The 144,179-nt window shown below is 39.7% G+C and overlaps 1 protein-coding gene, 1 long non-coding RNA gene and 1 pseudogene across 2 annotated transcripts; 2 read left to right on the top strand and 1 right to left on the bottom strand.

The window, feature by feature from the left end:
• Nucleotides 1–3,498: 3,498 nt before the first annotated feature.
• Nucleotides 3,499–3,678, top strand: LOC129249594 (U2 spliceosomal RNA; annotated as a pseudogene).
• Nucleotides 3,679–29,049: 25,371 nt separating this feature from the next.
• LOC129248542 (uncharacterized) lies at nt 29,050–30,465 on the top strand. Its single transcript, XR_008582626.1, has 4 exons — nt 29,050–29,247; nt 29,614–29,801; nt 29,864–29,951; nt 30,023–30,465. It is a non-coding gene; the product is annotated as an uncharacterized LOC129248542 (long non-coding RNA).
• Nucleotides 30,466–32,085: 1,620 nt separating this feature from the next.
• LOC129247471 (uncharacterized) lies at nt 32,086–137,171 on the bottom strand. The gene is made up of 3 exons (XM_054886605.1): nt 136,749–137,171; nt 32,202–35,201; nt 32,086–32,097 (listed from the first exon to the last, which is right to left on the bottom strand). The coding sequence occupies exons 1-3, from the start codon at nt 137,169–137,171 to the stop codon at nt 32,086–32,088; spliced, it is 3,435 nt and encodes a 1,144-aa protein (XP_054742580.1).
• Nucleotides 137,172–144,179: the final 7,008 nt, after the last annotated feature.

Here is a 144,179-nt window from a genome sequence, read left to right as displayed (position 1 = left end):
AGATGATAGTCACTTGGTGCCAGGTCCGGACTATATGGTGGGTGGGATAGGACATCCCATCCGAGCTCTCGTAGCTTCTGGCGGGTCATCAAAGATGTGTGAGGACGAGCGTTGTTCTGGTGGAACACAACACTATTTCTATTGACCAATTTTGGCCGCTTCTGGTCAATTACCTGCTTCAAACGGTCAAGTTGCTCACAGTAGAGGACCGAATTAAGGTCTGGCCATAGTTGAGCAGCTCATAGTGGATAATTGCCTTCCAATCCCACCAAACACACAGCAAAACCTTCCTGGCGGTCAATCCGGGCTTGGCGATGGTTTGGGCCGGCTCGCCGCTTCTCGACCACTATCTTTTTCGCTTCGCGTTGTCGTACGTGATCCACTTTTCATCGCCAGTCACCATTCCCTTCAAAAATTGGTCAAGTTCGTTCCGTTTTAGCAGAGAATCGCAAACGTTGATTCGGTCCAAGAGATTTGTTTGCGTCAACACGTGTGGCATCCAAGCATCCAGCTTTTTTTGGAATCCAAACTTCTGCAAATGGTTCCAAACGGTTTTGGGGTCTACACCTAGTTCCTGACTAATCGAGCGAATGTTCACATGCCGGTCTCTTTGGATAATTTCAACGATTTTATCAGTCTCTACGACGATTGGCCTACCAGTACGGGGTGCATCTTCGACATCTACTACACCAGAACGAAATCGATCGAACCAACGCTGTGCTGTGCAAATCGTTACAGTATCAGGCCCATAAACTTCACAAATTTTGTCCGCCGCCTTCGTTGCATTTTTACCTCTAAGGTAGTAAAAACGTAAAGTATGACGAATTTCTTGTTTAGTGGACTCCATCTTTGACGCGCTATAACTTAAGACTGATACAACACTGTCGAAGAGACAGTTGTAGTACAGATTGTCGTCTTCAAATCGCCGTTTAGTGTGACCCGATGCAATAAGTACAACGCAAGATATGTTTAAATGTCGCGCTCAATTGACAAATTACGACATTACTTTTTCCCCAACCCAATATATAATATTACCGCAGCATCCGCCGCATTCCGAAAAATGATCTACAAGATTCAAAAGGCGCATGACCTCACACCAAAACAGCAGCAAGTCAGACTTGAGATAGCAAAGGAGTTGCTTCGTTTTACCGAAAGCGGTAAATTTCCGAACATTGTGTTTTCTGACGAGAAAATTTTTCAAATTGAGCAATTCGTACACTCCCAAAAAGGCATGGGTTTATTTGATTGACCACAGACGAGAATTTGAGTCATCGATTGGCCGCCAGGAGGCAGCACCCGCCACAGGTAATGGTTTGGGCCGCTGCACAGTGCGGCCGATTCCCGAAAAGCTGGCCAAAACTCAAAAAATTAAGTAATTGATTCAAAATTTCTTACTCGGGGGTTGTCGGGGTCGCTGATTACGAATTTAATCTTAAAATTTTGAAAATCCACCCCCTTTCACCCCTATTGGCCACCCCCTTACATGAAATAGCGTATATTCAAGAACATAATCAAGATGCACTTGTGCACAAAAAATAGCATAAAAGCCAAACTAGCAAGTGGTAGCAGCTGAGTCTTGTTTTATTCAGTAACCATTACTTTTTCGAGTAACCTTTAATAGGTTTCAAAGCAGCATATGACGGCGTTGTATTACTATACAGTTTGAAAACTCAAATTTTATAAAAAAAATTGCAAAAAATGTATCTACGTATTGCTGCAGCTAAAAATTTTGTGTCGAGGTATTGATATGTACTAAAGATTTCTCGTATTTTACTAACCTTCCGAAGATGATTCCATTTGGTTTTGTTCAATTTATTCCATTACAAAATCTTTCAAATGTGTACAACTTTCACTATTCATCGACAGTAATACGATGCTCAAACGAGGCTACGTTGCAACTGAAAATACAGAGGATACTTAGGGTACAGGACGTTGCTATGAACGGTTTTCACTACTCAAGGCATTACTGTAGCCAACCCAAAGACAAAAAAACTCTATCTAGAAACTTTTTTTTTCGACTTTTGGCCAGCTTTTTGGGAATCGGCCGCACTGTGCGCTGTAGCCGAAGATGGGCGCTCTCCAATCATTTTCATCGAGCCTGGCGACAAGGTTAATGTGAAATATTATCGGGAAAGTATTGTGGAGGTTGATTTGCAGACAAACATTTCGGTGGCAGACCATGGACGTTTCAACAGGACTCGGCACCGTCTCACAAAGCTCGAGTGAATCAGGAATGGCTAAAAAACAATGTTCCGAACTTCATAGCGTCCACGCACTGGCTGTCAAATTCACCAGACGCGAATCCGACGGATTATTCTGTTTGGGCCATTTTGGAGAGGAAGGTCAGAACTAAAAGACTCACCAGTGTCGAGGCGCTGAAAAAAGCCATTGGCCGAGAGTGGGCCAAAAATACCTGCCAGTCACATTCGGGCAGATTGCGATTCGTTTCTGGACCGTCTCAGGGCCATAGTCAAGGCAGAAGTTGGTTATATCGAGCAAAAGTAAATAGATTCTTAACTTTGTATTATTTTCAGACATTTTTTACATTGAATTGATTTGTGTTATGTTGACGTTGTATTCCTGAAAGAGAAAGATATATTATAGAGAGATGAGTGATGAGAAAGAGTGAACATTTCTAATAGTGGTCGAATTCAAGGATGATAGATTTACCAGGTTTGGCCATTTGTAATGGTGAAAGCAAATTTGTGCGAGCAACTTCGGCTGCAACATTACAGGTTATTCGGCAGCCGATTTATGCCCAAGGATGATAGATAACGAGGTTTGCTATTTAGCTATAGTGAAAAAAAAACAATTGAGAGGGAAACTTTGGGTGCCACGTCACTTAGGAGATTCTGTCCGCTCATTTCACACACATTCCCATACTCGTCCAATCAAGTTTTGTTTAAACGGCAAAGAAGTGTTTTCATTGGCTGATTTTTTTCGTATATCATTAATACAATCTCAGTGTTTTCGTAAACAAACCGCTTGGTGACCCTAGTGACGTCAGCCCATCAGCTGTTTCTGTCGAATTCGCTCAAAGCCAAAATAACTGTCTGCTATGTAGCACACCTCTAAAAATCTTTTCACCATGGAATTCTGTTAGCTCGTTTGCCCACACTTCTCCAAACAGTTGTTGTTCAGACCACAGTGAAGCAAATTTAGAGAAGATTGGTTTAATTTTTTTGAAGTGAAAACTTCTTTAGAATCGTTGGGAGTGATTTGAGGAAAAGTGAAACGAAAAAAGCGACCAACTTGGCTACGAAGCGTTATATTATATGTTGATATAAAAGTAGCGACGAACTAAATAAAAATAACTTTTATTTTTTCTTCTGATTCGAACCAAGGATTTTGGATCGGAAGCTCACATTGCTAGTCGCTCGGCTACCGCGCCATGCTGTCGTCGTTGGCCTAAAAGTTATTTAGTTACGAAGCGTTATATTATATGTTGATATAAATAATTTTTGTGAGCGTGTAATTCTCAAAAGGTTTATTAGGTTTATTATTTAAAATGTATTGACTAGGTAGTGTGGTTATCAGCTTAACATCTGATAGATCCTCCATCGGAGGATAACAAATGTTAAACTAATTTTTGGAAATGCGCGGGGTGTTTTAGGGGCTTGCTCTCTGCCACGGGTTGGCCCGGTATTGCATTACCGCCGGGATTTCAGCCTTGAATAAATACAAGAAGAAATATACTAATACATTTAGCTTTGGTGGGAAGAGACATAAATTTTTATATGAATACAAGTAGACGAAAATGGAAGAAATTTGTAAGTCTGTTTCTTCGGTCCGTTTGGGTATTTTTTTTGACAACATCGAAATCAAAGCATTTGTATCATATTTTATCTATCATAAGCCACTCGTATCATTTGTTGAAATTGAAAACATTGAGGATGAATGATGATAAAATGAAGAAAATAAAATATGAACTTTATAGCAATGTTATAATGAACCTATAATTATCCCGCTCCTAATGCTGCTTTCGTCTTATTCTCTCTCAGTTTGTTTTACGGAAGGTTTCACTTCTATCAAGTCTAACCGTTAGACTGGTATTTTTTTTTGTATATCACCACCACAGTCTCAGTTTGTTCATAAATAAAACCCTGTTATAAGCCCTGTCAAATTCGCTGAGAGCCGATTAACGATCTGATCTTGTCCACCCTTTTGAATTCTTTTCACCATGATCCGAATTGCCAAAGCTTTTCGCCTTCCAAATTGCGCATGAGCTGCTTCTTGCCTCCTACAAGGGTATGTTGAAGCAATAAAGCAAACAAATAAACGAGAACTATAAGATCCGAAACGCCACAAGAAGGCCATTTCAATTAAGCTGATGTGATGCACACGCACGTACAGACAAATATATTTTTAAAACGCTACTGTACAAATTCCCAAAATGCAATACTTTTGTTTTTATTTTACGCTCATTCACTGCATGCAATGCCGTAGTAGTTGTTATTATTTACTGCCCATTATTGCTGCCTCTTTGTTGCTTTTGTCTTGAAAAATTGAAACGAGCGCCGAAAAACGCCTTCGCGTTAATGACTGCGGACCACACACTCGCTGCTCAATGCGACCGACGCGTGGCGGATAGCCGCATGCAGAGGCGTACGACGAACACAAACTGTCCACCTGCAGGAACGCCTTTCAACGCTGCAGGCTGCCGGCTCAGTGGCTGGAAAAATGCGTGCGATGCAAATTGTTTAATTTTAATCCACCTTCGGCGTTCGAGCAACGTTTTATTGTATCTTTTTAATTTCAATCACAATTTTTAATTTTATTAATATGAAAATAGCAACTCATTTACATGCAAAAAATTACTTGTCAATTTGTTACCAATCAATTGCCGCTCAATTCACCCACATCATCGACGGATCTTATGTTGGCCGGCGGTAGCTGCTGCCATCCACTGACTGGTAGTTATTGACCGACTATTATTTGAGGTTGAATTGCTGTCATTTCCATTTTTGTAACGTTGCTCTGGTTGTGGGTATCAAAAGACGGCTTTTATTGTTGCTGTGAGCGTTGCACCAGCAACCATGACACGATTGAGCGCATTTTTCTTTGGTATGTTTCTTAAAGATTTAATTTGAAACGGATATTAAATTATTTTCCATGTGGAGTAATTTTAGAATATGCAGATTGCGTAAAATCGAATTGAAATGCTATTGTTTTTGTTGTTTTTAGACAAATATTTAACTACTGCCAAGGCTTTTATCCAACACCTACGAGAATAAGAGGAGCTACTGCGCCAGGTTTGCTTCACCAGTTCACACATCGCAGCTTATAACGGATGGCAGAGAAGGTAAAGAAAAATTCGCTGGTACTACAGCATCTGCCCAACTAAATAAGAACGTTTTGAAAATATTACAAATTCAGACTTCGATTAGCAATGAAATCCAACGAGTTGGGTGTAATTTGAAAAATACGAGTTTTATTTTTCTTCTGATTCTTCTTTCTTTCCTTTCTGATTCATGATCCATGAAGATGTTTGAAGTGAAGCATCTTAGGCGTCAATGGACGAGCGAGAATGGAGAGTAAAATTTCAAGGCCATGCAACGTTTTGGGCATTTTCGTTCCGCGAGAGAGAAAAAAGATATAGCGTAGAGGAAAAGGAGAGAGAGAGCTATCAAATATGTATTTTATAGTAATTTACCATCATAAATCCATCAATTTTCGGTTGATTATTTGCTGTTGACCGTCTGATATTTGATAGTTTATATTTGGTATTATTTTATTACGGGCATCAGCTCCAACGTTCTGTTTAAATATCGCCTTATTTAAGGTTTTTCGCAATGTTAATCCTTAACATGGTTTTTCGAATTGTTGCCGCAATGAATGAAAAGCGTTTACCAAAAAAATTCAGATTACTCAGACTTTAACACACAGAAATATATTTCGACATACTTACATACAATTTCTTAACTGCTGATGGTCGAGCAATCTTTTCGGTTTTAATTATTTCGTCCAAGCTCAGATCCATAGTCGTTGCCTCCCATATTTCTTTTTTTCCTCGATAATTGGTAAATTAAGAATTTTTTAACTAATTTACCTTTAAATATTACGAAACAGAAACAAATTTGTCCCCGCGTACGTCTGTAAAAAAAAAGCCGATTGATGTTTAGTGTAAAGTTGGATACGCTTGCTCTATTGTGAATAGTATGTGGGCAGTGCTATTAGGTAAAAGAAAGACACTTATGCCGAAGCAAATTTAATTTCAACGTCGCTGCTAGGTATTCACAAGGCAGATTCAATTTGAAGAATGTTTAGGAATTAACGCAGTTAGGGCCTCCGCACACGGGTCGTATCGTCAGTGGCTTGCCCGCACACAATGCCATTATCTATCGTAAAGTACGAGTTGCCAAAACGTCGAGCGATGAAGGGGAATTTATTTGTAAATTTTGTCTATTTGTATTCTCTGCAAATGTTGTGAATTTGTGGGCAAAAAGTAAGGTGACTTATTTGTGAAACTTCGTGGGATTAAAATTTCGCTCTAGTTATTTTTTCATGAGTTGGCAGCACTGTTAATAACATCTGGGCCAACTTTCATGTGAATGTCAGTATCAGTAATATATTTACGCTTGTGTTTACCAAACGACCAAGAGTGCATTTTTCGAAAAAAGTCGTCGCGTTGATGTGTGTGAAACAATGTTTTCAGACTATCAGGACAAGCTCAAATGCATAATTACGGGAGATGGGACTAGGATTTATGCTTACGACCCTGAAACAACCGACCAATCAAGCGAATATCGTGCTAAAGGCGAGGCCAGACCGAAAAGAGCACGTCAAAGTCGTTCAAAAATAAAGGTCATGATGACAGTTTTTTTCGATTTTCGTGGTGTGGTGCACTATGAATTCCTTCCACCTGGCCAAACTGTTAATAAGGAATATTTTTTGAGCGTTATGCGTCGTTTACGTGAAGCAATTCGTCTAAAAAAAACAGAATTATGGGCCAACAACTCTTGGTTTTTGCATCAGGATAATGCACCGTCTCATACTGCACTCGTTCTTCGTGACCATTTCGCCAAAAATTCCACGCATATCGTTCCGCAACCACCGTACGAGTATTCGCCTGATTTGGCTCCGTGTGACTTCTGGCTATTCCCAAAACTCAAGAGACCACTCCGGGGAACGCGTTTCGAGTCGATTGTGGAGATAAAAGCTGAATCGAAGAAGGTGCTGACGGCTATACCGGAACTGGACTATTTGGAAAAATCGTTGGCATAAGTGTATTTCATCGAGAGGGGATTATTTTGAAGGGGATGAAATTGATTTATAAGAATAAATAAAGATTTTTCATTTTACAACCAAATTCCCCTTACTTTTTGCCCAAAGTAGTATATATTATTTCTCTCTCTCATTCTCTCTCGGGTCTCTCCCTCTTTCTTTGTCTGCCTTGAAATTTTCACTTCTGTTATGTGTACTACACTACACGCACTGGTTTTTTTTTATATATTTCTTTCATATATATAAATATATTCCGCGTGTACACCCTTTTTTGGGTTTGGCCAAGCTCTTTCTCCTAGTTGTGAGGCGCCTTGATGATGTTCGACAAATGGAGGGGCCTACATTTTCAAGCTGACTCCGAACGGCAGATATGTTTTTATGAGAAGCTTTTTCATAACAGAAATACACCGAGATTCAAACCTAGTTTCTCTCTGAATTTCGAATGGTAGTCACGCACCAACCCATTCGATTACGGCGGCCGAACTAAATATTCTTTTCTTTTCAATTAGCGCGATAACCATTTACGCGATTTTGGCCGAGTGTAACAAAACGCGCCGGTCGATTCTTTCTCGTGCTAACCGGCGCCAGTTGGGACGCTAAGTGAAGCCAAGCTCTTCTTCACCTCACCTTCCCCTGCTACCACCAGCTGGTACCGCATCGAATACAGAGCCGAAGTGTTTGTGTCCATTATGAGGACCTCATGGCAGAAGTACACTTGGAGGTTTGCCATTGCCTGCCGAGGGGCTACAGCTATCAGAAAAAACTTTTTCTTCATTTTGGTTTTTCACTGAGATTTGAACCTACGTTCTCTCTGAATTCCGAATGGCAGTCACCCACCAACCCATTTGGTTACGGCAGTCGCTAATTTTCTTTTCTCTTATAGGCTTAGCCTTTCGTTACAGCTTTTATAATTATTTTTTTATTTTTTAATGAATTCGGGGTTTGTTTCTAGATTCATCCGACAATCTATTTGTTAAATTTCAGCCTACTATTTTCATTGCCACACTTTCCTTTTGAGGTAGACCCTACAATCTTTGATCGGTTTTAGTCTAGCAGAGGCTTAAGCTTCCTCTTACTGTAGTATGTCGCGATGAACTGCCATGAATGTAATTTTATTCTCCTGAGTTATGCTTCATACAATTTAAATGAGTTACCAGAACAGAACTCAGTATCCAAAATATCTGATCTCCGCACATTCTCCCTCCACAAAATATACATACTCAGGAACTTAAATAGAAACACAGCTTCAAATAAACACTGAAAGCAAATGCTTCACTTTACAAAGAACACAACTATTCCTGTAGGGCTCCGCTTTCACCACCATTTATAGTACGCAAACTGCGCGTTAAAGTGACCGCCTACACAAATATTTTGCAACAATCTTATCATCCTTCAAAAGGTTGGGTTGCAGTCTCTATGCAGTTGAGCATTCGTCGCATCAAATTTGTTAGTTTGGGATTTTCGAGCTCACCTCGGAAGATCTACTAATAATCGTAAATTTTGCGATACAAATAGAATATATACTGAAGAATAATAATTACCTTGAATATTCTTCCTCATTGCCCTTTTCACAAAACTCACCAGTTAAAGGTGGGACTGTTTTCGAATCACAGTAGATAAATACTTAGGTCAGGTGAAGTTGTAAGATAGTTGCAGCTCATCATTCTCCAAAGGACTGTCACAGTAGGGATTTGAAGGCAACTCAGTCTCACTGCAGGCACTCCCATCAAACAGTGTCCGGTTAAGATGCTCGTTACGAAGGAGCTTTTGTCTGAGGAGCTCCCTAGACTGTCTCTGTGGCCAGAATGGCTTTAAAACTTGGCATGCCAATTTTTTCGATCAGGATACGTTGAGTTCGAGTTATGGTCTGTTCGTTTGGGAGGAAACCACTGGGAGCCAAGGCAGTTCTTACACTCCCATTGCATGGAGAGGCTATCTCTAAGGAACTCTGCCTGATCATCTCAACAGATTGCAATATATTTGTGACTTAGTTGCAATATAAACTTGATAGCGAGCTCCAAAAAGTAATCGAGCATTTTTGGATCAACTTGAAGGGCACCATAAGTTAAGCGCTTTGATTGCCATTTGGCTATTGAGATGTTAAACATATTGATGTCTTTAAAGTGTTCCTATATCGTAGGTCAGCAACCAATTGACTGTTTTCTTGATAGCAACTACCTCTACTTGGCGCAGAAGCTTGGGCGATGACAACATCCAATGAGGCATCTCTTGGACTGTTCGAGAGAAAGATTCTGCGGAATATTTTCAGGCCTTTCCACGTGGGTGACGGCGAGTGTCATAGGCGATGAATCAATGAGCTGTATGAACTTTACGACGACATAGACATAGCGCAGCGAATAAAGATCCAGCGCCTACGTTGGCTGGGTCATGTCATCCGAATGGATACAAATACTTCGGCTCTGAAAGTATTCGATGCGGTAGCAGCTGGTGGTAGCAGAGGAAGAGCAGGGCCTGGTGTACGTTGGAAAGATCAGGTGGAGAAGGACTTGGCCTCACTTGGCGTGTCCAACTGGCGCTGGTTAGCACGAGAATGAAATGACTGACGCGCCTTGTTGAACTCGACCAAAATCGCTTGAACGGTTGTCGCACCATTCAAGAGAAGAAGAAGAAGAATACTACAGTGTGGGCCATGAAAAATTTGCTTTATGAATCAGTTATACAAAAAAAAAACTAATCAATATTTTTTCAAACGTTTTTTTTGATTTTGAAGATTGAACATTGTCATTTATAAATGAAAAATAATATCGTTCAAATGACTGCCACGACTGGCTTTACAGTAGGCCATTCGATCAACCCAATTTTTAAGCACATTTTCGATTATTTGGGCGCCAATTTCATGAATGGCAACTTCGATTTCGTGTTTTAAGCATCAATCGTTTCTGGATGGTTCGCATAGCATTTGTCCTTAACGGCTCCCCACAAAAAATAGTCCAACGGGCTTAAATCACAGCTCCGAGGCGGCCAATTGATATCGGAATTTCGCCTGATTATTCGGTTTTCAAAAACGGTAGCCAAAAGCTCGAGTGTAACTTTGGCAGTGTGACAAGTTGCACCGTCCTGTTGAAACCAAATGTCGTCCATGTCATCCTCTTCAATTTTTGGAAACAACTCGTTGAGCATGTCACGATAAAGCTTGCCATTTACTGTAACCGCGGCTCCTCGCTCATTCTCGAAAAAAAATGGCCCGATGATGCCGCCAGACCAAAAACCGCATCAAACAGTGACTCGTTGTGGATGCATTTGCTTCTCTATAGTAACGTGTGGATTTTCTGAGCCCCAAATCCGACAATTTTGCTTATTGACGTAGCCACCGATGTGAAAATGAGCTTCATCATAAAAGAAGAAGAAGACTCACCACTTTGGAAATAGGTTTTCAATATTTCCCAATTTTGTTCAAGCGTATAGCGTCCCATTTCGTAAATGTCAAACCTTTAAGTAAATTATGAACACATTTGACATGTCATTTGTGTTACCATTCTCAAAAAAAATGGGTGGTTCAAAAAGCAAACGCTATATGGCCCACCCTGTATAAACCTCTAGCTCTGTAACCTCATGACCCCCTACACTAGTCTCGTTTTTTAATAGTCACACCTTGCAGATCTCACATCCATACTTTCCTACCCATTTCACTTTTCAACTCTCACTATTTATGGTACCATTTCGCAGCAAGCAGCCACTTTTCACATGTCTCTTAACACACCGACACACACACACACACATGTGCATACTTTTCCCATGCTACAATTATTTTCCAATTCCAGTTTTTCTATTATTTTATGCTTGCATGCTGGAATTAGGTGAAAAAGATTTCGTGCAAATACAAAAAAAATTTTAGTAAAATAATTTAAATTGTATGTGGAAAGCAAAGCGTTGCGGGTAACCGCAAAAACAACTGAAAATAAATAAATAACACAGAGAGAAGGAAATTGAAGTAATATGAAAGCGCGCTGCGGAAGTTTCGGTTTCATGTGGATATGTAAATTTTAGTTAGTTAGTTTTGGCAGCAAACAGCTACGAACTAAAACAGAAATATGCAGCTAAATATTGCTGTGTGAACCGGGCGCATATTAAATATTTGGCTTCACAAATATCGACTGTCAGCAGTCAAAGGTTTGCTTAGTCGCTGCTCCCTGGGAGTTGGTATGTGGAGCTAATAAAAAATGTAGCCATTTGCCACTTCCGTAGGGTCAATGCGGCATGCAGATATGAGAAGCATACGTTCTATGTATGTATGTATGTATTTGTGTAGTTGATTGCATTTATTAACAAACGCGCGCATATGTAAATCTGGTTGTGAATGAATGCCACTGCATTTTGTACAGCTTTCAATGCCACACGCCACACGCCGCATAGAGTCAGCCGTGGCATATTAACTTTAATTTGTACTACATTTGAAAATGACCCGCTTCCGGATTTACTCACATTTACCAACAACACAATCATACACGCATACATGCATACAAACAGACACACACACATATGAAAGCTAGGTTGAAAAACTAAAAATTACAATAACAAAAAATCATCACTTGCATGCACTCACCGGCACTGAGTGCTTCTACGGTAGCCAGCCAGCCCTTTGTGCTGGCGCATCTCATCAAAATTGCTCTGCGACCCTTTGAAGCGGGTGTGCACTCGTTCGTGCGCATGCGCATCTACCGCCCGATTGATGCGCTCGCATCCGCATTTGATTTTCTTTTCTCTTTTATGTAGCTGCTTTTTTCTCATGTGTTTATGCTTGCTAATGATGTTGTTGAAGTGCCACTGCTGCTGCTGCTGCTGCTGCTGTTGCGGGCAGATGTATTTGCCCCCAACTCCAGTTGATAATAAACTTCCGGCCGCACGCCATTCTGCCTTTGTTTTTAACTGCTGTACCCGCTCGAATTTTTTTTATTTGTGTGCTGCATGCACGCGCAGCATTTTCCCCTCATTTTTCCTGTGGCGGTGATTCTAATATGCATTGCTATTGTTGTTGTTGTTGTTGCTGCTGCTGCTGCTGCTGCATGGTTGAGTGGTAAAAGTTGTCATGCGTTGTGCTTGCAGCAAATTTTTGTTGGCACACAGGAAGTTTGTGGCAGGTTGTTGTAAAATTTTTGGTTGAATAAAACTTTTTCGTCAATTAAATATTTATTTTTAAATGAATGTTTTATGGAAATTTATTGAGATTATTTTCACCGGATTCCGTTGACGGGTGAAACTAAAATTATAGCGGAAGGAAAAATTAGAATACTCTTAAATTATCTGAGATTTTCGTTAGCCAGTAGAATAAATTTAATTGCGTGATATATACAGGGTGGCTGATCGAGCGTTTGGAATTTATTTGCATGCGGTTTCAGTAATCCACAAGTTTAAGATGAGCTCGTGAATGCGGTGCAGGCGGCTGACAAGGCGTAGGAATTTTTTGCTTACTGAAGGAAATTTTATACCGCCTTGACTCTACCTTAACAGAGCTTCGTTAGCAAAACCAGGGGGTACCAAGTCCAATACAAAAAGTTTAGGACAGTGGGTGAAGATTGTTGTTTGGAAAGGGACGGCTCTGTTCGCATCACTTTTCCATTAACCCCCTACGTTCCACCTAGGAGCCACCTGATAAATATATTGTATATAAATAAATGACGAATCATTCAGATGACTTACACGGCTGGCGGTACTGCAGCTTATTCCGCTAATCCAATTTTTCAGAGCATTTTTACATACTGAAGAAGATATGAAAAAGAGGTATGCACTTAAACTTCTAATTTCAATTCTTTATCTCAACTCTTAAATCGTCTCTGGATAGCTGGCGCATAACTGCCTGGACTGATTATATTAAAGGCGGATGGTATTGCGCTGCCAGTTCGGAGTTCTCGTTAAGAATCCGCCTCATCAGAGCCTTTTATGAGAACTCCGAACTCGTAGTGCTTCACAACGGCAACATCAGCGATCCATTCATCACCAACGCAATCATAACGCAAGGTTGTTCCCTGCTGCCTTTTCTTTTCGACATCGTTATGAGCCAATTGACCCTGCACAAAAGAGGCATCGTATGGAAATTCATAAGACATCTTGAGGACCTAGACTTCGTTGATGATATCTGCCTCCTCTCCCACAAGTTCACTTACATGCAAGCGAACGCGAACAGACTAGTCGCATTGGTACGCACTGTCGGACTGGAGGTCAACATCGCCAAGACCAAGGCTATGAGAGTCAACCATAATCAAGCAAGACCTATACGGGTTGACGAGTGCCCGGTGAAACTATTCCAAAGCCTCTGCTACCTCAGCTGCATCATCACGACAGATGGCGGAGCAGAAGAAGATGTCAACTGCAGGCTAAACAAAGCAAAACCAGGGTGTGGATGAATACATACAATAAGGGATATTTCACAACTAATCTCCAGGCGCACTAAACTGCGAATATTCAGCTCATCTGTGAAGTCAGTATTGTTGTATGGAAGCGAAACATGGCTGGTCTCCAGCACTATCACACAGAGGCTATAGTCTTTCGTCAACAAATCCCTCCGCATTATCTGTAGAATATTCTGGCCGAACACTATCAGCACTGACGGGCTGTGGAGATCAACGAATGAGCAGCCCGTCTTATGGCAAATCGAACTCAGAATGTGGCAGAAGTGGCTTTGGATAGGTCACACGCTTTAGAAAACCACCTCATAGCATCACGAGAATGACCCTGGACTGGAGCCCATAAGGGAGCAGAGGTCACGGTCGATCAAAGATTACTAGGGCAAGGTCGCTACTGCGCGAGCTAGCATATGTCGACATTACATAGGACGGCGCAAAAAAACCGCCCAGAACCATGTACGATGGCAGAATTTTGTTGAGACCCCGAAATTTGCGACGGCATTCCATTTTTCTTCGTCTATCATCATTTTCTCGATTATTTCTTCAGCTGTAAATACACCAATAGCTCGTTTCAGACCTGTTCTCTCCATGTTCCAGTTAAAGAAGGGGTGCTCCACATCATTGTGTTTAGTATTTCGATATATGCAGTTTGGTAGGTTAGCCTTTCCCATTCGCCACAAATACTTGAGAAAGGACCCATGCCCGGACAAAAACTGTGTGAGGTTATAGTTCACCTCACCGTGCTTTCTTTCTACCCACATTTTTAGATAGCGTATTAGTCTCGCTGTCCATCTACCGCACCGTTCAGAGTTCCATCTTGCCTCCCAAAGTGTGAGTGTTTGAACTGTAATATCGGAGAAGCGAAGTACTGGGATTCCTGTGATTTTTGCCTTCCATCTCCGTTTGCGCTCTTGTGCTAGAATATCTATAGGGATGGTTCCGCTGATAACTAACACCGCTGCTTCAGATACTATTATGTATGACGAAGCCACTCTGAGAGCACAGGTGCGTTGCACAGATTGTAGAATTTTCCGCCGGCATTGCATCTTTAGCGAATCTGCTCATATTTCGCTTACGTATAAGAAAATCAAATTCGTCGTGTCCATTAAAAGTTTTCGCTTGTTCTGCGTTGGAACTCCAAGGTTTGCTATGAGCTTACTTAACATGCCGCTTACTTTGACAGCTCTTGTGACACAATGATTTATGTGCGTCCAGTAAGTTAGCCTTGTGTCTAATTGCACTCCTAGGTATTTGACCACTCTTTTTGTCGATAAAGTGGCATAGCGTACTTGTATATCTACTTCTAATTGGATACGGCTGTTCGTTAGAAGGATTAGTTCTATTTTCTTTGTGGCCAGCTTTAATCCGTGGTTCTCTAGCCATGTCTGAACTCGGATCATCAACTGATTTACCTTCCTTTTGGCTTCGTCAGTGTTTCGAGCGACTATTACAGCTGCAATGCCATCTGCGTATCCCACTAAATGCACATCTTCAGGCATCAGGATTTCATCGTAGCTTATATTCCAAAGTTCCGGTCCGAGTATTGATCCGTGAGCCGCACCTACTCTTATTTGGTTAGTCTTACATCCTTCTCGCGTTTCGTATAACGCGATTGCTTAGATAGCTACGCATAATCTTCAGCAGATTAATCGGGATCTTGAATTTTACCTTTAAGGCTTCAATTACGTCTTCTCAACTTAGACTGTTCAAAGCAGTTTTAGTATCCAGAGTGGCTATGGCATGTTCTACGCTAGCTGTAATATCTTGGTTTCTTGTTGAAACCCTAAGGTCCCGAGCGGAATGAGCAAGGATATAAAAAAATGGTATTGTATTCTATATACAGGGTGGGCCATATAGCGTTTGCTTTTTGAACCACCTATTTTTTTGAGAATGGTAACACAAATGACATGTCAAATGTGTTCATAATTTACTTAAAGGTTTGACATTTACGAAATGGGACGCTATACGCTTGAACAAAATTGGGAAATGTTGAAAATCTATTTCCAAAGTGGTGAGTCTTCTTCTTCTTTTATGATGAAGCTCATTTTCACATCGGTGGCTACGTCAATAAGCAAAATTGTCGGATTTGTGGCTCAGAAAATCCACACGTTACTGTAGAGAAGCAAATGCATCCACAACGAGTCACTGTTTGATGCGGTTTTTGGTCTGGCGGCATCATCGGGCCATTTTTTTCGACAATGAGCGAGGAGCCGCGGTTACAATAAATGGCGAACGTTACCGTGACATGCTCAACGAGTTGTTTCTAAGAATTGAAGAGGATGACATGGACGATGTTTGGTTTCAACAGGACGGTGCAACTTGTCACACTGTCAAAGTTACACTCGAACTTTTGGCTACCGTTTTAGAATTCCGATATCAATTGACCGCCTCGGAGCTGTAATTTAAGCCCGTTGGACTATTTTTTGTAGGGACCCGTTAAGGGCAAATGTTTTGCGAACCATCCAGAGACGATTGATGCTTTAAAATACGAAATCGAAGTTGTCATTCATGAAATTGGAGCCCAAACAGTCGAAAATGTGCTTAAAAATTGGGTTGATCGAATGGCCTACTGTAAAGCCAGTTGTGGCAGTCATTTGAACGATATTATTTTTTATTCATAAATGACAATGTTCAGTCTTCAAAATAAAAGAAAAAGTTTGAAAAAATATTGATTAGTGTTTTTTTATAGCCGATTCAAAAAGCAAATTTTACATGGCCCACCCTATATTCTTCTTCTGACAGAAAAAAAAAATTATAGTTTCATACCTTCATGCAATTTGCGAATTGAGAAATAATAACTGGATTATTCATACTATTTTCTATGTTTACAACGGCTAATGGGATCGATAAAGTCGTGAAAAAATTTCGTCTCGCAACAATTTCTTGAGCCCATCAACTAAAAAAAAATGTTTAAAGAAAAACGTAAAAAAATGTATTTGAAGAATTAGCCTGAGCGAGTTAAAATAAGCCACAGGAGTAGAATTTAAATTTCTACGCACTAACAGCTATTTTCATGACAACACTTTTCTTTAAAAACCCCATAAAAAAATTTAAAAAAAATTGAAAAAAAAAAATTTCCTATGAATTGAATAAATACCCGAAATTCAACTAAAAAAGTTAGATGTTGTCTTGGATGTTGTATAGTTAGGCGGCTGTAGTACCAAGCAAAAATAAGAATTTCGCTAAATTAGTTTCATTTAAAAAAAATTCAAGCGGCGATTTACTCTTTCAGCGCTTCAAAATCTGGCACAACAAAAGCAGCATGCATTTAATTTAAAAAAAATTGGGATATAGCTATAAATTCTGCCGCCATTTAGATACAAATAAATGCATTAATATATGTAGTTTTATATGTGCCCATTTGTGTGTGTGTGTGTCTGTGTGCATTCCAACAAAAATCAGTATTTCAACAAAGCCCACTAACCCCAAACTTGACATGTTAATTAAGCGCTACACCCGCAAGCTCACTCCACATACACTCACACACACACACACATACATACATACTCGCATACGAATTAAAATAAAATCAAATAAATAACACAAATCAGCAGCGCTCCCAATACTTAAGCACCTACATAGCACTTCGTTGAGGGGTCAGCGCGGTGTGAACTCGTAACTCACTGCAGCGTTGCTAAAGATACCGGCAAGCGCGCACATACACACACACACGCGCACACTTCGAACGTCCATTAATCTTGCTTAAACGCATTAAGAACGCTAAGAACTGGCTGGTACACGCTGGCGGATTATGTTTTTGTTAAGTCTATGAGCTGATGATTATATGACCGTAAGTATGTGTGTGTGTGTGTGCGCGATGTGTGACGTATGTGGGCTACCTTCTAGTTTACGCCATCGCTGGACCAACTACTACTACTGACCGCCCTTGCGAGTGAGCAGCGCGTACGAATAAATTTTTATTGCATTCGCTTAAATAACCAATTTCCGTTCTTGCGATGTTGGAGTGTTGCTGAGCTGTTGTTGTTTTTGCTGCTGCTGCTGCTGCTGCTGATGACTGCTGCTACCGAACTATTCATTACTCCATCAACTGAGTATCTACTTATTTGCGTCATTACGAGCTATTGCCGGGCATTGTATGAAGATTACACGATGCCTCCATCAACAAATTTACACGTTTCCTCATGGATTTGCTTTTCTTTTTCCCTTTTTTGTTGTTGTGCTACTACTTGTGCAGCGCCCTTCTTCTTAGTCTGCTGAAGTTTTTTCTTTTTCTCATTTTTTTTTGTTACTCTTCATTTAGAAATCTGAGCTACCAAACATGCATTGCTCTTTGGATTAGTTTCGAGCATCGTTTTCAAGCACAATCTAAGTGCACCGTTGAATTTATCTTCCTTTTTCGAGACTCAGGCAACAAAAGGTTCTGTTCGCATATTCTTCACTTTTTCAAAGTCTGGCGAGTTGTTGCTTCCACAGGCAGGCATGCCGCATGAGTTTCCACTAATTTAGTCTGATTTACGCGCGCAGAGATTTTCAAAGCCGGTTCTGCTTCTACGGTACTTTTTTAGTACCTTTTTCCAATAGCAAGAGTTTAGCTCGGAAAGAGTGGGGGCTTCGTTGTTGGGGGCAAGTTGAAATAAGGAGTTAATTTGAGAGGAGCGTAGTGAGCTATTAGCTATTAGTGCTGGTGTTTATTCATTGGGTGTTGAGGCTCCAAAATGTACTTACCAGAGCTTGAATGTTCGGGCGATCGTTTGCTGATTAAAGTCAGTGATAATTAGATCATCAATTCCGTATAATTTTTAATTATGCAGATAAGCAGGTAGACTTCAGTGGTGAGCCCTTCTGATTTGCAAGCACACACCGGTACCACTAATTGATCGTGTCCCCCATAGTCGGTTCTACGTTACTGGTACGAGCGGGACTTAAATCCGGACAAGGACTGTTACTTCAGCAGTTCGATAGTTTCAACACCGTCAGCAAAAACAAAATTTTTGAAAGTCAAGGCGCTTTTCGAGCCACCTAAAATGTTTTCCAAGTGCTCTCAATAAGCAGTGTCCAATGCCGAACCACCGCAGTAATGGAATATAGCTGATAGATGTTGTAGGTAATTTTTTCATTTAAAAATGTGCCGACTTGAAACTCATTTCCAACTTATAGTTTCCGCTACAGTTTCTCCTAGAGTAACTCAGGATTCAGCCAAAAATATTTCCTTATTTGTCAATTTTTTTTCTTGTTGACTTGAGCGATAGCCACTTAAACAAGTTTGAATGAGTTTCACGACGCTCACCAATCGTTTCGTTCTCGTGTTAATCGGCACCAGTTGGGCACACCGTGTGAACACAAGCCCTTCTCTACCTGATCTTTCCATCACGAGGAACACCTTCTTATTTCTTTGCTATCATCAGCCTTTTCATTCATCTGATCATTCCATGGTGAAGGACGCCTTCTTCTTGCTACCACCAACCTTCTTCTTCCTCTGCTACCACCAACGGAGCCGCTAGATCTTCATTCATGGTGCAGCCTCCTCCTCAGACTACAACTCAAGGTTAAATTCGACGACACACCAATACCGACTACCTCAAAATTCTGGGAGTAACCTTTGACAGTTTGCTCTGCTTCTCTGCGCACACATCCGCAATTGCTACGAAAGTCCAAAACCGCAACAAGGTTCTCAAATGGCTAGCCGGCAGTACTTGAGGCAAAGAAAAACAAAAGGTTTCGACAGACATTTAAAGCAATTGACCGGCCGGTTCTATATTACGCTGCGCCTGCCTGGTCGCCTGGAACTAATTAAACGCAGTGGACAAAGCTTCAGACATGCCAAAACACTGTTATATTGACAGCGACGGGATGTCCTGATGCCCTCTCTACAACACCTTCATAATGAGGCACAGATGCCGCCTCCCAGGCACGTCAGGATACACATTTTTAATTACACAGACGAGATCCAGGATAAAACAGCTACTGACAGCTACTGGACCGGACAGTGTTTAGACAGACGTTTAACAACATTCATCTGGAGACACTTACAGCCTTCCCAAATTCGCGACCCCCGAATGCCGTAATCGGAGTCTACACAGCATATGAAGAGCTCCAGCTATCCCGAGATACCCGCTTAATTTTGGCACAATTACGTTCTGGATACTGTAGCAGACTCAACTCCTACCTATCCAGAATCGACCCCAACATACCAAGCATATGTTCAGTATGTGAAGACACTCCGCACGATACTAATCAACTTTCCATATGCCCCGCCAAACCGACTCACCTAACAGCTCTGGACCCAATCTGTCGAAAAAGCACATTTCCTGGGTCTACCGTTAGATGAGTTAGACGAAGATGACTGGTAATCTATACTACATTCACAGGGTTAAGTATACTTCTTCAGCAACAACAGAGATTTTTCGTGAACATTATTATCCGTGTTTATGCTGGTTCTTAGATAGACGTAGTCTCGAAATCATAACTGTCAACAGTGACGTGGGTGCCGATATACGAGTGCGCCGACTGTTTGATGATAGCGGTTATTTCGTCTTCTTCTTGTTCACCATCAGCCTCATTTGCTCTACTTCTTTATCTTGCCTATAAATGGCAGAACAAACCGCGCGGTTGTTAGGACCGATGATGTCAATAAATCGGTATATACCAGCAATTGAAAGATCTTATAATAAAGTGTGCCTGAGCAATTAAGTTCTGTTTCTCGTACAAAATTTTCTGGCATCAGGTTAAGGTTAAGTCATACGACAGCGAGTCACACTGACTGAAAACTCGTTTTGTGTCAAATGGCTCAGAATGGTATTTCTAAACTCGGGAGGCGCTGCGGGTATTGAGCAACCTTATTTTGCATAGCCGTATTAGTTTTGCGGGGATACCAAATTCCGATTTTGTAGAATGTGGGTAACTCCTTTTGCTCCGTTTGCTGTCGAATGTGGCTCTAAAATCGAGGAAAAGATGATGTGCTTTGGTTCTCCTTTCATGGGTACTTTTCAAAACTTGGCTTATTGTGAATATCTGGCCGACTGTCAATTTTCCTATTGGCGTCTGCGTTGAGTGCTGCTTATCACCTCGTCTATTGTGGCAAGGCTTGATGTTCCGCGTCGGGAACCTTATTACCTTGCTAACAATCCTCCTGTACTTTCAACAGACTCTGCAAGCCGCGCAGGTATGAGTTTCTCAAGCAATTTTTCTGGTGCTGTTCAGCATGCAACAGGGCTGGCGCTTGTGCTGGGTTTGACGATTGCCTTTACCTCTACTAATCAGCGTCAGTTTCTGTATTTTCCACACCTTGGGAAAATGTTTCGAGCAATGCATGCATTGTGAACCTCAAGCATCACGTTTGGTCGGCTTTTGGCCACAAGTTGAGCATAAAGTCTCACGCGCAGCATAGGATGTGTGGAAAACAGTCTGTCTATTATTTTGCTAATAGCGTCAATGACTGATAGAAATTATATTTTTTCTAATAACACTTGTCCCTTAGCAAACATTGGTAAATCTCCGAATTTATGTCTGTCATGAAAGAGGTCTTCATAAAAAACCCTCTGCCGTTCGAAAGCGGTACTGTAGGTCCCTGCGTAAGGCGCATGACACAAATAGGAGGAGGAGCTCGGCCAAATAACCAAAAAGGGTGTAAGTGCCAATTATATTTGGAGCCAATAAAGCCATACTGACGCTCGATAGAACGTTGTACGCGATATTGCCCGTACTAAACTTTTTAAGAAAGTATTTTCTACTTCCACTAAAGCTCTAGTTTCTAGCTGGTCCGCCTTCTAGTTACCAGAGCTGATCTTCATTTTTCGTTTTCTTTTATTCATTGCTTTCCTTTACTCATTTTCAGCTCCACGTTAATACAAGTATTTGTATATGTATGTATGTATATATATGTATGTATATTAGGCCGGGTCGATTTGTGGGGAGGCAAAAAAATCGCCCATTGCTCTATGGGATCAAAGAAGAAACTTTGCCAAAGGAACCATACCTCTAAAACGAATTCTGATGTCCCCCAATTTGGGTCGAACTTTTTAGTTTCTTTTCTCATGTACAGGCCAAAAATGGTGATATTTTGAAATGATTGTATGGGGAACCCCCCAGGAGAGTTCCTGGGGGTGTGCCACTGGCAGGGGTGGATCGGCCGGCCAAAGTTAGTGGGGGTCGGTCATACATTTGGACTCGATTGGAGCACTCTAAATGGGTCAAAGTGGGATTTTTTGTTCGACCCAAATTGGGGGACATCAGAATTCGTTTTAGAGGTATGGTTCCTTCGGCAAAGTTTCTTATTTTGATCGCTAGAATAGGATTTTCACAGAGCAATGAGCGATTTTTAAATCGACCCGCCCTAATGTATATGTAACATTGTGCTGCCGCGCTTATGGTCTGCCTGAGAGGTCGTTGTCTAGCCTTCGGCTATGCGTTGACCTCTTGTTTACTGAGCAGATTTATTACAACACATTTAATTGTTTTTTCACAGTCTTTGGATTTGATTCTGTTTTTATGCTCTAATCATTTACACATCACTTTAATGATCGGCGATCTTTAAGCCATAAACTTTGATTAAATTGCTTTAAGTCTATGCTGCAGCGTTCGTCTTGCGGGAGTTTTGCCTGAAAGCCAATACAAGCACGATACTTGCATACCTGTATGTGTGTGTGCACTATTTTTATGATTCAATCAAAAGTTGCTAATATGTAAATCTCGCATATAAGTTCGAAGTGAAAATAAGTCTTCTAGGTTACGCATTTGAGTGTTAATTAAGCGCCCCTCATAACACCAGCACCTCGTTTCGTGTTAATAAAATTCTCAAATAAACAGAATACCATATTTAATTTCCTGGTTGCTAATGCGATATTAATGAATTACGAGTACAATGAGATTTCGAGCGAAACTTCGCATTTAATCGGTGTCGGTAGATGGCATGCGTTCCTCCTTGCCACTCTTCTACACTACAGCAGGGTAGCCGCAGTAGCTTTAGTCCCACTGACAGATAATCGTACATATGTATGCGTGTGTGTGTGGAATTTGAACTGTTCTTTAAGCGAGTATACTAGCATCGATCTTTCATCCAACCGATCGTCATTAGCACCAATTCAATTGCGGACTGCGCCATTCGCGTGTCGCAAAATGCCAAAGGCGTACAAATACACGCGTAAGTCAGTGCGTGGCAGAACAACATTATTTCGAATTGAGTAGGAATTCGTGCGTCTCGCTGTGTAAAGAAATAAGCCTTTCACCGCCGAGCAAACGCATACAACTTAAGATGTCTAGTGCGATTAACAGAGGAACGTAATTTATTGGCAAAACTACAGTGAAGCTTGTGCACAGAACGAGACACCTGCAGAAAGTCATTTACAATTTCGATAAATTCTGAATGGAAGATTTACTAAGGTTTCGCAAAACTTTCACACAGGAATACTGACCCAGTACTGCACCGCAGGTTTTATGAACGCTAGGCAGGAAAGCTAAAAAATATTCGCAGTAAAAGCTATGGCAATGAGGGTTGTCTCAGCCTACCGCATATTCTCTGGCATTGCAGTCTTTGTGGTCTGTGGGGAGATACCCGTCGACCTCATGGCGCGGGAACGAATGGATGCGTGGGACTCCAAGAAACAACACGTCATCCCCAGCGTCGCGGAACGGAGATGCCAAACCATGCAACGGTGGCAAAACCGATGGGGCAGTGAACCGAATGGCTGATGGAAGGCGAAACTTTTTCCATCAATAGGCAAATGGGTCCAAAGGAACTTCGGAGAAGTTAAATACTTCTGAGTTATCCTCTCAGGTCACGGATACTTCTGGAGGTAGTTATACCGCATGGGAAAGGCAAGCGATTCCAAGAGCATATACCGCGAAGCGCCGAACGATGACGTTAAAAACTCCTTTTCTAATTGTGATAGATGGAAAGAATGTTCTGAGAAAGCAGATTGGCGACATCGCGCCGAGCAACATAATCAGTAAAACACTTGAACGCGAGGGCAGCTGCTACGCGGTAAAGAGATACACCGAGGACGTAGTACGGGAGAAAAGGTAGATCTCGATACAGTGCAACAAAGCGAATCCACACAGATAGACATATAAGAAGACAAGCCTATAGCATGAAAGCTGGCTACAAATAGGTTGAACTCAGACGTGGGTGAAGAGAATTGCCTCTCTATGGATGCCGCTCTGGGCCCTCTTGAAGTCATGCAGAAAGTAGTACCGGGAAGGGTGTCTCCCTAGAAGGCGAGGAGGGGCCACACCACTCGATGTAGATGGTGACGGTCGCTGTAAATGCGAAGGTATTTTGAACCCTACGTCCCCCACCAAAATAAAAAAGCAAGGCAATGTGGTGTGGATGAAATCCACTCAACAAGCGAAAAATGTTTTGCCATTTGCTCGGAGATCACAGACCTGAGCAGGCTATTTGGAAGAATTAATTGCATAAGGCAATAAAGTATAGAATTTCAATTGCCTTCCTCCGAGAACAACATGAATACGCTCCGCGGTCTCCCTCAGCAGAACTGTTTGTCTAACTTAACTGAATCTCTAAAAGAGCTTGGATTTGAATGCGTGTACAGTCACACATTTTGTAGGAGAAAGAAGGTTGAGCCACTCCTAAAATTTTCTTTGCTTCTTGTTCTTCTTTGACGCAGTAGGATAAGAATTTGAACGCGATTTTTTGCCAAGTTCAACGAAGGGTATCAGTTGTTTCATTCTTTCAGTTGTTTCATTCTTTCCAGCACCAATTAGCCGACCAAGTTCTTTTCCAGTAAAACTTTCCACCTCCACTAAGTCTGTCTCTCTTTGCCACCACTGTTAGAGTGGATTACCGCGTTGCTAATTTCTGCACTAGAAGATTCGCTCCCTTTTCTCCTCTTTTCATACAAAATTAAATAGCTGGCGGAGTCACTCGATTTTCCATTCCACTATGTGGACCTCACCAAAGCGCAGAGGCCCATAAATCTTCTAGCGAGTCTTTGTCTCGATTACTCTAAGCGCGAACTCAAAGGATGATGTTATCGTTCAAGCTTTTGCGCCCTTATGTAAGAAGCTTACAATCAGTAGACTACGAAGTAGTAAGTTTAGTTCGTTCAGCGAGGGTTTCTCTGCTTAGCTGCTTACTCGGTCCTTAACGGCACTTGTTGTCGAGAGAGATTTTTCTTAAGATTCTAAGACTTTTACTGAAAACTGTGCCAATGCTGGTTCCCTTTTCAAACATGCCCTCTGGTATCTTAAAATAATAGGTTTTAATTATGGCATGAATGCCCAAATGCGAGCGTAGGAGACTGATAGGAGATACTTCTTCCTGTTCCTGTTCACATACAGACCAATTCGCAGCTTAGTTGCTCCTAAGGCGCACTATCGCCATAGATGTGCGCTCGTTATGTAATGGATTTGAAGTTAACTTGGCAGTAATTGGATGATCTTCATTTTCGGCGGCACTTCTGCTTTTCTTATTTCTAAGGAGAGTGGAAAGCAGTTGCATTTTAATTTAAGCTCGCCTTGAGCTTTAGTCTCCAAGCCTTTATATTATTTATTATTATTTATTATTAAAGAAAAACACACTAATCTTAAAACTTTTTAGGAGACGTCGAAATGTTTTGATAAAATTTTCGATTTGGCCTGAATGCAGAAGCTCAAGTAAGTAGGGTATATTTTTAACTGTTATTCTGATCAGAACCAATTCTTTTGCAAACGGTTCACGCAGCTCACTACCTTCGTCTTTGTCCAGATATCTTCTGGATAGTAAGCAAATACCTATTGGACTCGAGCTGAAGCGGGAACCTTCCCGCCGGGAAGGCGACTATTACCACTAATTCTCTTTGAAATTAAGGATAACTTAAAATGCTTGTTTCTTTAGTTCTGCTGAACTAATGTCGTGTGATGACGCCAACTTCTGATGCTAAAGTTACTAACTCAAATCGGACTGGAAAATGCCTACTTTCTTATAACTACATTTCGTTGAATTCGCGGGCTCGGAATCGCGGGCTCGGAACTATAGCAAAAGCGATGTTAGGGATCCGCATCCATTGCATCGAATTTCTCACTAGCTTTTTCTAGAACTGTCGAAGAGGCATACAGAGCGGAACAAATGACGTGAGAGCGTCGCTGTTTGGAAGCTACTAGTTCCTTATATGAGAAAAGTTATGTGAATATGAAAGAGAAGGAATGTGAACTGGTCAGGGTTCTGGAAGCACTAGGGGTGAAACAAGTCAGCACTAGTAGTTTTCCCTGTAGGGTTATCTCCAGAGGAATATATTTGTGACTACTACCTTATTGAATTTTGAAATTGAAATTTTATAGAGTAGTGAATATAAGTCAGTCAGTCTGATCTAAAATTAAGTACAGCATCGAACAATATCGATTACCGACAACGTACCTAACAAAGTGATCTACTTGATTACCGCTCAAAAAACTGGGAGCCGAAAGCTTCTGTCTCTGTGTCTTTATGATTTTTCCCTCACCTATAATGAAAGTTTTTTCCACAACACCTTCAAATTATCGCCGTTTTACTGTACCGGCAATATCTTCCGCTGCACAATGCTTTTATTGAACTCATTTGTCGGTAATTTCTTGTCATTCCTGTCATTTCAATCTGCTTGTGGCTTTGTGTGCAAAGAATTTCCAATATCGGCATCTTTTCTGCAGAGGATGCAACACACGCGCATCTTTCCCTTTGCCCAACAGATGTTGAACAGAATTGCCATACACACGTGTTGCACTCTTGCCGACAAAGCGGCACAGCTTGTTGCAAGCCCGCAGGAAGTGCAACGAAAGTATGTTGACTTCTTTCTTCGACCCGGTGACAAACCGCTGAATCGTATGACAAACTGTCGCTTAAGATCAATCGATTGACTGCAAATTAATTCGAACATGGCAAATAGGTTGATTTGTTCTTTTAAGGCTACTTTTTCTGTGGACAGTGAATGCGGTAAAATTTTCACTGTTAGTTGGAATAATTACAAAATGCTTTTATCTGGAGATTTTCGGAAATTGGTATTGGGCTGATTAATTTTTGAGAATATAACTGAATATCTGCACTCCGAGCTGAATGTTTGTATGTATTCCACAAATTTTTAAAGGAAGAGGAGAAGGTGTTCCACTTTAAAAAACTGTAGGCCAAAATTTTCAAAATTATTTAACTTTTTTCAAAATCGTTTAATATTTTTTTAATTCTTTTATAGTATTTCTTTTTTTTCTCAATCCTACAAACGAGTCCATTTTCAGAAAAATTTAAGAAATTACCAAAATACTTCGCTCACTTTACATGAAATCACTCATCTGCGACATTATACAGGGTGCACACATTAGTTGCGGCTATAACTGCATATTTGCGGCTATAACTTCTCAAAGTCATTATTTTTATTTTTTGCTATTTTTCAGGTAAGGATGGAGGACTACAACTTAACTCAAGAAATCAAGAGACATGCAGTTATTGCCCTCGCTTTCTCTCTATTTTTCTTGAGTGCGCCCGTTCATTCGTTCATAAAGTTCGCCGTGAATTGAAAGCATCAGATGGCGATGCAGAATCTGTTGCAAAACGCAAAAAACACGAGGAACTTTCTAATGCTGTCCGATCTGCAGATGTTTTTCAGTAAGTGCAAGTGATCATTAATGAAGACCTTTCAAAGTCAATGATGACCCTTGCGAAGGAGCTTAACGTTTCTGTGAGTTTTATCCGTCGAGTTGTCCATGAGGATCTTCGGTGTAAATCCTATACGCAGAATACAGTCTATGTGGGAGCGAGAACAGCGAGTTATTAGATCAAAACGCCTTCTAAAGAAAATTAGAATCTTGAAGCACTTGAGATGCTATGGCTTTTTTCTGACGAAACAAATTATGACTATGTTCCAATCATTCAGAGTGTATATTCGCTCGGATGCGACGCAGTGGGCGGTTTTATATGTGGCCTCCACGGTCGCTCCGATGAAATATTTTATAAAAATGAAAATGGAAAGCACAGCGTGTCAGTGTATATTCTTTTACGTTTATTTCAATATATATATATATAGATATACATATGGATGTGCAATACGTTGCTTGGCTGACACGTCTGGTGGCTCCTGATGGTATAATCCAAGTGAAATTTATTATTAAAGTTAGAGTGAAAGTAACCTCGCCGAACAACGTTTAACACGGTAAACGTTTTAACTGTTCGGCGGGGAAATGCCCGGGTTAACGGCCTTCACGTTGCAGCGACTGGAAACGGTGGTTAGCAACAGTCGGAACGGAAGGCGCAGTTACCATTAGGGTGGCTAAAAATTTATATTTAATATTAGGGTGCGGCCTAAACATGCCGGCCCCCTTGCGATAAGCAATGAATGTTTTTAGGACGGAGGTGTCAGCCAACGTTCGGTATTGGTGAGACATCGGAGGCTGCTGGTGCCGTCTGAAATGATGCAAAGATATGTAATTTTATGTACGTGGATTATTGCACACAAAAAGTAAAATTTATTATATTAAAATTTATTGATTCGTTATGTTCAAATCATTTAGGGCCGTGATACCTGGCGAGGCCTAGTCGCCAGTGTATTGTCGCCCGTCCTTTTATTTTGGCGCATTATCGTTGGTTGCGTATGTGGTCGAAAAGGCCTGGTTTCCGATCCACGCGCACGCCACTGTTCATGCTACAGCTGGGGTTGAAGAGGCCTCGTCTCCAATCCCCTATCTTCATTGAGGCGAAAAGACCTTGTTTCCGCTCTGCTTGTTCAGGCGGAAAGGCCTAGTTTCCGCTCTGCTTGTCTAGGCGAAAAGGCCTAGTTTCCGCTCTAGACTCAGTCCTTTGTTTTGTTTTCTACAAACAAAAGGATTTAATTCTAAAATTAATTTTTTAACCGAAAATGGGTAGTGTGCACACGGCTTTATAATTGGTTGCTTAATTAGCTTTAGTGTATCATATTTGAGTGGTGCATTTGGCTGGTCAGTGCAGTGCTGATCACAGCGAAGGAGAAGGCAAAGGAAAGTAATATATATATTTTTGTTAATTAAATATGCACTAGGCATTTTAGTTTTTTTTTGTTATTTGGCTATGAGGAATTTTCATAGCCCTATGAGACACCCTGCCACCCAAAACAAAAAAAAAAATGTACCTAATTGGGTACAATCACATATTAATGTCATTTTAATATGTATGTTCACCGCCAGGGGGTGGGTACATACTAATGGACATTGCAATATTCGCCGCATAGGAGGATCGTGTCTTGGCTATGTGTGGATCGTAACCAAGTACAAAGTGTCCTGCCGTGGTATATTTTTTTTCCTTTTTGTTCTTATTATATTTTGGCTACAATAAGAACAAAATGATAAGCAAAAGAAGAAAAAAAATTATAATATATGTATATTTAGATATAATTTTTCGTAGCATTTGCATACATAAGTGCATGATGTTAGAAAAAACTAATAGTTTGCGTTACTTTACGCAAACTATCCCTGGAATGTCGAACCCATTTATATCATTCCTGTAGGGTATTTTTGTTTTTGTTTCTTAATCACTAATTTCCTTAATGGCCGTCACCATTTCCTTTTCAAGTGTAGACGGCGTGTGACGCTAACGTGCGGGCAAATTGTGGCTTTAAATAATTAAAAGTGAAGTGTCTGACAAATCCAAGCGGAATGGGAAGCAAAGGCAGCTAAAGCCAAGGAAGATTAGATGAAGCGGTCAGGGAATTTGAGGCCAATGGAAGATTGAAAAAACACGTTTGCACAAAGTTTCAAGTCACTCACATTAAAGGTAAAATAAAAATAATATGCGTAATTTTCGGTCGTTTACACATGCATTTATCGTATGAAAAGAATTTAGTGGTAGTGAAAGTAACAAAATAGAAACTTTGCATTTAATTTAATATAATAAAGTTAAATAAATATTGATCAAAATGAACAGTTGTTGACAAATGTGCCAGTGAGTAGTGTTAGAACTTGACGTTCTTCTGCCCAGTGAGAAATCGTCGCGCAAAAAAAAAAAAAAATTTCAGGTCGGGCTTTAGATTAATTACACAAGTGTTAAGTGATAATTTGTTGGCATTTCGGTTTTTTCGTGTGAATAAAGGCTGTATAAAAAGTGCGTAATGAATTTTATAATTAATTCTGTGTGTTATAGGTTCCGTTGTTGGGCAATCAACATCAAAAGCGGCTGTGCGTTGTAAGCAGGATTTGCCGAAGCGATCATCAACATATGTGCTGAAGCACAGAAAAGCTGATGTGACTACGACCATCCCATGTTGAAGCTATTAGGGATATAGCCAACTAGAAGGATATCTCTAATCACCTCGTTGCCGCTGCTAAGAGGTAAATATGTTAATACGTGAAAGTGAAAATGTAAATGTGAAAGTGAAAATGTGCCTTTTTAGATGTTTGTGTCATCTAAGCTTTGAGTGACCTAGAGAAGCCTGTTCGAGTTTGTGGGACGAATGTTGGGCAAAGCAAAGCTGATGAGTGGTAAGTAAACTCTTTCTATAAAATCTACGCCGAGAATACGCTTTCAATTTCATGATATTGAACTTTTTCAGATATTTTTAAATAAATAATTTAACTACAACACATTCCGCGTTTGTGATAATCAACGAAAAGATGCGAAATTTGAGCATTCAGTTACTATTGAAGAAATATTATAGAAAATTAACCCATGTTGATTCTTGCTTACTTTGTGATATGTAATGCACACGATTCGAGAATTCTTCGTACAACTATTATTAGAATAAAATTACTTTAAACGAATTTGTATTGTACGTAGTAATTAGAGCTAACTTACGCGCTTTATTGAAGAATTATAGAAGTTATTCCATGTTAGTTTTTGCTTACAAAGTAAGCAAGGGGAAGAAAGTTCTGTATACTAAAACTGCATCACTTATGTGTTGAAGATTTGTTATTGTAAGTTATGTCATGTATATCGGCGTGGATGAGTAGTGAAAAAGTAAATTTTATAAATAAAAATATATTATTTGAAACTAAAGGAACTGTAAATGAAACTAAGAATACCTATTTTTTGTCCATTTCATAGCAACTTTAATTTTCTACAACCAACTTCAGGTAAGGAATTGCAATTGCAATGGTTGTCGATCACCTTCTAATAAGGGGTGAATCGCAAAGTGAAATTTGTTTCTACTAGAGAGTCGTTGGAAGATATTACGTTGAGGGTGTAGGTGTGGATTTTTCCGTTTCTTCTGAGTAAGGTGGAAGGAGGACCAGTTTGACAAGTGGTCTAGTCACCTGTCCCCTTTGGGTTGTGATGTCCACGACGCGTACCTGGTTGTCAGGTCCAGGATGTAATTTTACCACTCGTCCCATTCTCCATTCGTTTGGTGGTAGGTTGTCCTCTTTAATGACGACAAAGTCCCCCACCTTGATGCTGGGTTTTTGTTGTTTCCATTTCGTCCTTCTTTGTAATTCGATGAGGTATTCCCTTTTCCATCGTTTGCAAAAGGTTTGATGGAGGGCTTTCAATTTCTGCCACCGATTCACAATTGAGGCAGGATTCTCGCTGGTTTCTATTTCTGGCGGAGCTAGGAGATGTCCGCCAACCAGAAAGTGACCAGGTGTGAGAGGCTCTAGATCGGATGGCTCATTTGAAGAGGGACTTAAGGGTCGCGAATTGAGACAGGACTCAATTCGGCATAAGAGGGTATTAAACTCCTCGAAAGTGTATTTAAGGCCAGAGGCTGTCTTTTTAAAGTGGGCTTTGAAGCTTTTCACACCTGCTTCCCACAGTCCGCCCATATGAGGGGCTGCTGCAGGTATGAAGTGCCATGTTAATGCCTGGTGGGCATGTTTTGAAAGCGTGTTATTGCGTGCATCCGCAATAAACGCTTTAAATTCTGATCGTAAAGATCGAGAAGCTCCTACAAAGTTGGTACCATTGTCGGAGTAAACATTTTTTGGACATCCTCGTCTAGCAACGAATCTCGAGAAGGCTGCTAGAAAGGATGGGGTACTTAGGTCATTGGTGGCCTCTAAATGGATAGCTTTGGTGGCGAAACAGATAAATAGACAAACGTAGCCTTTGGAAATGCGACATCCTCTGCCGCGGAAGCTTTTGATGTCAAATGGACCTGCGAAGTCTACACCTGTATTAGTGAAGGCACGCGAATAGGTGGTGCGTACCTGAGGAAGGATTCCCATGAGTTGGGTTTGCGATCGTTTTTTATAGATCGTGCAGATCTTGCAATTATGAATGATGGATCGGATCATATTTTTGACTCGCGGAATCCAGTACTGCGTTCGAATTAAACGCAACATCAGCTGATTTTCCCCATGCAGTGATATTTCGTGGATGAATTTTGTTATAAGGCGAGATAACCTGCTATTGTATGGGAGGATAATAGGATGACGTTCGTTATATGATAAGTTAAGGGAAGCGGCCAGACGACCGCCTGCCCTCATGATGTCATCTTTGTCGAGGAATGGGTTCAGAGCCAATATCTCACTTTTTGTATCAACTGTTTTCTTCTGCTTCAATTTCGCGTATTCTCCACCGTAATATTGCTTTTGACTGTTTATTATTAAGCGTTTTGTCGTTGCTTTAATTTCCTCAGGTGAAATTAAGCAAGACTTTGCTTGAAATGAAATCTTTGTATTAGGGTGGGTTCTTTGAGAGAATCTCATAATATATGATAAAACTCTCAAAGCCCTTGGTAAATTTGAAAAACGGTCAAGAATATCGCTGAAATTGATTGTTGCTGCTGAACATACCTTTACCTTTTTCTCTTCCATCGTTGTTTGATAATCACATTCTGATGTCGGCCATCGTGATTTGTCTTCTTGTAGGTAAGAAGGACCCTGCCACCACAAAGAATTATGAACCAGTTCCTTGGCCGGAAGTCCTCTGCTTGCTAAATCTGCTGGATTTGATGCCGAGTCAACATGACGCCAGTTATTGTTGCCTACCTTTTCCACTATTTTGGTTACCCGATGTGCCACAAAGGTTGACCACGAGCAGGGCGGTTTTCGAATCCATGCGAGGACGATTGTCGAATCTGTCCACAGATGAACATCCAGGTGTGCTAGGTTGAGATTTTCCGTAACCGTTTCTATGATATCCGCTAATAGGACGGCACCACATAATTCCAAACGTGGAAGGGATATCGTCTTAACAGGTGCCACTCTGGTTTTCGCGAGGAGTAGGTTGAGGTATACTTGATCCCGTTTCTTCACACGCAAGTAGACAGCAGCCGCATATGCCTTTTCCGAAGCGTCGCAGAACCCATGGATCTCGGCGTCGTCTGCTGGTGAATAGTGCACCCAACGAGGTATGCGGATATTGTCAATTTCCCCATAGTTCTGCATAAATGTCTGCCAGCGGTCTAATGTGACCGCAGATACGGTGTCGTCCCAATCAGTACCTTCTAACCAAATGTTTTGCATAATAATCTTGGCGGTAATTATTATTGGGGCGAGCCACCCTAGTGGATCAAAAAGTTTGGCGATTGCCGAGAGGATTTCTCTTTTCGTAAGAACATCGTGGTTTTTTATTGGCTTTGTCATAAAATAAAAATGGTCGCAATGAGCATTCCATCTTATGCCAAGTGCCTTTACCGAACTAGTGTCTTCGAAATCTAAAAAATCTTCATTGAGTAAATGGGCTTTTGGGATGCCCTTTAGAATATCGTTGCAGTTGGAAGTCCATTTTCGCAATGGAAATCCAGCGGACTGCAAAACTTGCGTAATTTCGTCTCTGGCTGTTATTGCAGAGTCGATGCTATGGCCACCGGCAAGAACGTCGTCAACATACATGCATTTCCGAAGTATGTTTGATGCTGTTGGAAAGGAATTTTCAACATCATCAGCTAATTGAAGTAATGTCCTTATCGCAAGATAAGGAGCACAATTTATGCCGAAAGTAACAGTCTTTAATTCGTATAGACTGATTGGGTCTTTCGGGCAAGTGCGAAAAACTATTCGCTGATATTTGGTATGTGTATTGCTTACCATTATCTGACGGTACATCTTCTCAATATCGCTGTTGAAGACATACTTGTATAATCGCCAGCGGAGGATCAGGACAGTCATATCTGCTTGCAATACCGGACCTGGATGAAGGACGTCGTTGAGGCTCAATCCATTGGCAGTCGGGCATGAGGCGTTAAATACCACGCGCACTTTGGTGGAGGTGCTCTCATCCTTCATGACGGCGTGATGAGGTAGGAAGTAGTGGTCAGTTGCATCTGCAGGTATGTTGGTTGTGATTTTCTCCATATGACCTAGCGTTTCATATTCTGCCACCACTCTATTATATTCTTTTTGCAGGGACGGATTTTTCGCGAGACGCGTCTCATTCCGGAAGAATTGAGAGCAGGCGCTCTTGAGTGATGGTCCCAGCTTGATGGTTGATGGAAAATCCCGTTTGAAGGGTAAGGTGACGACATACTTTCCATCTTGGTTGCGCTGCGTAGTGGTCCGATATAATTCCTCGCAATACACGTCATCTTCAGTCTGTCTTTCTTTTTTTGGGATGTCTTCTAATTCCCAAAAGGCAGCTAGTTGCTTGTCCAGGGTGACTTCGCTAAAAAGAGAAATTATTTTTGTTTTGGGTGGGTTGACCGTTTCGGCTCGACCAGTTAGTATCCACCCGAATACGGTCTCTTGGGCAAGAAGTGTACTTAGTACATTTTTCTTCAAACCGCTTAAAATAATTTGGGGATAAATGTCTCCACCAAGGACCAGGTCCACTGGTTCATTGACGAAGAACCTCTTATCCGCCAAAGTGAGATCTGGAAATGCTTGCCTTGTCATTGCGCTTACTAGGCAAGTCGGCAGATTTCCAGTTAATTGCGGCAAAACTAGCGCAATTGTATTTATTTTTACAAAAGGGTCGATAGGCGACCGCAGTTGTAATGAGCACGCTTGTCTTACCTGCGCAGATATCGAATTGTTGATGCCCGAAACTTGGGCATTCAAGCGTTTAGATGGCAGGTTGATTCTACGTTTGAGGCGTTCAGTGATGAACGAACACTCAGAACCAGAATCTATCAGAGCTCGTGCTGCAAAATTAACATTATTATGGAATATATTAACCATGGCTGTTCCTAGTAGAACCCCCTTGTCCGTATTGGAATAGCACGATTTAAAATTATGTGTTGTGCTATCCTTTGGCCTATTAGAGTCAAGTCGTTTTAGGGCCTCCTTGGATGTTGAGGGCAGGTCATCAGCGGGATCTCTGCTTTCCTTAAGAGCTGTTGCCTTTGGTTGAACTGCTGTAATGTGCAGGAGCGTATTGTGTCTTGAGTGACATGTGCTGCAGTTATATGAGCTCGTACATCTAGACACCGTATGTCCTGACGACAGGCAGTTCAAGCAACAGTTGTTGCTCTTGACGCACGCGATGCGATCGGTGACCTTTAATTTCCGGAACTTCGGGCAACTTTGCAATTTGTGGTCGTCAGTGACACATAATTTGCACATATGTTTGGCGACACTTACCTGAAAGTTACCCATCCTTCTTGGTGTAGTTTCCGTATGGTGCTGTAAGCTTTGCGCCTTGGGCGCTTTGTAGGCTTTAATCCCTTTTAAGCCTGACACTGTTTCAAGTGTCTGAAACCTGTTGGAAAGGAATTTGTCCATATCTGTCCACTTTGAAATTTCAGATTTGTTCTCTATCGTTTGTTCCCAAAGCGATAGAGTACTTTCTGGCAATTTCGTGGAGCATAAATAAGTAATAATTGCATCCCAGTTTGAAATGTCAATTTGGTGGTTCTGTAAGGAGGAAATGCAATTATTAATGTCTCGTTGTAATTTTTTAATCGAACTGCCACATTCAGTTTCGATTGTCTGTAGGTTAAACAGGATCTTCAGCTGCGTGTTCACCAGAATCCGTTTGTTTTCGTATCTTTCGCAGAGATTTTTCCACGCTGTAGCAAACCCGTCATTAGTGAGCGGGCATTTCCTGACAATGTCTCTGGCTTCACCCTGCGTTTTTTGGTTGAGGTGGAACAGCTTTTCGACCGGGGTGAGGCGTTTATTTAAAATGTATATGGCCGTGAACATATCGCGGAATGTTGGCCAAGATACGTAGTCACCTTTGAAAATGTCCGTATCGCACGGTGGAAGGTGAATGTTAAGTTCGCGTACTGCAAACTCTTCGCCTTCCCGGTCTGCCTTTTCCAGCCTCGCAGAGAGGTCAGCCATCGTCGACATGCCGCGCAAATATGTATGGTAACATATTTTATTTCTCTTCTTTATCGCGGCAAGATCCTTAGGAGAAGGACTTTCTGTTGAAAGCAAGTGGTCGTACGCGGCTTTGGCTTTTTCCCACATTGCTTTCAACTCCTCCTGTTGGATCCGGAGTGAAAACTTCGAATGGTCACTTGACGGAGTGCCATTAAAATCGGATTCGAATTCCGTCACGGCGTCGACTAAACGAATATACGTATCCATATTGTAGGTATGGGATACAAAAACTTACGCGGTATTAAACAAAAAAAGGATGCTCCTTCGCGAAATGGAGACGAATTCACGCGAGACCCAAGCCCAAAATGCACCACCGAGATTAAAATACCAGTATATATTATATATATTATGGAAGTCTGTATATATTTATTGAGAAAAAAGATAATATATTTAAATTTATATACGAAAATTTCGCCACCCACACAATAATCACCGATATGTATACACCTGTGCAAAAAGTGCGCTGGGATCGATTTCAATTTACTGCGGCGTTGTTTGTGTAGTTGTGTACTCAACTTCACAGCGGGAATGTACAAGTAAAAGGAATAAGAAAATTGAAAAATTCCCAACAACGCGCTGTTAGAGGGTTGATTTACTTGAAAATACCGCGCGCACTTGTATTGTCTGTTTGCGGACAGACGGAGTCGTTGACCCTTTTTGATTTTTTTTGTAATTAATATATCTTATTTGCTTGTTTCCACCAAAAAAAAAAGTGTGCAATAAATCCACGTACCTTGTTTTGCTGGAACGAATTTTTAGCTGATGGATTGGTGCTTTTTATGCTTGCTGGTGCTCTTTAGCTCGCTGGTGGTCTTTATGCTCGCTGGTGCTCTTTAGCTTGCTGGTGCTTTTGATGCTCGCTGGTGGTCTTTATGCTCGCTGGTGCTCTTTAGCTTGCTGGTGCTCTGGCTTGCTGTTGTTCTTTAGCTTGCTGATGCTCTGTTTAACTTGCTGGTGCTCTTGGCTGACACGTCTGGTGGCTCCTGATGGTATAATCCAAGTGAAATTTATTATTAAAGTTAGAGTGAAAGTAACCTCGCCGAACAACGTTTAACACGGTAAACGTTTTAACTGTTCGGCGGGGAAATGCCCGGGTTAACGGCCTTCACGTTGCAGCGACTGGAAACGGTGGTTAGCAACAGTCGGAACGGAAGGCGCAGTTACCATTAGGGTGGCTAAAAATTTATATTTAATATTAGGGTGCGGCCTAAACACAGAGGTTCTGGTTGTCATGCGCACGAAGTTTCCAGCCAATGTTCTGGTGTTAGGTGTTGTGAGCAACAAAGGATACGTCATGCCACCACACTTCTTTACTGAAAGATTTCGAGTGACCTCTGCTGCATAAATCTTGGTTCTAAAGACAGTATTACAATGTAACTAATTTCTAAAGAAAACCTTTACGTAATTGATTCATAATAGAAAAGCAAACTAGTCATTGTTAAAATTTTGGTACAACTCGAAAGTGGCTTCAAAAGAAAAGTGGGTAAGGTTAGGTTTTGATAAGCCACTGCCCATAAGGATGTAGAGGTGGCTCACTTAAGCGTGGAGGCCCATTGTGATACTACTACTTCGAACTCAAGTTTTCACTTTAATTCCCAATGTGGTGAAAGCACTTCGCCTCTCCGTTAAACGATAAAATACTGAGGATGGCTGACGATTCCGAGTCTGCCAGAATGCAGAGAAATAAGAGCTTAGACAGCAACATCGCCTTCTGGCAAGAGTGGGGCAGGGGCAAAGGAAGTGTTTGACGCTCTCTTCGTCATACTCTTTCCTACAGTAGAGGTCATTTGAGGTAAACATCTTACGTTTTCCAAGTGATCTAAATAGGCAGTGCCCGGTGATGTACCAACCACTCAATAATGTGCTCATGACTTATAGGCGAAATCCATCTAGTTATCTTAAAAGTGGGACCATGGCCCATCTACTGTTGGCTTTCGCCATGTACATAAATCGACCTCATCTAGAGCTTACTGAGCAGAATTGACTGACTTAAGACCAATTCTCTTCCTAACCAGCTCATTTAGGAATACCTCAGTGTCCTGGAACCCAGACAATATTCGTGGCGAGCCGCTTAACAAGTTCGTTTAGTATAACTCTCCATTATACTGCAACTTTAGATCAAGTAATTACCTTGGCACTGCAGAGATGTTGTGGCAGCTTGACTGTCAGAGTAGATAGTGATGGGACGTGTCCCTGACCCACAGCGTGAGCTCCTTTATAGCTATTAACTCAGCTTGAAAAAAGCTGCAGTAATCAGCAAGCCGTAGACTTTGGCTCAGTTGCTGCATTTATGGCATCAACTCCGACCCTATAATTTAGTCTTGCACCGTTGTCGAAGATAGCTACTGAGAGGACCTTCATGTTGGGAAATTATTTACAGAAATGTAGAGCAGTGTACTGAGTGTACTTTTATGTTACCGGAAGAGTTCCGAGAATTTTCAAGTGTCCAAATCTGAAATCTTTCCACGGTAGGCATGCACTTAGTCCGATTGCGTTGTAGTCAGCTCAGGACTTGCCTTAGATATCTATGAGAAAAACTTCTAAGAGAGTCTCAAGAGCCATAGTTTGAGCAGAAAAGTTCGTGAAAAGCTCTAAATTTTTTCACAATGAGTGTAAAATGTTGCTCGTTCCGAAACACCAAAAAATATACAAACTACAATTTAGACAAACTATCTGGGTTGCGTTCCGGTAATTTTTAAATCGAGTAGCATTGCCGCATTTAAGCTTTTATTTTTACGTTTTGGAACTCAACCTACTTCGAACGACGAGGTTTTACGTGGATCAAACTAACACCTTTTTGAGGGCCATGAAAATTTGTATTATTTTAAGAGCCTCAAAAAATTGTAGACGCGTTGAATGAAGTTTAGGAAAGGAAATTAAAAATTTATTTATCCTTTATCCTTATTTATCCTTCTCTTATTTCTGGCGTGCGTCTTGAGGTGAAGGGGTGAAGTTGTTCCACAAATGGAGGGACCTACAGTTGTAAGTCAAACCGAATGTCAGATATTTTTATGAGAAGCTTTTTCAAGGCAGAAATACACTCGGAGACCTGCTATTGCCTGCCGAGAGGCGACCGCTATTAGAAAAAACTTTTTCTTTAATTTGCTCTTTCACCACTCCACATCATATCGTGCTATAAGACAAGAATTTTCTCTTTAATAAAGACATAATTTTAACTTAATGCATCTTAGTCTATTCTGTAAAGAATTGAAAAAAAAGAAGTTATCCTCGAATTAAATAATTTGGCTTCCCTTAATGTTGTACTCAGTTCTTTTCTATGGTTGTTTATTTCTCACAGCTTAGCTCATCCAACGCAATGCGTGTGGCCTATAATCTTCTTGTAATTTTGTCTTTATCACAAAAGTTACATGACAAACTTGTATTTGAGGAAATTATTGGTTCAATTCATGAATCACTACAACACCATCGCCCGAGAATACTCAATGATGTATGTATGTATGTATGTATGTATGCATGTATGTATGTATTTAGTGTAGACTTACCAAAGAAAAACAACTGCAATAACCGCAATTAATAATTAACTACAACACTACAAATACAAAAACAAATGAAGTCAAAGGAAAATCTCTAAACCGCAGGAATTCAACGTATGCACGCAATGCGTCAATGAAATCATACAAATCGCAACAACAACAACACCAAAAACAAGAAAAAATAAATAAAAGGAAAACAATAGAAATAGGAATCAACAATAACAGTCGTGGCGATGAGAGCCAACATTGATACCTTGTAAGTGAACTCAAGACGCATCAGCTTCACAGAGTAAAACCGGAGGGTTCATAATGACATTGGACCACAGCACTAGCAATGTTTCTTGCTTTTTTGTTTTATTTTATTTTTTTATTTATTTTATTTATGTATTTATTTTTTTCCTCATTACTTCAGGCGGCTGGATGAAAGCGAAAGGTGAGATGCCTGGAAAAATAAACAAACCAGCGCAAAGAAAATAAAATAATAACAACGAAATATAAGGTAAGCGTGGAAATATGAGAATTTTGGCTGAAATAGAAAAGTTTGGGTAGAAAATATAAATTAAATCTTAGTTGACATAGATAGCAACTCGTCAGAGTAGAGAATGGAAACTGAAAGCGCCAAAAATTGTGAACAAAAGACGTATGACATATACAGCTGCGAGTTTTTGAATAGCAGTGCTTACTCTAGGTTTCTTAAAATGTTGATAAACAATTATTTTTTGCGCAATCAGTATTTTGTATTCAATATTTTTGTGTGGAAAAGTTTTTGTATGCAAAATAGTTTGGTTATATATCACCAGATTTTATTTCTAAAAAATATTTTTCTGCAAAAAGGTACACAAAATTAAGGATGCAAAATATAGCAATATTTTCTATTATCTCAATTTATATATTTTACATAAATGCTTTAGCAAAAATACAAGTGAATTTATATTTCTTTTGAGTTTAATATTTAGTTCTTCTTCTCTTCGCGCCAGTCGGAAACACCAAGTGAGCCCAACTCTTCTCTACCAGATTTTTCCAATGCAGAGAAGGCCTTCCCCTTCCTCTGCTACCACCAGCTGGCACCGCATCGAATACTTTCAGAGCCGGAGCGTCTGTATCCATTTGGACGACATGACCCGGCCAACGTAGCCGCTGGATCTTTATTCGCGGTGCTAAGTCTATGTCGTCGCAAAGCTCATTCAACTCATCGTTCCATCGCCTGCTAACGTGCAAAGGTCAACAATTTTCCGTAAAATCTTTCTCTCAAACACTCCAAGAGACGGGTCATCGGATGTTGTCATCGTCCAAGGTTGTACGCCATAGGTTAGGACGGGCGTGATGAGAGCCTTATAAATATTTAGTTGCATTCCCCTTATTTTTTATAACTACCACAAATCTCTCCTTCATGGAGTCGACAAGATGGCGTCATCTTTCCATTGAACGATCTTGGAGTCTTTTTTGTTTGCTGGGTTTTGTTCCCAAACGACTTTCTTAAGATCAGTTCGCAAGTTCTCAGTGAAATTCAAGCTCTGGCGATTGCGCTGGCCATCCCATAACCTCAATTTTCTCTCTCCCGAACCCATTCCTTTGTCCCTTTACTGGCATGCTTTGAATCGTTGGTTTGTTGCATAATTCACTTTAGTGACAGTTCCTATTCGGCATAAGAGGGCATGCTGGTTTAGAAGATATTCACATACTGAGATCCACAACCTTTCCAATCAACTGTATCGGACCAAGACGTTGATAGGAAAACCTTGCTCATGCCATTATAGATGATCCGCGATGTTTCAGTGTGGTCCTTGAGTACCTAGGATCATATTTCGTGTTAGATGGACGTCTCACACTTTCTGCGTCTGTTACAATTCGCCTCCACGTCACTTGGGCATCAGCTTTTCGTATGCTATCAGATATGCCCACAAGTCCAAGCCCACAAGTCATCTCTCTCCATCGTTTTATCGGCTGAGCTCTTATTTTGTCGCTTTGTGGATGTGTTTGGAAGATCTTCTATCGTTGCTCATTCGTAAAATGTGATTATACCATCGAATTCTTTGCTCTTGGATGTACCTGATTAGATTTATTCCCTAGATAAATGCCTCTAACTCGTCGTTGTATCGAATACGGTAAATACCGTCTTCAAGTCGTACAAGTCCATATATTTTTCTTAGAATCTTCCTTTCTAAACAATTGAGCTGATCCATTTCATAGGATTTTAGAACCCAGAACGAAAACATCTTTTGACTGGCTAGGCCCCCGTAGTAGCTGATTGACTTGATGAGTGACAACCATTCGGTAAGGTGCGGGTGCAATATCCAATGTGGGCATGATGAAACAACAAATGATAGAAAAGTAAGTTTGTTATTGTTGTTGTGGCAGCAAAAACATACCCATACATAAACAGGGAGTGCTGCTGGAGTGACAGTCCTTGGCCGGATATGTTGTAAGTCCGGATCGTTCCGGTAACGTAGAACAGACTGTCGTGGGAACGTGAAAAACCTCTTCATAAAATTCATCTGTTCTTCGGAGGTAGCATTGATTCTTGGTCCCTTCATTAGTGGAAGAACTTTAAGACGCACGCCCTGCTTAGGACTTTAAAAACTCATCACAATATGATAAACGTTCCAATATGAAAAACGCGGTCGTACGGCTGCGAGTGCTGGACAATGACAAGCAAAGATGAAAGAAGCTTAAGAGTGTTCGAGCGAAAAGTGTTTCGAAGGGTGTTTGGCCGCATTCCCTGCAACGACGGAACATATCGAATACGTTACAACGACGAGTTGCTGAACTTATACCGGGGAGAAGCAGCATATTAAATTCCAAAGGCTGTTAGGATGGTTAGGACAGACTGTGCGCTTGAAGGACAGCTGCCCTCAAAACACCTTTTCAACAACAAACTCTCTAACGATCCGGGTCCGAGGACGTCTAAGGTTAACCTGGCTTGACGAAGTCATAGCCGACATGAAACGGCTACGAGTTAGGACCTGGAAGTCGAGTGCCATGAATCGTGCAGATTGGAAAGGGATTGTGGACGAAGCTAATACTCACCCTGAGCTGTAAACGCTACTTGATGATGATGATGATGAAATAACGCTTTAGCAAAAGGAAAAATAAAAAAAAGGCATCAAAATAATAAAACTACAATGGGAATGGTGGGAGATTAACGAGCGAGGAACCCATCCTTAGGCAAATCAAACGCAGAAAGTGGCGATGGATAGGTCACACATTGAGAAAACCACCAGATAGCATCACGAGAATGGCACTGGACTGGAACCCGCAAAGGAGCAGAGGTCGCGGTCAACCAAAAAACACTTGGAGAAGGTCGATGCTGCGCGAACTAGCAGATACCGACATCTCATGGGATGGTGCAAAAACATTTACGCAGAATCATGTACGATGGAAGAATCTTGTCGTGGCCCTATGCTCCCGAGAGGAGTGAAGAAGAAAAAAAAAAACAAAAAAAAAGGTAGATAAAAGCCCCCAGAAAAAATCCAGGGAATTGCTATTATTTCGCTCGCAACTGTATATAAGAGCTCATAAGTATGCAAGCAAAGTTGTCATGGGAATGAAATTATCACAAAATCAACGAACAAATACAATTACTTGTACTACAAAAACAATAATATTAAAAACGCTCAACCAAGTTGTTGTTGCTCCATAGTAGTCTTAGACGTACTCCGGACTTTTTGCTATTCTCGAGAATAATATAAAAACTACTTATGTAGTTTTTGTTTGATACCAGCGTTAAGCGTGATTTGTGCGGGTCAGTTGATAAGCAGTGAAAGGAAAATGACCAACCTCTGGCCAACGGATGCACGGCTAACAGCAACACCAACAGCATCACTACAATTACGCACACTGTAACCACAAGCAGTGACCGTTGAGTGCGTCCAATTGAATGAGGTGTGACCAACCGAGGATGACCGATCAACTGTAGCGTACCCCTATGCCCTTTGCCTCTCCTTGCCCACCACATTGGATGGCACAATGGCACCTCGAGTACAACCACAATTGATTGAGTAGTGTGGCATAGATGCAACCGCCAAGTGTCGTGACATCGATACCGGATCTTCTATGCAGTTGTGTAGGTGCAACTAAGTGTGCAAGCAGAAGAGGCAAAGCGATGAATTGGAAAGCGTATAAAAAGCTGACTGAAAGAGGTGACAAACAAAAGCAACAGAAAAGCTAATGATGAGATACAGTAAGAATGGGAAGAAAAAAAGAAGAAAAAAACCAAATCATTGAAAAGAGGAAGTAATCAATACCGCAATAAGTAGGTGTGTACAAGTATGTATGCGCTTGTGCATGTGTGTGTGAAGAGAAAAAAGGTTGGAGGAACTGTTGCCAGCGCAGAAGTATCGAGAACAAAAAGTTCAATCAAACAATAGCTGTTCTTCAACAGCAACAACAATAATAGTAACAAGAACAACAACAATAAAAAAACATTGTCAAATGATAAGACAATACCAATAAACACTACCACAATTCCCAGGCGTGTGAATGCATCCAGCGAGTGCTGGTGATGAATGAAATGATGTCGGCTGAATGAGGCTACGTGGCTGCTGACTGGTGAATGATACGAGTACGAGTAAGTTGCATCGATGTGGTGTGAACGGAATTATAGCTGGCACTTGCATGCACATAAATATGTGTATTGATATGTATGTATGTCCATATGATCACCTCAATACATTTCAATTTGTGAATGAAAGCTTCGCGAAAGTTGAGCTGTAGGCATATGAATGAAGTCCATCGATGCGATTGGAGAGAAGCAGATGATGCTGACTATTGGAGTAGTAGAAGTCCCTCGGAAGAAGTTGCCTCCCAAGGCAACAGAAAGTGTTGGAATTACGGTTGGTGCTGGAGAAGAAGAGTTGAGTGTGAGGTTGATTGGTTGGTTGGTTAAAGTGGTGATTCTTCCAAACTCCAACTAGCGCTTCCGCACCATTTTGTTGCCTCATCCTCGTTACCAACTTGTTTAACAGTTATTCACAGCAATACTATATCCAGTCTGTGCAATTCAGGAACCTTATCAGGTTGTAAACGTCTAAGCCAGACAGTTGTTCGAGACTCTCGAACAACGGTTTACCCAGGGTTAACATTCTGTCCTTCCATAGGGCATGGCATTCACATAGGAAATGGAAGTTTCTTTCCTTTTTCTCTGGTTGTTTACAACTGTGAGAGTATGTACATACTATAGGGTGGCGCATCTAGCTAGTCGGAACTGAATTTAATTCGGCTATAATTAAGAGACGCTTAAATATTCTCCAATTCAATTCAATTGTTCAATGATTCAATTGCTTCTATGCAACTGTGATGAATCCGTATTTGCATTCTATAGCAAAATTCGAACCATTTCGGACCTCCTACACTTCTCTAAAGCTTTTGTTACTGTTAATCATAATATTTTACTTTTGATATTGCAAAATTTCTTTAGTTTTACTAATGAATGTATTTTTATATCCTTGTTCACTCCATTTCTAAACTTCATAGTGCCCAGAAATGGTTCTGGGCTGTTGTGTTTGCGCCCTTCCATGTGATGTAGGCATCGCCTAGTTCACGCAGCATCGACCTTCGCCAGTCCAGTGCCATTCTCGTGGTGCTATCTGGTGGTTTTCTAAGCGTAATGTTCTCGGCGAACTCCAGCTCCTCAAGATGTTTGGTCAAACTCCATACGATACCTCTTTTGTGCAGGGTCAATTGACTTATAACGTCATCTAGTACGATGGCGAAGAGAAGGAGCGACAGGGGACAACCTTGCCTTACGCCTGCTTTAGTGGTAAGTGGGTCGCTGATGTTGCCATTGTGGAGCATTGCCAGTTCGGAGTTCTCGTAAAAGGCTCTGATGAGGCGGGTTATTTTAGCGGGAACTCTCTTTCTACTCAACGCCAGCCATATTGAGTATCGTTTGATTGTGTCGAATGCCTCTTTAACGTCGACGAACAGCATATAAAGCGGGGGGCACCACTCAACTGATTGTTTTACTAAATGCGAAGAGTATTGGCTTGGGAAACAGAGCTTCGGTGGGAGGGAAATTCAGCTTGTTTGTCCCTTAAGGAGCAGGATACATTAGAGTCGACTAAAATTTTGTAGGTAGCGTTGAGCAGGGTTATTCCTCGTCGCAGTCACGCAAGTCGCCTTTCTTGGTCAGCTTCACGATAATGCATTTTGTTCAGGGTGGAGGCAATTTTTCATTGTCCCAGACGGCGGTAATGAGGGAATGCAGAATTTCTGCTGAAATTTGCGCGTCGAAACAAATTCTCGCTTGAAGAAGAAAATTTTGTTTCATTTCTCACAACAAACCTCAGTTTAAATTCTACCAACACAACGATCCGAAGCATAAAGCTCATATGGTCAGAATGTGACTTCTTTTTATTCCAGTAAAATATTGCATACGGAGGGGGCATCCCATAAAGAGTCCGATACGGTAAATAGGCTGCCCCCAGGGCGTGCGCAAAAGTGAGATCTTCTCGCTATTCTAAGGAGATCTTCTCGCTATTCCAAGGAGATCTTCTCGCTATTCGCAGGCCGTTTACAGTTGGACTAACACGGATACTTGCAAAATAACTAAAGAAACGTGGTCCAATTACAACAAATTCAGAACTGAAGAGCTGTTAAGAAAGCCACAGACAGACATTTTCATATAGACGCCATAGGCAGATTCATAGTCAAATGGAGATGGGTCTGGGCTGTGCCACTCAGGAACACCACCAGCATTGCATACACTATTATCCAAAGCCTAAAAAATATTCCACTAGAAAATTTGTGGGCATATTTTATGGAAAATTTGCAAAAAACAAGCACTCAAAGGTCGACGAGAGCTCGAAAACATTATTTTCGAGGTATGGTGCAAGATTCCCCAGGACTATACTGTTCGAAAATGAATTCATTTTACGAGAAGCAGACTACGAGGAGTAATGCTAGGGGTAGTCATATAAAGTACTAAAGGGTTTTCGAATAAAAGAGGTTATTTTGGAATGGATTGCGCTATCGAGAGATGATTAACGATTTTTTATAGCCGGAATTGGATGGTATTAATCTGGACAATGTTTATTTTCAATAAGCCGGCGCTACGTGCCACACAAGCAACGAAACCATTGATCTTTTACGGGAAAAGTTTGCGGACCGTGTTATCTCTCGAAGAGGTGATCACAATTGGCCACCGAGATCTTGTGATTTAACACCACGGGAAGGAGAAGGTCTACGCCAATAGCCCAAGGTCGATTCAAGACCTCAAAGATGGAATTCGTGAGGCTATCGAGGACATAGGGCAGCCACTTTGCAATTCGGTTATGGAAAATTTCATGAAAAAGATATTGTCCTGTAAGCGTGGTCATGGTGGTCATTTGCCATTTCACTATAAACGGCATACCTTCCTCTTTATAATGAAATAAACATCACACATCACATTTATATTAAAAAATAGCATTTTTCTTTGAATATCAAAATAACAGCTCTTATTGGAAAACCCTATACTTCACATTTCATGTTTTAAATTACATAACTGAAAGCTATTAACTGCAAATGTAGAGAGATTTTATTGACCGCTGTGTTTGAAGATACACTTCGTTTTTGCTTTTTTTATTATTTCGTTTTATTTTTTAAACTAAATAACTTTATTATCTACTGTTTGCTTATGAATTCTTTATAAAGGGTGATCAATTTAGAGGCATCGGATTTTAAATTGAAATGAAACTCAAATTGATTGGGCAATTTTTATTATTTTTGTGTAGAACCGTTCATGACATTTATTTTTAAAGATAATCACTTTCAAATGTTGGCCATAACGCGCTGTAATTCGGCCATCCATAAATAACAATTTTGAATGACTCGCTGGAGGACTTCGGCCGGTATCTCGTGAATAACTTTAGTAATAATGGTTTCCAATGCCTCAATCGAACCTGTTTTATCTTTAAAGCATTTAAACTTTACATACCCCACAAATAAAAGCCCAAAGGTGTCCAAAGATGTGATATCACACCATCTCGATGGCCAATCTAGTGGTCCGAGATGAGAGATAAAATTCTCACCGAAACGACGACGCAGTAAATCCATTGTTTCATTGACTTTATGGGCTGTATGGCAAGTAGCGCCGACTTGTTGGAAGCAAATGTTGTGGAGATCACGGGTTTCAATTTCCGGCAAAAAAGATTCTTTTATACTAGCGCGATAGCGTTCCCCATTCACTGCTACATTGGCGCCCACCTCGTCTTCGTAGAGATATGGGCCGATGATTCCTCTAGCTAAAAGGCCGCACCAAACGGCTGTTTTCAATTATGTATGTAATGATTGTTCTTGAATGGCTTCGGGTTGCTCTTCAGCCCAAATACGGCAACTTTGCTTATTCACGTAGCCATTAAGTGAAAAATTGCCCACATCGTTGATCAAAATTGTTGGCCTGAGCGCGCGATGAAACTTTTCACAGAGCGTCGTTTTTCGTAATAGAATTTTCGTAATTCGAATCCATGATGAACTGTTAAAGAATACAGGGTCTGGCACTCGAAGTGTAACCAACTTCAGACCATTCGCGCAGCGGATGCACGGGCATCAGCTGTCTGTGAGTTGGCTAAATGGCAGTCCAGAGTATTGGTTAGAAGTGCGCGGAGGTATTTTGCCGAGAGTAAGTCCGAGAAAAGAAAATCAGTAATGGATTTCAAACGTAATAGAGTGATTGAATTTCGCTGGAAAATTACAACTAGCGATTGTTCGTAAGCTCGAGCACCTTAAAGTAAATAAAGTTTTCGTTTATCGCACCATTACTCGTTACAATGATACTGATAGCATCACGAAACGTCATGGAAGTGGTCCTCAAAAAACTGCAACGTCACGTGAAATGGTTCAAAAAGTAAAGAACAAGCGACTTGAGTGAAGACCTCGAAGAACTGCCAATTAAATGGCGAAAGAACTGAAAATATTTGACCGTAGCATTTGCCGCATACTAAAAAATTATTTCAAAGTCAAGCCTTACAAGATCCAAAAGGCGCATGATATCACACCAAAACAGCAACAAGTCAGACTTGAGAGATTGAAGGAGTTGCTTCGCTTAGGCGAAAGCAGTCAATTTCCGAGCATTGTGTTTTCTAACGAGAACATTTTTCAAATTAAGCACATCGTAAACTCCCAAACCGACCGTTCATACCCGAATTTGAGTAATCGATTATCGGTCACTAGGAGGCAGTGCGCGTCACAGGTAATGGTTTGGGCGCTGTAACCGCCGATGGGCGCTCTCTAATCGGTTTCATCGAGCCTGGCGTCAAGGTAAGTACGAAATTTATCGGGAAAGTATTCTAGATGTTGTTTTGAAGCCCTGGGCATGCAAATATTTTGGTGACAGACCATAGACGTTTTAACAGGACTCGGCACCATCTCACAAAGCTCGAGTGAATCAAGAATGGCTAAAACCAACGTTCCGAACTTCATAACGTCCAATGGATCTCAAATTTACCAGACGCGAATCCGATGGATTATTCTCTTTGGGCCATTTTGGAGAGCAAGGTCTGATCTAAAAGATCACCAGTCTCGAGTCGCTGAAAAAAGACATTGTCCGCGAGAGGGCCAAAATACCTGCAAGTCACATTCGGGCAGCTTGCGATTCATTTCTGGACCGTTTCAAGGTCATAATCAAGGCAAAAGGTGGTCGTATCGAGCAAAAGTAAATTTGTTCTTAATTTTGTATTATTTTCACACATTTTTTACTTTGAATTGAATAAAAGTAATTTTCCATTTGATGGACTTTTTAATTGATCACACTTTGAGTTCCGGACCATGCAAATGTAGCGTTTTTTAGGGCCAGAAAACCAAGCAATTCTCAAATCTTCACATAGTGCAGAGCAACCACAAATATTGTATACTCACAAGAATTAGTTCTTACTTTCCTAGTCAATCAGACTGAGCCAGAGCAAGGCGTGACTGGGTCCAGCTGGTTGACCTAATTTCTTCGAGTTCTTATCAGTTGCTTTTAGTGATAACTTTTTACCTCTTTAAGTTAAGTGGAGAACTCATTTGTGCTGCAATCAAATTAAATTTTAAGGAAAAATATATGTATGTATATGTAAGTGTGTGGAAAAGGCACACTGGATATATTCGTATGTACTTAAAGTGCCCCCAATATTAATGCGTCTGGAAAATATTAACAATTTAAGTGGTCAATATTTAAGAGAATACACAGCAGTGTTCAAAAATTCCGTATATATTTTAAAACTCATTTTGTTCAATACAGAGTAAATATTTGCTTCTCCTTTTGATCAAAATGCCGTCCACACCAAAACGTTGCCACCACCAAAGTTTCTTTCGTTGTTATGCAAATCGTGCCAAAAACAACTGAACGATTCTGGGCCATTGTTACTTCGCCTATCTATTCTCACTTGAATACGATATCTGATTTGAAAAGCACAGAATTATGGTTGTACTTCTATCCTAGTGCGGCTATATAAGGGGATGTAACAACTTTCTAAAATGACCTTTGACACAACCTAAGATATAATGCCCAGATGTGGAAAATTGCGAATAGTTGACCTTCAAGTCAAAGGGAATGTAATTCGTATAGTGTAGGAATAGTCATAGGACTGCCATTTCCGTCTCGCTGAAAGTGCTTATTTGAGCCCAGAATAGATTAGATTAGGATAAATGGCTGCCTCTTCAAGGGACTCATTTGGAGAAATATTCAAAATTTTTCTATTGTGATACTACACAGGGAAAGAGTAGGAGAAGGGAAAGGAGAAGGGAAGGAACTAGACAGGAAGAAGCGGCTTTGGATTAGAGGATGACGGCCAACGGCGGCGATTTACGTTCGTATTAACCACTTCAAGCTGCTGATGAATTTCATCAGATGTGTGATATTTAAACCCGCACTATCCGCAGGTGTAGCGAAAAAGTAAGGGCTCAGATGTCTAAACTTTTGCCCGACCAGAGCAGGGCAGCTGCGAAGAAGGTGCTGAGATGATTCCACCTCATCCTCCAGACAGGTTCTGTAAAAGAAAGTGCTGAGATGATTCCACTTCTTCCCCAGACAACTGCTGCAGAAATGTCTTGAAGCAATCCCAAGTCTCACCGCATGAACACCTAGCGGACAATGTCCGGTAAGGATACCTACCAAATTCGAGAGCTGCGGCTTTGTTAGCCTTGGAAGTTCCCTCAAGCGCTCCCGATCTACCCGTGATCAGAAGGATCTCACGACTTTGCATGTTTGCACACCAACCCAGCGCTCGTTGAGTTGACGCGAGGCCAATCTTTCCAGGAGCAGACTAGAGGTTCTCAAGGGAAACCCAATCCTCACATTTTGCGATGAAACTATCTCCTGGGTCCTCCTGTCTAGCCAGCTTAACATTGAGCCCAAGAGAAAGAGTAAATAATTTACTTCCAAGGACATGTAGAAAGAAAATACGGAGGCTATTGCTATTAAAATTTTCCAAAGAATACTGCGAATTCATATTTTTAGGGTTATGAGAGCAATTTTTGTTAGACAAAAAATTGGATTCTATTGTGTTATGCTAACTAGAGCTACTTTACGGGCGGAGCCGCATTTAACATCAGGTTTCAAAATAAGTGTGAGTGAAAATATCAGGTCAGTCCATAAGTTCGTGCGTTTTTTAAAGGTGGTTTTAAAATTAATAAAAAACATGTTTAAAGTATTTATTAACCAGTAATATATTTTCCTTCATTATGTACAATGTCTTCCCAAAGTTTAGGAAAATTTTTAATTCCCTGCTCAAAAAATTGTTTGTCCTTAGAGCCAAAATACTTCGATATTCCTTTTTATAGCTTCTTTTGAGGAGTAGTTTTTGTTACTCATATGGGATTGAAGTCCATGGAAAAGGTGATAATCACAAGGTGAAATATCCGGAGAGTATGGTGGATGCGGCATTAGCGCCCATCCGAGCTCGTTTAGCTTGCCCAATGTTTGCCTTGCGGTATGAGGTCTTGCGTTGTCGTGGCGAAACAAAACTTTGCGTCTATTCACTAAAGACGGTCGAGTTCAGGTTTGATAGCTGATAGGAATAGTAATCAGCAGTTATCATCTGGTTTGGTTCCAGAAGTTCATAATAAACAATACCAGCCATATCCCACCCAATAGACAGGAGAATCTTCTTGGGGTGAAGGCCATCTCTAGGGGTCGGTTCTGGTGTTTCATCTTTATCTAACCATTGGCGTTTGCGAACAGGATTATTATAAAGGACCCATTTTTCATCACCAGTAACGATATGGTTCAAAAAACTTTCATTTTCAAGCCGTTGCAGCAGCTGAGAACACACATTCACTCTCTGCTGAAGGTTGGCGACGGAAAGTGTATGCGGAACCCATTTTCCCCGGCTTTGAAACCTTTCCCAACTAAACCAGGGGCCTGTGAATTGTTCCACGCGATGAATTTAACCTCTGAGCTATCATATCGACTGTCAAATTTGGCTCAGCTTCCACGAGTTCGAGCAAGGCGTCGGAGTTAAAGACTTCAGGACAACCAGCGCGCGGGGCATCCTCCACGTGCAGTTACCACTTCGGAATTTTGAAAACCACTTTTGCGCAGTTCTTACACTCACGGTATCCTCTCCGTGAGCAGTGTTTATTTATGCAGTAGCAGTTGTTGCATTTTTACCACTTTTATAAAAAAAATACAAAAAATGCCTCTTATACGCGTTCGAACATTCCATTTTATTTTTTAACAACACGTGCTTCTAGCCGCGATTAAAATCACTTCTTGAATGCACAATATATCAAGGAAAATATAAATAGTTCCGTTATACTCCGCGAATAATTTTTTGTATGCAAAAATCGTATTAAAGTGAAATTATGGGTAAAATACGCGCGAACTTATGGACTGAAAGAACTCGTTGAAAAAAGTTTCAAACTATCGTTGAGTAGTTAAACCTTTTTTCTGGTTCACTGCACCCTTCTTCTGCATTCACTCTTAATATTTTGAACCCAACTGTATTTGACTACTGTATTCTACTGCCTACAATTAAAGCGCGCCCGTTGGTGCAATACCAACTTATGGCAAATATGAACAATTTAAGTGGTCAATTAACAGATAAGTCAAATATTTTTGTTCCAGCAAAAAAAACATTTGAGCAATAAATGATATTTGATACAAAAAATAAACCGAACCACTGCACTTTTGTGGAATTATAATTAAATAGAAGCGCCACCACTTGCGGAGTTGTGGGCAAAAAAGCGCAACAACAGCAGGGTAGACACTTAAAAAAAGACTCGGAAAAAATTAAAAAAAAAACAACTCTTCACTGTGCTTGGATGCGTGTATGTGTGTGTTGCACCACTACAATTAAGTGGAAAATTTATTACATCACAGGCTGCATAAAAAAAAATTTACCCCAAAAGCTAAAAACAAGCAGAAGCAACAACTTGTTCAGTGTATAGTTTTTTGTTTTTTTTTTTTTTTTTTTGTATTTGTTATTGTTATTGCCGCAGGAAAATTAATGTATTGCCTTAAATTAAAGTTCTAACAGCAAAAACGCGCTTGTATCTGATGCTATTATTTGTTATAATGAGCACAAATTTATGGTCAGCCCATCTGCTAGTTGCCTAATATGGGGGGAAAAAACTTTGCCAGTGAATAACAAAAACAAAAAAATAAAAAAAATTGCGCAAAATATCCAGTTTACATAATTATTTACAATCATGTGTAATTGCAGTTTTAGTCCAGCCTTCACACATTTTTTTTTGTTACTGACAAAACACTTGTTTTTTTTTTTGTTGATGACTGCTGCTGGTTGTTTGCATTAAATTACATTAAATTATATGAATTATGTAAGTCCCTTAAATTACTGGACAAAAAAAAACAATTTAACAAACCATAATAATTTACAAATAATTTGCGTGCTGAAATGCGGTTTTACTTTCAGTGGTTTTCTAACTAAAAAGAAACAAACGTAAAAGCTCAAAAAAAAAATATACATCATTTAACAAATCGTCCGTTGAGTGAGGCGAAAGAAAGCCCTTCATTTTCAAAACAAGTTACCTAATGTTGCATCTTCTTCTACGAATTAACTTACGGGCCAGTCTATAGCTATGCTACACCTTCTCTTTACTACAGCTCGGAAAGCAAACTGGCTTTCGACACAAAATTATTAGCGGTCGGCGATGTTGCGCCTTTTTATTGGCCAGCCACTGGGGTATTCTGCTGCTGATCCTTTTCATAATGACCTTCGGAGTTCCGGACATGCCACCAAAGATGATGTTTGTATGCACTGCCGCTCTGTTGGCTCGCTGCCATAGTTGCTGAGCTGCATTCAATAGGTTTCGCTGCCACCAGTGTATTGCTTGTGGTGGGGCCTTGCTAAGAGTAGAGACCCTCTTAAATAGCTCATACAGGTTCGGCTTCAAAAGGGTTGCTATTACCGTGAGGTTTTTTTTGGTTTTTGATTTGTGATTGTTCATGCTATGTGGGCCCAAACCCACAGCCGCTATCTCCGCGCATGTATGTAGCTTCCGTAAGTCGTATGGTTATCTATGAAAGAGAGAGAGAGAGGCTAGAAAGAAGAGAGAGGCCATACTAGGGTTACTGGGCAACTGTGTTCAGAGTCAGACTTCAAACTGGAACTAATGGGGAGTTATCTCTACCCTACCTACGTGGTCACTCAGGACCACGCGCTTTGAGTGTTCTGTGAGACCTGCCAGGTTTTAATGAGGCGGAGAAGTAGAGTCGTTTCGAGAGGATTTCATTCCGCCTACTAGGATTTTAGAGGTGTCCTGCTCCCGGCCGATTTCAATTTGCTTCCGATCCAGTATGCCGTAATTAAGAGGTCCCGATGGTCTAGAGCTCGAAAATTTGGGGTATTTTCCGGAATTTTCTTACAATAAAAAATGAAAAACGATATTTAAATTTTTTAGGTTTTTTATTTTAAAGAAATTACATAATCTTTTGCATACAAAAAAGAGAAACAAAATTTTGTTTTTAATTTTAATACTTTTAAAAATGTCGCTGAAGTTGACCCTCCCGAAAAATTGGGCCCAGGCGGTGTTGTCCATTTTGGCTCTTCTATTTATCTGAAACACAAAAACCAAATTATCAATCAGTATGACTGTAGCTATGTCCCGTCTAGAATAAAAAAAAATTGACAAAATGGCGCGGTTTTGAATTTGACACTCCAGAAATCGGGGCTTTTTCAGATTTTTTATCAAAAAAATACGAAGTAATTGAAATAATAATATTAATAATGAAAAAATATGACTTTAGTACGGGGGATATTAAAATTTCAGAGGTTTTGGTTGAATAGTTTTTTGTTTTCGACAACACCAGGCCGAAAAAAGTAGTTTAGAGATAATTGAGTTGCAAGTTTTGAGAGTGGCCGCGTAACAAATCTGACTCTACCAGCTAAAATGGCTGTAGAATCGAAAATACTGGGAATATCCTTCAAAAAATTTAACAGGATATTCCTAAAATCCCATACTTTCGAAATGTAAAAAAACAATATTTTGATAATTCTAGACCACCGATACTGATGGTCCAAAGGCAACGCCATCGTGTTTTAAACAGCCGCTTCTGACATGGAGAACAGGCGCTGACCAGGGGAACCGCTCACTCTCAGCCCGATGCTCGTGGATTTCTTTTTATTGACAGCGCCTACACATTTAAAGGCGCCGCTTATTTAACTTGTCACAAAGGTTTCAACTGAAATGCTAGGATTCATACCACTTCCTCTACCTCAGCTTGCCTGTCCTAGCTTGGTGATAGAATACTATTTGCATCTCCAGGTGGGTGTCTTGCTTGTTTTGTTCCGCGAGTAGTATTTAATTCCCACTTACCCTGCATTCTGCCGAGTATTCCCCGATGCGGCAACTGAAGACGCGTCCGATGGGAGACAAGCAAGTCCACAGGAGTTGCGGTTTCTTATTCAGCGTTTTGCACAATGCTCTCACGCGAATAAGAAAATATCTCAGAACCCAAAGGGAAAAAAACGCAGATGTGAGTTAAGTCCTCTTAATTTAGACAGAAAATATACAAAAACATCTGGCCATTACAAAAAAACTGCTTGCCCAAATCACTGCCAAGCAATTTGTATGGAATTCGTAGAGCAAAGTTGCTCAATTTTAAGCAATGGAATTTTTATTGTTGTTTTAGCTTTTCCCAATGTTTTTGTTCTTAATACCTCTTTTACCTCTGAAATTTGAACAATCAAAGATCATTCAACTTTTTATAATAAATAATCAAAAATTTCACATAACGGAATCTTTTGTAAATTTAGTTTATATGTGAATAGATGTGTTTTGTTAAGTAATTGAATGTGTTTTTAATTTGAAATACATTTATAAAATTTTTGTTAAGGAAAGTTTATACTAAACTCTAAAATATTTTAAATGGAATTAACTTAAATTTGTTGTCTTAAAGGACCCCACACGACAAAAGTAGCGCCGGGTTAAAAATTTTCAAAGGTTATTAATTAACGTTAATCATTGGTTTAATTGACTAATTGGCGCTGAAAAGGTGGTAAGAGAATAAATAAAATTACAAAAAAAATTTTTTTTTTCAGAATTTGAAAACGTATTTGGCATTTCGAAATGTATTTACATAATTAATTTTTTATTTAAAGGGAAAACCGTTTCTTTAAAACCAGAAAAAAGGTTATCCTTGAATTAATCCTAATGATGACTATTGGGTTTGGTATACCTCTGTAACCTTTACTGGCCTGCTGATAAAGTAAATCCAGTTGGGCTTCAGGGTGGTATAAAAATACATGGGGAGAGAAAATCTTAATTTTTAAAATATATTTATATATATATAAAATATGATAAATAAAATAGCTCAAACACTTAAATAATTTAAATAATAAATAAATCTAAAATAAATTTGAATTTAAAAAATAATTTTTAAACTAAAATAATTTAAATAATAAATAAATTTAAAATTCAAGTTGAAATTTAAAACAAAAAATGTACGATTTTTTGTTTCAAAAATTATTAATAATTCAATTGTAATATTTGAATTATTAATAGTTAAATAAATTAATATTTTAAGTTGTACATATAATTATTCACTTAATTCATTTATTAATATTTAGTTGAATCTCAAAAAAAACTGTATATGTTTTTATATAGAGAAAAAACAGTATTTAGCGGTGTATCAAAGATTAGGAAGTTTTTCATGTATTTGATATAAAAAATTTTCTAGTTTTGATACAGTTTATTGAAGATAAATATTACTTCTTTTTACCAGAACTGCCCTTCTTTATCTGCGCAAAAGATTAATTAACAATTAAAGAAATGTATAATAATTTTACACAAACTTTTATTAATATTACATTTATGGGATTGTGGGAGGATTCTATACCAAATCTACGAAATAGTGTAGGGACCCCGGAACACTAGTTTTTTAACAAACAAAAAAAAAAAAACAATCGGATACTTAAGTGGGCTCCAATATCATTATAAAGGGTGGTTAAGTTTCAAGGGCCGGTGTTGATTTTTAATAAAATACAATTTTTTAAAGAAATTATTGTCATTTCTCTTTATTATGATAATATTGGTCTGGCCAATTACGTATGGAATAAATTATCGGCCAAATGGCCGCCGCGGCTTCGGCGGCACGCCTCCATCCGATGGTCCAAATTTTCGATGACGCTGAGGCATAATTGAGGTTCTATGCCGTTAATGTGCCGAATTATCTCATCCTTTGCTCTTGAATTGTTACTGGCTTATAACCCCAAAGAAAGAAGTCCAACGGTGTCAAATCACATGATCTTGGTGGTCAATTGACATCGCCGCGACGTGAGATTATTCGGCCATCAAATTTTTCGCGCAGAAGAGCCATTGTTTCGTTAGCTGTGTGACAAGTGGCACCGTCCTGTTGAAACCACATATCGTCCACATCCATATCTTACAATTCGGGCCATAAAAAGTTCGTTATCATCTCACGATAGCGAACACTATTCATAGTAACTGCCTGAGCGGCTTCATTTCGAAAAAAATACGGCCCAATGATGCCGCCGGCCCATAAACCGCACCAAACAGTCACTCTTTGTGGATGCATTGGTTTTCCGGCAATCACTATTGGATTATCATTCGCCCAAATGCGGCAATTCTGCTTATTGATGGAGCCACTGAGGCGAAAATGTGCCTCATCACTGAAGGTGATTTTCTTCGAAAATTGGCCAGCTGCTTCCATTTCTTGCCACCATTCTGACCATTGATGACGCTTGAAATAGTCAAGAGGCTTTAGTTCTTGAGTCAATTGCTCCTTGTAAGCGTGTAAATGCAAGCCTTGTGCATAATGTTCATCAACGACGAGCGTGAGAGGTGCAATTGTTGGGCACGACGACGAGTTGAGGTGGACGGCTCTTCAACCACACTATCGCGAACAGCAGCAATATTTTCTGCAGCACGAGCTGTACGAACACGCACTGGTGTTTTCACATCTCCTACAGACCCGGTTTGCCCAAACTTTTGCTCAATTTTTCCGATTGTACGCACATTTCGACGATTAAATTGGCCGAAAAATCACGAAGTGTGCGATATGCATTTCGATTTGAACGCCCGTTTTCATATTAAGTCTGAATAACTTTAACGCGTTGCTCGATTGTGTATCTTTCCATGGTTCAAATTGAATTAATCTGAGATTTAAAAGTGCCAAATGAAATGCAGAAAAAAACTTGAGGTTTGGGTGAGGTTCACATTCAACATCGGCCCTTGAAATTTAATCACCCTTATATATAAAGGGTAATTTTTTAAGAGCTATATGAAAGTTTTTCAAAAAAACTCACGTAAAATTCAGAAAAATTCAAAATGAATTTTTAAATAAATCGATAGTAGAGTCCATATAATTTAATGTTTGAAGATAATTTCATGCAAATGTTGACCGCGACTGCGCTTCAAATGGTAAATCCGCTTAGTCCAATTTTGGCATACTCTTTCCAATGTTTCGGCCGGTATCTCACATAAATATAAATGCTTTAATGTTGTCTTCCAATGCGTTAATTGAAAAGATCTGAATTATCTGAATAGGCATGAGCTTTAACAAAGCCCCACAAAAAATAATCTATAACGCTTTTAGATCGCACGATCTGGGTGGCCAGGTGACAGGTCCCAAACGTGAAATAAAATGTTCACCGAACTCGCCTCTCAACAAGTCCATTGTTACGCATGTTGTGTGGCATGTGGCACCGTCTTGCTGAAACCACATGTCATGTAAGTCAAGCTCTTGCATTTTGGGCAAAAAAAAGTTGGATATCATTTCACGGTGGCACTCACCATTCACAGTTACGTTGCGATTCGCAGTATCTTTGAAGATGTACGGTCCAATGATACCTCCAGCCCATGAACCGCACCAAACTGTGATCTTTTCTGGATACATTGGTAGCTCTTGCAATTCCTTTGGCTGATCTTCACTCCAAAATCGACAATTCTGCTTATTTACGTACCCATTGATCCAAAAAAGAGCTTCGTCGCTGAACACAATTTTTCGCCTTTAAACTTTCTTAACAGAACACGCATTTTTATAATAAAATTCAATGATTTGCAAGTGTTGTTCGTTTGTAAGACGATTCATGGTTAAATTATAGACCAAACTGAAGATGTTTGACAGTGAAACAAAACACGAAACGTGCGTCAGCTTTTTAAACCAACTGTTTAAAAAGATAATAGTTAAAAAATCACCCGTTAGATAGACAATTGGCACGGACACCCTATTTTGGGTGTTTGGTCGAGCTCCTCCTCCTATTTGTTTTGATGTTGTTCCACAATGGACGGAGTTTCAAGCCGACTCCGACCGGAAAATATTTTTATGAGAAGCTTTTCCATGGCAGAAATACATTCGGAGGTTTGCCATTGCATGCCGAGGGGCTATTAGAGAAATGTTTTTCTTAATTTTGGTCTTTCACCGAGATTCAAACCAACGTTCTCTCTCTGAATTCCGAATGGTACTCAACAACAAACCCATTCGGCTACGGCGGCCGCCTTAATAACAATAAAAACAAATAATAAATGATATTTGTAAAGAAATGCTAAATCCGGTTCGAATCGTACCGTATTTTATACGCACTTAGTCGGAAGTTTAGTCTTAATATATCAAAAGTAGGCTTGGAGGTGGGAAGCAATGTCTAGTATACAAATTGCTTCCCACCTACAAGCCGATTGGGCGAGTTTTACTAAGTCATTACAGAGGTACACGAATTTAATCAGAAATGAATGTGACACTGCCAATTTTCAAAAATTGTCATTTCGAGGGATTTTTTTTTGGGTATTATAACCTATAGCAAATTTGAGGAAATTAAAATAAAACAATTAAAGTAAAAACAGAAGTGAAAATTACCGTTATATGGCAGGTGGTCGTGATAATTGACTGATTTTGACAATTTTCGATGCCAATTCTGTGGAAAAAAGTAAAATGTGTGCCAAGTTTCATTGAATTATATACATCTTTGCAGGGATAGACGGGAAGATATAGCTAAATCGATTCACCTCTTCGATCTGAGCAAATTGATTTATATATATTTATATCTATCTCGATATACACAGCTGTTATGTGAGCCGAATTCTAATTTCAATATCCTGGAGGGTGTGCAGAAAAAAAATTTTTTTAAATAAATAAAAAATGTAATTTTTAATTTAAAAATATTTAATTAGAATTTTATTTTGAATTTAAAAATGTTTAATTTTTAATTAAAATTTTATTTTAAACTTAAAAATGTTTTATTTTTTATTTTATTTTGAATTTAAAAATGTTTAATTTTTAATTATTAATTATTTTATTATTATTATTAATTTCTTTTTAATATTATATAAAAAAAATTATTATTTTTTGGACCACCATAATGCCCCAACTTTTTCTGCCCACTTTACTTGCCCCCATAAATCTCCTAATTGCACCTTCAGCTTCTTAGCATTCATCTAGCACATTTGCCTTAATCTAATTTTCACTTTTTCTTACTTTCAGAAAATTAATTACATGCCAACAGGGTTGAATTTAGAAAAGTCGGCATTGTTTCACAATACGCAGCACATCTAGAGCTTTCTGTGCTTGACCGCATTAATACCCAACCGACGATTTCCATTGCATTGCAGCGCCAAAGCGTAAGAATCCTGCTAACTTTTAAAAAGCCTTACAATTTATTTATTTGCCAATTATATCACATCATTGCTTCGCGAGTGAATTTCAATTATCCCAATGACTGCTCCCGTTTCATTAGAATTGCCATTCGTCGCGTCCATTGACTCTGGTCGCGCTTGAAATTCGCGTAAGGCCTTTAATCCCGCGACGACGACGGCGGCGGTCACGGTAACGAACTTTATTGAACCGCTGCTTAGAAAGTTTTTATGTATTTAGTTGTGTAAGAAAATGTATGCATGTCTGTGTGTGTGTGTGTGTATTTTAGCAGGTCATACTTTTGTCTTGCCTTGGCGATTTTTCGCTGGCTGCCCGAACACCATGACCGGATATTGCAGTTTATTCAACTTTTGTTTCTGATTCAAAGCTTTTAGTGAAAAATCTTTCAAGTACGTTGACTTTATGTAGAATTCGAGGAATAATCGCTAGAATAACAAATAATTGCATTGTAAATTTTAAAATGAAGCAACAATACGCACACACACACACACCTACTTGTATGTGTGTGTACCCTGCAGGGAAAAGTACTACGAGTTCACTATTCAGCTTAATCAGTTCTTTCTTCTTTCTATATAAGGAGGAGGTATTTTTAACACGGCGATGCTCTGTGAAATGTCAATTATACGGCTATGCATCAGCAAAATACCAGTTCATACCAACCAAAAAAAAATAATTCATAAATTCAAGTCCAATATGTTTCCAAAATAACCAACCAATTAATATTAATATTAATATTCGCTTCAATCCATTCCAATATTTTGAAATACATATTCTATGGTATTTCATATTAAAAGTGTATACAGAACTTGATTTTTCTTAAAATTATATGAAATTCTTTCAAGTACAGTAGGTAGGTAGGTAGGTAGGTATGTAGGTGAAATGGTTGAAGTGCACCTGGCACTCCTCAAGTAGCACTAAAACGCCGCTTTGATACCATTATGAGACCTCCAACAGGCAGATATCTACAGCCAACCAGAGCTGTTGATATAATGGAGGAGATTGATTGGATTTAGATTAGCGCACTGTCCCAGGCTTTCGGAGCAAGGAGCTCCCAGTGAACTTAGTCTTCCAGCTGCCAAACCCGGACATTTACAGAGAAAATGCTCTATAGTCTCCTTCTGTGGAAGGTCCCCACGGCTTCTGCAATGGGAGTTAAATGGTAACCTTAGCTTTTCCGCGTGTGTGTCGATCGTCCAGTGACCGGTAAACACAGCTACGAGTTTGGAAATTGAATGGAGAGGAGTCCAAAGAACTTTCTGAGCCTTTCGTATATAGTATTGGGGCCAAAGGGTTTTCGAAATAGCGCATGAAGAAATGGAGCTCCGTCTCTTCTGCGCTTTGCTGAGAAATAAGATGTGCAATTCCCCTTTAATAATAGTCAAGGGGAAGCCGATGACCAGGTAGGAGGTCTCTGAGGCCAACTCAGTCCCCTTCCTTGCAAGCTCAACATCAATTTCATTTCCCCCTATGTTCCTATGTCCAGTCCAAGTACAGTAACTCGCTAAGCATTCAAAAATTGGTTCAAACTTACACTATAAGCAAATACCAAAAACGAACTAAAATTTACGACACTCACTTTAGAAACATAAATAATATTCATCTTTATTGTTGGCGTGACGATCCGCGTGGAACCTTGGCTTCCCTCAATAACTTCGATCAAGAATATCGATCCTTTGCAATCATCTTGCAGTTTTTAGTTCAAAGTTCTGGGCGTCATCATTAACTGTGGACGTCTTTGGGTGACTCCTTTTATGAGACTCATACAATTTAGTTTACTATTCTAGATCTTTTTTGCAATTTCGTTTAAGTGCTTTCTCACAACATGTCGAACCCACTTAAGACGCTAAAGCTTGGCGATTTCGAAGTAAGGTGCATTAGACAGCGCTAATTTACTGGGGCGGCAGCCATTGGTTGGGAAAACACCGAGTCACTCCGGTAACGTAGAACCAGCTGACATGGGAATGGCGACTTTGAAGTCGTTTAACTCAGCTAAATATTCATGGTTGTAATGTAGATGTGATCTATCTGCACTGGTCCAAAGGTACGGCGTAAGATTTTTTAATCATTTCTTCATCCGTCTTACAGATAGATAGATAGATAGATTTGAGGTTTGCACTTCCACCTCATGGCCTTTTTGACCTCTGCTCATCACAGTACCTCATCCAAACTTAGTTCCCTTATTAAAATTAAGATAGAGATGGGTTGGATTGAGCGTATATGCCTTTCTTCTGGCTGCAATTAGCCGAAATGTCTGAACCTTCTATAACGCTGAAGAGGAAGGTGTGCTGGAGACTCCGAAGACCGGTCGCAGAACGGCAAGGGTCAGTGGGCCATATTCCAATGCTGTGAAAGCTTCTGAGCAATCTGCAATGGCATGAATGCTTAGGGGCATTCTCAGTTTATCCTTAGGGAGGGTTATGAGTCTTCAAAGCCGCTTTTGACTGTACCCCGCCAGTAAGAATTTCATCCCATAATTTGATGCCACCTAATCTCACTTAACCTTAGCTCTTCACTTCTAAGCTTCACCTTGATGGTGTGTTGTTCTATTGCAAGGAAGGGTTCGGTCCTATTGGTAATGAGACCGCAGCCTCTCTAGCCAATGCGTCCACTACTTCGTTCCTAGTTATATCCTTGCATTCTGGTACCGAAATGAGCTGGATATGAGTCTGCCTTCCCACCAATTCCCGTTTCTCGATACACACAAGGACCAGTGAGGACTTAACCTCTCAGCATAACAGTACCTTGAGAACCGTCTGACTGTCACTCAGAATGGCAATTTGCTTATTCCGGAGATTTCCTCTAAGTTGATCTCTACAAATCAACAGGTGGCACACAACTCCGCTTGGAAAACTACCCGTACCGATGGATTCGGTTTTATACCTTTTTGGATCACATATTCCAGCACTGATGCTTCCTGGTGTCTTCAAGCCATCTGTATACCAGTGTCTTCAGGCTTCCTTTCAAATGCAAGTGTACTCCAAATTACCTTGTCGACCAGTTCAACTTCTGAATTTCTTTTCAAACTGAATGACTTTGTGATATCATCCTTGGGTAGCTCGGCAAGTGGGAACTGCGAACTCAGTTCTTAGATGGCATCCCTTCTCCTTATCAAACCTTCTCTAGTAATATTCAAGCTTCCCTGAAGCTTAGTTGTTTACTGAATAATCCATCCGCCATCCACTTGTTTTGTGATCGGGTATGTTGTCTATCATCATAGTACGGTTTCCCGGTACCAACTTTTCACTCATATTAGTTAAGAATTTCGTAAAGTTCGATTGTTTCACAGAAACTTGCCGAAACACCATTCTCCAATTCTTTAAACTGACTACAGACGAGGCTTAAACTTTCTTATCTTAAAAAAAAAAAATCAACTAATCAGAGACAAATCCTTTTATTACCGGTATTATTCTCGTCCATGACGAACTAGCCCAATATCTGAAGTAAAATCCTTACACAGTAGTTTGCCTTTTTCCTACAGGGTATGTATACAAATGGTATCTTTTTGACGGTGTTTAGTATCAGTATCTGTCAGCTGAGTAAATATTTTCTTATTTGTATTTTTCATTAATTTAATACTTCATTACTTTTCGTAAATGCTGCAAGTAGCTGGGTGCCTACGCTACGTGCCACATGAATCATTTTCATACTGAATAGAATAGTCTTGGTGTTTTAGATGCATAAATGTAAATGCGTTGTTCAAGCAAAAATATAAATATTTAATGTTTTGTAGAATATGCAGGGGCAGCTGACTGCAAATTTATTTATGCTTATCACTTATCAAGCGAAAGCTTAAGAGCAAGTTTTTGTACGCCCTTGCTTTGATTTCCACTGAGCTTTGTGAGCAAATATTTTTCTTCAATATTTGGATATCCGGTCGATGGGAAATATTTACCGAAGCTTAGCATACAGTGGAAGTAACAATTCTCTGATCTGAGTCCCAAGACATGGGAACACAGAGAGAAATGAAATTGCTGATGAGATTGCCAGAAAGGAGACTTAATTGGCTTCAGAGACCTTCTTCCCGGTCATCGGCATCCCCCTGATAGCTGTTAAAGAGGAATTATGCAACTTATTTCTCAGGAAAGCGCAGAAAAGATCTAACTCCATTTCTTCATGTACTAGTTCGGAAACCCGTTAGCCCCAGTAAAATAGAAGCAGAACGCCGAAAGTTATTTGTTTTGTCAAACCTTTGTTTTGCTTTTGGCTTGGTCTACTTGGTCGGTACTTCACCGTGATTCTATAATTGAAGAATTCTAAAGAATTTGAGCACCTACTTATTAACACTGGATCAAGAGTCAGTGAGATCCGAAGTGAGTGGTTTTTGATCTTGCGAAAGGTGCACATTCGCAGAGAATGTGCTGTGGAGTTTCATCACTCAGCTCGTTAAAACAAGAGATGTTTGACTCCACTAATTCCACTTTCTTGAAGTTATGACGAATGGTACAAAGCTCCAATAATATCCAGTGAGGGTTCGTAAGGATTCTCTCTCCAAATTTATGTTACTACGTACTTTATGTTCTTCCATATGGATGGAGGAGCGGGTCTGCTTTTAACCTTAACTCGTGTCCGGTGTCGTATGAATTTCATAGTCTCCTAGTCGTTGAGAATTTTCTTTATATCCTCTTTGGTAAGCCCGCAATACGATTATAGCGCAGGGAATTTGTATGCAGAAATGGTGTTCTTTGCTCCAAAGTTGTTGAGGACAGTGCAGCGGTCCTTAACGAGTTTAGGTATTTTTTGTGTGGGACTGCAAAGCATATAAAGCTGCCTGCACTTTGAAGTTCCAACTATTCGAGGGCATATATATATTTTACCCCCCATGGTTCCTAGATAGAACATCGAGCCTCAACCCACAGATTATAATTTGATTTATTTGAATCTAGAAGTTTTATTTGCGTCCACGATTGGCCGGCTTCTGCACTTCTGCATCCACCTGTCGTCTCCAGGTGTTGGCTGATGTACCGCGTCTACGACTCCCTTAGGGATTCCAATCCAACGCAGCTCTTGTGATGTCTTCCAAGGGTTTATGCAGCGTATGGGCGATCCTCTTTCATTTTTCACGTCGTACTTCGAGGATGATTGGTATTTTTTAGTAATAAAAAGAATCTTTGTTTAGTAATAAGCCGAAGGCATACAAAATGCCACAAATTTTAAGACCACTTGAAAGACAGTGTGATAACCGCCATTGATATCGATCTTTTAAAATTCAGTCCAAAGACACTCGCACCAGTTCTTGCATCCGCAAACTTCGACGCATCTGTCCTCCAGATTTCTGTGTTAGGCTAAATATGTGGATTGCTTGCCTGTCTCCCAGATTGATGTTCCAGATTTCCGAGTCTGCTGAATATATGGATTGCTTACCAATCTCCAAGACGCTTTACTGCTACTTGAGCAGTGCCAAATTGGTACTTCAACCATTTTACCTGCCTCTAACATAAATTTCTTGAAATTTTTAGGAATCATTAGCGGAGCAGTCATAGCATCACTCAATTGCACTACAGGATTTTTAAGAATTTCACTCAGATTTCCATGTGACCTGAGAAATTTCCGATCCAGTGGCGAAAACTATTGCTACGGCTTCGCACGCTCAGGGTGGCTTTCCACCTCTATGATGATAGGGAAGGAAGACATTCCTAAAAGTGCATTGAGCGCATCCCTAGGGAAGGTTCGCGTAGCCGTTGCTCAGCATTCGTAGCAATTCACTTAAACTTTTTTTAGCAATTCTTTACCTCGTTTTAGGCCTTCATGCTGAGGAAGCAAAGGCGACTATTTGTTTTACAACAGTGCAAAGTCGTTGTTGGAGGATAGTTTCCATGTGTTACCAACAGGCGTGTGCAGGCCCTTATTCTTTGTTAGTTGCGAGAATCGACAATCCATCTGGTTATGTAAAGGCTAAAATGACGGCAAATAGAATCAATGTGAATCCTAATATTTCCAATTGTTTTCAAAAACTTAAAATAATTTCTATTTATTATTTCTCCTAACTTTGCTTTAGAAAAAACGCCGCTATTGTTGCTAACATTTTTTTCTCACCTAACCAGCCTGTTTTCATTTTACTTCAAGGAAATTACCACTTTCTATTTCTATTCTTATTAACACATTTTTTTCACTGCATTTAATTTATTTGTAATTTTCACGCTGATTTATTCACATTTTCACTTTTTTCTGCTATTATTGGACGACAAAGCCGCAACTTTCCATAACTAATGACTTACAAAGAAAATTGCAGCAGCAGAAAACCACATTGCAAAGAAATGCAAAAAAAAGCAAATTCATTTAAAGAAAACCACATCTAAGCACACAAGACTTTTCTATTGATTAGCAACAAATAAATAGTTGGAAAGTTAGACAAAAAAAAAACACACAAAAAATGCTAAAATATTTGTGACGGAAAACCATAATTGGACAACAGAGGCAGAAATAGAAATGGTTTGGTTTTTGTTGCACTTTTCCACACTGCATGATGATTGGAGGTTTATATGTATAAGATAAATAATAATTATATTACATTTTTTGTTATTCTGTTATCTTTAATGTACACCCTTTCCAACGGGTGATGACAAGCAAATTCAATTTTTGTTAAACTCTTTAATTTAAATTTAAGGCATCGAAAAGGTAGGCGTTGAATTTTGTTTCAGAAATAAATAATAAAGGGTATTTCAAACGTGACTCCTAGATGTTAGTACTGAAAAATTCTTGATTATTTTTTGCTGGAACTGCAAAGCAGATGAACTGGCGAGATTGGGTACCACATTACCGATCCAACCAGACAAAGCGAACATACCTATACCTTTAGCAACTTGTAAGATGCTGCCAACAGGCTATGGTCTCAGTCCCTGACCTGTGCAACTAGTAAAACGACGGGGCCGGAATGGAATATGGGCCGCACAAACCGACTGTTGAAGATAAACAGAAAAAAACATGAGAAATCTTCTCGGGGTCCTAACAGGGCATTGTCTGATTGGCAGGCATGCCAGTAGACTGGGAGCACCCTATAACGATTATTGCAGAAGCTGTAACGACATTGAATAAGAAGAGACTATAGAACACTTTCTATGCGGTGCATGTCTCTGGATAGAAGAAGGTTCAATATTTTAGGAAAAAGCTCCCTGAATAACTTGGCAAAGTAGCCAATATAAAAATAACAAGTCTTGTTAGATATATTAAAGCCACAGGTTGGTTCAATGAGGACGAGGTAGAGTGAGGAGAGAGGACAGCCCCGGTGGTATTACAATAGGTCTACAGCAGGCCTAGGTGTGTCAAACGACAACCACTATACCTACCTACCTAACTACCTTTGCCGGAAATAATCGTCCGAATAAGTCGAGCATTCAAAGGTTGGTTAAAAAATTTGAAGAAACTGGTTCTGTTGAAGATAGGAAAAGGACTGATGGCCCAAAGACTGCAACTTCTGTTGAGCACATTGCTACCGTAGCGCAAAGCGTTGCGTCGATATCTTGCCGTTATGAACAATTAGGCATTCATAAATTGACTGTTTGGCGGATTTTATCTGGTGGACATTTAAATTATGTTTTTTTTTTCAAATATAATATAATTGTTAGGAGTTTGCATTTTGAATAAACATAATGGAAAATGAGAGATTCTAAACGTTTAAATATTTGATTTTCAAACAACATCTGGACGCATCTTTTGAAACCCTCTTTAGTTTTCATAAAGAAGTCGTCGAAGCAGCATACCATCTGCGAGCGCATTGTGCAGTTCTATTAAAAAAAGAGAAAAACCTTGGCAAAATATTTACATTTAATCATTTTATAAGGCAGGGAATTCCAAGATCGACTTTATATAGAAATCTTAATGCCAGGAGTGCGGAAAGCAAGTGTAGCAGTGAAAGAATTCCATTGATTATAACAAAACGGGGTCTATACAATCCTAAGATCAAGTTGAATAACAAGGATGACATGAGCCAACGCGACCCCGCAGCAGAAATTAATTGCCATCGAAGTTATATCAGCAAAATGTTAAGAAAATTTCACTAAAAAAATTGCCGAAATAAAGTTAGGTCATAAGCTCATAAGCTCATGAGCATAATTCGAAAGCTCAACAAAGAATCATATGTTTTGCATGACGAAAGTTATTTTCCACTCAGCAAATCCTAAGTGCCTGTAAATGATCGATTTTATACATACAAATAAGAATCAAAATGTGACTTTAATATGAAATCGAAGTTCAAACACAAATTTGAACCAAAAGTAATACTCCACATCGCAATATCCGGGAAAGAATTTCAAAGCATTAGTTTAAGCAAAGTAGTCTTGCAGCGAACAAAAAAGCATACCTTTTGATATAATTTGGATTCCTTATCAAATCAGTATCATTTTGAAGGCATCTATGCCTTCTGGCCTAACAAAAGACCAGGCATCCCAATACGCCATCAGCCCAGGGTCGATTTAATATGGAATTCGCGAGTCTATCGAGGACGAGGACATAGGGCAGCCACTTTGCAATTCGGTTATGGAAAATTTCATGAAAAGAATATTGTCCTGTAAGCGTGGTCGTGGTGGTCATTTGCCTGATGTTATTTACAAATTTATTCCTCAAAAGTGATATTATCGCCTTCACAGTATTCTCCATCAACTGCAATGCACTTATACCAGCGCTTGATCCCGCTCTCGAAACAATTCTGGAACTCTATTTTCGGTATAGCCATCAGTGTTGTCTTCGATTTTTCCATTATGCCCTTTTGGCTGTTGGCTCTTCCTGTAGTGGCTTTTTCACTCGTTTAAACAAAAAAAAAATCGCAGGAAGCCACATTAGGTGAATTCGATGGCGGTTGGATGGTATTCGTTTTGTTCTTGGTCAAAAATTCATAGATGTACTGAGGCACTGTGCGACGGTGCCTTATCAAGGGGCAAAATCCGCTAGCTCACAAATCTTCTTTTTTGGCTTCACGCAAACGTCTTATAATGCCCAAATAGTAGTCTTTTTTAACTGTCTGGTCTTTTGCGTAACTTTTACAAATGTCAAGCAATAGCGATAATATTTTGGTAGGAACATTAATCGGAGATGTGGAATCCTAATAAAAGAAATACCGAAACGTGTTCGACTAACGTCACTTAGTGGTTGTTCCGGAAACTTTTTGATCAAGGAGGTGCATAGAAAAATTTCGGAGTAGAGTATTGAACAATGGCTTTGACTAGGTTATTTCAGAGCCGAAAGTGCTGCTTACTTCTCTGGAATTTATCAAGCGTAGTCGTATTTCTTGACACTGGCAAGGATTGGTGAATGGCAGAAGAAGCGTATATCATCTGTAAAAGGTACAGAAAATTTTATAAAACAGCAGCGCAGCATATCAAATTGTTTATTCTTTTTATATAAATATTTTTTATAAAACTATATCTCTATAGGTGGTTTATTATGTAACTTGAACTTGTAGTTGACATTTGAGTATTAATTCGGCATTCAAGGTGCACTGTCGTCGCATTCAAAATCCATCGACGGTGATGCTTAACGTAAAGCCGCCACAGTTCACTCTATAACAAAAACTATGTGAAAAGATTTCAGAAGGTGTGGCCAAGATCAGACCGTTAACCGGCTCTCAGAGAATTTGAATGAACTAACTGATTAACTGACGTTATTGGTGTGTTTGTGAAAAAAACTGAGACTGTGTTTGTGATATACAAAAAAAACTCAACACATTCTCCCCTCAATTTACTTCGTTGCTGTCTGAAGAGCGACTGACTGGACGAGTGTGCAATTACGTGTGAAATGAGCGGGCGGAATTGTGCTGCCGAGTATCCGGAGATCTAGCGGCCGAAGTTGCTCGCAGAACTTTGTTTTTCACCATAGGAGATTGGCCAATCGTACACTCACTTCTTCATCTTGATGTTGTTCCATAAATGGAGAACCCTACAATTTTAAGCCGAATCCGAATGGAATATGGTTTTTCATGAGGAGTTTTTTTACGGCAGAACTACACTCGTAGATTTGTTGTTGCCTGTAAGGCCAAACGTCATTAGAAAACGCTTTTTCTATTATTTGATGTTTCTAACTGATTAACTGACGTTATTGGTGTGTTTGTGAAAAAAACTGAGACTGTGTTTGTGATATACAAAAAAACTCAACACATTCTCCCCTCAATTTACTTCGTTGCTGTCTGAAGAGCGACTGACTGGACGAGTGTGCAATTACGTGTGAAATGAGCGGGCGGAATTGTGCTGCCGAGTATCCGGAGACCTAGCGGCCGAAGTTGCTCGCAGAACTTTGTTTTTCACCATAGGAGATTGGCCAATCGTACACTCACTTCTTCATCTTGATGTTGTTCCATAAATGGAGAACCCTACAATTTTAAGCCGAATCCGAATGGAATATGGTTTTTCATGAGGAGTTTTTTTACGGCAGAACTACACTCGTAGATTTGTTGTTGCCTGTAAGGCCAAACGTCATTAGAAAACGCTTTTTCTATTATTTGATGTTTCTTCATTGGTAGCTGGTAAAATTATTCACATCGATGAATTTGAACGGAAATTATCGAGGCGAATCTATTAAAGGTGGTGTTGGTAAATCAGCTGATTTGTTTTTTTCTTTCACCGTGCCCATGTGACTGTCAGCACAGAATAAAACAAGGCGAATTAGTTTTTTGTTTTCTACTCTGCCAATAATTTGCTTTAAAAATGAAACGTAATATACAAAACATTGTTGTTTGTTTAGTGCCACCACTTTTAATGAATGCGCCTTGGAAATTGTGGTGTTTTGAAAATAAGACGACAAAAACCTTTTTTTCTTAATAAAGGGTGGTTAAATTTGAATGTAAATGACACATAAACGTCAACGACGCCGTTGGACTTCTTTCTGTGGGGTTATTTGAAAAAAAAAGATGTACGTCGATAAGCCAGCAACAATTCAAGAGCTAAGGGATGAGATAATTCGGTACATCAACGGCATAAAACCTCAATTATGCCTCAGCGTCATCGAAAATTTGGACCATCGAATGGAGGTGTGCCGCCGAGGCCGCGGCGGCCATTTGGCCAATTGAGCCATACCAGTATTATCATAATAAAGAAAAATTACAATAATTTCCTAAAAAAATTCAATTTTATTTAAAATCAACGCCGGCCCTTGAAACTTAACCACCCTTTATTAGCAACTGCAACTACCAAAATCCTTTGGCATATGAATAGAGAGGCTGATAAATAAATTTTTTTAATTTCATTTCAATCGAGAAGAATTTTTAGGTGGATTACTTTAGGAGCTTTTAAAAATTTCAAAGGAGACGCCAGTATTTTTAGGTGGTTAAGTTCAGGAATTTTTAAACATTTCAATGAGACTTCAAGATTTTTGGGTGGCTAACTTTAGGAAATTTCAACCATTTCAAACGTGAAAAAGTCATAAGAAATGTTTGCAATAATTTTAGAACATTTTGGTTAAGTGAAAATCAATAAAAAATTGAATTGTGACTAAATTTAAAATTCTCTTACAAATTTAAACTTTGTGATCTCTGCCTTGTCCCACACGTAGACAACGTATTTCAACTGCTTTAATTCGCATGATTTGAGCTTTGGTATGCCAATTGCCGACTGACCGCCTCAATGGCTGTTGACAACTTTTCACAAAGTGCCACTTGTAGCATCCAGACAGACAGAACTTGCTACACATGACATTTTCTACATTCCTGTTACTAAAATAAATGGCAAAGTAAATGCCACCAAGTAAAAGCCACATAACTTGCGTGTCAAACAGGACTGCACAGATAAACACATACACATACATACATAGATATATACATACATCACAGAAGAAAAATGAAAATGCAGTAGTAAAAAATACTCAGCATAGAACAAATGTTTGTATGTACGCTGATATGTATGAAGTAGAAGGAAAAGCTTAAGTGGATCACGTGAGAAGAAATCGAAGAGGAAACACGAATTGCGAAAGAAAAAAAAAATACGACTAAGTTTTTCCTTGCATGTCTTAAATCTAACAAATAGTTTCTACTGTTGACGATATGTTATTGTTTTTGTTATCATTGTCAATGAGTTTATCACTAATATTGATGCCAACTTGGCTAGTGAATAACGCATTAGTACGTTCAATGTCTACGAAATCCTTGCAGGAAAAATTTTCGGTAGTATAAGAAGTTTTCGATTCAGAACTACTGGGTAGTCCGTCTAATGCTTGCAGTCTGAATAACGCATTTTTTTTCACTTTGTCAGCGTGTTATGCGAGAAATTTAGTTTATGTCTATGCATTTTAGCCCGCACTGCGTTATCCGTTCGCCAAATGGCCTGAAGAACGCTTGGTTGAAGATGAGCACCACCACCAGCTTCAGAAACCATCTCTTAAAATGAAGCCCACATTCACTTGCTATTATGTTACTATGTTGTGGCTATGTAAATGAACAAAATTGTGCATTTGGGGAATGAAAGATCCACACGTCGTACAGTGCGGCCGATTCCCGAAAAGCTGGCAAAAACTCAAAAAATTAAGTAATTGATTCAAAATTTCTTACTCGGGGGTTGTCGTGGTCGCTGATTACGAATTTGATCTTAAAATTTTGAAAATCCACCCCCTTCCACCCCTATTGGCCACCCCCTTACGTGAAATAGCGTATATTCTAGAACATAATCAAGATGCACTTGTGCACAAAAAATAGCATAAAAGCCAAGGTAGCAAGTGGTAGTAGCTGAATCTTGTTTTATTCAGTAACCATTACTTTTTTGAGTAACCTTTAATAGGTTTCAAAGCAGCATATGACGGCGTTGTATTACTATACAGTTTGAAAACTCAAATTTTATAAAAAAAATTGCAAAAAATGTATCTACGTATTGTTGCAGCTAAAAATTTTGTGTCGAGGTATTGATATGTACTAAAGATTTCTCGTGTTTTACTAACCTTCCGAAGATGATTCCATTTGGTTTTGTTCAATTTATTCCATTACAAAATCTTTCAAATGTGTACAAATTTCCCTATTCATCGACAGTAATACGATGCTCAAACGAAGGCCACGTTGCGACTGAAAATACAGAGGATACTTAGGGTACAGGACGTTGCTATGAACGGTTTTCACTACTCAAGGCATTACTGTAGCCAACAAAAAGACAAAAAAACTCTATCTAGAAACTTTTTTTTCGACTTTTGGCCAGCTTTTTGGGAATCGGCCGCACTGTGCGTCGTCATGGAGAAACTCATGACACCCGGAGCGATTTTGATCAGGCGATATTATTAAAAGCATATTTTTTACTACGATTTCGCGATCGTAAATCACTTTGTTACTCTTCCGAGTGTGACAGTGTCAAAGCTTTAAGTTAAAGTCAAGAAAAGAGAAATGCCCTTCTCGCTGACTACGGCCGCGCCATGGTGAGATATCTACGGCTTCTGATGCACTGAGTCACTAGTTTGGTAAAAAATTGCGCTTTTTTCGAGTTCAATCAAAGTAAGTTAGCAGAGGACAACTAAGAGATAGCTGAGCTAAATATAATATAACTTTAATTATAAAGGGTGGTTCAGTTTCAAGGGCCATTATTGATTTTGATTGAAATACAATTTTTTTAAGAAATTATTATCATTTCTCTTTATTATGATAATATTGGTATGGCTCAATTACGTAGGGAACAAATTATTGGCCAAATGGCCGCCGGGGTCTCGGCAGCACACCCCCATCCGATGGTCCAAATTTTCGATGACGCTGAGGCATAATTGAGGTTCTATGCCGTTAATGTGCCGAATTATCTCATCCTTTAGCTCTTGAATTGTTGCTGGCAGCTTTTCTTTCAGATAACCCGAAAGAAAGAAGTCAAATCACATGATCTTGGCGGCCAATTGACATCGCCGCGACATGAGATTATTCGGTCATCAAATTTTTCACGCAAAAAAGCCATTGTTTCGTTAGCTCTGTGACAAGTGGCACCGTCCTGTTGAAATCACATATCGTATCCATATCTTCCAATTCGGGCCATAAAAAGTTCGTTGTCATCTCACCATAGCGAACACTATTCACAGTAACTGCCTAACCGGCCTCATTTTGGAAAAAATACCGCCCAATGATGCCGCCGGTCCATAAACCGCATCAAACAGTCACTCTTTGTGGGTGCATGGGTTTTTCGGCAATCACTCTTGGATTATCATTCACCCAAATGCGGCAATTCTGCTTATTGACGAATCCACTGAGGTGGAAATGTGCCTCGTCACTGAAGATGATTTTCTTCGAATGCCCGTTTTGATTTGAACGCCCGTTTTCATAATTAGCCTGAATAACTTTAATGCGTTGTTCGATTGTCTATCTTTCCATGGTTCAAATTGAGTTCGTCTAGAATTGAAAATTGTCAAATGAAATGCAGAAAAGAACTTGACGTTTAGGTGTAGTTCACATTCAGTATCGGCCCTTGAAATTTAACCACTCTTTGAAATGTAATTTTAATTATATATTTTTGATTAAGGTGGAATCACCAGTTCGTAAACAGTTCTCAAGCTGCACCTACTCATTAATGCTGATAACACCGAGGCAATAATACTCGGCAAAATGGAGAGTAATTTTCCATTACTGGATGATACTCGGCCGATTCGACCACATACGACCCGAAGTGAAGATAATATTGCGGCTGTAAACGACAGTTTAGCCGAAGACCCAGAAGAATCGATTCGGCACCGATTTCAAAAACTTGGCTTATCTTATGGCACTACGGGTTGCCCATATTCGACGGATCTTCAGCCATTTCGATGACTCTTTGGGCCCATTCCAATCGACGAGGCTTGTCCGCAGGCAACAATTTTTGCGTCAATTGAATCTTATACGGGAATAAATGCAAATCAATGCGGATAATTCGTTGTAAAGTGGTCCGAGCAATGTCCAACTGCTGAGAACGGCGATTTTGGGATGTCCTTGGTGACGTCTTAACACTGGCCCGTACAAGAGCAATATTCTCATCCGATCACCTTGGTCGGTTTTGATTTGGCCTCTTTGGATTAGAAAGAACATCCATCAACAGTCGAAAACCTTTCGAACAAACGTTTAATGGTGTTCTTAGAAGGCGCACTTTTCACATTATTTAATTTTTTATACGCACGTTGAGTTTTCACAATTGACTTCTTTTGTTGAATGTAAATTTCAATAATTTGGGAGCGCTCGCGTGGCGTGTACTGTTGCATGGTAAAAATCTGCTTGGACTGACGCTTCCAATGCGGTATGTCATTAAGCGATTTGACGTCTCTGTCAAAAGATACAGGATTGCCAGATGGGTCCGTCGAATATTAACAATCCTGTACTTGAGCGATTTTGCGCAAAGATCCTGGTTTGAAAGCGAATAAAATACAGCTAGTCCAAGATTTGAAGCCAGCTGAACTTTCAAAATATCATAATTTATGTCGTTCGGGCCTTGAAAAATTCGCTAGACATTCGTATTTTGAGACCCGAATTTCGTTCAGGAATGAGTCCCATTTTTGGCTTAACTGCTTCGTTACAACAAGCAAAATTGCCATATTTGGGTTGAAGAGCACCCCGAAGCCTTTTAAAAACAGTCATAGCATATGTTCATATGTATGGGGAATATTTATGCGGCTACAACAACAACATTATGGATATCTTGGGACTGCTGTTTAGAAGTGAATTTTGCACCATCAGCTGTTGAGCTGACGTAGTTGTTGAGTTTTGATTAGTTTCTTTCTATTCTCTTTCCAATTATCTCTGCTCGCATTAACTTAACCTAACAGTTAATTTTTTTTAAAAGAGCCGCTTATTTAGACACTTACTTTTAAGCTCGCTCATACAAGTATTCTGCAATTGAGTACTTCACGAAAAACATGCCATCATTTTTCAACTTCAATGTATCACTCTTAATAAAGTATCGGTCTTAAAAAATCTGTAGTGAAATTCAGCCCAGGACAACTTACACTACCTCTAGAAGCATACCAGTTCAGGCGATACTATTGATGTCCCTATGGGGAATATACTCAACTGCTTTCACATATACATATGTACACATATATGTCCACATGTACTCGCATCGTACACTGAATGCTATTGAGAAGTTGTTCTAGGAGGCGCTCCGAAGGGGTATAGGCTAAGACAGGAAGTAAGCCCGACACGCAAACTTTGCTGTTATCCAGCAGTCAAGGAACAGTTTCCCACCTCGTCTCTCACTCGGCAACTTCTGTGAGCATGACATGTGCTTGATATACAAATACAGTGGCGGAAATAATAATTCAGACAATAGAAAAATTACTGCTTTTGTCCATTTGTAACAATTTATTTGTGCTTTTTGATTTTTTTACAGGTGTTCTTTTAAGCCAAAGTAGGCGCAAGGGTGGCAAGGGTCGTCATCAGTATAGGGAGTTCTCATTCGAGGCTTTGTGGCGGATCCTAAACCCAGCACACAACCAGCTATCCTGGGATGCTTCACCTTCTCACCTTGGCTCACTCCCGAGCGGGTGTTCGGAAGCTACCCAGAGGATACTTGGGCTAATCCAGCAAGTTGTGAGCTGCTTGAATCATATGTAGAAGAATCGTCCTGGCCACCCCCAAGTGAATGGCGTCAGTAACTTTCCCCACTTGTGTGGACTTCTACATATGGAACCATCCTCAAACGAATAAAGATCCGGCGGCTACGTTGGCTGGCTCATGTCGCCCAATTGGATACAAACACTCCGGCTCTGAAAGTATTCGATGCGGTACCAGCTGATGGTACCAGAGTAAGAGGAAGACCTTCTCTAAGGTTAAAAAGACAAGGTGGAGAAGAACTTGGGTTCACTTAGAGTGTCCAACTGGCGCCGGTTAGCACGAGAAAGAAATGACTAGCGCGCTTTGTTAAACGCTGCCAAAATCGCATAAGTGGTTATCGCGCCAATTAAGAAGAAGAAGAAGGCGCAAGGGTTTCTGCGGGATTATCATTTAGTTGGTTGCGGGATCAAGACCCAGTGTGGATATAAAATATCAAAGTAAGGAATTTTTTTATACGAGTTAATAATAAAGGGGATAGAGGGGCCACCATTTGAGTTAACTATCCTTTAGGGCACAAATGCAGCTCTGAGACAAAAATCGAAAGAGAACCCGAAGCAAAATGGAGATGGGCTAGCTTCATAGCGCGCTTTACGGACAGCAGATGGACAAACAGAATACTAAAATAGAGACCACGAGAAGGCAAGAAGAAAATTGGAAAACCGTCCACAAGATGGAGCTATGATATCAAAAGAATAACGACGAATTGGATAAAAACAGCACAAAATAGAGAGAATTGGATATCAATAGAGGAGGCCTCTGTTGAATAGTTCAAAATATTCAAAGCGGCTGAATGAGGATGACTATAATCCTTTACAACAAAATGCTCGAACGCGAGGACAACTGGAACGCGGTAAAGTAATACAACGAGAAAGTACTACGAACAAAATAGAGTGCAATAAAGATAAGCCGTACATATAGAGACACAAGAAGACGAGCCTAAAGCATGAAATCTGGCTACAAATAGGGTAGACTCAGACGTGTGTGAATAGAATTGGTCCTTTAGGGATGCCATTCTGGGCCCTCTCGAAGTAGCATAGAAAGCAGTCCCGGGAAGGGTGTCTCCCTAGAAGGAGAGGAAAGATCGTTTAGTGGTCACAACATACGACGCAGTAGATGACGGTCGCTGTAAGTGCGAAGGCATTTTCAACTCTACCTCACCCACCAAACCAAAGAAACAAAAATGATCCTTTACATCAGTTGTTTCCCTCGACCCGCACTCTTCCTAAGCTAATTATCGGGTAATTAACTCATCTAATCTTTTCTCACACCTCTGTGAGCATTTATTGAACTCAGCAACGAGCCCATTTGCTTTATAAGAAAAAAAAGTCAGCCAAGATGCAGCAAGAATTTCTAGAAAAATAATTCATTACCGAACTATTCAACCACTTGCGCGCCTTTCCACGTTATTTGGGTCCGTTTTATTTAAAAATCTCGCCAATTCACCTGAAAGAGGCCAAAATTTATAGCAAATTCTTTATGATGTTACAGAAATGAAAACTATATCCAATTTCGCAAAAAAATACGCAGTCCCCTCAACAAATACTTCACGATTTTGTAACGAATTTTAATAAATCCCTTTCGTAAAATCAGTTCAAGTTTGGTTTTCTTTAATGTATTGCAAACGATTTGAACATTTTTGGTCGACCTCCTCCTCCTATTTGTGGTGTGCGTCTTGTTGTTGTTTCACAAATGGGGAGACCCATCAGAAAAAACGTTGGCGTTTCATGCACGAAAATTTGAACCCTCACACTTCCGAATGGTAGGCGGCCTCGACGTGTATCCCCGCTATAAAATGATCACTCATCATGAAGAGCTGTGTCCATTTTTCTTTAAACGTTTGTGCAACAAAAATCTTATCAAATCCAATTTTCAAATTTAATTAAAAATTAGAAAAAAAAATCAACAAATTTTTCATCCAAATTCCATGCTTTTTATTTTAATTTTCTGGGAAGATTTTTGGTATGCAGTTTTATAGTTTATTAGGTTTTAATATAGGGTTATCTAATAAGAGGTCTTATTTTGATATTCAAAGAAAAATGCTATTTTTTAATATAATATAAATGATCGGATGTTTATTTCATTACAAAGAGGAAGGTATGCCGTTAATAGTGAAAATAACATCAGGCAAATGACCACCACGACCACGCTTACAGGACAATATCCTTTTCATGAAATTTACCATCACCGAATTGCAAAGTGGTTCCCCTATGTCCTCGATAGCCTCACGAATTCCATCTTTGAGGTCTTGAATCGACGCTGGGCTGATGGCGTAGACCTTCTCTTTCACGTGACCCCAAAGAAAAGAGTCACAAGGTGTTAAATCACAAGATCTCGGTGGCCATTTGTGATCACTTCTTCGAGAGATAATAAAGTTGCTAAAAAATCAGTTGACTTTTTATGATATTTTTTTAATAAATGCCCGAATTGTTTTTTTTTTTGTGATGTAAGATTTGTGAAGTTCCTATAGTTTTATATTTTTGTGTATTTTGTATTTTCTTTCTAAGTCGTTTACCTACTTCGGCCTGTTTATTCTTTCAATGTGAGATGCTGCCTGCCTAAAGTTTTATGACTGCCACTGCATATGTGTACACATACACAGACAAATAGAAATGCATACAAGAAGGATGTGAATGGCATGGCCGGCAATCCACATGCAATCAGTGCTGATTCTACTGGCGATGGATTAACTTGCCATGACACCGTTTCAACATGATTTACTTCAAATTGATTTGCTACCTTCGTTTGGTTTTTGTTTGACCGACTCGGCTTGCTGCGTCAATCACAATAATCACTTGTCAACAGCTCTGCTGGCAGTTTCCCACTTGTGAGGAAGCACTGATGTTTGAAAAGGTAATCGTTTAGATGAAGTTGACTAAATTTTTTATTCAAACGGAAATCTATTTAATACACAAATAGCGAATTTTGCATAAATAGTTATAAATAAATAAATATTTAAGATTGCTTAGCTCAGAAAGAATGGGTTGTAAAGAGGTATGCATGGACTCGTGAATGACTCGATGTGAGGGCTTGATAGGTTTTCAAGTATACTGCATGTACTTACATTTTTAATTTTAGATCTATCCCACATATTAGAACTTAGCATATAGTATATAAAATTCTATTTAGAGCCATAAGATTGCAAAATTGCCACAGATTAAAAAAAAGCTCAAAAATCTTAAAAACAAATACTACATAAAATTCAAATCTACTAGCATTCATATGTTTTATATTAGGGTCTCCCAATGAATGTCGTTTAATGTTTACCTGTATACTGTCCAGCCCCATAGTTGTAGTTGTATTTTGTCCTGGATCTCATTAGTGCAGTAGAAGAGATGCCTTCTGACGTACTTCAGAGGTGGCTTAGGCTCTAGCAAATGTCTGCAGGGGTGATACCTTCGATAGAATCCTAGAAGAAATAGCTTGCGGAGCATTTTCTTAACTGATGCCTCATTGTGGAGGCATCAAGACATCCCAAAGCTGTCCACATTGCTGTATTCTGACATGTTTGGAGCTTTGTCTACTGCGTATAACTGGCGATTAGACAGGCGCAGTGTATTTTAGAACCGGCCGGCCAATTGCTTTAAAAGTCACTAGCAACATTTCTTTGTCTTTGCCCCAAGCACCGCCGGTAAGCGATTTTAAGGAGAGCAAACTATACGTACCGCCACCGAAGAAGAAATCGGATTCCGGCGAGCCCGAAAAAAAAATTGGTACGACGAGGAATGTCATGCTGCCGCAGAAAGAAAGGATGCCACCTATAGAGCCACGCTGCGATCGGGCGCAACGCGAGCCATGTGGGATCGCTACAGAGAGCTGAAAAAGGAAGAGAGACGTATTATCCGAAAGAAGAAACGAGAGGCCGAAATACGTGAGTGCGAGGAGCTTGAGATGCTGGCCAACAGGAACAACGCCCGAAAATTTTACCAGAAAGTTCGGCGGCTTACAGAAGGTTTCAAGACCGGGGCGTTTTCCTGTAAGAACAAAGATGGCGAACTGGTTACTGACGTACAGAGCAATCTTAAATTATGGAGGGAACACTTCTCGAACCTGTTAAACAGTGACAGCTGCGCATGTCACCGAGAAAGTGAAGATCCCGATACCCCAATCGTTGACGCCGGAATTGTCGTTCCGCTACCCGATCATGACGAGGTGAGAATAGCGATAACGCGGGTAAAAAACAACAAAGCCGCGGGCGCCGACGGACTGCCGGCTGAGCTATTCAAACATGGCGGCGAGGAGCTGGTAAGGTGCATGCATCACCTCCTATGCAGAATATGGTCGGATGAAAGCATGCCTGCCGATTGGAATTTAAGTGTGCTCTGCCCAATCCATAAGAAGGGCGATCCTGCAATCTGTGCCAATTACCGCGGGATAAGTCTTCTAAATATCGCCTATAAGGTTCCAGCGAGCGTATTATGTGAAAGGTTGAAGCCCACCGTCAACCAACTGATTGGACCTTATCAGTGTGACTTCAGACCTGGAAAGTCTACCATCGACCAAATATTTACAATACGCCAAATCTTGGAAAATACCCATGAAAGGAGAATCGACACACACCATCTTTTCGTCGACTTCAAAGCTGCATTCGACAGTACGGAAAGGAGTTACTTGTATGCCGCGATGTCTGAATTTGGTATCCCCGCAAAACTAATACGGCTATGTAAGATGACGTTCCTCAACACCAGCAGCGCCGTCAGAATTGGGAAGGACCTCTCCGAGCCGTTTGATACCAAACGAGGTTTCAGACAGGGTGACTCGCTGTCGTGTGACTTCTTTAACCTGATGTTGGAGAGCATCGTACGAGCCGCAGAACTTAATCGCTCAGGCACAATTTTTTATAAGAGCGTACAATTGCTGGCGTATGCCGATGATATTGACATCACCGGCCTTAACAACCGCGCTGTTAGTTCTGCCTTCTCCAAACTGGATAAAGAGGCAAAGCGAATGGGCTTGGTGGTGAACGAGGATAAAACGAAGTACCTCCTGTCTTCAAACAAACAGTCGGCGCACTCGCGTATCGGCACCCACGTCACTGTTGACAGTTATAATTTTGAGGTTTTAAAAGACTTCTTGTATTTAGGAACCTGCATTAACACCGATAACAATGTCAGCCTTGAAATCCAACGTAGAATCTCTATTGCCAACAAGTGCTACTTTGAACTAAGTAGGCAACTAAGCAGTAAAGTCCTCTCTCGACGAACAAAACTAACACTCTACAAGACATCATGCTCGTCCTAACGTATGGCACAGAAGCTTGGACGATGACAACATCCGATGAAGCGACGCTTGCAGTGTTCTAGAGAAAGATTCTGCGTAAGATTTTTGGACCTTTGCACGTTGGCAACGGCGAATATCGCAGACGATGGAACGAAGAGCTGTATGAGCTTCACGACGATATAGACATAGCGCAGCGAATAAAGATCCAGCGGCTACGTTGGCTTGGTCATATCGTCCGAATGGATACAAACGCTCCGGCTTTGAAAGTATTCGATGCGGTACCAGCTGGTGGTAGCAGAGGAAGAGGGCGGCCTCCTCTGCGTTGGAAATATCAGGTGGAGAAGGACTTGGCTTCACTTGGTGTTTCCAACTGGCGCCAGTTAGCACGAGAAAGAAACGACTGGCGCGCTTTGTTAAACTCGGCCAAAATCGCGTAAGCGGTTATAGCGCCAATTAAGAGAAGAAGAAACTATGAAAGGTGACACCCAAAATTTTGGGGCTGTTTATTGTTAATATTTGTGTGTCATCGACTTTTGGATTTAGTTAAAGTTTGACCTCCTTCGTACAGGTGGTAATGAGGGTCATCATGAAATTAGTGTGGGAAAAATTAGAGATTCCTTGCAGAACTCATCGACGCCATTGCCCGACGCCATTATCGAACAAAGAAAAACAGTAAGACTCCCTCTGGTGCTTGGGGGAGCTTCGATATGTAGAAGTGGAAAAGCAAGGGTAAAAGGAGATATCCCTGCGGCTCACCTTGTTTTATCCTCCTCTGTTTTGAGGAAACCGATTCTTCGTTACCGACGTGACTCGCATTCTCTAACAATGGAACAAAAACCCATTCGAATGCGACTTTTTCAGCAGCATTTAGAGCGTTTTCGAAAGGATAAAGTGAGCTTTGAGCATCGATTCATCACCGCGAATGAGATTTGGGACTCTCACCATGATCCTAAATCAAAACAAGAGGCGTAGGACTGGTGTGAACATGGCTCTTCGACTCCGAATCGAATTCGTGTCCAGAAATCGGTCAAGAAGGAAGCAGCATCAGTTTTTTGGAGTGTGCAATGAATTTTGTTTGTGGATGACTTGAAAATTGGTAAGGAATGAATTCTAAATATTAGTGTAACCCTCTAGACCAGCTGAAGAAACAATTCGTGAAAAAAACTCAGTTTGGAAAAAAAAAAAACTATTATATACTAAAACTAACTATAACCGTGCCATTAGAGCATTTTGGCTACGAGTATTAATCATTGAATTACATAAGGAAAAGACCCAATCAGATAAAATAAGAAGAATTGGTTTTGAAGTACACGATGATGCCCAACAGTGGGTAATTACGTTCGTTTTAAGCCCTTCAAGCTAGTGATGAATCTCACCAGTTAAACCCGCAATAACCGCAGGTGTAGCAAAAAAGTGGGAGCCCAGATGTCTAAATCTTTGCCCGACGAGAGCAGGTACACTTTCGAAGACAAAAATATCAGAAAAAATAATAAAACTTCAACTGCATTTTTGTTCTCCACTTACCGACTACTTCAACTGAAGAAAGTGCGAAAGCAAGCGCTGACCAAAAGGCGATGCCGGCAAAATAAGAAGCCTTTGTGGCGCATTCGTACCTTCTGTGTGTGTGACAGGTAGGCTCATTAACTAATTGAAAATATGAGCGTAAACATTTTCGAATAGAGAGTGGCGACCCAGCGGTTGGCGATACACATTGTTTTTGTGATAAAAGGCAGGAAGGAAATAGAAGAAAAGGTGCAAGAACAATAGCAGCAAAAACAAATGTGTGGAAGAAGTCAATGTACAAAATGAAAATATTAAGAAAAGAACTACAAAAATACAAATACAATAGAGAAAAACATATGACAAATTGGATTAATCAATATAAATAGATTTTGTGTGGCATTCTCAAGGAATAAATAAAGGAAAAAGTCAAAACCACTAAAACACAATAAAACGGATATTGTCGACTATGAAATTGTATGCGAAATTGCAACAAAGAAAATAAAAGAGAACACATTCTGTAAAAAAAGTAACGACAACTCGCTAGACAGCGACACGCAAAGAAAAACGGATTCGACTACGTACTTAGTCCTACCGTTAAGTCCGTTATAATAGGACTATGAATAAGTTCCTTGCGGTTTTACAACAGATGGCGTAACTTGATTATTATTCCATCGATCCACATTTCCAAACATTCATTGGAGAGCTACTGTCGTAAGGCACAAACGTCAGTATAAGTTTTTTATTTGAAGCGTAAACAACAATATTTTTACCACACTTGAAAATGTCGAATTTCGTGCCAAATAATGTGTTTTTGCGGGGAATTTTTTAATATGAAGAAAAAAGCAGCCGAAAGTCATCGTATCTTGGTGGAAGTTTATGGTGAGCATGCTCTAGCTGAGCGAACGTGCCAGAAGTGGTTTGCACGCTTTAAAAGTGGTGATTTTGGCTTGGAAGACGAAGAACGCGAGGGTGCGCCGCCAAAGTTCATGGATACCGAATTGGAGGAATTGCTCGATCAAGATCCGGCTCAAACGCAAGAAGAGGTTGCAAAAACTTTGGGAGTTGATCAATCAACCATTTCCAAACGTTTAAAAGCCATGGGAATGATCCGAAAGGTAGGCCATTGGGTGCCATATGAATTGAAGCCAAGAGACGTTGAACGCCGTTTTATGGCATGCGAACAACTGCTTCAACGGCACAAAAGAAAGGGTTTTTTGCATCGAATTGTGACTGGCGATGAAAAGTGGGTCCATTACGACAATCCAAAACGTCGGGCAACGTATGGATACCCTGGCCATGCTTCAACATCGACGTCGGCGCAGAATATTCATGGCCTGAAGGTTATGCTGTGTATCTGGTGGGACCAGCTGGGTGTTGTGTATTATGAGCTACTGAAACCGAATGAAACGATTACGGGGGATGCCTACCGACGACAATTGATGCGTTTGAGCCGAGCACTGCGAGAAAAACGGCCGCAATACGCCGATAGACACGACAAAGTTATTTTGCAACATGACAATGCTCGGCCACATGTTGCACAAGTGGTCAAAACATACTTAGAAACGCTCAAATGGGATGTCCTACCCCACCCGCCGTATAGTCCAGACCTTGCGCCATCCGATTACTATCTCTTCCGATCGATGCAACATGGCCTGGCTGACCAGCACTTCCGTAATTACGATGAAGTCAAAAAATGGATCGATTCGTGGATTGCGGCAAAACCGACCGAATTTTTCACAAAGGGAATCCGTGAATTGCCAGAAATATGGGAAAAAGTAGTAGCAAGCGATGGACAATACTTTGAATATTAAATTTGTAACCATTTTACGTCAATAAAGTTTCAAATTTCGAAAAAAAACCGCACGAACTTATCCATAGTCCTATTAGATATGCATTTATATTACATTTTTTCAATGAATTTAGTTTTACGTAATCATGTAAATATTAAAAAATAATATTTTTAGTTTTCATTGGGAATGGTCACCATTTCCATTCATACAAGCCTTCAGCTATTATAGCACGCACGGATTCAATGGATATTCAGGTTGCTGCTCGAACTAAAGATTGTTTGAGACTCTCCAAATTGCTGTGAGGTCTTTGACAGGCCACGTTCTCCAATTCTGGCCACAAACTGTAGTCCAATGGATTCAGATCTGGACTTACAGACGGCCAATCTTCTGTCGCCATGAACTCAGGAATATTGTTTTTAGCCACTGCTGGGTGGTTCTTGCATAATGGGCTGAAGCGGAATCTCCTTGGAAGATCCAACACTCTCCATTGAAGAGAGTACTACTCAACTGCTTCACTACGTCTTCAAAGACATCCTCCTGGTACACTTTTTCGCCGGTCTTAACCCCTTTTTCGTAGAAATGAAGAGATCTGACGCCTTTACAAGACACTCCCAATCAAACCATTACGGAAGCTGGATGGTGGCCACTCTGAAAAAACTACCCAACTTTTTTTGTGCTTAAGAAGTTTTAGCAAAGATTTTGTCGTTTTGCTTATTAAAAATTTCTTCAGCAGTGAAAATTTTCTCAGATGTTAAAAAAATAATATTTTCATAGCTGTTGACCGCGAACCACCGAGGAAGCTTTTTGCTTCTGAGGAGTCTAATTTTCTTCAAGCGCATTGTCAAAAGATGACCAGTTGAGCGACGGAAGGAGATCATCTATAATTAGTCTTGACATGGATCTGGTCGATACATTCATTTCCCTGGACAGGATTTTCTGCTTTCTTAGGGATTTCTGCGAATTCTTTCTCGAACGGCTTTATGGCTGCACTGGTTCGCACCAAGCGAGGATTACCACTTCTTTTTCTATCTGTCACTTCAAACGTTTGGGAATAACGGTTGATCGTGAAATTTTAAGTTTTTTTTGAAAATCAAAATTTTCGTCTTTGTTTGCGATATATGAAAAAATATTTGCTTACCCAAGTTTAAAAAATATTGCTAGTCACGGCCTTCAAAAATAGACTTGGTACAAGAAAAGTTGTTCAGAGGTCATATTCTTTCATATTACTTTAAAAAATTGCACAGTTATGGCACGTAGGGTGATTAAATTTGTGCCACCGTAGCGCGTACTGAGTTGTTGGGTGTTTGGCGCAGCTTCTCTTCCAATATTCGGGGTACGTCTTGATATCGCTCCGTAAATGGAGGTACCTATACTTCTATGACGCCTCCGAACAGCAGATGGTTCGCCTGCCATCGTCTGACGAGGGGCGACCGCTGTTGGAAAAAATGCTTCTATCATTTTGTGTTTCATGTCCGGAGATTCGAACCCGAGCTCTATTAAATGGTAGTCACGCGTAAACCAATTAGCTATGACGGCCGCCTTTATGTAGAATTTTTTTTTATATCCTTGTTGACTCCGCTCGGGGGCATAGCGCCTCGAGAAGACTCTTCCATCGTACACGGTTCAGGGCTGTTGTGCTTGCGCCCTCTCATGTGATGCCGGCATCTGCTAGTTCACGCAACATCAACCTTCGCCAAGTGTTTGCTGGTCGACCGCGACCTCTGCTCCCTTGTGGATTGTAGCATTAGTCAACACTATTCTCGTGTACACAGTTGTTATTTGTTGTTTAAATACTATGACTTTCACTTTCGACGTTTTGAAGTAATCCAGGTAAAGTTCACAGAATTTACGCTTAATAGACTGCATTGGTCCGCTGACAGCCCAAATGGTATCCCTTCTTGCGAATTTAGAAGGAAACTTTTTGGTCTTCGATCGCTCGAAGATATAGAAGATAGAAGGTCATTAAACTTTCTACGAGGGTCCAAGAAATTCTCAATTGTTTTAAAGCCTTTATGGCAACACTAAAATTACATAGTTGCACGACACTTATTGAGTCGACTTTTAGAGCTACGATGACATACGAAGTACCGCTTGCTAGAACCATTCGTAACTCTCAGTCTTCGCGTTTTTAATTTTTTCGAGAGTAGGCAAAAGTTTAGATCAAGTCTTCCTAAATTATGTGATCAATGTAAATTTTTTAAATATTACACCATTTAATTTTTTTATTTTTACTCTGCAAGAATTTGTGTTTTTGTAGACAAAAAAAACTATCAGCTTATTTCGTTAAACTCCACACTCCCAAGCTATTTGAAACCAAGAGTTCAAGAATCATAAAACTATTGGGCTGTGTTTTTTTTTTCTCTTTTGAAGCTGTGTTATTGCTGTATTATGCAACTGATATCCTTCCCAGAAGGTTTAACGCTAAATGAAAAATATTGACTAAGCGTTATGTGGCATTTTAAAGAGCAAATTTATCGAACAAACCTAGATTTCTTGCCAAACAAACTCTTGAAGTTTGCACCACGTTAACGCACTATCTCAAAAGGCTATCCTTGTGAATCAAATTCTGGCGAAGAACTAAATAAGAAGCACGGACCAAACATTATATTTACATGAAATAGCTCCACCTCATTTTTTTCTCTCTCCAAATTTCAGTCAAAAGAAGGCATAAAAGAGATTCCCAGTGAGAACTGAAATGGATTCTACAAAATTCGTGTAAAAACGGTACTGATGATTGGATTAAGTATTCAATAGAAAAGAGTAGTATTTCTAAAGAATAAGCTTCTTTGAAGGCAATACACCAAACATGAATGAATAATAAATATTTTGTGTTTTATTGACTGTTCTTCGGTATTTTTTTGACCGAAGACACATACAGATTTAACAAACCCGAAAGAAACTATTGTCAGTGCTCATGTTTTTTTGGTGTTTTGCTGAATAGCTCTTTCACTATTTTTGTTGTTTTTTTTGCCATTTTTCCCTTCGATAAGCAACCAACTTCAACATGAAGTGCATATCCTTGAATCTCACATTTTCATATAATTAATGGCTCCCAGTGATTGTATGAAAAGTCAAATAACTACATCCTTTCTATTGTATAATTACACATAGTTTTAGTTGCAAATAAGAGTCTCGCATACCCGCCACTAATCGTTTAAGTAATGGTTATGTAATTCCGTACGGAGATCCTCCATTGAAAGGGCCAAGCTGAGTGTGTCTGTTTGTAATGAGTGCGGCTCCTATAATCGCATTTACGCGCCTGCAATAAAGTTGTAATCGTTTTGGACGAAGATTAGAAGGAATATTTTGTCACACCTACCCGGTAGTACTCTTTGCAGTTGGAACACACAAGTAGCAGGATTAATGAACGTGTTTTCAACTCTTCTATTAAAGTTAAAAGCGGTTGCTATTTATAATAAATGGATTCCACCTTTTCTAAAGTGAATAAAGAAGCAAAGCGAATGGATCTGGTAGTGAACGAGGACAAAACGAAGTAACTTCTGTCATAAAACAAACAGTCGGCGCTCTCCGTATCGGTACCCACGTCACTGTTGACAGTTATGATTTAGAGGTTGTAAGAGACTTCTTTTATTTAGGAACCCGTATTAACACCGATAACAATGTCAACCTTGAAATCCAACGGAGAATCTCTCTTGCTAACAAGTGCTACTTTGGACTAAGTAGGCAATTGAGTAGTAAAGTCCTCTCTCGACGAATAAAACTAACACTCTACAAAGCTCTCATCATGCCCGTTCTAACGTATGGCGCAGGAGCTTGGACGACGACAATCCCAATTGAGGCGTCACTTTGAGTGTTCGAGAGAAAGATTCTGGGTAAGATTTTTGGACCTATGGAACGATGAGCTGTACGAGCTTTACGACAACATAGACATAGTACAGCGAATAAAGATCCAGCGGCTACATTGGCTGGGTCATGTCGTCTGAATGGGTACAAATGCTCCGGCTCTGAAAGTATTCGATGCGGTACCAACTGGTGGACTTCCTTTGCGTTGGAGAGATCAGGTGAGGAAGGACTTGGCTTCCTTGGTGTATCCAACTGGCGCCGGATAGCTCTAGAAAGAAACGACTGGCGCGCTTTGTTAAATATGGTCAAAATCGTGTAAGCAGTTATCGCGTCAATCAAGAAGAAGAGAGGCGACCGCTATTAGAAAAAACTTTTTCTCTCGTTTGATGTTTTATGCCCGGAATTTCGGGGCAATTACTAAATGGTAGTCAGGTACCAAGCCAGCCGCTTACATCTAACACAAAATACTTGCAAATTTTCAGGAAGGCTATAATTTTGTAAGTTAGTTTTTGACCCTCTATGCATAAGTACTCGACCAACTCATTTTGCGAATGCCTGCCTTTTTTCGTTCGCCGAATATTCGGTGAAAGCTTAAAGATAAAAAAATCGTTCGCAGAAAGAAATGGACAAATCTAGTGGAAAAATTCAGGACCTCAGGAACTGATACAAGCTAAGGCTTAACAAAGTAAAGGCGGATTCATACAGTATGGGCAAGTTCGCAAATATCCAGGCGCACTAAGTTGCGAATATTGAGCTCATGTGATAAGTCAGTTTTGTTGTACGAAAGTGAAGCATGGCACCATCATAGAGAGACTACAATCTTTCGTCAAGAAATGCCTCCGCATCATCTGTAGAAAATTGTGGCCGAACACCATCAGCAACGACGCGCTGTGAAGATCAACGAATGAGCAACCCATCCTATAGCAAATTAAACACAGAAAGTGGAGAGGGATAGGTCACACGCTTAGAAAACCACCAGATAGCATCACGAGAATGGCACTGGACTGGCAACTCACAAGGGTCGCGGTTGGACAAAGACCACTTGGGGAAGCTCGATATTGCGCGAAGTAGCTGATGGGGACATCACATGGGGCGGCGCAAAAACCACAGCCTAGAACCGTGTACGATGGAAGAGTCTTGTCGAGGTCCTATGCTATCGAGCGGAGTGAAGAAGGATATAAAAAAAATTGTTTATAACTTGAAACCATGGGCGAACAAGGACCATTTTTTCGCTTCCTATACTGGAGCCTTGGGATTTTTCCACTAGTGCTTTTTCTTCGGCGTTCCATATATTTTATTCTAAAGGTATTCTAATACATACAAACATACATACCCACATATGCAAGTAGGTTCAATAGCACGATTTGCCCAACCAAATTCATTTAAATACAAAACCGCACAGCTCTTAATACCTAGAACAACTTTGCAAAGATTTGATTGTCACGAAAGCAATTCTCTCACAAAAAACAAACGTAATGAAGCTTTACTTCCGCGAATTTGCGCTCGGTGCCAGGCAACTGTCGTAAAAAATGCACTCAATATTTAAGTTCATTACTGAAAGCAACTACGCATAAAAAAGTTTATCTATTTATTTAACAAAATGTTTATATGTCAATTAAGTTGTTGAAAGGATAAATCAAAGTAAATAAAACTCGAAAGGATGGCAAAGTAAAAACTGATTGCAAAGCCGGTCACCGCAAAACGCAATAAACCGAAAACTAAGCAGAAATCGAGTAAAAGCAACGGTTGAAAGAAATAAAAAAGGCCGAAGGATGATACTTCGATTGTCGGAACAGTAACTCCAAACACTCAGTTTACAGTTGAAATTATAAGGAAAAAAATAAAAAACAACAAAACAGCCAGAATAACAAATATTGTTGTCACGAGCAACTTGCTTTGTATCTTTTGATGGCACAAACGAGCCACAAACGGACGAACGCCAGGCCGTTATGGCACGGTCAGGAAACGCAGTATTTTCCTATTTTCGCTCAGTGAGGCATACAACAGTAGAAGTGCTCCCAAATGAGGAATTTTGTTGCGCAAAAGTGTTGTCAAACGAAAGGATAACTGTTACGACCTTTATGCGAAGTGTTTGTTTTGTTAATACTTTCAGATTTTTATTTCAGTTTTTTGGTTTGTTTCTTTTTTCTTGTTCAATCATTCCTTTCTGGCTTGGGTTTGTGAGAAAGGTGAGTCGTTAAAGCGTTCAAATTCCGAAAATTAAAGATGAAAGTTAGTAACGAACCTTTTTTGTTTGGAAATGATTTTCTTTAAGTAAAATGTGAGCGGTAGTCTCGTTACTTATCAAGGTTGGTACCAACCTCACAGCCGCGAAATTTCGCCACCAACATGCATTTCGTTTGCCTAGAAATTGATTGTCAAATGAGCAGAAATGTTAAATTTATGAACATCGCCCCAGAAGCAATTGGCAAATTTTGGTAAGAAAATTGCTTTTGAAGAAATTAAAGCGCATATATATTGACAAAAAAAATATAAAGATGATTTACTAAAACTTTTTACACGAAAACGCTACGCTCACAGATGCCATAAATTAGGAGTATTCGAACTTAGGCACTTCACTCGCAAACGAACTATCAATTTTCGCTTTATTTTAAATTACATGTGGATTTTAAATAGGTGTAAAACTATGTTGCTGGCATGTTGCGTGGTTTTTTCATGGCGTGACCAGATTGCTACTTTACCGTGAGATAGATATGAAATATCACGCATATTTCACGGCAATGCTACGAGGGGTTCCTTTTATACGTCGGGATTTGGCAACCCTGGTGTTGCAATCTGGCAACTGACAGCTGTATCGCAAAGTTTGACATTTTTTGGCTTTTACGTTCTCAGAACGTTTTGAAATACCAGCGCTATTTGTGTTGTTTACAGTAACTTAAAAGTTTCATCTCGGTCCAAAAATGGAATTGAATCGTGAACATTTTCGTGCGATTATTTTTTACAACTTTCGACGTGGATTAACTCAGCAACATTGCATGGATGAACTTAATTCTTCTTTTGGCGATGAAGCTCCATCAAGGACCAGTGTTTATCGATGGTATGGTGAATTCAATCGTGGTCGTAGTTCACTCCAAGACGAATTTCGTGAAGGTCGTCCAAAATCAGTTGTTGTTCCGAAAACCATTGATGCTGTGCGTGAACTGATATTGCAAGATCGTCATGTGACCTATCGTGAGATTAAGACAATCTTAGGCATTAGTGGGACCAGCAAACATTCAATATTGCATAAACATTTGACTGTCAAAAAAATTTGTTCGCGTTGGATCCCACACAATTTGTCAATCGCTCAAAAAAAGGCTCGTGTCGATTGGTCGAAGGAAATGCTCAAAAAATACGATCGCGGGGCTTCGAAACACGTCTATGACATCGTGACAGGTGATGAATCATGGATTTACGCGTATGAGCCCGAAAGTAAACAGCAGTCGACTGTATGGGTGTTTCAAGATGAACCAAATCCAACAAAAGTTGTTCGCGCACGAAGCACTTCCAAGCAAATGGTCGCCTGTTTTTTCGGAAAAACTGGACATGTCGCAACTGTACCACTAGAACAACGCAGAGCAGTAAATTCTGCGTGGTACACAACCATTTGTTTGCCAGTTGTCTTCCAAGAAATTAGGAAAACCAATCGCCAAAGACGGATCACTCTTCACCAGGACAATGCGAGCTCTCACACATCGGCTCAAACAACTGCATTTTTGAGCTCCCAAAACATCGAATTAATGGGTCATCCGCCGTATAGTCCTGACTTGGCACCGAATGACTTCTTTTTATTCCCGTACGTAAAAAACAAACTGAGAGGTCAACGTTTTTCGACACCTGAAGAAGCGGTTGCGGCATTTAGAATGCATGTTTTTGAGGTACCTCATTCAGAGTGGCAAAAGTGCTTCGACAATTGGTTCAAACGCATGCAAAAGTGTATAGATCTTCATGGAGAATATTTTGTTAAAACAATAAAGTGATTTTCGATGATTAAAATTTGTTTTTGTTCTCTAATCCCGAAATATAAAAGGCACCCCTCGTATTTATATGGATTTTGACCACTTTCATTGGCAACTTAGTTATTTTTCTCAAAGAACAGTAGCTTACAAGGCTGTAAGGATATGCCTATGGCAATGTCTATGTACTCATCGGTCAATTTGGTGCTGAGTTTCGCTAGTTCAACGGCTCTGCAGTTACTCTTAATATCTCAATGGCACATCGTTAAGAGATGTGGGGCATTTCGTAACTACCTTGGCGGTTATCGACTACTTTGTGAGGGATTCTATCCCGGCCTGACTATCAGTGAAAATGTAGATATCATCTCCAGGTATCGCGTCACACTGCACCACTGCCAAGGCTTTCATTATCGCCATCAGTTCAGCCTGAAAGGCACTACAGTAGTGGGGAAGCCGAATACTGAAAGAGATCGCCAGACGCTCTGAATATATACCTCCAGTCCTTGAGTTTTAACCCATCTGTGTATACATGGATGGACTCGCCCTGTCTTACAACGCCCCGTTCCCACTCATCCCTTGAGGGTAGGAACTTTGTGAACGTTATAATGACAAGTGTAGGCGAGACTGCATAGTCCAGCTATCCGGAAAGCTCAAAAATGCCATACAGGATTTTAGCGTGACCGTAGTCCGTATTTGACCACTTAGTTAAAGTGTTCGGCCTTATTGCCGCACTACGCGCGATATACCCTATGATCAAACGGTACCGGGAAGGCGATGTTGACCGTTTTCTTCGATTTCCAAGGCATACAGGGTTGACAATGTTCGACGGACGCATCTGGCAACCCTGTATCTTTTGACAGAGACCTCAGATCGCTTAATGATGTACCGCGTTGGAAGCGTCAGTCCAAGCAAATTTTTACCATGGAACAGTACACGCCACGCAAGCGCTCCCAAATTGTTGAAATTTACATTCAACAAAAGAAGTCAATTGTGAAAACTCAACGTGCGTATAAAAAATTAAATAATGTGAAAAGTGCGCCTTCTAAGAACACCATTAAACGTTTTTATGAAAGGTTTTCGACTGGTGATGCTCTTTCTAATTCAAAGAGGCCTAATCGAAACCGACCAAGGTGATCGGATGAGAATATTGCTCTTGTACGGGCCAGTGTTGAGATGTCGCCAAGGACATCCCAAAATCGCCGTTCTCAGCAGTTGGGCATTGCTTGGACCACTTTACAACGAATTATCCGCATTGAGTTGCATTTATTCCCGTATAAGATTCAATTGACGCAAAGATTGTTGCCTGCGGACAAGCCTCGTCGATTGGAATGGGCCCAAAAACACATGGGTCCGTCGAATATGAGCAACTCTGTACTTTCCATCGGGCCATACAGTCAATGAAGAATATTATTTATCCATTTTGAAGCGTTTGACAGATGCTGTAAGTCGCAAACGGCCGGAAATGTTAGCAAACAATTCCTGGATTTTGCATGATAATAACACGTCATTGCACCGAGCCCAAATTGTGCTGGATTATTTGATCAAACACCAAGTAAATACCACCGTGCAAGCACCTTATTCACCTGATATGGCCCTGTGAGTTACCATTTCGTGAAGGAGATTTCAGTCGGCAGAGGAGATCAAAGAGAGTGCGGCTAAGGAGCTGAAGGCCATCCCTTCGGCGGCCTACCAGGGGTACATGGAGGACTGGGTTAAACATTGGCACATGTGTGTTGCTTTAAACGGGTCATATTTTGAAGGAGATAAAATAAATTTGCCCGAAATTTAACTCTGTTTTGTTTTATTTAAACATTCCCGTTACTTTCTGATCATAGGGTATCTTGCCTGCTGGTCTGCCGGAAGGAAGTTTAATGCCGCGTAAAATGCTTTCTATGGTATGGTTGACATTGCACCGGTTATAAGAACAGATGCGAGTCTTTGGGGCTTATCAACTATTTTAATGTTCACGCCCTTCTCAAGGGCATCCCACCATATTGTAATATCGTAGGAGAGAATTGGTCTAACTACTACCACATTTTTCCCCTATTAGCTTTCCGCAGGAGTGCAATGCCGTCATAGCTTTGCGTACTCTATCTTCGACTGTGAGCTCCCAATTTGGTTTGCTATCCAGTAAAAGTCCTAGATATTTAGCCCTTTTTGTTACCCTGACCTTTCTGTTTAAGACCAGGAATATTTGTTTAAGAGCAGGTGCCTTGTGCCTCCTGCTAAGCAGTATCAGATCCGTTTTTTTCCTAATTTACTTCTAATCTTCGACGTTTGCACCAAAGTGATAGTCTGTTGAGAGATTTTTGTTGAAGATCACACAGTATTGGAAGGTGTTTAGCCAAGAATGTTATTACAATATCATCGGCATATGAAATACTCTTCCATCCCATTTTTTCAAGTTCCTGAAGACGATTATTGACTGTCAGATTACACAGAAGTGGGGAGATTACCCCAATCTGGGGTATGCCCCTCACCAGAAATTTCTTAATGGAGTGTCCCTAAATTTTTATATAAATATTTTTCCTCTTTTTTCGTTATCTACCTTCAGAGTTAATTTAAGGTCTTGGAACCCCGCACTTTTGTATCTAAAAAATTTGGATCTTAAATTTTGCAGCCTTATTGCAAACTCTTAGCCTAAAAACAGTTTTGACTTACTGTTATGTTTCTTCAAGTGCCAAGTAAAAAAACGCTTGACAGGTCAAAACTTCCAACAAAAATCTTACACTCATTCAAGTGCAGAGCTCAACGCTAAAAAAATCCATGCAATTCAAATAAATGGCAATTTCATTGAACTAAATAACAATAAAACTCGGCAGGCAACCGAAAAAAAGTTCCCAAAGTACCACTCCATTTTAGAGTACCATCAAAGTAACAAAGCGCCTTCAAAAACTGCCTCGCAATTCAATTCGTTTTACTATTTCCGCAAACAAGGCGACCCCAGGAAATGAAGAACAAGGCGGAGGCACATTGATAAAGGACACACGCTGTGGACAAATAGTCTTATTGTTTTATAGTTAGTTTAGGTTGGGTTATTGGCGAATTGCGCTTGCTATAAAAATAGCAACAAAACAAACACAAAACTGCTCTGCCAGCAATTAGATGTTGCTTTGAAACAGCACAGCAGGATGGGACACCAACGCACAGAGGCTGAGTGGAGAGAGACAGCGCGGCGCGGAAGGAAAAACGAATATGCGAGAGGAGTTGCCCAGATGAAAATAGCAAATGAGTGCCGTTGCAACAGTCTCATGTACGACCGCTAGCTACACCCGTGTGCGAGTACGCCTTTTGACACCTGCGTATGCTGAGACGTGCGTAGGTATGCGTTCGTAATTCGCAGGAATTGCGATTTGCTGACTTGCAGGCAAGCAGCAGTAAGCACGAATTGACACGTAGCTGTTATCCCATTGCGCCATAGAGGAAGCGCCTCACTTGACTACGAAGCCTTTTAGCGTGGAGGCGATGCGGCGATGCGGCAATGTGGCAATTTGCTTAGGTTACACGTAGCGCCTTTAAGTTGCAACTCGTGAGCATTTAAGTATGCATTGAATTTCCATTCATGCCGCATTAAAGTGCTGCTTTTAGATAGTCATTCCTATTCAACTGATGAACGAATGAATGAATGAATGATTGGTTGGTTGAAAGAAAGACCTTTAAGCCTATGGTGGCACTTGGAGGTGGCATTGGTGGTCTCGCACAAACGTTGGCTATACTTTTATTGCTTCGGTTTTGCAATTCATGGCAGCTGGCAGAATTGCGTACTCGAATGTGCGTTTCTAACAGATATTTCCTTTTAAAAGCAGCATTCAGACACTTCGTAGAACTGTCTACATATACCAATGCAAAAAATTATAGTTTTTTTTTACGTTTCAATCAGCTCTTATTTGAACTTCTTACTATCGTTTCCCTATGGCAATTTGAGTTGAATGGCTTTGGTTTCGGAGTAAACATACCTACATATTTACTTGCATTTTTTTGTGTAAATAGGCTTACTGATTTCTTGTGTTTATACAGTCACAAACATCCATGTGCACATAAGCATTTCTTGTCATATTCCACTAACAAAGAGTATCTTCTCAAAAACTTTGCTTATTTGCATATTTGTCAATCTCAAATCAGAAAAAAAAACATGTCTTCAACGCAGAGTGGCTAAATTTGAAGTCACTATTTACAAATTGTGTCCGCTGATAAGATAAGATACGCAAACGGACCACAAAATTACAATGAAACTTATTCTCCTCGTTTATTTGTAGTAAACATTGGAAGAAAACTCTTCTAATCAGCGGTAAGTTGAAAAGTCCACACTGAAAAAAATTATCTATATCTTAATATATAAGTAATTGGAGAAAAATCTTCACGCCGAACTGGGTAAAGTTGATCCTCTTTATTCGGGAATACGAGGTGTGCTCAAAAAGTATCGCGAATTTTGAACTTTCGCAGGTTACGTATATTTCAATTTCTATTTTTTGTGGCGATATGTTGGTACTCATGTCTCTCACTCATGACGACGAGTTCGGTCATTTTGAATGTTCAGTTAATTGTTGACAGCTGCTTTGCTTCCACGTGTTTCGCCTCGTCTTCAATTTTTACCTATGCAAAAAGATGGATCAATGAGCCTGTATCAAATTTTGTGTGAAAAACGAAAACAAGTGCGCGGATGCATTCCGAATGTGGACTGTGTCATACGGAGAACCTACTTTGGACCAAAGCAACGTTTATCGGTGGTACAAAATGTTCTCAGAAAGCTGAGAAGATTTACCAAAACTTTGTACCAAAACTGCTCAATTTCGACCAAAAGCAGCATCGCATGAACATTGCTAATGAGATGTTGGACTCTGTCCGCGACGACCCAAATTTGCTCCAGAGAGTCATAACTGGTGACTGATGGTGAATCGTGGGTTTATGGTTAGACGTGGAAACCAAAGTTTAATCATCTCAATGGAAACTGCCGCACGAACCAAGACCGAAAAAAGCAGGCCAAGTTCGACCGAATGCTACAGTTTTGCTTATCGTTTTCTTCGATTGCAGGGCGAGTTCTTGCTACAGGGTGATGCCATCCACCAGAAACGCCCGGATTTGTGGAAGAACAATCGTCTTGCATCACGATAACGCCCCTGCTCACACATCGTTGCTACCGTATTCCCCAGATCTGGCCCCCTGTGACTTTTTCTTGTTCCCGAAATTGAAGAGGCTCATGAAAAGACGACGCTACGCTATGATTGACGAGATAAAGACGGCATGGAAGGAGGAGCTGAACAAGATAAAAAAAAATGATTTTTTGGAGTGCTTCGAAGATTGGAAAAAACGTTGGCACAAGTGCATAATATCTCGTGGGGGTTACTTTGATATTAATGAATAAATATATATGTAATTAAAAAAAAAACATAAAATTTGCGATATTTGTTGAACAAACCTCATATGCTTAGTCTTGCCATAAATTCTGTGACAAATTTTACAATGTACTCGGCGAGAACAAATTTGCAGGAATTAATTCCTTTATTTTTGGTTTTGTTCGCATTTGCTTTGCTTCTACTCATAAATTATACTCAGTTTCATGGCAAATTTCGCTTGTTAACAATGGAGTGTAGAAAATATTATTTTCACAGAAAATTTTCACTGTTGAAGAAGTTTTGAATTGGAAAAACGACAAAATCTATGCTAAAACTTCTAAAGACGCAAAAAATGTTGTTCCAAGGGTTCAACGTGGCCACCATCCAGCCTCCGTAATGGTTTGGTGGGAATCGCCTTGGGACAAAGGGGTTATGACCGGGCAGAGGTGCACCAGGAGTATGCCTTGGAAGGCGTGGTAAAGCAGTTGCGCAGTTCTCTCTGCAATATAGAGCGTTGGATCTTCCACCAAGGTTCCGCTCCAGCCCATAGGGCAAAAACCACCCAGCAGGGACTAAAAACCAATATTCCTGGGTTCATAACCGCAGAAGATTGGTCATTTGGAAGTCTAGATCTGAATCCATTGGACTTGAGAGTGTGGCCAGAATTGGAGAATATGGCTTGTTAAAGACCTCACAGAAATTTGGAGAGGCACAAGCAATCTTTAGTTCGAGCAGCGACTAAGTTTTAGTAGAAAGTTTGACAGTTTTCTGTTCGGACTTGTCTCAAAACACGTTGTAGTTCTGCAGCGTTCTAGACCGGACCATCACTCTTTATGTAGATTGCCTACATAAGCGCTGATACAATTCATGATTCCTGTGGAACTAATTCCGATTATTGGCTCTGGCCCCTGTGGGGGAACCGCTTATCCACGGTTGGCCAATTCATCTGTAATTTCGTTTCCTTGAACACCGCACTGTCCTGGAACCCATATAAGTACAAGCCTGTTTTGTCTTGCGACAGAATTAAGCTTCTTCTTACATTCTTGAACAATCTTTGAGGTTTGCTTCGCGTTCTAGAGTGTCCTCAGTGCAGCCTGACTGTCACTGAAAATTCCAATCTGTTTCTCGCTCCATCTCCTCTCGATTATTCATTCGGCTACTTTCAGGATGGCAAAAATTTCTGTTTGGAAAACAGTTGCCATTTCCCCCATAGCATAGTGATACGTATTACTATCGTTTAAGTACCATCCGGCTCCAGACCCTATTTCATTCTTGGGCCCATCGGTAAAGAAAATATCCGTGAAACCTCCCTGCATGCATTCTGGATTGCTCCATTGCGTGGCATCAAATTTCCTTCCAAATGAAACTATGGGTATGAGGTCGTCTTTGGGTACCAAAAACAGTGGATACTGCTTAAATAGCAACTTAAAGATTTCTCTGTGCATAGATTCGGCTGAATTTGGACAATGGCCTGATTTAAGTTGACTTTGAGTACATCAGTCGATTGTGGCTTATTCGAATAAATCTACAACTTAGTAAAAGAAAAAGTATATCGGAGCCAAATTGCACGGTAATGTTTACAGAGGCGAGGCGGCTGCACTAAAAAATCTGAAGTTTGGTGGACAATTTTTTTTTCAATTTAATTCAATTTATTTGTTTTGTTTTGTACGAAGACAAAGTTTTGTCGTAGTACATCTTCTTATAATTCTAGAATACGAGGATGGTATACATAAAAATGCTACTTAAAACTTTAAACTATGTATTTTAACTATTAAATAGCAAAATGTTGTGATCAATAGAATCAAAAGCTTTTGAAAAATCGAGTATTCCTCGCACTGTTAGGTGGTTTTTATCATAAGCAGGGCGAATATCTTCAAAAATGTTAAGCATAGCTGTAGAGCAACTATGCAGACTTCTGAAACTCGACTGGAAATTACTCAGCAGATTATTCTTATTCAAGTAACAGGTAATTTGTCGCAGCAAAAATTTTTCAAATATTTTCGATAGGGCAGGTAAAATACTTATTGGTCTGAATTGCTGACGAGCGGTAGAGCACTTTATTTTTGGCACAGGTATTATGTTTGCTATCTTCCAGAGATATGGAAATGTAAATGAGGTGAGTGAAAAGTTAATTATATGCGTAGGTGATGGTATTACAAGTGGTAGAATAGTTTTAAGAATTTTAGGACAAATGCTTTCGGTCCCTTTAGCATTAGATTTTACAGTATGTACATACTGTATCAAATCTATCTCTGTTGCAGACACAAATTCAAACTCACCGTCATCAGCATGCTCTCGTAGAGGAACTTTTACAGGTATGTCGAGTGGAGCCCTGTTAGATGCTAGGAAGTGAGTATTGAAGATTTCTGGCTCCAAGATTTCTGATCCAATGGGGAATTCGTGACAATTCTATGCCACTTAGTTTGACAGAGACATAGAACATCAACAATGGCCGCTTATCATATCGTTTTCAAGCATAACCTGCGAAGTTCGTGGCATTCTCCTTGCACTGTATTGCATCTATCGTGTCACTAGCAGTGGTGATTTAACTTCAGTGAAAAATATATTATCGATTCTATGGCCGCCACCTGAACAAAATTACCGCAGCCTGTCAACATCGACCCTTTCCTATGAGCAAACTTTAAAATGTATTTCACCAGACTGTTTTTCTCACTGTAGCCCGCATCATTCTATTTTAAGCATTCACAATTAAATTTGTCTACAATTCCCTGCCGTAAACCGTCGCTTATCAGCGGCTTGAATTTCCTGTGCGATGCCATCTCCCAGCCTTGCCTAGTCGTGTTGACACATACGTGCATACATGTCTCCGCGTCACTTTATCACTCGAACCCGGCCTTTTGCGAATATGAAGTGAGCCTAGAAGATATCAACTACGCAGTCATCGTCGAGGCTCACTGGCAATATGCAAACAATAACACATTTCTTGTTTTTAGTAGAGGCACAATTTAAATATTTGCTTAAAATTCAGTATCAAAAAGTGTATTTTCGACCCGGCTGGTCGTTTGGATTTCGACAATTACACAGTTGCAAAGTCACGTATTGCAAGAGCTGGCGAAAATTTGGACGAAGAATTAAGTTTCACTTTAGTGAGCGGCAAATTTACAGCTGCTTGCACGAGTGAGTAAATGACCGGCTGATTGGTTGTTGAGCTATTGGGTTTAGGCAGTGTGAGGGGCATGTGAATATGCCACCATAGCTGAGTGCGTTTGTGAGTGGTACACCGGCAGCAACTATTAGGTTCGTTCCGCTTTGCGGGCACTGATCAATAAAAGGGGCACCCTGATGAGACTATGGATTGGTGGTGCTTGAGAGAACTCAAAGTCCTAAAGAAGCCTCAGCTTTCGATAGTGTGGGTATCCTAAGCGGGGGCTTCTCCATTAAGTATTTATGCGGTTAGACTTAGTATTTCTACGAGTTTCTTTGGCAGCAGCTGTCGCGAGTTGATGGTGAACATTCTAACGATAATCGGTTCTACGTCATCAGAATCATATCCGATTAAGGACTGCTGCTCCACCAGTATTTTTTAGACATTTATGGAGAATGTTCGCGCTGTTTTAATAACAACAACACCATCAGGATAAGGTACACCTCACCTACTATATAAATAACCTGCTTTCGGGGTATTCAGATTTAGAAATTTGGGCTTCGACCGCTTGACTATGCCCGAGGAGATAGCAGGTTAAGATATGAGCCGCTTACTGAGCTCCATCTCATCTCATAAGAACCCTTTACGAGAATTCCGAACTGACAGTGCTCCCAAAAGGCAACATCAGCGACCCATTCACCTCCAACGTCGACGTACGGGAAGATTGTCGTCGACAGACGACGTTACGAGCCAATAGACCGTGCACAAAAGAGGCATCGTATGGAGTTTCACCGAACATCCTGAGCATCTGGACTTCGCCAATGATATCTACCTCCCCTCTCACAAACTCACTGACATGCAAGCGAAGGCGGACAGACCAGTCACGATGGCGCGTACTGTCGGATTGGGGGTCAACATCGTCAAGACAAAGGCTATCAGTCAACCACAAACAAGCAAGACCTATAAGGGTTGACCGGTGTTCGGTGGAATTTTTCGAAAGCTTCTGCTACCTCGGCTGCACTATCACCACGGACCGCAAAGCAGATGGAGATGTTAACTGCAGGCTAAACAAAGCATCAAGGGGCGGCGTTCGGATGAATACATACAGTAGGGGCGAGTTCACAAATCTCCAGGCGCACTAAACTGGGACTATTCAGCTCATCTGTGAAGTCAGTACTGTAGTACGGAAACGAAACATGGCTGGTCTCTAACACAATCACACAGAAGCTACAATCTTTTGAATCTCCTGTAGAATATTCTAGCCGAAGACCATCAGCAACTGAGCGCTATGGAGATGAATGAGGAGTCCGTCCTATGGCAAATGCAAAAAATGGTGATGGATAGGTCACTCCCTTAGAAAACCACCAGATAGCATCACGAGCATGACTCTGGACTGGAACCCGTTAGGGAGTAGAGGTCGCGGTCGACCAAAGATAACTTGGATAAGGTCGATATTGCGCGAGCTAGCAGATGCTGACATCACATGGGACGACGCAAAAACAACAGGCCAGAACCGTGTACGACGGAAGAGTCTTGTCGAGGCCCTATGCTGCTGAGCGGAGTGAATATAAAAAAAAAAAAAAACAAAAAACTGAACTTCGTCATCAGCACGAAGTGTTTACAAAAGCTAGTAATTGTTCATACATTATCCTTCCCCATTCCTCTTGCCTGCTTCCCCTTTCTGTTCTCAATGAAACCTCCACAACGAACGAAATTATGAGCCACTTTCAAGTGAGCCTGCGTTTTGGCATTATCTAATGCAGCTTAGTTTAGCTTTGATTACTACCGGATTTTGTACAGAAAAGCTGAGTTTTCATGACCCAAAGCCTATCATCTCATCATCACCACCTTCCTTGCCATAATGTTTTTATAAATAGTGGAAAAGGGACGATGAGCTATGAGAGCCATTTCTGCATGAGATTTAATTTAATAAATTGATTTAAATTGGAGCTGGAGCGCAGTGTTAATTAACTTTTTGTTTATTTAACAATTCTGTTGTTATTTAAGCTCCTCTTTACTCCGATCCAAGAACGTAACTGGGCGCATATTGTTCGAATTTGAGCGAAATGATTTGGGGCGTTTAATGCGATTTTGGTGAAAATCCACAGTTTTCCACAAAAAACTCCCCATCGTTACTTCACTCGTCCATACTACACCCACATTATTGGCTTTGCTTGCGAACCCCACAAATTTGCCGCCTCCCCAACCTTGGCGCACTGCACTTCATGTCTGCGCGCTTCTAATTTCATTTACATTACCGGCTTCCGTTTCTACTTCAATTATTACGAGAAAATTAAATATTTGCTTATTGCCATGCCAGCGAGGGTGTGAGCGAAGGGTAAAACTACCTATCCACCTAAAATTGATTGCATTTTAAATGATGACAGCGGAAGCTTCAGCACTGTCACATAAAAAGCTCGAACAAACATTGCAGTCGCTGCCGGTTTTTGTCGCCTTTTGAATGCAAAAGCGTAGGAGGTAGGCAGGTTGTGCATACATTCGTACATACATATGTACATATGTAATTATGAAAGATTTTGGAAATATTATCGAAATTACAAAATAATGAAGTGATTAATGGGTTTTTAAGCTTTGCGCCTATGCGTAATTTGAAGCTGTCGAGCAAGTGCCGCTGGTCTCCGTTGTGCCGCATTCGTTTATCATACTTTTAGGTCAATTCGGGCATTTCGTTCATATAAATTGTAAAAAAAAATAAATCAATATTTACATAGTTTTTTGAAATTTCCTACAAAATTTATGGATTTTGGGAGATTTTTGAGACTTTTTTAAATTAATGTTTTCCAATATTTTTTCTCCCTCTGTCTTAAATGAAAATCGCTATAAGTTCTATTAGGAAACATGAGTTAGTATGCACATTTTTTCTTACTTTTGTGGGGTTAAGAAAATTTAAATACTCATCACATCATGCAACACATACACACATACACGCGCGCATTCACGCACAAGGCGTAAATAAAAATGCTTCTGTAGTATTTTCGGACAACTTCAACTTGCCGCATTGTGCTGTTTTTTTTGTTTTTTTTTTCTTTATTTTGAATTTTTGTTTACCTTTCGTTTGCTTGTTGAGCGCGTAACGCCCGCAGGCCAGCTTGGCAATAAAAATAACAACAGAAAAATTAGCTTAATTAAAAAATGTAAGACCTGCAACTGTTGCCGGCGGTGGTGGCAGCAGGTGTGGCATTCTTTAATTATGCGCGGCATGTCAACCATCAAAAAAATAGTGTTCGAGTGGGTGGTCGGGGCTTGATGCGACAGAGGCGTTAGCGCCGAATAGCATTTGCATATTTTTTTTACACAAGCACACCTTTTTTTGGTGTATTTTACACGCACACATGTATGTGTGTATGTGTGCATCTAAAAAATGACAATTGAATTGAAGTTTAGCTCATAAATTACCAAAAGCTGGTGGCGGTATTTGTATTTCCGCAATCGGAATTGTCTATTATTTAAATAGTCGAAAATATTTGATAATATGGAAAAATGGATAATGGCCCCAAATTAAACGTAAATTCTAGAAGTATCATAAAGAAGCCAAAACACCTAAGAAATTCGAGCCCATTTCTTTGCGTTAAATATCTGGGCACGTGGTTTCTTTCGCAGTTGGAATCAGCTCCAATACAAATAGTTGAAAATTGCTGATGATGATGTTTTTGTTGTGGCAGCTTACTAAATCCTGTCAGTGCGAATGTAGTTACAGGTCGTCTTCGTCTGACTCATCTAATGTTAGGCCCAGGAAACTTGCTCTTCGACAGGCTGCGTGCAGAGGGAATGGGGTGTTAGATGAGTGGTTTTGATGGGGCATGTGAAAAAGTGGTTAGTATCGTGCGGGGTGCATTGACATGCTGGACATATGTTTGGTATGACGGAGTCCATTCTGTATAGGTAGGAGTATAGTATGCTACAGTATCCAGAACGTAATTGTGCTAAAGTTACGCGGATCTCTTGGGATACCTGGAGCTTTTCACCTACTGTGGGTGGTGGTTGGTCGGCATTCGGGGGTTGGGAGTAAAGGAAAGTGGTAGGTGTTTCACGATGAAGGTCATTTAGCGTCTGTCTAAACACCGTTCGGTGCAGTAGTTGTCGATTACTTTTGTCTTGACTCTCGTCGCGTAGTAGAAAAGATGCATCCTGACGTGCCTGGGAGGCGGCTCAGGTTCAGGCAGATGTCTACATGGTACAAACCTACGATAGCACTCGAGTTGAAACTGAGCAGTTTGTTGTGCTCCTTGATAGGTAGCATCTTTGTCTCAATATGTAGGTGTTGTAGGGCGAACATCAGCAGGCATCCCGTGGCAATCCGAGTAGCAGTGTTTTGGCATGTCTTGCACTTTGTCCACAGCGTGTCACTAGTTCCAGGCGACCAGTCAGGCGCAGCGTAATTTAGAACCGGCCGGCCAATTGCTTTAAATGTTGCCCGAAACATTTCTTTGTTTTGCCCCAAGTACTGCCTGCTAGCGATTTGAGGACTGGCTGCGGTTTTGGACTTAAGTAGCAATTGCGTTTGTATGCGCAGAAAAGTAGAGCAAACTATCGAATGGGACTACCAAATTTTGGGGTCGTTTACCGTCGATATTAGTGTGCCATCGACTTTGACCTTGAGTTGTAGTTGAACCCCCTTTGTCCAGGTGGTGAAGAGGGTTGCCGTGGATTTTGTGGAGGAAAGTTATAGATTCCTCGCAGTGAAAAAGCGAGCAAGACTGGTGAGGTAATCTTTTACTTTGAAGCCATCGATGTCATTGCCCGACGCTATTATAGTACAATCGTTAGCGTAGGAGACCAGGGAGACTCCCTCTTGTGGCAGGGGGAGCTTCGATACATAGAAGTTGAAAAACAGGGGTGAAAGGACAACACATTGCGAAACACTTTGCTTTATCTTCCTCTGTTTGGGTCTTTGGTCTCGAAAATTTACTGACGAGTGCCAACCACTCAAATAATTCGCGTACCACCTCTGATCCGACCTGATTTAAGAAATGTATCCTTTAATTATTGAAATTCACTCAATCCTCAACCTCAAAAATGTATAAGTATGTTATCAATTTTTTGAGACTTTTCCGGCGAAATTTCTATGCTTGACCTTGAACTGACACCTCAAGGTCAAATGAACAACGAAATCGATTTCAACTCCAAAAACTTATATTATCATTTTTTTTAGACTTTTCTGGCGAACTTTCTTGAACTGACACCTCAAGGTAAAATTAATAACGTATAGAACTTAACCTCAAAAAGGTGTATTATCAATTTTTTGAGATTTTTCTGGTGAATTATCTATGTTTGACTTTGAACTGTTCCCTCCAGGTCAAATGAACAACGAAATGGAACCCGTCCCACAATCGTGTATTATCACTTTTCTGGTGGATATTCTATACTTGACCTTGAACTGACCTCTCAGGTCAAATTAACAACCAAATCGAACTCAACGCCAGGAACGTATGTATGTTATCAATTTTCTGAGACTATGACTTAAATATTCTGTGTTTGACCTTGAAGTGACCCCGCGTTAGCGTAAACCTCTTTAAATATATAACAAATACAACAATCGGATTAAAAACAAAAATCGGTCAAATCAGCCTAAAGCCTCCTTAGTACATAGTCCCCCTGGCTAAATTCTTTTGGTTCTTCTTCTTTCATAGCGTTACAACGCGGGGTGCGTCAAAACTTCCTTCAAAATGCTCCTCCAAAGCGGTCTATCTTGAGCTCTTGAGATCGTGTTCCACTGCGTCTATCCAAATTCTTTTGGTTAAAGTTGTATAACTCCCACAGTTTTCTTCTTCATGTCTTCTTGTTCTTAATTGACGCGATAACCTCTTACGCGATTTTGACCGAGTTTAACAAAGCGCGCCAGTCTTTTTTTTCTCGTGCTAACCGACGTCAATTGGACACACCAAGTGAAGCCAAGTCCTTCTCCGCCTGATCTTTCCAACGCAAAGGAGGCCTTCCCCTTTCTCTGCTACCACCAGCTGGTACCGCATCGAATACTTTCAAAACCGGAGCGTTTGTATCCATTCGGACGACATGACCCGGCCAACGTAGCCCCTAGATACTTATTCGCCGCACTCTGTCTAAGTCGCTGTAAAGTTCATACAACTCATTGTTCCATCGCCTGAAATACCCGCCTTCGTGAACGTGCAAAGGTCTTCCCTAGAATCTTTTTAACAAACCTTCCAAAGGATTCCTCATCGGGTGTTGTTATCATCCAAGCTTTTTCGCCATATGGTAGGAGGGGCAAGATGAGAGTGTTACAGTGTTTTAGTTTTGATCGTCGAAAGCGGACTTTACTACTCATTTCCCTACTTAGTCCAAAGTGGCACTTGTTGGCAAGAGAGATTCTACGTTGGATTTCAAGGCTGACATTATTATCGGTATTAATGCTGGTTCCTTAATAATCGAAGTCTTCTACAACCTAGAAAGAGGTACTTCGTTTTGTCATCGTTCACCACCAGACCCATTCGCTTTGCTTCTCTATCCAGCAGAATTAACAGCGCATTTTTAAGGCCAAAGAATTGTAATTTCTTATAAAAAATTGTGTCTGGGCGATTAACTTCTGCGGATCGCACGGTCTTTTCCAGCATGAGGTTAAAGAAGTCACACGATACGGGTCACCCTATTTGAAATCTCCTTTGGTAACAGTTTGGAATTTTTATTTCAATTTGGAATTTTGTTTGATTTAATTCGTTAAGTTAACTCCAACCTGTTCAAAGCAGAATTGGTTTTCTAGTTTTCTGGAAATTATCTCTAAAGATTATATTTATCGATTTATTGACAAAACATAAAAATAAAAGTAAAGATAAATAAAGGAAAACTACTCTGTCCCTACATTAGCTCAGCTTACATACATAGTTTGATGATTTTTATTACGACATAATGAGACTAATTGAATTATCATACGAAATCATAGGCAATAAACTACAGTGAAGCATTTTATTGGAGCGAAACTACAAGAAAATGGAGGAAGAAATTAGAAATAGGCTGAAGTGCGGCCAAGCAGATGAGACACGCTCGAAGTGGCATTATTACACACACATATATATACATATATGTACATATGTAGGTTGGCGTATAAAAGGTAAATCTTGCTTGTAAATATATGCAACCAGGCAGGTTCAAGCAGGCTTGTAGATTCACAGCCACATGCAGTTATGGCTACAAAAGGTTATTGAAGCAAATCCTCAACAGCCTTTCCACATTACTTTCAAAGCAGGCACATATGGATATGTGTATGGTGTATAGTATGTATGTTTATCGAGACAAGTAAAAATAAGAAAAATCGAGTGCTACAAAGTATTACCATTGCGCACGGGTTTCGAAGCATGTCTAGTTCACTCTCTCCCCACAACGAGCTGACCTTTAGGCCAGAAGAAGCATAATAGCATTTACAACCAGCCAAGGCTTAACCATCTTGGACTTAGTAAGAGGAGATAAGGTCAACATGAATACAAAGTGTGTGTACTAAGGCAGTCCTTACTTATATGGAGTTTCGAATTTCTTTTTAATATCACTTCTACAATGTGGCAGGAAATTGCAAATCAATTGTTTTTTAATAACTTTTTTCATTAAATCAAAAAAAAAAAAAAATAATAATATGAGTTTGAGTGCGACTAAAAAAAGTGCCCTCAATTTGAGTAACTTCCAACCGGATTAAGAGGAATATCTTGGCAGTGTAGCAATGAGCCGACACTCGTTTCAAGGGAAGTCAATTTGGAGACTATGAACAAATTTACTTACTCTAGGTAAATTTTTCCCAGCACTTTAAAGCCTCTGCTCCGTAGAGGTTCCAGCTGTAAATTGGCGTATTTCGTAGATCAAACAGCTCGAAATATAATATAAGGTAGTAGTCCGGTGTAACGACCGAAATTTCGACGTTTTTTCATGAATCTTTTTTAAAAAGAAAATAAAATGCGATCGTTTTAAAGTATTTACATGTTTTTATTGGTATTTTAAAGTATATAAAAAAATTTTTTTAAAGTTAATTTTATATTAATTTGTTTAAAATTGTTGACGTCAAAGTTGAGTCCTTAAAAAAAGATGAGTTGGTTCGGGGAAACACACAGCCTTCCAAAGTCATCTGAAATATAAAATTCAAAAAGATTATTATTCTGTAGACTTTATTTTAGGTCCCGAACCTAAAATATACATATAATATAAAATATAATAACATATAATATAAAAAATATACATATAAATATAATAATAATAAAAAAACAAATACAAAATGGCGGACTTGTGAAAAAAGTTCTGAAAATTTAATTTTTTTTCTTCATAAATTGTTTAAATTAAATAGTTTCTTATTAAAAAATTAAATGTTTTAAAGGTCCGAGATCTAGATATGTGTGTCTAGAATAACGGGTTAAATTTTTGGCGAAATCGGTTGAATAATTTTGAGTCAGTGACTCCCCGAAATTTCGAAAACATGGTATTGAGAAAAAACGCGTTTAAAGACGGTCAGAGCAGCTGCTGCTGGCGTGTCACACGCTTTCATACACACTACGGCGCGCTCTCTTATTTTAGCTATAACATCAAAAATAATTAAAATTTCTGTCTGAATTTTTATAGTATATTTCTAAGATGTTTTTCTTATGCTACTACCATAAACGAGCTATCCGAGTGGCTGTGCCTAAGATTTGCAACCAGCCATATGTTAAATCCCATTCCAAGAAAGATGGGAAAAGCTCCAAAAGAGAAATCCTATGAAAAATTCCAAGTCATGAAAAATAAAATAAAGTTTGGGCTGAAAAACCAAGTGAAAAATTTCGTAAAAGTTAGAATAAAACATCGGCTGAGAAACTTTCGACTGCGAAAGCATATGCAAAATGCCCTCAATAATAAAATACTACCTCGAGCAGTAAGCATCCTCAACATATGTGATGATGGCCGAAAATTTAGCAGATAATAATTTAAAAGTCTGGCTGCATGCTCCCCTACTTTCCAATGACCTGTAAGGGTTGTATTGATGCGTGAGATGTTTGGTCGAGAACATCCTAACAGGTGATTCGTCCCTTGGATTTTATACAACGGCCATGTGTTTTTGTTGTAATACATGTAGTTATTTGCTTCCATCTTCTTTCGACTAAAGCAAGATAGTGTGAAGCTATGGATGCTTTTAATGTGTTCAGTGGGATGGAGACTGCCACCGCCTCTGCTAAGTCTAGTGTCGAACCTTTTCTTGCTAGTTCATCCGCTATCTCATTACCCCGTATGTTCCTATGACCGGGAACCCATATCAGAGTGATTTCCAGCAAAGTTCTGCCTGGAACACGCTGGAATAGTCAGGAAGACGAATTGACTGAGATAGGTTGAGTGGCTCCAAATGGAAGCCAACTCCCACCCCGCAGTTCATCTTAGAACCATCGGTATAGATTTCGATATTGTATCTTCCAATCACCTTCCCTTTGCTCCATTCGGCTCTCGGTGGAAAACTTACCGTAAAGCCTTTCTTGAAGTTGAGGTCGGGAACTGTGTAGTCTGATCTGTTTTTGAGCAGTGAGGGTCCCTGTAGGAGGATCTTACTGTGACGTACGACCTTGTTGTCCAGCTTCCTATGTCTCTGAGTCTCACCGCGCTGCAAGTAGCGATTGTTTTAATGCGTAAATCTAATGGTAGCAGATGAGTTAGTACATTGAGCGCTTCAGTAGGACTGATGCTAAGCGCTCCTGTAGTTAAGATATACGCTGTTCTTTGCATCTTGTTCAGCTTAGTTTTGTTGTATTTTTTTTCTGTTTTTTTTCAAAATTGCTGAGTAATACCAGAGCTCCTTCCATAACCTCACTGATTGTGGTTGAAGACATTCCTGAAACCCTAAGCACTATGTCGTCCGCGTACGCCACTACTTTAATTCCCTTTCAGTTGAATTTGGTAAGGATGTTGTTAGCGACTAGTAACCGAAGCAGAGGGGATAAGACTCCTCCCTGAGGGGTTCCCCTGTTGACAGAGCGTTGTACCGTGCTACTGCCTTCCTCACCGGAGATTATTCTAGTTTCAAGCATGTTCTCTATCCATTCGTTGAGACCTATGTCTATGCCTAACATATTAAGAGCCTGAATTATGGATCTTGTGCTAACATTGTTGAATGCCTCTCTATGTCGAGAAAAGCAACTAGTGAATATTGCTTTTATTCTATGCTCCTCTCAATCGCACTTACAACCTCATGAAGAGCTGTTTCTGTGGATTTTCCTTTGAGATAGGCATGTTGAGATGGTGAAATCGTTGTGTCTGTAATCTTCCCCCTGAGATATACATCCAACAATCGCTCGAGAGTTTTGAGAATAAAGGAGGATAGGCTGATGGATCTGAAATCTTACGCCGTATCATGACCGTGTCTACCAGGTTTGGAATATGCCCTAGCATAAGGTTTTTTCTGAAAAAGACCTCCAGCCTAGGAATCGTCGTTTCTCGAGTGTTCCACAGCATGGCTGAGAATATCCCATTTGGGCCGGCTGCTTTGTATGGTTCAATGTTTTTCATCGCCCATAATATTCTATCTTGCAATACGACATGATTGATTGTAATGGATGACAGGTTGGATGTTTGAACACTGCAACAACAACAACAACAACAACAACAACCGCTGATGGACTTCAGCTCATAGCGCTAGCTACCCATATTCCTACAATCCTTTGCACGCCTACCGATCTTTTAATGTACATCATTTTATCACCGCCATGTATTATATATCCAATGTGTGAGTCGAGAAGATAAGCCCCACGTCTTACCGAGCATTTTGCTGTATTCGTATAAGGCATTAAAAGCTTTCTTTGCTCTTTCTTCCCCTTAAGTCTCCATGACATTTTACTATCTACAATAACCCCTGTGTCTCGATGTTTTAAGTGTTAATTCAACTCCTCCGTGTATCGGTGGTGACCAGTTGGGAATCTTGTACTTGCTTGTGAATAGTACTAAGTCAGTCCTATCTGGATTTACTTCCAGTCCGACAAGAAGAGTAGTAAAAGGAGGCATATTTTTCCGGTCAAAACAGCAGTTAAAAAAAATTGTGTGACTTAGTGGCTAAAATAGCTGAACATTGGCCTCAAAGTCAAAGACTTCAAAATATCTTTTACTTACTTTATAAATTAATTTAGTATTACAGATATTTATTTTATTTACAAACTAAATTTACTTACAATACTAAATAAATTTGCTTACAATAATACTTACAAACTAAATTTGTAGCTTTACATTCAGTTCAGATATTTAAAATTCCGAAAGTTAATAAAAATAAGGACACCCCTAGTGTGTGTGTAGTTGTCAGTGTCAATTGTCAATTTAATATGTCTTTCTTTCTTCTTTCAGATTTTTTTGAGAATTTTTTTTTTTAACAATATCATGACAACGTTATTAAAAATTCCTCGCCACATTATATAACGTCAGTGTTCCTTTTTTTTATATTTGATTATTGTTTTTATTTGTTCTGATGTCCGCTCTATGCATTGGCTACATGTGACGTTGAGTTTTTGAACCATATGGCCTTTGGTCAATTTCTTGTTATGATTTATTTATTTTTTATATGAAAAAAGTTGCAGTTGACTGTCTCTGTTGTGGGAGGAAAAAAAAGTAAGTTTTGAGCTTGAGATGCGAAATTTTTAAGAATTTGTGAAACTGTAAGTAAATGGTAATATGAGAAAGGGTAGAGATTAGATTGAAATGCTTTAATTAGTATAGAATCATCTAAAAAATATTAATTAAAAAATAATGGCAGACTAACATAAATTTCAAATAAAAAACTTTGCTTACTCCTTAGCCAGAATTCCTTTGGGATTATGTTTTAATAAGCTAATAAGCAAAAAGGAGCAGTGCCGTCAATGTGCTTACATACACATTTATATATGTATGTGTCAGATAAATAAAAAGTGCCTCAAAATGACTTGCCATTTTAATTGATTCAAATAAAAAAAAGAAGCTTTTCCCAGTTAAAAGTTACGAAAACTAGTTTCTTGATTACATAAGCCAAATGCTTACACCAGAGCCAGTAATAATACTGTCCCGCAGATTTTGGAATCTGAATCAGAATTGCGGGTAGCCCCAGCATTAGCTATTAAATTTATCTTTATCTCATCTTTGTGGAATTTATAGCACATTTTGTGTTATAATAACGTTGCGTTATATTTTGTTTTGTTATGTTTTACTATGTTCTTTTATGCCATGTTCTGTTATATTACGACATGTTAAGTGATGCTATGTTCTAGTATGTTATGTTATGTTTTGCTATGTTTTATTATGCCATGCTATGTTATGTTATATTATGCTATGCTATAATATGTTATTATAGAATTGTGGCTTGCCCAAGCAGAACAAATTTTTAACTACATTCTATAACACCAGTGACCTGAAGATATTTGATGCTATGATCTGAATTGTGAGTAGCCCCAGCATCATTTAATAAATTTACGCAAATCTCATCAATTATATCCTATTTTTTGTTAAAATAATACTTGACTTAGATTAGATTAGATTAGACTTGCGGGGGATTAGACAAGTCCAAGGCATTCATTGTACTACACCCGGATAGATATCAGTAGAAGGAATAGAGATAGGAAAGATAAAAGTTGGATGGTAAAAAAGGATAAATTATTGTAGTTGAGGTCACTCTTCCACAAATCTCTTGGATTCATTGATGAATTTTAAGAGATCCGGAAGAGGAAGAGTAAGAACTTTGTCCATACTCAGTGGGTTGCGACAATATCCTAAGTCTGATTCTGGAAAGTGCAGGACAGCTATAGAAAAAATGCTCTGCAATGTCGTCATTCTCAAGACAGGACAGGCATATCGGGCTGCCATATGCTGACCACAGACGTTGTGCCCTGTGATTACACCCACCAGTACTCTCAGGTCCTTCCTGCTGATATTTAGGAGAAAGGTCGCCGTTTTCCTGTTTGGTTCTTTCACAAAGCACTTGGCTACTCTACACGAGTTCAACTCAGACCAATGACCTTTGTGGGTAGACCTCATGAAGTCGTCAATCCATAGTTGAATCGATGCGGAATTGACACCTAGAAAGGGTTCAGGGCCTAGTGGCATACTTGCAGAGCCTTCATTTGCCAATTTATTAGCTAACTCGTTCCCTGCAATACCTCAATGTCAATGCACCCAGATAAGACTAACTTTGTTGTGTTTTGCAACACTGTTCAGTTTTGTCTTACATTCACCGACTAACTTCGAAGAGGAGCGTGGGTTAGCAAGGGCTTTCAGTGCAGCTTGACTGTCACTACAAATTTCAATACTGTTGCCTCGCCACTTTTTCTCAATTAACCAGTACGCCGCATTCAAGATGGCATAGATTTCCGTAAGGAATACCGTGGCCATCTGTCCTGTGGCATAGGAGCACTTAGTGTCTTCGTCTAAGTACCATCCAGATCCGCTTCCATCACTGCTTTTGGATCCGTCGGTGTAAAGTGTGCTGATATCCCATGAATATCATCATACTTCTTAGGCTCAAAACATCATACTTCCTACCGAAGCCAACGACAGGCATCCGATTGTCCACCGGCATCAAGAACAGTGTGCACCGCTCCGACAACTGGTGGTACATCTGACAGTGGCCAGTGCTTATTTTATTTCCCCAGACTCCGTTCAACTTGAGTCTGTACGCCACCTTCATTGCTTCCTTTCGAGTTTGAAGATCTAGAGGTTGCAAGTTCAGAATGGCATTAAGGGCATCACCAGATGTCGTACTCAAGGCACCTGTCATACCCAAGCCAACACACTTCTCTGTAGCCTGTTTCGGGGTTTTACTCTGGAACTAAGTATTGTGGCTTTCCACCATACTACAGAGGCGTATGTAATCATGGGACTAATCAGGGTGATGTACAGCCAGTGTACTATCGCCGGTCTTAGACTCCATGTCTTGCCAAGGTTCTCTTACACTGCCAGAAGACGTTTAGTGTTCGAGAGACCTTCTGCTCGACGTGCTTCTTCCAGGTAAGTTTACTATCTAGGATTACTCCTACATATTTAACCTCAAAAGACAATTGCAGTATTACCCCTTTCAATGTAGTAACAGGCCTTCCATATTGCGTTTCCTAGTGAAAAGCACTAAGGTACTTTTTGTAGGATTCACCGAAAGACCATGCAATTCGCACCAATACTCAATCTTATTTAGAGCTACCTGCATTTTATTGAGTATAACTTCAAGTGATCGTCCTGAGATTAGTACGCACACATCGTCTGCGTAAGCTTGGGGAGGGAGTATACCTCCTTGTGGGCAACCCTTCTTAACCTTAACTTGTTATGTTGTTACGTCATATTAAGTTCTCTTATGCTATGCGAAGTTTGTTATGCCATGTTGTATTATGTTATGTGATGATTAAAAATTTTGCCTAGACAAGCCGAGGAAAATGTTAGCAATAGTGACCTGAAGATTTTTGATGTCCTGAATCTGAGTTTATTATCTCATTATTCTGGAATTTATGTCTACTTTGTGTTATAGGTATAAGTAAAATGTTTTATTATGTTTTGTTACTTTGTTACTTTATGTCATGCTATGTTATGCTGTGCTATTTTCTGTTATGTTGTGCCATTTTATGTTATATTATGCTAGTAATATTGTGAGACCTCCGGTATATTTGTCCATGCAATCTTCTCTCACTTGCTTTGCTGTTTTCTTAACTACCTTGGAGGAGGAATTTTCACTTGAGAATTATTTGTGTAATCTCAGAAAGGAAATATACATACATACATTTGTATAATTATTTTTCTATTGTTAAGTTTCCATAACGCACTTGAAACAAACAAAAATCGTTGCTTTAAGGAGCTGCGAGAGCAAGCCGACAACGATCCATGGAGATTAAACCGGCTAAACAACCCGATCTGTCATACAGACAATTATGTCTGCTGGACACAGTGGGAAAGGTACTGGAACGCATTATCTGCAAACGACATCAGGTGCATCTGGAAGGCTCGACAGATCTCTCAGACAACCGATTCGGCTTCCGGAAAGTTAGATCTACGGTGGATGCAATAAAAATGGTGGTGGAAGTAGCACACAGTGCTATAAGTTCGGGATACGCCGATGATATCGCCCTGGTGGTAGTTGATAGGCAACTTGACCACTTAAAGGAAAAATGCAACGATGCTGCAGCGAGAGTGCAACGATGGCTTAACGAGGCTCAGTTAGATTTAGCCGGTCACAAAACCGAAGCAGTTCTAATAAGAGGGCGAAAATCCCTTAAGCTGGACATAGGTACACACCGTATAATCCCGAAAAAGGCGATCAAATATCTTGCGGTCTGGATCGACAAAAGACTTTGTACCAGGCAGCATTTAATAAATGTAACTTCCAAGGCGGCTTCTGTCAATCGTGTCCTGACGCGACTTCTCCCTAATATAGGAGGGTCCCAGGGAAATCGCAGAGGACTACTGTCATTGGTTGTCGACTCTATAATTCTTTATGCAGCACCTATCTGGACGGGGACCAAAAAGTCTAATCTACGGGAAGTCACCCAGACATACAAGCAAGGCGCGCTGCGTGTAGCTTGCGCGTATAGAACGGTGTCTGATGGTGCAATCTGCGTAATAGCTAGAAAGATACTTCTGAAGCTCTTGGCAGATGAAATGTTTCGGCTCTATAACGTGCAAGGAGCGCGGCCCACACCAGGAGAAAAAGCAGCGGAGCGACTGCTGACAATAGGCTGGTGACAGCAGCGGTGGGATGAGTCACAAAGCGGACGTTGGACCTACAAACTAATACCACGTGTTGATGAGTGGTTAATGAGAAAACATGGAGACCCCGACTACCACCTTATGCAGTTGCTCAGCGGACATGGCTGTTTTCAGGAATACCTGCACCGTTTTAAGCTAGCATACAGCTCTTTCTGTCCAAACTGCCCGAATACTGACGAAAACGCAGAACACGTCATGTTTTATTGCGACCGCTTTAGGGAGGAACGAGCTATCCTGCAGCAAGCCCTTCAGCACCCTCATACGAGATTTGTGCGCAACCAGCGGTAAGTGGGAGGCAGCGCAAACGCTCGCAGGCAAGATCAGAAGACAAGATGGTAGTGGGTTAAGATAACACTACTGCAAGTTTTCCGATGTCGCCTTTACTTTGGAACCACCTATAAACACAGTGGGAGTAATTGGGACTATCGATGGTGTATAGCCGTCATATGCCTACAGGAGAGAAACCTGGACGTAGGTTCCTGTGGTGTTTTCGGACATTAACGCGGCTCTACCCAGAAGTTATACTTTTGTGGTCGCAGGGTAGAATTAGCCGAGGGGGAGGATTGTTATAGTATTAGTGGGAGCGTGTCCCACATACCATTTGTGTGACGGAACCTCTGAGATGTGTCTGATATTTTGATTTCAACCTCCTTCCAAAAAAAAAAACAAGGTTTCCAAGGTGAATACGTCATTAGTCTTTAAAACACCTTTACGACAACATGGCTTTAAAGTTTTTCAAAATGTTTTATTTTGGCATGTCTTAATTAACGAAATTAGTACAATTTCTTAGCATGAAGTCTTCTCTTAAAAGCCTACTTACGCATTAGTTATAGCTGAGGGACTGACAATACTTCCTCATTTATAAAGGCCTTTATGAGAAGCAAATTTCTTTAATGCAAAAGAGAGCTTAAAATACACTAAAGAAGATTTTTAGAATTTTTAATTAGTTCCTTATAATCGGAAGAAAAAAATGGCACTCGATTGAAAATGCCGCTTCATTTTGAAACGTCTATTATTTTGCTTCTCTTAACACACTAATTAACACTTTATCCTTCAAAATGACATATAACCGAAATATTTATCTAATATATACTTGTATGTATGCATGCACATATACATTTTTCTGCGGTTGCTGGTAGAATATGAAATTTTAATATCGTCCCTTCCTTAACTTACTCCTTATACTCTACTTTCCCTCACATTGTTATTCAATCACATAAATTTCAATTGAAAATATTAAAAAATGTCTCTGTAATTTTAATTAAAAAAATATTTTCCATTGTCGTGCAGCCAACCACAATTTTCATACTCTATCAGTTTTACTGGCCACAAAATATTAAATTTAATTCTTGTAGAAATTTTTTCCTCCTCTGTGCTTTAAATTTGCGTACACAGGAATGCATACATTATTCCCAACACGTACGATAGTTGTTAACTACAGCACCAAAGTTACGCATTGGTGCACGTAATAGGGGTGCTCACACAAAGCAATGAGCATTGAGAAATAGTATTGATAAAAATATGTTTGTAAAGGTTTTGTGAATAATTGGAAAGGGCTGGAGATAGGCACGGACTTTCTATGCTATGTTTTATTATGTTGTGCTATGTTTTGTTATGCTGTGTTATGGTACGCTTTCTTATGAATTGGTATGATGTGCTATATTATGTTATGTTATGTTATGCTGTGCTATGTTATGTTATGTTATGTTATGTTATGTTATGTTATATTATGTTATGTTATGTTATGTTATGTTATGTTATGTTATGTTATGTTATGTTATGTTATGTTATGTTATGTTATGTTATGTTATGTTATGTTATGTTATGTTATGTTATGTTATGTTATGTTATGTTATGTTATGTTATGTTATGTTATGTTATGTTATGTTATGTTATGTTATGTTATGTTATGTTATGTTATGTTATGTTATGTTATGTTATGTTATGTTATGTTATGTTATGTTATGTTATGTTATGTTATGTTATGTTATGTTATGTTATGTTATGTTATGTTATGTTATGTTATGTTATGTTATGTTATGTTATGTTATGTTATGTTATGTTATGTTATGTTATGTTATGTTATGTTATGTTATGTTACGTTACAAATACCTTTTGATGTTATCTTATAAGATCTCCGGTACATTTAAAAATGGCATCATCATTTGACTAATTTATAAATCCCCTGGAGGAATCAGTTCATTGAGTCGCTTCTCCTAGCATTTATAAGGCTTAAACATGCTTTAAAATCGTCTACCCATCTTCTTGGCGGTATTCCACGCTTTTTGCTGCCCATTATAAGAGAGTTGAAGGTCTTTTTCATAATTCGCCATCCTGAGTAAGTCTCCAAATCATCTTAACCGCCTAATATCAGCTGTACGATCTCATTATTCTACCTGATTCTATAAGATCCATGAGATCCCAACACTGGTCCAAATATCCTTCTCAGGATTTTATGCTCAAAGCGGAGCTGGTAGTTCCTTATCTTAGATCAGTACCTATGCTTCGCAGCCATATGTTGGTACTGATCCGACCCCGATAGTAATTTATATTTGAGAAGTTTCAGGTGAGCAAAATAACTTCTAATTAGCCCCTTCCAGTCTACCATTCACACCAATTAGGGTATATGCAGCGCTGCTGAGGCTTACACCCAGGCACTTAAAATTGTTCCACTTCTCAACTGTTTCATATAAAAAACTAAATTTGCACTTTTTCATTTGGAATTTTTATTTATTTTATCTCCGTAAATAGCAAAACAAAGCGTAATGCAAGAATACCGTCATTGAAAATTTATGCGCCTGCTTAACACTTATTTTTACTGTCATATTTTTATGACATTTTAATTTTTTCCATCACACACACACACATGTAAGCACGCACAAATGCACACACTATGAAATAAAAACAGGTTACCGCGCGCACATTTGTAGGGAGTGGATTTATGTAAAGTCACTTATTGCTTAAATTATTACGCTATTTCCTCAACGTGACATTATTGAAGTTTTTCTTTGCGTTAAAACCGTAAATTCTGATTATTGATGTGCTGAGTGATTAACTGTTGTGTTGTTGTCTACGTAATATATGCAGCATAAATTATTGAAAGGTTACTGACACTGTCGCTCAGGATGCGCCATTATGCTACGAATTCTTATAAATTTGATTTGAAATAAGTCTTGTTATAATATTAATTTATTAAGTTTTCCAAAGTCTGATATAAAGTTGCTTATAGGTTACATTACTGGAGAAAATCGACAGCGCTTGCATCTGCATCGTATTTGTCTTGCAGTTCAGATAGAATACCGAATATATCTAGAGGGCGTCTCTAAATATTTTTATGTGGATAGCCGGGGCATGCTTAGATTCATATTATTTAAGATCCTGCGACTACTGCAAACATTTAGTACTCTTTAGAAAGTCTTAAGATATTCTGATAAGTATTTCCGGTTATAGACGTGATATCGGCATACAAAACGCCTTCATTAACGCAGTATCCTTCCTTCGTTTTAATCTACCTAATATACCCAAGTATCAGGTCAGTCCATAAGTTCATGCGTATTTTACCCATAATTTCACTTTTGTACGATTTTTGCATGCAAAAAATTATTCGCAGAATATAACGGAACTATATATATCTATTTTCTTTGATATATTGTGGATTCAACAAGTTGTTAAAAAATAATATGGAATCTTCGAACGCAGAGGCATATTTTGTATTCTTTTTATAAAAGTGGTAAAAATGCAACAACTGCTGCTGCACAAATAAAAACTGTTCACGGAGAAGATACCGTGAGTGTAAGGACTGCGCAAAAGTGGTTTTCAAAATTCCGAAGTGGCAACTGCGACGTGGAGGTGCCCTGCGCGCTGGTCGCCAGAAGTCTTTAACTCCGACGCTTTGCTCAAACTCGTGGAAGCTGAGCCAATGTGATAGTTCACATGACAGCTCACAGACTCCTGGTTCAGTTGGAAAAGGTTTCAAAGATGGGAAAATGGGTACCGTATAGACTTTCCGTCACCAACCTTCAGCAGAGAGCGAATGTGCGTTCTCAGCTGCTGCACAGGCTTAAAAATGAAAGTTTTTTAACCGGATCGTTACTGGTGATGAAAAATGTGTCCTTTACAATAATCCTGTTCGTAAACGCCAATGGTTAGATAAAGATGAAATACCAGAACCGACCCCTAGAGATGGCCTTCCCCCCAAGAAGATTCTCCCGTCTATTTGGTGGGATATGGCCGGTATTGTTTATTATGAACTTCTGGAACCAACCCAGACGATAACTGCTGGTTATTATTCCCATCAGTTATCAAACCTGAATGAGGCACCGTCTTTGGTGAATACCGTCTTTGGTGAATAGACGCAAAGTTTTGCTTCACCACGACAACGCAAGACCTCATACCGCAAGGCAAACATTAAGTAAGCTGAACGAGTTCGGATGGGAGCTAATGCCGCTTTCACCATACTCTCGGGATATTGCATCTTGTGATTATCACCTTTTCCGTGGACTTCAATCCCATATGAGTAACAAGAACTACTCCTCAAAAGAAGCTATAAAAAGGGATATCGAAGCGTATTTTGGCTCCAAGGACAAAACATTTTTTGAGTAGGGAATTAAAAATTTGCCTAAACGTTGGGAAGACATTGTAAATAATGAATTATTGATTAATAAATACCTTAAACATTTTTTTTTTATTAATTTTAAAACCTCCTTTAAAAAACGCACGAACTTATGGACTGACCTGATACTTATATTTGTCATATCTAATAGTATCTTTATTCAGTTATATTGGGCTGATTCGTCAGTTATATTTTCGCTGATTAATACGATAATAGAGTGAGGTAATGAGAGGCTTGTAAGCACAATTTTAAATAAATTTAATGAGAACTGTAGAGTAAGTATAGACGAAAGAACACAATGTAATGCTGCTAATTTAGTCGGACTCACAGTCTCAGTCTCACTCCTCATTTTAAGACCACTTCAAAACAGGCATTGGTGGTAAAGCATAGTTAAGACCCCTTTTGAGTACTTATTTGACTCATTTCTGTAAGGTTCATAAGGGCGGCTCTGTATGATTATAAGCTGTATGATAGTCAGATGACTGTTTTTGAAATTGAGTTGAGTTTCCAAGTCTGACTCAATTATTTAGCGGAAAGAGCAATTTCTGGGAAAATTTTCTCTGCATTTTAAAGAAGTCCGAAGGTCGTTTTCTCTCATACTTTACATCAAAGTGTTTTATAACACATCTTTTTATCCTCAGCGGAATTTATAATACTATTTTTCAAGAGTTTACTCCGTAGAAGGTTATTTCGAGCCTTTCAATGGGATGATGGCTCATTTTAGACGGGCGATTGTTTATTAGCTTTAAAACTTATATTATTTTTTCAAGTAGTTCTAAAGTGTAAGTAAATTACGTTCGTCACTAACAGAACTGTGAATATAGACTTAGACACCTTCGGCTAGAACTTCGCTTAGTTTTTACTCACAAATTTGCGTAATATTAGTTCGTGATTTCAGTCTTATCGATCGCGATTTTGTTATACTAAGCTCTATGTTTTTTTTTTTTTAATTTTGATTTTTTTTGTATTTGGAAATAATTTTCTTAATAGGTTGCTTATATTTTGCCTCAATTGAGGGATGCGACTAACCTTTTTAACTAAGAGGTGGCAGTTCGCCGAGTTGGTAACGAAATGGCTGTTATCGTGAATGGCTGTTTTGAAATAGACTCCTCAGAATATACACAAATGTGTGTCACAGTTTGTAGCCTGCTCGCTGTTTTTCTTCTACTGAAGTGCTGCATTTTGTAGCACGACACCCTGAGGTAGGCCGAGTGTCTTCGATAGACCTATTATACAAGTCTCATCGCACTCCTATGCTACTTTGTGTTATGTTATCTTATGTTGATTTATATTATTTTAAATTTCGTATGCCTTTTACATTAAGCTATGTTATGATTTGTTACGATACCCTATGTTTTATTAAGTTTTGTTATATGTTAAGCTTTGTTATGCTATGTTATATTTTTTATGTTATGCTATGTTATTTTATTCTGAAACTTAAATTTATTATATTACATTGCCGCTATTTGGTGGATTTTATGTTATGCTACTTTATGCTATGTTATTTTATGTTGATCTATGTCATTTTAAGGTTTGTTGTGTTTTGTTACGTTATGCTATGGCATTTTATGTTATGGTCTGTTACATTATACTATGTTATTTTATGTTGACATATGTTATTTAGAGGTTTGTTATGCTATGTTATGTTATGGCACATTATGTTATGGTGTGTTACATTACGCTATTTTATGCTTGGCTATGTAACGTTTTGATTAATAAAAACATTTTTCTAATAGCGGTCGCCCCTCGGCAGGCAATGGCAAACCTCCGAGTGTATTTCTGCCATGAAAAAGCTCCTCATAAAAATATCTGCCGTTCGGAGTCGGCTTGAAACTGTAGGTCCCTCCATTTGTAGAACAACATCAACACGTACACCACAAATAGGAGGAGGAGCTCGGCCAAGCACCTAACAGAAGTGTACGCGCCAATTATTTATTTATTTATTTTTTTTTTTTATGCCACGCCATGTTTTGTTCGCTATGTTATGTTGTTTAAGCTATGCTATTGTATGTTATTTTACTTCTCAAACTTAAATTTATTATATTTCATTTACGTTGTGCTACTTTATGCTATGTTATGTTTGCTATGTTAGGTTTGGTTACATTATGTTATAGTGTGTTACACTATGCTATGTTATGCTTTGCTATGTCATGTTTTGTTATGTAAGAATATGTTTTCTTATATTATGCTATGTTATTTTATGTTACGTTATGTCACGACACGTTTTGTTCCTTATGTTTTGCTATGTTGTTTTACTTTTTAATCTTAAATTTATTATATTTCATATTTGGTGTTTGTTATGCTACTTTATGCTATGTTATTTTATGTTGATTTATGTCATTCTAAGGTTGGTTGTGCTTTGTTGCATTATGCTATGCCATGTTATGTTTTATTACATTATGCTTTGGTATGTTATATTATGTTATGTTATGCTCTGCTATGTCGCGAATCAGGTTTCAGGTCTTTGGCGCTGATGTGCTGAGAAGCGTCCACCTTGGCTCCTTGGCGCCACAAACCTACCATATTTCTTCGGAGGTCTGGTAGAAAAAAAATATCCAGTGTAGTTTTCATGGCTTGTTTACTGCACGAGTTGAAAATGGGTACAAAAGGCGTGGAAGCTGCTATTAGTGAGAAGACAGCTCAATAGCGGTTTCGGGCCTTCGATTTTCAACTACTGCCGAAACCCTTTTTCTATTATTTGCTACTCTTGTTTTCTGCATTGAGTCCGTACGAATGTTTGTTTTTGTTTTTTTTTTTTGGTTCCCTCCTATTTGTTTTTTTAAACAATTCGACCCAGTGAATTCGCTATAAATTCGTAGTATACTTTTCGCTAAGGGTGCCACAGAGTCATGATGCATAAATAATGAACTAACACAAACACTCACTGTGAGTGTATTGAACCATTACCACTGCAAGCGCTGTTGTGTAAACTTCTACAGGTTTAATGCGAATTTTCACACCTCAAAAAAGGCGAAGCAGAAAGTGAAAAGTTCTGGCGCTTAAATGTGGCCAATTTTTATTACTTACATTTTCCAAAGCTGGGCGGCTGCACAATCGTATGCATGTGTGTGTGTGCAAGTATGTATGTCTGCACATTTATGCTTCACCTTATTCTCTGGTTGTTGACTCTCATTTTCGTTGAAACAAAAATTGCTCAATTCAGCACAATCGCTGGTATATAATTACACCTAAATTTACATACAAATATTCAATAACTCCATCACTGTCAATAGCAATACGGACAACGACTTCATCAGCTTTGTATTATATTATATATACATAGTTCCATATTTATTCGTGGCCTGAGCAGCGCCACGTACCGTCCAATCGATCAGCGCTGAGCAACGAACAATCATTCTTTGTTTTTGTTTTGTCCAGCCTTTAGGTCACTTTACTTTACTTTTAGCACGACAGCCGTTGCAGTTATTTTTTATGTTGCTGACTTTTTGCGCTTCTGCATTTTTCGAAGTGCCTTAGCTTGAAAAGTCGCCACACAGGTGCCAGCACAACATAAATATTGTATGTATTGTAATATTTGTTGTTGTTTTTTGCGCATGCCTGGCTTTGCGGTAGAACTGCTGTGCAGGTAGATGCGAGATGTTGCTTTTAATTTTTATTGGCTTTACTGTTTCAAATTTTATGCAATTTTATTTTAGTTTTACTTTTTCGTTTCTTGTGGTAAATACGAAGCAATTTTATTTGTTTTTGTTTTTTGGGTTGTTTTAGTCATTTTATTGGCTGCTCAGATATCATTTTTGCGAATTCCAATTGCAGCAGACCAGTTGGCCAGTTGTGCTGCATGGTAGGCAAGGTGCTTGTGGTTGTGTGTGTGTGTATATATCGACTGTTTACCTGCTTTTGCGGGTGTTTACTTGTTTTCCGCAGAATTTTATAAACAGTTTTTTAATTTTTTTATTGCATTGTTTTTATTTCCATTTTTGCGATTTCATTTTTTGGTTTCTGATACCTGCTGTTTTCTTTTCACACTCAATTTAATTATAAGTTCCAGTAATTAGCGCTTTCAACTGGCCATTTAAAAGTTAACCACAGCTATGCATTCCAGGAATTTCATTTGAGCATTGCTCAGATTTTGATTTTTCTGTACAATATCACCAAATGATAAAACGAAACTTACTTTAAGCTGAAGCATGACATTTTAGTAACAAAACTCTTAACTGGATTCTACTCCACCAGTTCCACCATTTCTTCCACTGCAATTCGCCTCCACGTCACTCGGTCATCAGGTTTTCCTTTGATATCAGTCCATAGCCCCAAAGTCGCCTTCAATGCAATCTCTCCATCGTTTTCTCGGTCAGACTCTTATTCTGCTGCCTTGTGGATTTGTTTCGAATATTTCTTTATAGCTCTATCGTTGCTCATTCGTAGAATGTGGCCATACCGTCAAATCCTTTGCATTTTACATTTCCACCCCTGATAAGCATGTTTAATTCGTCGTTGTACCGAAACCGGTAAGTAACGTCTTCAACTCGTACAGGTCCATATATTTTTCTTAGAATCTCTCTTTCAAAACATTTTGACTGATCGGTTTCATTGGATTTCAGCACACAGACTTCGCATCTGTATGTGAGAGTAGTTCTTTTGACAGTTTTATATATTATATTTATAGTTTCTGGTTTCCAGAAAGTAATCTCGACTTCATAAATCGATGAAAGATACATCATCATGTGACACAAACAAATCAATGATCTTCGAATCTTGCATTGGAGAGGTATTTGTTTTGGGTCTCATCCAGGGTAGGCGTCAACGTTTTTAACTTCGTTATACCATTGCACCCATGTATTTATGAATGTCTTCGACTTTTTCAAATATTTTGCTGCAGTTGCAAGTGACTTTTGTGGGCCTATGGGGTATGTATGTATATAGGAACACTGCTTCAAACCGCTTTTCATGTGCTGAACTCATTTTGTAGAAACCACGTACGCTTTCTAAATTTCTCACAAAACAACAAATTGCACAACGCGGACCGGCAGATCCACACGGAGATGGTTAACATTGCGCAGCATACTATACAAACGGCTCAGAAATGGCTTGGTGAGAAAATTCTCATACTGGCTACCCATAAGGCAGCAGCCGTAAGAGTGTAGAAAAGGTACAACTCAGAATTGGCGGCGATATCATTGAGTCTAAGCCATCTGTGAAGTACTTAGGCATACTGATAGATCCCAGACTTAATTTCCATTACCACTTGGAGTACGCTAGCACCAAAGCTGCGTCCGCAACGGAAGCATTGGCCAGAATAATGGCAAACATCGGCGGATCAAGGCAGCAGGCAAGACAGGTACTAGCAGGAGTGGTTAGGTCTATCCTCCTCTAAGGCGCGACACTTCCGAGTGGTGCACTATAAACGCGTCACATATGCACGAAGAATAAAATCGCAAAACTGCGCAGCGTAGACCAGTGGCAGACACGATTGGATAGCTCAACAAAAGGCAGGTGGACCTACCGCCTCATCCCTAGAATAAAATAGTGGCTTGAAAGAAAGCTTGGGAGGTCGATTACTACCTCACCCATATCCTTGGTGGTCATGGATGTTTTAAAGCATGCCTTTATCGCTTTGGACATGAAGCAGGGATGGACGAAGATGCTGAACATGTGCTTTTCGTATGTATGTCATCATTTCAGACGACTCAAAAAAAACGATACAAGATAAACTTGGCTGCAGTATCAAGCCAGAGAATTTAGTGCCTGAATTTAGATGCTGAAGAGCAACGACGCATGGAACGACGTACAGCATGCGGATGCCGAAATAATACAGGAACTTCGATACAGCGAACAAGCAAGGAGAAGACGCGAATGGCAAGAAAACATGTAAGACAACAAACAGGAAAGTACAGGCAAACTGACGATACCAGACATAGAAACTTATCTTTCTATGGTATGTACAGGGACAAGGCGGGTGGGGGAGTACTTGATACAACAGGGGTAGCTCTCTCATCAAAAGACCTAAACAGTGGGTGGTAACAAGCAAATGCTACTTGTGACGTTTTGTATCGAGACAGTAACGGACGTTGAGTCTGGTGCTCAAACCACCTCCCGACGAAGTAGTGAACGGTTGTACCGGGGGATCAGTATTTTCAAGGTGGGAGGTTTAGTTCAGGTTAAAGTCCCACACTAACCGGGTTAGGCTTTTCTCCTCGTAAAAAAATATATATACAAGTGCTTATCTCGCATGAGCCTCAATCGCTTTCTCCTTTCCCTCCTCGCCCTACTCTTCGATTTCCCGGGTTCCTTGGGAGGTCTTGCTGCCACCGTAGTGACTTCACAACGCAACTGGTAAACGACTCTCTGTCTCTGGAGAAGTGAAGATTGCGATAGCAACCCCCTTCGCATCCTGGATGCGCTGTCGGTCATACAAGTGAGATACTTTGGTAATGGTTGAGGCCTCCAGACTCCCTGTCCCTGCCGCCGAAGCGAGTGGATTGCCACTTGCGTGGGTTAGACCTGGAGTAAAAGCCCCATTGTTGTCCATTACCTACAGAAGGTTTTAATTCGGGACTCCTTCCAAGCCAGTTTGGTTCGCGGATGGCAGCCTGATTCTATGCCAATTTTGAGTAATCACACGAGCGTTATAACATAACTCAACTGGGAAGGTCACACGTGTGTAGCCAAGGTTTCCCTATCCACCACCTGGGATGCGCCCGATGGGAGAGCAGGCATTTACTCACTGTAGAAAAAAAGAAGCAACATTTTTATAACTCTTGATAATTTTATGTAATTACCAAAAACAGCTGCTCAACTCGTTTTGGATTGAAAATTTAATGCTTTCATTTCGAGAAAACTCACAACTTTCGCTATCAGCCCATAAATTATGAATCAATCGGCAACAACCGAAAACGCTTTTGGTCATTTATTCAATCAACACGATTGTGCATCTTGGAACGATTTATGGCTGTAAGTATAGTCGAACAAACGAACAAATATGCTTAGACCGTGAAGTATGTGCATGTGTATGTATGTTTGTATGCGCATAGCATAACAACTTGCGGCATTTCATATGGATCACTGACACATAAGCCATTTACGAATGCCCAAAGCATTTAACTAGTCGAGCAAGTAAACAACTAACCTACAAGTAAAAGTAAACTCAGCCTGAACAATTGATTGTGTACTGGTAAGCTTTGAAACATAAATTTATCATAAATTGTTAAACAGTAGCGCTTTGTGTGCTTATATCACAGCTGCTGGATGTGGCGTACCATACAAAGAGGGAAAACAATGAAATCAATAATAATAAACTGCGTGCATAAGTATGTGTGCATGCATGTTTGTATGTGTAGGCAAGAATCAAGCATAAATTAAATGACTAACAATAATACTCTCGATCAAAACAAACACGCTTATGTGCACTTAGCAGCACAAAACCCATCAATATTCACAATACTCATCGATACTCAATCGTCAATCGTCAAATGGCAGAATGAGCTATCAGTTCCAGCAGCCTCAAAAACAAATTGCCCATTAACAACTTGAGTATAAATGCACAATGCCTGGGCATAAGAGAGACCCTGCAGGAAAGTCTACGAGTGCATTTGAAGCCAAGAATAGTTTGTCAGGCAGATGAGCTCTGTTGCTCTTTTATGATTCACCAGTATGAATCAACAATCAATTTTAAAACATCAACATTCGTCGCCGCAACTCGTTTTAAGTATAATATTTTGGCATTAGTCCCGAATTTCACAAATGAAATCTTAGACTGAGCTGTTGGATGCCCTTTTCTCAAAAACTTTATAAATAAATACAATTCATTATTTTTTCAAGAATTTTTGGTTGCCAACAATGAGTAAACCTTCCGATTAGTTATGGAGAAAACTCTTCATACTAATTACTGGATGTAGAAGCCCTTCCCGTCAATCGAAGTTTGCAGCACATTTCCGCGGGCTTCACCCTCCGTTTCACCAACAGAAGGAGCATGAGACTGAATTTTAACTCGTTTGCCGGCAGGTTATCGAGTTTTAATGGCACTCAGAAAAATTTTTAAATCTGATTATCGAAATCTTCTATACTAATTTGTGTATACTTTATAAAAGGCGCGTACATCCTTTGTTGGTTACTTGAACGAGCTGCCCCTTCTATTTGTGTTATGCGTCTTTATGTTGTTCCGCAAACAGAGAGACCTCCTATTCCCTACCGCTTTCCAATGACAGATGGTTTTTTATGAGGAACTTTTTCATGGCAGTAATACACTCAGAAGTTTGCTTTTGCTTGTTGAGGAGCGTCCGCAAATAGAAAAACAATTGTTCTATCATTTGGTGTTTCATACCTACAGTTAACCTCGAAACCGGCTCTACCGAATGGTGGTCCCGCACAGATGCATTCGGCTACGGCGGCCACCGAACTTAGTGGACGAAAAATCGATGGCGAGCCCACTTGTGTGACTCGTAGCGCCATCTTGCTTATGCCAGAGCGCTGGCCCACATTTAATTCCTCAATGTGACGTGATTCCAAAAAATTGGTTAGCACGTCCGATAGCGCACTTCGGTAACCATAGCTTCATGCTCGATTTTATTTTCAATGAAAATTATGTCGAAGCTCTGAATACCAAATAATCACTCAATTAGGTTGTCTTGGTTTCTCCAACACAATTCTGTATTTTCCTAGCCGCAGCTAACGAAATTTACTTGTAGCCGCCGAGATCAAAATGCTCTCAACTGAAAAGATGAATTTCGAGCAAAATTTCCGTCAATTTTCAGCTGCTTCAAAGCCTATATAAAGAAGCTTTGATTTCTCAGTTTAGTGCGACTAATTTTGAGTCTCTGAAGTCTGCTTCAAGTTGATGTTCCTGGATTCATACGCACATTATCGGCAACAACAGTAATACTCCCAATTGAATGGGCTGGACGAGCCCGAGTTTATTGAGTTTCCGATAATATTTTGAGTGATATTTTAAGTACCGAAATATATGTCAACATACCCATAGGTTAAATAGCTGTTCATGTAAGAGCCACTTGGGTAAAGATTCAAATTAGTTTACTGTGATGCCATATGGAGGAAAACAAAAAGGGAAAGAAGAGAGTAAAGTGGAAATCGGAAGAAATTCAACATTTGTCGTAATCACTTCAAGTTGCTGATGAAATTTACCGGGTGTGTGATATGTAAATCTGCAGATTTAGCAAAAAAATTAAAGTCCAGACGTCTAAATCTTAGCCTAGCGAGAGCAATACAGCTGAGGATTTAACCTTAACCTCCAGGCAGCTGATACAAAAAGGAATCGAAGCATTACCAAGTCCCATCGCACGGATACTCAAATGACTATTTCCGGTAAGGCCACCCACAAAATTCGAGAGCTGGGACTTTGTTAACCTTAAAAGTGATCTCAAACACCTTCGAACTATCTGTAGCTAGAATAATCTCGCGACTTTGCACTTTTCCGTACTAAACCAACGCTCACTCTGTTAACCTGAAATCCACAATTTCCGGAGCAGTCCACAGACTTTCAAGGGAAACCTATAAGGAACCCTCTCTGGCGGGGGTTCATCTACCCCGCAGTTTCCTGCTATGACACTGGGACCAGAAACCCTAATAAGCCTAATATCGAAGTATTTGGCGGCATTCGAGATAGAAGTCAGGCAATCTCCGACTAATTTCGAGCACACCAACAACGAGCGCAGGGCCCTAATTGGCGCTTGGCTATCGGAGTAATTTTTTACCTTTCCACAGTAGTTTGAGAAGTAAGTAACCTGTCCACTGTTTCTTCAAAACGGCTTTTTCTACTTGAAAACACTGCAGTGGGTCGGTCGTCTTATTTTGAGCTTGATGGGAGCGCCTCCTGCTCGAATTTTCTCACCAACTTCTAGCCACCATAAGAATGTTTGCCATGCCTTATCTCTAAATGCTGCTCTCTGCCCACTCCTCCCTTGAGTGAATATGAATGGAAAAAATACCGCTCGCACTCAAAGAGGTTGTGCATTGATCAGTCACTATGGGGATGAACTCGTTGCTTCTAAGAATACTGGAGTTTCCGTAGCTTAAGTCTAGCTTGTGGCCCAACCGATCCAATTGAATTACGGCACGAGTAGCGCCAGTTTGCCTCCGAAGTCCACGGTTACCACATTCAGCATTACGCTTAGCAATAAGGGCAGACCTTTGAACTCCCTCCAGCTCCTTAGCCCTTAATAGACTATACATACCTGTTTCGTTAATCACAAGTTTTGACGGTCTGAAAGTACCTATCGCTCCTTAGCAGGCACAGTGGCCAATAACTGAGCAAATTTTTACTAAATAAATTTGCATTTAGGTCTGTACTTCGTAGTCGGTAAGAAGGTTCAAGAAATGTATTTGAAAATAGTAATACAGAATAAATAAGCGCACTTTTTTACACAAAGATTGAAAAATTATCCATTGCTAGCCTTAATTTAACATATTAAAGAAAAAAAAAACATTGAAGTTTCAAATTAAAACGATTGTTTGGATTTTTTTCTTTCTAAGTAATCGAAAATATCGACTGGCTTCAATAGTTTGCCAGCTCTGTGCCCATTCAGATCCTTTATAATTGATGAGATCAATAGGAAGTTAAAGTAAGTGTCTTTATTCCCCTATTTTCATGTCGCTTCTAATGGCTTGAGCAACATGTGACCAAGCGTCTGAGTTTTTGCCGTCCTCTGCTGTAAACAAACCGCTGTCTTATCCCTTATTACGTCAGCAAACCAGCTGATTCTTTTGAGCTCGCTGAGAGCCGATTAACGTCTTTGCATTCGGTACATCGTGCAAATGCTGCGAACCAACTTTTTTCGCAGCAAATTTTCCTGAAATATCTACTCGTCTTTGTCACTCAGAAAACTATTGAAAATGCTTTCTTATTTTGATGCTTCCTTTCAGCTCTCACTTGCTAATGAAAAAGCGCCCCTGGGGTTCCAATTGTAGGGTACCCCACTTCTTTGTTTTTCAACTATGCTTTAGGCTTGCAAATGGATCTGATTTAATTAATGCAAGTCAGTAAGTTCTTGTTGGGTGTGTATCGTCAGTTGGGCAAAAAGTACCAAAGTTAGTGATCCGAGTAAAGGGAGTGGCAATACATCTGAACCAAAGTTTGATATTCACTAGTCCCTGTTTTCTCAGAAGGGCATGCAAAAATGCTATGTATTTGTTTATGTTCGAATACCCAGGTTATCCGATTCACCTGCCCGCGGGCACCATATGAAACCCAAAACTAAATGCTCGAATTCAGCAAATTTAATAAGTAATAAAGCAGACTGCTGAGGTTGAGGTGGTGAAGGCACAGCTGGAAGCGGCAAAAACATAGGTATTATATTTACATGCACATAAGCCTATCAGCGGAAGCCACAAAGTCGATACGGAGCTTTTCAAATTGAATGCGAATTAGTTGCGGCTAATTAAATGCCCATTAGCAACAAAATTGTTGCGGTAGCTGTGACATGGTTTTGAAATCAAAACCACAACAAATGTGCAAAGCGATTTCATTAATAGGAAAATAGTGCTATAAATGAAAAAAATTACATTTGTATTAAATATTTTATTTTTTAATAATTGCTATTCAATCGAAAGTGTTCCACTAGACTATTTATAAATATTTGAGAAACCGCTGAACTTGAATTTGTGTGATTTAAAATCGCACCTCACACCCGCAAGTCTCACTCAATCCGACTTATGGTCATTTCTATGACGAACAAATAGCCAGTTGCTGCACAAAGAGCAGTTAAACCCTATGAACAGCAGCACTGGGAGAAAATATTTATTTATAAATTTAGTCTTTAACGAATATTTTTTTGTATCACACATACTCGTACACACTATTGTATAGATCGTACAGATAGTTTTCATTATTATTGGGTAGTCAACTTCAACTTATTTTTTTTATATTTATATTGAACTTTATTAAACCAAATATGTACCATTTTGGTCGACCACCTTTTGCCATTTTTCTTCTAGAGACATTATTCCATCAGTGTAAAACTTTTGTGGTTTCTCGGCGAAAAACTGCGACAAGTAATTTTCACAGGCTTCTCTTGAAGCTAACTTTACTCCATTAAGGTGTTCTGCATTGACCGAAACAAATGGTAGTCCGATGGTGCAAGATCAGGGCTATATGGCGGATGCATCAAAACTTCTCAGCCAAACTCTCCCAGTTTTTGCCGATTCATCAAAGATGTGTGTGGCCTAGCGTTGTCCTGATGGAAGGCGACGCCCATTCTGCTGATCAGTTCTGGCCGTTTTTTTTTCGATTGCTTGCTTCAATCTCATCAGTTGTTGACAGTAAAGTGTAGAATCAATCGTTCGAGCAGGCTGGAGCAGCTCATAGTGGATGATTCCTTTCTGATCCCACCTTTCGAGGCGTCAATCCTGGCTTTGCGACCATTTGTTGAGCTTCACCACCCTTGTACCATGATCTTTTTCACCATTATTGTCGTATTTGATCCACTTTTCGTCTCCTGTTACCATTCGCTTCAGAAATGGTTCGATTTCATTTCGTTTCAGCAAAGAATCGCAGATGTTAATTCGGTCCATTAAATTTTTCACAGACAATTCATGTGGTACCCAAACATCGAGCTTCTTTTTGTAACCAGCCTTTTTTAAATGGTTCAAAACCGTTTGATGATGAATATTTAGTGCCTTGGCGATGTCATGGCAGCTTATGTGACGGTCCTGGTCAATCTTTTCCATAATTTCATCGACTTTTTCGACGATAGGTCGACCGGAGCGAGGTGCATCTTTCACATCGAAATTTCCAGAACGGAAGCAAGCGAACCATTGTTGTGCTACACGAACTGATACAGCATCGTCTCCGTAAACTTCACAAATTTCATTGGTGGCTTGCGTGGCATTCTTCCCTTTTTTATACAAAAATTTCAAATATAGCGAATTTCTTCATTATTTTCACTCATTTTTAAACGGCTATAACTTTTTTTCAACTTCTCCGAATTTAATTTTGTTTTTGGTTAAAGGAAGCTTAAAACGCCACCTTTGTAACACACAGACACAATGTGATTGGTAGCACTGGAGTTAGAAGACTCCAACGACAACTATTGACAAAATACGAAAAGACTTTTTCGACTACCCAATATAGTCGAAAATAAGTTAAGCTAGATTAAGAAGATGTTGGGACAAAGATGGAAGTCCATTTTGATACCAAATTTGGCTAAACTGTACGTCCTCCCAAGTCAATGTGCGCATCTTAATTTAAAGTTTCTGAAAATGGCAGCTGTCATAGCCAAGCGGTCAAGCGGATCCGAAACACCAAATCATAGAAAAGGGTTTTTCTAATAAACGCTATCTCTCAGCAGGCAAAGGCAAAACTCCGGGTTTATTTCTGCAATGAAATAATTCGTCACTCTCTTTTTATTTTGAACTCAGGTGTGCATATGTTAAAGTAAAGATGAGATCACACGATTAGTTCAAACGATCATATGAAGACAACTTGAAAAGTCGAAAATCTTTCTTCTTTAACACATTGAGTGCCATGGCTACACGTTTTCGTGCGACACCAAAAACTTCCTGGGGTGCCACGTCGTACGAAAACGTGCGACAGGAATTGGCTGGCCTTAGATATTATCGTGCGCTTCTGTTTGACTCTACGGGATTTTTTTATTGTTTTTCTAGTAGCCTAATGTTTGCCCTAAATTTTGGTCCAAGCTTCATAGAGATATCTTTATTTGTGCAGTTTTTATAATAAAAACTCAGAGGCTCTTTTAAATTTTGAAAATTTATTGGAATTCATTCGAAAAAAGTATAAAAAAGATAGAAAAATATTAAAATTAAGATATGATAATTTCAATTTACATTAATTTTTTAAATGCGTTATTTTGGAAAGCAATCAATCACAATTGGGGAGTGTTGGGGCATTGCGGACAGTACGTAGTTGTTCTTTTTATGTTCTTTCTTGCTTCCTTTCGTCTAAATTTTCTTTTTGCTTCAGCGTAGCATAAAACGCAAGCACGTCGGATGGTTTTATTATTTTCATCTACTCTTTTGGTGATGATATGCTGCGATTGCGGTACAGGCTGCGGGCATGTAAGGCCTAGTAGGTCCTTAGCAACGCGTTTACGGAATGTTCGTATACTCATGGTTTTATTATTCGACGCTGCTTTATACACAGTAAAGGCATTAACCACGGAAAGTCCGAGTAAAAGTTCAATTCCCAGCTTTCGATACCATTTTAACCCTTTGCGAAGAGTATTTGAGTAAGAAGCCATTTGGTCGGAAAGATCAATGCCTGCTTTCCCCTTATTATATTCTACCACATCCAATGGCTTTTCTGTTGCTCGTCTTTTACGTCTCGCTCCTCGACTGGTTGAAGGCTCTTCAGGATTACGTGCTACATCTGTTGTGGATACCATTATCGGGGCATGTTTCGTAGATAGCGTTCTGACGTCGCGTTTATCTTTCCACTTCAGAACAACTATACCATTGGGATATTCTCTAGTCACTACTTCGCCTTTCTTTATAGGTGCAATCATAACTTCTTTTGGGAAATGTTTCTTGTTGGCACGGAGTGTACCGACAACATGTGTTTTTTGATCTAGCATTGAACGAGCCAATTCATAGCTTGTGTAAAAGTTGTCTACATATAAAGTTCGACCTTGACCTTTCAAATTAATAGTCAGATCCTCGGAAACACTTTTTGCCAAACCGACTTCTCTCAATCTACTTGATGACTTTCCGGGGTATATTTTCAACGACCAGGTGAATCCTTCAGTAGCGCAGAGCTTAAAAAGCTTTATACCATAAGGATGAGCTTTATTTGGTATATATTATATTGTCGGAATGATAGTCTGCCCCGCCATGGAATAAGGGTCTCATCAATTACTATGTTTTCACCTGGTACGTAAATTCTTTGGAATCTCATTTGTAGCATGTCCAATAGTGGTTTTATTTTACCAAGCCTATCACCTGGTACAATTGAGTTATTGTCTGTGAAGTGCAGGAAACTAAGCAATAGTTGAAAGCGATTACGTGACATTGTTTTCCCCGGAATTGAAAAGTTGTAGAGCGAATCTTTGGACCAATAGTCTTTTAAAGTCCTGACCTTCACCAAACCCATCCACAAAAGAAGGCCAAGGAACTTCTTCATTTCAAAATCTGTTGTTGGTATCCAATTTTTTTTCGAGAAAATCTGGTAAGATCACCATTATTTACATATTCCTCAGCATATTTATTTGTTTCTGATACAATTACTTCAATAATGTCGTTGTCAACAAATAGGAGAAATGCATCGATACAGGAAATATCTGTTGGAATAGGCTGTTGCAAGCCTGATCGCCCAGTGAATGTAAAAGTTTTCTGACGAGAACTAAATTCAGTCCAAATGTTTGTTCCGGAAGAATCGACTACGTTTGACAATGCTGTTTGTTCGTCCTCATCCATGTTCCAGTCGTCTTCAGTATCGCTGTTATAAATGTTATCAATGTTATTAGTATCATTGTTATTATCAGAGTCAGTGTCCGAATCATATGGTAGCCAGTTCTCATCAATCAAGTCATCGCAAGAAAAATCATAGTCATCATCACTTTCTTCCAACGCTTCAAGTATTTCACGATCTCTAAGGTTTCGCTTCGCCATTTTTCTAACTCAAGTCTACAAAAATAAAAGAAAATAAAAAAAAATAAAAATAAAAATAAAAAAAAAAAACAAAGAAAATAAAGAAAAATAAATATAAAGAAAACAAAAAAAAGACAAATAAAAATAAAAAAACAAAAAATTGAAATAAAAACAGATATATTATAATAAAAAATTTAAATAAATGTAAATGAAAATGCGTAAAAAAAAATTAGGAAATAGCATACAAAATCCCGTCGCACATTTTCGTACGACAGTGATTTTTACGATTACAATTCCGTCGTGCAGTGCCATGTCGTACCTACGGAAACGTGCGACATAAAAAAACTGCTATAAAATCCAAAATAAACCACAAAATCATCCGGGATTGGAGCAGAACTGAATATTTTCTACTTTTACACCAGTTTATAGCAAAAAATGTTCTTGGCACCCGGGGAAGGTTTTCGTCAAAACCCCCTGGCACTCAATGTAACTCAATCTTTGTAAGACATTTCCACTTTTCTGAGCGGGCGAAACTTTCTAACGAATGATAAAATTTTTCAAAAATATTCTGACATGAAGCCACTTCTGTCTGATAACAACACAACAACTACTACATGCAGACATAGTATTTATTACATTATTGGAAGTGCACAAATAGCTGGGAATGCAATAACTAAAATTGATTACTAGCTTCCCTTTTCTTGGAGTATTAGTTACCAAAGCCTTGACATGCATACCATAAACCAAGTATTTTTACACATAAACATACATTCAGACTTTCTTAATGACGCTTAATTTTCATAGCTTCCTTGCGGAAGTGTGATTATGAGTTTCCTTCTAATAACAGTGATTTTCCACGCTTGTCTATTAGAACTGCCATCTGTCCACAAAAAATAGCTACACAAGAATGCAATGCGCGTACATAAATACATAAATATGTATGAGAGTGTTGGTTCAATTGTAAAGCAATAACCAGCAAGAAAAACAGAAACTTCAAACGACAACGACACTACCGGACGCCATGGCGCTCATTAGTCGAACGAATTGATTGCATGTCGCGCAATGTGGCAAGCAGGTAGCACCGAGCGGCAAAATGAACGGCCAAGCGATTTCCGTCGCAGCACACTTGAGAAATATCAGAAGCATATGAATTTATGAAGGTATGCGCTTGGATTTGTGTAAAGTTGTGTACTTTTGAGTTGTTGGTTCAAAAACAAAGAATGCTTTGTTTAGCGTAAATTCTTAAATGTAGTGCAATGAAAAAACTATAGTGGCTGAGGCAAATTAGTGTGAGTGAGAGAGAGAGAGAGATGTAGTAGTGTGTGAGGTATTTAAATGAGCGCCGCTGCTTTAATGACAAGTGCACGCTGACAGCTACTGTCATTAGAGTCACTATTAGTGTGCAACTGTTAATTCTAGGAATGTAAACAGTCTTGCTGGTCTGTCGCCAAATAGTGGATATGTAGGTATGTACAATATATGCACATACACTCAACCCTTGCTGCGAGTGAGAGCCACGTATACGTAGGAGCAAGAAAGAAAGGATCAATTGTTGAAATTTACGACATGTCACACCTCAGGAAGATAAACAAAAATATTTAAAATTTTACAATGGTTTTACACATGGGCTAAAAAGTTCCGGGGCTAATAAAGAAAACACTTTTTTTGAACAAAATTAGCTTTATTTATCAACGTAATTTCCATCAAGAATAACGCAATCATTCCAATGCCGCTCTAATATTTCAATACCACTTTTTTAGAACAATTTATCTTTTGCCTCCGAATAGGCCTCAATTTCAGCGAGGACCTCTTCATTCGAGCGAAACTTCTTACCGGCGAGCATTTTTTTTAGGTCTGCGAATAGCCAGAAGTTGCTGGGAGCCAAATCTGGCGAATACCGTGGATGTGGGAGCAATTCGAAGTTCAATTCAAGCAGTTTTGCCATAATTTTGATTATTTGCAACACGGCGCGTTTTGGTCAACAATGAGGAAATGAATGGAATATGATGCAATTTTAACGACTACCTTTTAAAGGTTAGTACTAAAGTGGTGAGTGGGACTTTTCAGCCCATGTGTTACATACTAAATACATAGTGAGAGCCAGTAAAAATCATACTACCATTTTTCCTCCAATATTTTCAAAGCTTAATCTTTATTATTTATTATTATTTAAAAATATGATATATGTGCTAACAAAAACAGCACAAAGCTAAGTTCTAGCCTTTTTGAGAAACATATGATAAACGAAATAATTAAAAAAAATATTGTAAAATGTTGCGGGTATGCAGTTTTGTAGCTCATTCAATGCTAATAAAAAATGTCGCAAGTTTGAATTGACTACTAATAGTTAAGTGGTTATGAGGTATTCGTTGAAGATTTTCTATATGAAAGTTTCTTAAATGTGGAAATTTATTTTGGGAAAAATAAATCTGTTATTCATCAATAGCACTACATTCTTGTGCAGACCACAACTACAATTCTCAAGACCGATCTATCCTCTGCTACGCATTTCCAGTTTGCGATCCCCATTTTCCGCAACCCGCCTGTGACCTCATCAATCCAGCGTCTGTTTTGTTTTCCCCGACCTCTCCGTCAAACCACTCGAACGCTATACTGGCAGCTCCCCATTTGGGCATTTTGTACGTTTGCCCCAGCCATCTGCTTCGCTTACTTTTTAAAAAGCGTATTGCGTTTCCATTTTGAAGCAAAGGGTACGTAAATAAGCAGAATTGTCGATTTTGGAGTGAAGATCAGCCAGAAGAATTGCAAGAGCTACCAATGTATCCAGAAAAGGTCACAGTTTGGTGCGGTTTATGGGCTGGAGGTATCATTGGACCGTACTTCTCCAAAGATGCTGCGAATCGTAACGTAACTTTGAATGATGAGCACCGTGAAATGATATCCAACTTTTTTTGCCCAAAATGGAAGAGCTTGACTTCCATGGCATGTGGTTTCAGTAAGACGGTGCCACATGCCACACAGCACGCGTAACAACGGACTTGTTGAGGGGCGAGTTCGGTGAACATTTTATTTCATGTTCGGGGCCTGTCAATCTGTCAATTGGCCACCCAGATTGTGCGATATAACACCTTTAGATTAATTTTTGTGAGGCTATGTTAAAGCTCATGTCTATTCAGACAAGCCTGCTTCAATTAACGCATTGGAAGACAACATTAAAGCATTTATATGTGAGATACCCGCCGAAACATTTGAAAGAGTATGCCAAAATTAAACTAAGCGGATGGACCATTTGAAGCGCAGTCGCGGTCAACATTTGCATGAAATAATCTTCAAACATTAAATTATATGGACTGTACTATCGATTTAAATAAAAATTGCATGCCTTTTTTTGAATTGTACGTGTTTTTTTTTGAAAAACTTTCCTATAGCACTTGAAAAATCATCCTTATATACATAAAGCAAAAAATTCAACAAAAAAAAAAACAAAATGTCATATACGATTTTCACCAAAACTCACTGTAAATGCATATTTTGTACACCTACATTTTTTTACTGTCTCGAAATTTCTTTTCTTTCACTCATAAATTTATCGAAAACTGGAGCAAAAGCTGCTTGACGCCGCAATATCACACCAGCAATGACAGAGATTTGAATAGATTTCACAAATTTAAAGTCGTCTTCGTTGCGCGCAGCAGCGACTTGTTGCCATCAATCTCTAGAAAAACTTATTTTATGTTTGTATGTATGTAGGAGTAACATCAATAATATTGAGGTGTCAATGCAGTCTGATGAGGCTCGAAGAATTTATGCACCAATTTTTTTTTTCCAACATTTGTCTTCATATTTTTTTATTACTTTCTGTTTCGGCGCCCAACTGAAATGCCGCCTTTCCAATGAGCGCCTTTGATCTCTTTATATGCACTACTTCCCGTCAGCTCTTCGATTACCTGTCGTCTGGTTTAGAATTCTTTATGTCTGTATTTGTTTTGATGCGCAGCACCCGCTAGTCTATAAATTAAAGTGACACACTGAAATGCAGCCGCCATCGCTGCACGCGCATTAGCTCACAGCATCCACCTGACGGTGTTAAAAGACTACGGTGTGATTTTATCACTTCCGCACTCTGGCGCACTTACTTTACAGCGCCTCAGCGACACAATGACGTTGCTAGCATGAATTTTCACATAAATTAATTTCTTAAAATATTTATGCAAATATTATTGGAATTCTTTTGGTGGCGAGGTAGGCAATTGAACTTGTAGCAACGGATGCACGAGTGACAATTAAGGAAGAGCGCGTCATCACTTCGATATGTGACGGAAATTAAAAGATAAGACAGGGAAAGACGGAGGCAAAGCATCCTACTGAGGTAGGATTCATCGACTTACATAGAGATGATTACATCTCTCCTCTCTCAAAGTGTGAATACACTTGGATCTATCTTACTCTCACCTATGAGTCTATCTATGCCCGGAAAGGTAAAAAGTCAGCCATCCCTATGACGCCGTACGCATTAGGCGAGAATGAAGTGGAGGGAGTTTATGGCTGATTAGTGATTTTAATTACATCTTCATTTGCTTTAGGTTGATAGCTCAGGTGAACTCGATGCTACTATCGTCGCTTGTGCTTACATTCAAATGTACTCGAATCACATCCATATCTTCTCCTCCTTACGACCTTCTCATGCTCAACTCCGATCACAAAAGTTTAACTATTATATAATTTCGGCTTGTATGTATTTTCATCTCATAATTGCTTGATGATAATTATTTCCAAATGAAGAGCTCACAGAAAGCGAGCGGTGTGTCCAATCTCTTTTAAGTCCGTAACAGTAATACTTTTCTTTCTTAGCTGTTTTCTCCTAGCTTAGCAAATACGTACCGGCACCACACCGGATAAAAAGCGAACAGCCCTGCTTTCAGCAGTTCACTACTATCTCCGAGCCGTGACAACATACGTAGCTTGAGAACAGCTTGTCTTTCTTACTCTAAGTAAAAGTTATGTTTGTCATGAAAACAGCTGCTCGTCAGCTGCCGGTTCTTCTTATGCTCCTAATTTGGCAGATTCGAATGTGGGTGTCCGATCCCAGTTCGATCTTGAGGTAATTATTCCAAATTGGATATTATTAGGTTATACGTCTTGCTGAAGGTGAGTAGTGACAGTACTTTTTGATGGCTTGACGTTGCTGTGCTTAGTTCTTGTAGTACTGTGTTCCAGCTTCTTAGTCCTGAAGGCCTTAATGCCACTCTTGCGGCATATTGCATTGCAGAATGATAATCGACACTGCAATGGCTGTCGGGACGGAGCTGTACTGATGCATTTGACAGTGAAAATGATACGTTTTTGCAATCAAATAGCAACTTCCCGATGATTGCAGTTGAATGTGGAAAGCCCTGAACAGGCTGGCCACCTGGTTTGCGACGCTCTCGTAAGAAGTGAACCGCTCTCCAATAACGGCTTACTGCATTGATCGGAACAGATGGTAGTCCGAAGGTGCAATGGCTGGGGAATACGGCGGGTGGGGAGATATTTCCCAATTCAGTTCCTCTAAATATTTCTGGACCGATTTAGCAACGTGTGGCCTGGCGCTGTCACGCATTCCGGCCGCTTTTCTTTGAGAGCTCGATTCAAACGCATTAGCTGCAGTCGGTAACGATCGCCAGTTTGGTTTAAGGAGTTTCCGATGGTTTAAGGAGTTAATAATAAAAGACACCTTTCTGATTTTTTTTTCGATGTCGATGGACCTGGTTCACCTGACAGACTCCAACATTTTCGATGCTTAGGGTTATCAGAATATATCCATTTTTTATCACCAGTGACTCGACTGATTCGATGCAGAAAACCTTTTCTTCTCCGCCGTTCAAGAAGCATCTCACCCCTCACAAACGTCTGTCGATATCCCTCTCCTTCAATTGATGTGGCTCCCAGTTACCTGCCTTCTGGACTATTCCCATCGCGAGCAAACGTTTACCGACGGTTGATCTGTCAACATCCAACTCTTTAGACATAACATCATGGGTTCGACATGCCTCTTCATCCAATAATTGCTGTAATTGAGTATCTTTGAATTTTTTGGGTGCCCCTTCGCGACATTTGTCACTCACGTGGAAATGGCCGCTTTGGAAGCGTTGAAGTCACTGGAGCGTAATTACCGTAAATATTGATATACGACACGTATCAGCTGCACTTTTCTTTAAAAGGTAATAATGAGGCATGATTTCCCGCAAATGCTGTTTTCTGGGACGAGCGTAGACATTTTTGACGTCAGATTAAAAATAATTTTTACGAATGTCAACTGCTGTGGTTGAGACATCACATACGAGGGGTGCCTTTTATATGCCGGGATTAGAGAACAAAAACAAATTTTAATCATCGAAAATCACTTTATTGTTTTTCAAAATATTCTCCATGAAAATCTATACCCTTTTGCATGCGTTTGAACCAATTGTCGAAGCACGTTTGCCACTCTGAATGAGTTACCTCCAAAACATGCATTCTGAATGCCGCAACCGCTTCTTCAGGTGTCGAAAAACGTTGACCTCTCAGTTTGTTTTTTACGTACGGGAATAAAAAGAAGTTATTCGGTGCCAAGTCAGGACTATACGGCGGATGACCCATTAATTCGATGTTTTGGGTGCTCAAAAATGCAGTTGTTTGAGCCGATGTGTGAGAGCTCGCATTGTCCTGGTGAAGAGTGATCCGTCTTGGGCGAATGGTTTTCCTAATTACTTGGAAGACAACTGGCAAACAAATGGTTGTGTACCACTCAGAATTTACTGTTCTGCGTTGTTCTAGTGGTACGGTTGCGACATGTCCAGTTTTTCCGAAAAAACAGGCGACCATTTGCTTGGAAGTGCTTCATGCGCGAACAACTTTTGTTGGATTTGGCTCATCTTGAAACACCCATACAGTCGACTGCTGTCTACTTTCGGGCTCATACGCGTAAATCCATGATTCATCACCTGTCACGATGTCATAGACGTGTTTCGAAGCCCCGCGATTGTATTTTTTGAGCATTTCCTTCGACCAATCGACACGAGCCTTTTTTTGAGCGATTGACAAATTGTG

The sequence above is a fragment of the Anastrepha obliqua genome, chromosome 5 (genome assembly GCF_027943255.1).
Source record: "Anastrepha obliqua isolate idAnaObli1 chromosome 5, idAnaObli1_1.0, whole genome shotgun sequence".
Classification (NCBI taxonomy): Eukaryota; Metazoa; Arthropoda; class Insecta; order Diptera; family Tephritidae; genus Anastrepha; species Anastrepha obliqua.
The sequence above is the reverse complement of the archived record's forward strand: the minus strand, read 5'-3'. Positions and strand labels throughout refer to the sequence as shown.

Excerpts from the sequence above, each read along its gene's own strand:
- LOC129247471 (XM_054886605.1), bottom strand. The coding sequence starts at position 137,171 with ATGGCGAAGCGAAACCTTAGAGATCGTGAAATACTTGAAGCGTTGGAA. Across the intron at positions 35,202-136,748 it reads ATAAATATGCTGAGGAATAT|AACCACCAAATTGACATTTC; the intron begins GTAAATAATGGT and ends TCCTCCTTACAG.